At 42.6% G+C, this 121,896-nt stretch overlaps 2 protein-coding genes across 3 annotated transcripts; one reads left to right on the forward strand and one right to left on the reverse strand.

Annotated features, from left to right (window-relative positions):
* The first annotated feature begins 25,393 nt into the window (after window positions 1-25,393).
* On the forward strand, window positions 25,394-104,961 carry NID2 (nidogen 2). Of its 2 annotated transcripts, XM_079914460.1 has the most exons (21): window positions 25,394-26,263; window positions 26,931-27,239; window positions 36,612-36,844; window positions 43,171-43,883; window positions 54,168-54,317; window positions 54,750-54,995; window positions 56,219-56,419; window positions 57,973-58,203; window positions 83,641-83,784; window positions 84,486-84,614; window positions 85,577-85,720; window positions 92,352-92,471; window positions 93,303-93,533; window positions 97,194-97,415; window positions 98,029-98,198; window positions 100,414-100,543; window positions 100,953-101,124; window positions 101,944-102,101; window positions 103,297-103,420; window positions 103,893-104,005; window positions 104,283-104,961. In XM_079914460.1, the coding sequence occupies exons 1-21, from the start codon at window positions 26,030-26,032 to the stop codon at window positions 104,291-104,293; spliced, it is 4,185 nt and encodes a 1,394-aa protein (XP_079770586.1). In that variant the 5' UTR covers window positions 25,394-26,029; the 3' UTR covers window positions 104,294-104,961. The 2 variants fall into 2 exon arrangements, with proteins under 2 accessions (XP_079770586.1, XP_079770585.1); XM_079914459.1 differs by having other exon boundaries at window positions 103,893-104,961.
* Window positions 104,962-105,084: 123 nt separating this feature from the next.
* Window positions 105,085-121,326, reverse strand: RTRAF (RNA transcription, translation and transport factor). The gene is made up of 8 exons (XM_079914461.1): window positions 121,162-121,326; window positions 119,412-119,536; window positions 116,059-116,158; window positions 111,628-111,714; window positions 110,639-110,727; window positions 108,378-108,446; window positions 105,545-105,593; window positions 105,085-105,423 (listed from the first exon to the last, which is right to left on the reverse strand). The coding sequence occupies exons 1-8, from the start codon at window positions 121,220-121,222 to the stop codon at window positions 105,269-105,271; spliced, it is 735 nt and encodes a 244-aa protein (XP_079770587.1). The 5' UTR covers window positions 121,223-121,326; the 3' UTR covers window positions 105,085-105,268.
* Between the last annotated feature and the right edge of the window lie 570 nt (window positions 121,327-121,896).

Genomic DNA, 121,896 nt, shown 5'->3' on the forward strand with positions numbered 1-121,896 from the left:
TTGCTGCATTTTATGATGCCACATGGTTCAAAATTATTTTCAGGGACCTTCTGAGTAGAGCATAGTATAAGATAGGAAGGTCTTGACCTACTTCTTTTTTTAACATCTTTATTGGAGTATAATTGCTTTACAATGGTGTGTTAGTTTCTGCTTTATAACAAAGTGAATCAGCTATACATATACATATATCCCCATATCTCCTCCCTCTTGTGTCTCCCTCCCACCCTCCCTATCCCACCCCTCTAGGTGGTCACAAAGCACCGAGCTGATCGCCCTGTGCTATGCGGCTGCTTCCCACTAGCTATCTATTTTACATTTGGTAGTATATATAAGTCCATGCCGCTCTCTCACTTTGTCCCAGCTTACCCTTCCCCCAAACCTCGAGGGGTTATTCTCATTCCATCATCAACCAATAAAACTCCCCATTCATACTGAATACTTGCCCTTGAGAAATTTACAGTTGAGTCAGGGAGGCCGATTATACATATTCAAAATGGAAAATATAAGTGTAATCCCAGTGTCTAAATCTGGTAGACACAGATGTGATTCCATGAACACACATGTCCAAGTCTTCATGGCAATTGACTACAAATCCTATTTCTCCTAGTCTTTCTTCCCAAATAAATCTTGGGGTTCCCAGAGATGCACATTTGTGTCTAAGATCCAGTCTTGGTAATTGAAGCAACAGTGGGTGACAAAGCCAAGGTTCTGCACTCCTGGCCTTGACAGCCCCTCAGAGGTCTCTCTCTGATAGAGGAACGTGGCTCACCCAGCATGGCAACCGTCAGAGCCATACATGTGGCCACCACCAAGAGGACAGCTGGGTTGTCCCTTCCCAGGGTTGAGAATACTTCTATATTTTTCTCCATCTTTGCAGGGGAGGGAAACCACTTTGCTCAACAAATTCTTGTTGAGTATCTATTACATGCCAGGTACTATTAAATCTAGGAACTTAGGGGATAGTCCTCTTCTCATGAAACTTATGTTTCTAGTGGGGGAGAGAGGCAATAAACAAGCACACAATTTTGTAAAAACAAACTCCTAAAGAAGCAGTTTACCATGAGGGCTTTAGTCGCTTTTTGATGCAGTGTCATCAGTAAAGGGCAGAGAAAGACAAACATGTATGAGAATAATAACAAATATTTTAAAAAATTAGAACTGATTTTGTATTCAATTTTTAGTCAGTCTAGATCCAATCAGGAGAATAAGTCTCAAAGGATTGGTTTGATCAGTTTTAATTAACCAAGTGACTTTTATCTCCTTTCTTGATTAATTGTTTTGTCCTTTTTGATGTATTTACCCAAGCACAGTAAAATACATTAAGTATTATCAGACTCCATCTTGGATGGCCAGGAAATAATCTAGGGCAGTTTTATTTTTTAGAGCTATTTTAGGCAACAAATTTATACTAGCTTCTTGAGCAACTCAAGTTTGCAATTTTTTACTTGATAATAAGTCCATTGTCAAGATAAATTATGGAGCTTTTTATTATAGTTCAGGGATCCTTGTGTAAACCAATGAAATCCACTATATTGGGCAATTTTTGGTAAGTTGTCATATAAAACTCTTGATAAAATATGAGCAAATGAAAGAATGGCTTTGAATACTTGGAAAGACTAGATTGTCCAAAGAATAGATCACATTTTGGTATGGTAAGGACAAAAAGGCTGTTTCATTAGTCAAGAGGAACAGACTCAAGAATAGCCATTGTGTTCTGTTTAATGGGAATAGGTACTAATAACAGTTTGATCTTAATTGGTCTAATTGTGGAGGACAAAATCCCTGGGAGAGTTTAAAAAAATCATGCAATGATTCTGCGTAGCTATTTGGGAAAATAATTGGACCAGTTTGCATAATTAGTCACGTGTTTCCTTGTTTTCTGATGTCCTTGGATCCCTCTGAGTTTCTGAGAAATATCAGTAACAGCAGCTAATTGGTAGGGACCTAGAATCCCATTAAAGAATATGGATGTGTCAGAGTTTATATATACATTATATATATATATATATATATATATAATGTATATATATTTTAGTGAGTTTTGAGGCTGTATATCAAAAGTAATATTTAGAAAGTTTGATGGTCACTTCAATTCTTTGAGAAAGGCAAGTTTAGTTCAGAGACATTCATGGGAAAGGAAGAAGTTAAGAGAGCAAAAGAAATTAACACAAAAGAATTGAAGTAAAGAAGAAAGAGGCAAACAATAAATTTCAAGTTCAATGAGAAGGCCTTTGACCCAACCATAAATGTTCATCCAAATGTATTAAAAGGAAACTGTCTATACTTGATGTCACCTTTTTCATCCATCGAGGGCTGGGAAGGAAGCTGAGAACTTGCAGAAATTGTCAGCTTCTGGAGGCCTTTTAGTGAGCCTAGGGTCAGATATACAGTGGTCTAGATTAGAAGATTCAGATGGAGATCCTAAGTATGTTTATGGGCAAACATGTCTATGATGTATGTGTTGGAACTTAAGAACACTATTTGTGGTTAAGAACACCTGAAATGGCCCTATTCTGTGTAGTCTGAAGGCTGGCTTTCATTGTAGTCTGTTTGAGTATATTTGGCCTCCTAAATCTGTAACATGTGGTGGTGAATTCAGCCAAGCACCTTTTAGAATTGCAGCTCACATCTGTTAGACCTATGACTACATAGCAACCCGATCATGTCTGACAAGACCAGAATGTTCCAAATGGAATCTGTCAGAGGGAGGGTCAAGTTGAGTCTCACAGGGCTTTATGTAACAATTTTATACAATGAGAATTTGTAGGCATTTTGACAGATACCACTAAAATGGAAAATTGGGATAGTTTTGATTATAAAATAACTCATTTTATGTTTCAGGAATGACATGTCAGTGACATGCTTCTTTAAATATTTCTTTAAATATTTTAACTGTAAAGTGACATTTAAAAAAAATCATCCAGTTCTCCCTGGATTATGATAGTTACAGATAGGGCAAAATTTGATGACCTGTTGAGTCTCTCAGGTAAATTTTTTACCACCCATAATTTTGTAAAGTCTGAGCCAATTTGACCCTCCACTCCCACTTGGGTTTTTTTGTTTGTTTGGTTGGTTTTTTTGGTGCATAAGTGTAAAGGCCTGGAGATGTAGCTTGGAAAGGCATGAAAGGATGTGAGAAAATTTTGAAATAGTATCTTTTTTTCCTAGTGGAGTAAATTGTTATATTTGAGTAAGTCCATTTTATTCAGAAATCAGATTGAACAACTGTCTTTTAATGGTAGTAACACCAATAAGGGCTATTTGTTTTGTAGAATAGTAGGCCGGAGTGTTTTCTTTTAGGATGCACTTCAGTCTGAGTTACTGGGATTTCCTTTAGATGTTAGATTGTTTACAATAAGTAGATAATTTATTTTTTAAATTGAATTTATTTTTTAAATTTTTTATTGGAGTGTCCAAAGAAGTTAGAAAAGCTCTTTTAAAAAAAATAATATGTCAAAATCATGAACAATGTAAACTTCACCCTGTCTTAATTGTGGCATACTCATGTCAGAGCTCTCTGGGGAGAATAAGCTACTGGTAACCAAATATTTAGAGTCTATGATTCATACAGCACTAAATATGCATTGGTTATTCTTCAGATGTAGTGATCATCAAATAATATCATGTTAGGGTTGTCATCAGGGTCCAACATGAGCCAATCAGAACAGGGTATGCTTAGAGCAGATTTGCTTATATTAGGAAGGAAAGGTAGGGTTACTGGGTTTAGATCAGAGCAGCATTTAACCACGTGTAGGAAGCAGACAACACAAGAATTTTATAGGTGATAATCAAATGGCCTACAGTGTTGCTTATTGTTTGGCTGCCTCTAGCAGATAAACAAGGTGGATAAGCCTTAGATGAGGGGTTGAGAAAAACATAAGCAATGGGCTTATGATAAGCTCCTAGTTTTGAATAAGTACCCTTAATACCCTTAAAATGTAACCTTGTCCTGAATGCACAATGCGTGAGAAGAGGTTGGGATAGGTTGAAAGGTATAAAGTAGGGGTTCAGTCTAGTTTTTGCTTAAGAAAGGAAGAGGTTCATTTGGCATCAGGATTTAGAAAGTGGGCATTGACACAATGGTTCCAGTCACTTGTATAGTTGACAGAGCTAATTAAAATATGAAGAGCATGAACCATGCTTATTATTTTAGTATTGCTCCTTTCATAAGGTGAAGGGATAGATCTTTTTGGTTACCCAGGGACTATCTGGAAAACCTCAAAGATAATTTAGATGTAAAAGAATATTAACAGTTTTTTAGTAAAATTTGATTTGGGGGTTTAAATTTAGGAAAGACAAGAAAAGGAGTGTATATGTATCAGGTGGTGTGATAGGAATAATGGTGCAGCATTTGTAGGGTGATATGAAGTGGAGAGGGTCTGCGGCGGACATATGTTATGAACATGTCGCAGTGGTCCAGTCATGAGGTGATGAGGGCCCAAACAAGAATCTGTCCTTGAGACTGGAAAGGAAGGAACAGACGTGCAGGGGCCAATGCAGTGAGAACTGGCAGAGCTTAGTGACTGTCTGTGAGGGGAGGCACAAGAGCAGGTGAAGATGATGTCTAGCTTTTGATCCTGGGTCACTGGGAGAGAGAAGGAAACCCGGGACAGAAATGCATTTGTAGTATGGTGGAGCTGAGATTTAAAAGACAAGGAATTTTTTTTTTCTGTTTCTTTAATTTTGTATCTATATGAGGTGATGGATGTTTGCTAAACGTATTGTGATCATCGTTTCATGATGTATGTAAATCAAATTGTTATGCTGTATACTTTAAACTTATACAGTGCTGTCTGTCGATTATATCTCAATAGACCTGGAAGAATAAAAACCTTAGAATTTCCTAAGTGGAAAATAATAAATTTAAATAAATAAATAAAAATAGCAGATTTTCAAATTAAAAAAAAACAAAACAGGCAAGGGAAAAGGCAACTGTAACCTTGTAAAGGAAGCAATAGAAGGAAAGATATGTGCTTTCTCATTCATTCTGTCACTTCATGCCACAATGGATCTGAAACCGTGTGTAGCATTACATAGAATATGAGTAGATGAGGGAACTGGTAGATGAGAGAAACAAGCATAGGAACTATCAAACCCAGATGTGATATTAGCACATAAGTTTACATACTGTAGACACTACCCTGCATGTTACTAGGTTTATAATGTAAATTTGGCTCTAGACTTCTTAGTAACCTGTGCAGGGACAGAAGCACTACCAGTAGAAGATTCCCAGTATCCATGAAAATGAATCTACTGTTTAGTAGGAGCACAGCTTTTCATGACACTGACCTGTGAATGTTTCCCTGTTGTTCACAGAAAGAGGACACAGCGATGTAACAGATGATGTAGTCTCCTGCCTGATCCCTACAGGGATTTGTGATGGAGCAAATGCATTAATATATGAATGCTGCTGGCCTTTCCCGCTGCCCTGCTTTAGGGAGTATTTTGGCTTTGTTCGTTCCGTTTCTTTTCCTCATCCACCATGTAAAGACAGTTCTTCCTTTGCAGACTTTTTTTTTTTTTCTGGATTTTGTGGATGGATGACTAGTTGAGAGGAAAGGTAGAGGGATGGGAAGCCAAGGCGTCTATGTGAACTAAAGTTGGGAGAGGGACTCTTTAAGGAGTTTCTGGAGGAGAGGTCGGCTTGGAGGGGCCATGAGGCATGAAAGAAGCACAAGGAGAACAAAATGGTTTTAAGAAACATTACTGTTGGTTATATATCTCCTTCGAAAGGTTTGAGAAATATTAATCAGGGATTGTTTCATTTTGAAATCACAGCTGGTTGTTGGCATTTCTTCCATGGATGCTGGCACTACTCGCAGACTGGAGGGTGTGGCTCCTTGTTTCATTGTGGAGATACGGAGAGGCTACCAGGTGGGATGGTGGACCTAACGTGCTGCACTCCTGCCCTGGGCTAGACTGACATCACTGCAGATCTGAGCTGAGAGCACAGTTTCTCTCTGACAGTTAGACCAACAGCACAGGTGGCCTTGAAACATTGGAACAGGGGCCAAGCTTAAGACTTGATCCACTAAGAGTTGCAAACTAAGGGATAATGTACTGGTGTGTGTTCACTCCATAAAGGTAGCCTCATCAGTAACAAAACAGGAAGGCTCAAGAAATGGCAGCTTGTTGGTTTCCAGGTCAATACAGATGAATGCCTTTCTTAAGACAACTCCAAGAACTGGCATAGGCCAGCTCCACACTCTACATGGTTAGGATTGTCCCAGTGCACATATGATTATAGGACATTTCTTTGTGAGGACTGCCAAAAACTAGTATTCCTAGCCTCTCCTTCCTATACCTCCATCCCACCCCATAGAAAATTAGGGCTTTGGCTGATTAGTTTTTCCTTCTTCCCTGTTTTGTAAGCAGGGTCCTGCCTTTGGGAGACCAGTTCTTCTGAGGTTTCATAATGAGAATTGATAGGGAAGGGAGTAGGATGGTGAAGGGCTAGGGGTAGGCTGGTCAGGACAAATCAGGAGCTCTCTACGGATTTGGGAGTTGAGAGACTCTGGAGGAACTGTAGACGTGATTGTCGAACACAGGTGGTGTTTTTTTTTCTGGAAGCTTTATTTATTACTTTTTACAACTTTATTGAGGTAGAGTTGACGTACAATAAACTGCACATATTTAAAGTGTACTATTCGATGTTTTGATATATGTAGACACCCATGAAATTATCACCACAATCAAGATAGTGAACTTACAGATGAGATTTTAAGAAATAGCCTGTGAATTTTGTCTTGCCTTTGCTCTATTTAAGAAACAAATGTTAAGAGTTTTCATTATTTCAGAGTTACTTTTTGGTTGCCAAACTGTGTTTCTGTGACCAGGACTCCACTCAGATTCTGGGCCATTGCTTCAGTAGGGTTATGAATAATACAGAATTTAGACGGCTGTTTCGTTAACATTCTTCGATTGAAAATATAACTTCAAAAAGTACTTTTATGGCTGATGGGTGACTTGGGAGAGGGAAAGAGGCATAACAGTACAGCCATGGTTGCTGGACAGTCTGTTTGAGCCAAGGGCAAAGTTTCTAATCTCTAGTAGAATGATGGATTATGTGTTCTTTGGCAAGCTCCATTGTTGTAGCTGAGCTTTGGATAAGTCCTGGACCACAGAGAGTTGAAACTTACAATATTTAGCAAAAACTTGGAGTTGCGATATTCTGGGTTGCTCTTTAAAACCAAAGCCAAATGGCTTGGCAATCAGTAGAGCCAAGGGTAAAATTATGATCTTCTTACTGAAATTAGGGAGACTGACCAGGAGACTTGTCTGAACCACAGCAGAACCAAAATCATCCTCAGGAAACAAGTTTGAAGCTACTCTGACTTACAGATGAGCAAGAAGGACTCAGGACTCTGAATTTCTGTGGCATGGAACAAATCATTTTAGATTAGAAAATTTTAAAAGAAGACAATATTCATTTCCCACCAAAGTCATAGAAAAATTTAAATAAAATTCTTATACAACTTCTGATCCTAAGCATGTACCTTTCTGGTTTGCTCTCCAGTAATAAATTAATTGTACATTGAATTCCCAGCTAAACCACTTAATTGGACTTACTGCATCAGGATACTTTCAACTGCAAGTAGCAGAGACCTTGGCTCAACTGGCCCAAATAATAAAGTTATTATCCCATTTAACAAACCCACAGGGTGAGCAGCTCCAGAGTTGGTTAGTTTAGTGACTAAAAGGCATCATCAAGAACCCAGGGTCTGCCGGGGGAGAGGTGGCTATTAAAACAAAATCAGGGTTCTGCTAACAAGGAAGAAGGGGGAGCAACCACATCTGTCATTCAGAATTATGGATAGAATCTGATTAAAATTGGAAACATACACCAAAGTTGGTCATTTTTATTAAGATTCATTCTTAAGCCATTATTTCTGGCAAAAATCTATTAGCAAGACTAATAGTCTATAAAGACCACTCCTAGTACATTGCAGTAAAGCCATATCCTTCGTATAGAGAATATGTGTTTTAATTCTTTTTTTTTTTTTCCTGTGGTACGCGGGCCTCTCACTGCCGCGGCCTCTCCCGTTGCAGAGCAACAGGCTCCAGACACGCAGGCTTAGCGGCCATGGCTCAGGGGCCCAGACACTCCGCGTTATGTGGGATCCTCCCGGACCGGGGCACGAACCCGTATCCCCTGCATCAGCAGGCGGACCCTCAACCACTGCGCCACCTGTGTTTTAATTCTTAATAGCAGGCATTTAATCATTAAAATTAAAGTTAAAAAGAAGGAGACATAGAACATCTCTCTTTTGCAGTGCTACAGTGTTTATCTGATCAATTAGAAGATGAGTCTTATCAACCCTGACCCTCAGGATCTATTAAGGTATGAGTTTTGTGTGAGTATGATTACCTGGACGCTTCGTACTGGGCTCATTCAACCTAGCCCTTTCAGGCTCGTGGCCATAGAACCATGGGCTAAAGAACAGTCAAAAGCAACTGCAAGCAACTTTTGTCATTCCTGTCTTTATAAGGAAACAGAGAGCAGGATCAGTGTCAATAGCCGTTGTATCAGACACCTGCCTCAGGCCTTACCTGGTCTTGTTCAAGCCCCCCCTGTGGGGACCAGCACTGCTGTGGGCTCAGGCAAACTTCATGCAGGTGCCCCCTGCCAGGGCTCCCCCTTCTCTATATGTTGTACCGCCCTTGTCTCCAGCCCCTTAGCTTCCCTACTGTTGCTGAGGTGTGGGACAGGCCCTGTTTGGTTCTCACACATGCAGACCTGAAAGTGCGGAAGGCAGTAATGCTCCATGGGGCGAACTTTTGACCTAGAAGAAGGGAACTGGTGGATAAATTCATCCTCCTTTATCCCTACCCGACACACAGCTTATATCATGGCTTTTTAAATAAGGACAGTCCTGACCGTATCAAAGCATCAGTTGAATTTAATGGCACAAAACTCTATCAAGTTTCCTTCCATTGGCTCTCCTTCCTCCTGCCTCTCTCTCCTTGTCTCTCGTGCCTGCTCCCTGAACATGCATCCCTAATAAAGTAGGGACATAGAAAGCAGCTCTGGGCTCTACTTTCTGGGGAACTCAGGTTAAGCCAGTTGAGTAGCTAGACCTAAAATCTACCTGTTCCTTGTATAAAACATGGGGTTGAGAAACCCAGTCTCATAATTAATAATGGAGAAAAGAGATACAGAGTTTAGAGGAGACATTTAATAAATATATTTAACACATTTAATAAATAAAAATTGTAATTTGGGGAGATGAGAAAAATTCCTTATTTAAAACAGGATAGGCTAAAGTCTGGGTTCTTCTAGGAAGGAGATGTAGGTTTAGGAAGGTGGGGTGTGTCCTCTTTATCTTTTTAGCTCTTGCACCTCCTTTATGCTGACTGTAGAGTATATGCTCAATTGACACTTGCTGAATGAAAGGAGGAGAGAAAGTGATAGAGATATTTTAAAGTTGTGCAGAGGAGGTATGGTCAGAGGGCAAGTTGAAGGCAGGGAGTCAAGAGGAACAGGCGTGTCTCTAAAATCTGCCAGGCTGGGGCTATGAGCAAATCTGAATCTCTAACGCCTCGTGGTATTGTACTTTACCTACCTGAAGGGAAGCTGTAGGCCAGGGGACTTGAGGTACTCAATTTCTGAGCATCTGTGATCTCGATTCCTTCTCTGTAGAACGAGAGCATTGAATGACATAACCTTTTTTTTTTTTTTTTTTTTTTTTTTTTTTTGCGGTACGCGGGCCTCTCACTGTTGTGGCCTCTCCCATTGCGGAGCACAGGCTCCAGACGCGCAGGCTCAGCGGCCATGGCTCACGGGCCCAGCCGCTCCGCGGCATGTGCGATCTTCCCGGACCGGGGCACGAACCCGCGTCCCCTGCATCGGCAGGTGGACGCTCAACCACTGCGCCACCAGGGTAGCCCGACATAACCTTTGATGGATCTACTCATTCTTAGTATGCTGTGATTCACTTCTCTAGGCTTTTCAGAGAGGGGGTCGTGGGGAGGCAGGAGCACTGGGCAGTGGGAAAAGCCTGGGTCAGTCTCAGTGGTGAATATTGGAATAAGCAACCAAAGAAAGGGTTCTGAGTAGCAGTTAGGACCCAGCTAATGTTGTATGACCACAGCCAGGCCCGGCAACCTGAGATTGTGAATGGAAAAGTCAAGGGCTGGAGAGATCCAGAGAAGGCTGATGATGCTGGGAGGCCTACAGAGTCAGACCCTGGGGTCCAGCCTCTGCACGGGATGAAGTGAATCCAGAAGGAGGTCAGTGTTCCTAAAAAATGGAAGGGGAGGTGTATTGCCATGTGGGAATTCGGTTCAAGGTTAGCTTGAAGAAGCAGAATTCCAACAGTCAATGCAGAGGAGGAGACTCAAAGTTTAAGGTCTTGGACTTGAAAAGTTGCAGACTGGGAAAATTGCACTCGGACAGAAGTAAAAACAATCTGAGCTCTAGACACAGTTGGTTAATAAGCTATGCAACCGTAGAAGAAGATTTCACCCCTTGGAGTCCTGTCCGTGGAACAAAGTGCAATTTTAAGGTTCTCTTTGTCTTTCATCTTGCATGGTAATGGGACAGTGGTGGTACAGCTCGTAGTACTGTTGTGCTGGGGAAATTCTATATAGGAATAAAGAGGCAGCTGTCCACAGAAAATCTTGATTTTACCCTGCTAGAGGGGACATCTGTGGGCGTCTGGGCTCTTCCTGCAGTATGGCAAGGAGGACCTCAGGCCCAGGCCCTTCATACACATGCCTCTGAACCTCAGATTTTTATATTTTGAATATTCCTTTCTCTGGACTCTCTGCATTTGAATTTTTGGAAGCCTGTTGCATCTCAAGTTTTTAGCTTTTTTTTAAACAAAAAGGATGAAAAACTTAAGAGAGTCTAAGGAGGAAGATTCTCTTGCTGGTGTTGCATCAGATTCTTTTCTCTGGGGGAGGCCTGCTGTTGAGGCAGCCTGGGGTGGGTTGAAAAGGTTGTAACGTGTGCTGGCTTGGGGCCCAACATTGTTGAAAAATGCTCAGAGGAGACTCAGAGCACTTAGACTTTTGGCTTTAAAACTGCCTGTGTTTAGATGTTCAAATTTGTTTAAATATTTTCTCAGAGACAATAAAAGAACTTGAATAGAAATTTTTTCCATGAAACAAAGCCTTTCCTAACCTAGGCTGACAGACTCTTTACAACAATAATAACAACCACTCTCATCTATTTTTTGATGTATAATGTTTGCTAGGTCTTAGGTCCTGTTCTAAGTGTTTCACATACTTTATCTCATTTAATTTTTTCAACAGTCTCCAAACTGAGTACTATTATCCTCACTCAAAGGTGAGGAAGCAGACTCAGATGGCTTGAGTCTACTATATACCAGGGTGAACTAGTAAACTTCAGAGTTTAGGTTTGATTACAGAGTCAATTTGTTTGACTTAAAATCCTGGTCTCTATCTGTGGTATGCTGGCGAGTGTCCAACAGCCGGCTCTTTGGGAGGGGAGGGGAGGTCTGCTTTATAGCGCTTGCCAGTTTCCTGGAGTGTAAATACCCCCAACCATGGCTGATTTCAAGCTACCTACTTGACCTCACCAAGCATGGAGTTGGGAAGAAGTACATAAAACCGACTCTTGCTGGTATCAGCCGCCTCCAGCACACCACAGCTTACTTTGTTTGTTATATTGTCATCAAACACATTTTGGAGCCTGGAGCTAACTTGTATCACCCACGATTTAATGATAAGGTCCGCAGTCTCTCTACTCTTCATGTACCCCCTAGATTTATTTTTGGAGGGGGCCTTCTTGGGACATTAAGACAGAGTACTTACCCTGGCCAGACACTGCCCTAAAGACTTTTCTCACCTAATTTTCCCTACAGCTATTTTGAGGAGACTGCTGTTGTCTTCCTTATTTCACAAAATGAGGAAACAGGTGCTCAGAGTGCTCAAGGAATTTGGTGAAGGTCACACAGCTCACAAGTGAGTGAGGTGTGGCTAGACCAAGGCTAGACCTGAGTCTCTGAATCCTGATGAACTTTTAGGGAGGAACGGGGAAATAAATAAGAGGTTGGAGAGAGTAATGTGTGCCAAGCAAGGCTGGACACAGATGAAGTTTTATCTATATGATGGAAAAAAAAGAAAGCTCTCATTCACTGGTATCTGGGTGATAGCAAACATCAGAATGATTGGCTGTATTTCCATTTTTATGATCTGGATAATCTGGGAAAAAGCAATTGTGGTACAGTAAACATATGGAGGAATTGAAGGGCCTTGATTGAGTCCACCTTCGGCCACATCAGCTACCTGATCTTGGATGTGTCCCTTGACCCTTCTTGGCTTTGACTGTCTCACTTCTGAAGCAGTTGAACAGGCATCAACGGAGACAATGTAAGTGAATGGCATTTATGATCCAAATGTTTACATAATATTAAGTATGGGGGTTGAACAGACACAGCTGGACAGAAGGAACTTCCTTTTATTCACAGCCTTTGAGCTTCCAGGAAAAATGTTAAAAGTTGAGAATTAGCTCAATTATTGTATAATTTGGGGTTCAGTGATAAAAAGATGATATATAATTTCTTTCATCTTTAAGGGCTTTAAAAACTAGGTCCAAGAGAAGTGTATTTTTCATGGAATTAAAAAGTTGTGAACTTATGAATGAATATCCGGAACCAGTCTTCTCCAGGAGAACTGGGTCTAGTTGTGTTATTCTGTTTCTTAGACTGTTTGGTTCTTGCTGATTTTAAGTTTAGGTTAGAAAACCACCTGAATCCAAATGGACTAAACGGTTGTTCCTGGGCCCTTCTTAGAGCTGTCACCCTAAATTCACATTGCATGGTAATGGTAGGTATATCTAGCCAAAGGCTTATGAGAGTTTTCTCACACATTGATACGTGCAAGTCACAAGCAGTCTTAGGTTAAGACTGATGCTTAAGGAATTAAATCCTGTACATTCTCCTTTGACCAGAAGGAATGTTGAGAAAGAAAAGTATGGCTCTGTTTCCCCACGTATGCGATAAAGTCTGAGACTTGCAAAAGAGCTTAAGTAGTACAACTTGTGTAAGAAGAATTCTTTGGGTGTAGTTAGTATAAACAGAGGGTCCTTGGCATGAACAGAGCCTAGGCAGCTGCAAAAGATTTGCTTAGAAAACCAAAAGATTAAATACTCTTAGAAAGGAGAGAGAGGAAATACCCACTAGGGTCTCTGATATTTCCTTTTTCTTTCCTACTTCTTAATAGCCTTCTAAGATTAAATATGCCTATCTATGGCTATTAAAAAAAAAAACAACCAAAAAACCAAAACAAGAAAACCTCTTCTACTTAAGAATAATCATATTGTCAGCATTTCCCCCTAATTTCCTTAAATTTAAACAAGCATGGGGGTCTCAGTTTTAGTCACAAGAAATAAATCGTTTACATTCCCTTGCCTTCATATCTATTCTTTATGAAATCATTCATAAAAGGACACTGGTAGTAATTTAACCCCCGTGAGAATATTATGAGTTAATAAGAGTGATTGATGCAGAAAGGAAGTGCCTTTAAGTGAAATAATTAATGCACATACCAAAATCAGTTTGTTTAATATGGAAAACTGTGGTAAGCAATAATACAATGTAATAAATTTCTTTGTAGTCTTGCTATTCCCTATGATAGAGCAGCTACCCATATGCCAAGTTTCTTAAGACACAAACATGAAATTAACCGGACCTTGTTTTATATTTCCACATAATTTTTTTCAACTGGTTACGTCTTCTTAAAATAGTCCTTATTGCTGCAACAAAGTTCTCAGTTCAAAGCTGGGAAATGTGTAGTGTATAATTTCATCAGGAAGTTGGTACAACTTTAAAATTTTACGACAATATAGTAGAAATACTAATTGCTATTATGTTTAAAAATATGGGATTGTCAAAATGTGACTTTTTGGACTTAAAATCAGAAAAATTTCTATTTTATTAGAAAATATAACACAAGGCAATTGAACACCACAATGTGGAAAGCTATCCAGGATTATTATTAAGTGAGTAAAAGCAAGTTTTCAAACAGTACGTATAAAATGCCACCATTTTTGCACTTCTATAAATACTGTATATGTTAGCATATACATGGAGGAATATACACTAAGGTGTTAACAGTAGCTATGACTAGAAGCTAAAATTATTAAAGGAAACTTTTGTATTCAATATAACATATTTCTGTAACATTTAACTTTTTTATAACAAGCATGTATCACATTTGAAACCTGGTAAAGACTGTTTTTAAAATCTGTATATACAGATGGCAGATAAGCATATGAAAAGATGCTCAACATTGTTAATAATTAGAGAAATACAAATGAAAACCACGGTGAGCTACCACAGCACATCTATCACAATGGCTAAAGTAAACAATAGTGGCAACATCAAATGCTGGAAAGGATGAGGAAAACCCATATCATTTAGACATTGCTGATGGGAATGTAAAATGGTACCACAACTCTGGAAAACAGTTTGACAGTTTGGTTTAAAGTTAAACAGACACTTAGCATATGACCCAGAAATTGCACTCCTGGGACAAAAGAATGAAACTTATTTTCACACAAACACCTGTACATGAATGTTTACAGCTGCTTTATTCATAATCAGCAACATCTGGAAACAGCTCAATGTCCTTCAGCTAGTGAGTGGATAAAGAAACTGCAGTACACCCATAAAATGGACTACTCAGCAGTAAAAAAGAATAATGTACAGGTACATGTACCAACATAAATGAATCTGAAATGCATTATGCTAAGTGAAAGAAGTCCAGCTCAAATAGCTCTGTGATTTCATTTATATGACATTTGGAGGACAGATTAGTGGTGTCTAGGGCTGAGAGGTGGGGTGAGGGAAGTGGATGCACTGGGCAATGTTTTAGGGTGATGGAACTTTCTGTCTCTTGATTGTGGTAGTGATCATACAGCTCTAAGCTTTTGTCGAAACTCGTAGAACTGTACACCAAAAAAGCGAAATTTACTGTATGTACGTTTTACATTTATTTATTTATTTATTTTTGGCTGTGTTGGGTCTTCGTTTCTGTGCGAGGGCTTTCTCCAGTTGCAGCGAGCAGGGGCCACCCTTCATCGCGATGCGCGAGCCTCTCACTGTCGCGGCCTCTCCCGTTGCGGAGCACAGACTCCAGACGCGCAGGCTCAGTAGTTGTGGCTCACGGGCTTAGTTGCTCCGCCGAATGTGGGATCTTCCCGGACCGGGTCACGAACCCGTGTACCCTGCATCTGCAGGCGGATTCTTAACCCCTGCGCCACCGGGGAAGCCCCTGTATGTACATTTTTGTTTGTTTGTTTGTTTGCGGTACGCGGGCCTCTCACTGTTGTGGCCTCTCCCGTTGCGGAGCACAGGCTCCGGACGCGCAGGCTCAGCGGCCATGGCTCATGGGCCCAGCCGCTCCGCGGCATGTGGGATCCTCCCGGACTGGGGCACGAACCCGTGTCCCCTGAATTGGCAGGCGGACTCTCAACCACTGCGCCACCAGGGAAGCCCTGTATGTACGTTTTAAAATAACTATTAAAACAGAAAAATGTTATTGAAAGAAAAAGATCTAATTAGTGTTTTATGAGAAAAATATATATTTCTTCACAAGTCTCTATTCATCCTGTAAATTTTCTGGGTAGAGTTAAGAGAGACTGCTTTTAAATTGACAAAGGCAGTTGCCAAGTGTGAATGAACTGTGATTCTCTTGCTACTTGAGGAGAGATTGGGAGTTCAGAGCCATCACTTGCAAACTCTCTTTATAAATGAAAACTGTGTGAAGTGTAGGTCAATGCTCAGTTCTTCAGGAGTGGATGATACAGATGTGGAAGATGTACGTCCATTAAGGCTTTAACCCCCTTCACGCCTGAGGGTTGCCTTTCCCCCACCCACCAATTAGATGCAAAAGGTTGTTTCATCCTACTTGTCTTAAATTCCTATGCTCCTTCTTCCTTTTATTAAAACCATGAGTATAGAAGCCCTTGAGGGCCACAGTAAGCAAGGTTCTCTCTCCTGTGACAGTTTCATGGACCCTAACTGTGTATATCTGCCTGAGCTCCAAAATGTACAATGGAATGCTTTGGTGGGCGGCGTGAGAATAATCTCTTTAGCAGTTAGCATGGTATTTGCCAAATATAAAGCAATGTTTTCAATTACATTTTTCCTTTAAGTGTGTGTGTATTATGGAAGGGCAATTTAAAAAAAACTAGGAAAAAGAAGGAGGAGGAGAAGGAGAAAACAATGCAAGAAAATCTGCTGGCCTGAGGCCAGAAGGCTGAATTTTTCTTGGTTGCGTTCATTTCCCAGCTCAGCGTAGAGATGAGGCCTGTCCTATTCACATGGCTTATTAATGAGTCAGGCTTGGGGTTGTAAATAGAAGGGCCAAAACAGATCATTCCAGGTAAGTAAGTCTTTCAAATGGCACCCTAAGTAATGGTCAGGATGCACCAGATGTTTTTAGTGAAGTCACCACTTCACAGAACGGCTTACCCAGGAGTCTCAGCTGAAGGAAGCGCCCTTCCCCAAATGCCTATCATTTTATTTCCCTTCTTGGAATAGAACACCTTCCCCCCCACCCCGCCGCCCCCGCCCCGTCGGAAAAATAACATTGGGAAGCTACCATTCTGCTTATGTGATTCTGTTATTCTGTTTACTGTGGCTGCCAGATGCTTCAATTAAGGGCTAAAAGGTGGTCTTTCCAACCGAAACTACCAAGTGAATGCTTCCACGTTGAAGTCAAGGGAACAGGGGTCTATTAAGTCCTTCCCGTATACCTTGTCTTTGAAGAGATCATAGCCAGAGGGTTCAGCAGAGTACATCACCAGCGCTTTGAACTGATCTGAGAGAGGGTGCTTCTTCCCATCATCTCTGTTTATTGCCGGCACTGCGTGGGGCACAAAGGGCTGGAGCTTTGGCTCCATGGTTGCTAAGCCTGGGAACTTGAAACTTGATTCTCTTCCTGCTACGATGTGTGAACGAGAGACTGAAACTTTCCGAGTCAGAGTTTTGTCACACTAAAGCAAGGGGATTGGAGTACAGGATTTCTTGGGCCCCTTCCAGTTCTAAAAGGCTATGAGTCTATGAAATAAGAGGAGAAAAACATATGAAACCCAATGAGATCAAATCAGTAATGGAGTTCAAGGATACATAATGCTCAGGACTGTTCCTGAATCATGAACTCACCTGTCCATCAGGATACTGCTCATTGAATATATAGAATAAAAATTAAAGAAGTGGCAAAGGGGTGACGAAGGACCCTAATAAAGGACAATTTAGAAGGATGGAGATGTTTAAAATTCTAGGACACATGGTATAATGATGATACTCAAGCTTTTGAGGTAGCCTGCCCAGGTTTGAATTTTAGCCTCGGTACTTGGTAGTTGTGTATCCTTAGCTAAATTGCTTTTCTGGGCCTCATCAGAATGTAAAAAATTCATCAGGTGTAAAAAGAAATAATAATATTTTCCTCAAAGAGTTGCCATGAGGATTAAATGAAGTAATGCACGCTTGCCTGGATCATGAAACATTTGAAGTAGATTGCCAGCACTACTGCTGCTACTACTGCATAGAGTATATAGTGAATGCTAATACTCCAGAACTACACAGAGCAGTGGATGGTGGTAGTGGGACGGCACTGGTGGAGTGACTAAGGTACCAGCCTTGGCATACAAAGTCTAGGGTTTTAGTTCAAGGTAACACAGAAGCAAAGAACGTGCCCACAAACAAATTCCACAGTGTCAGTGCCACTGGGCATGTACTACCATTTACTAGCTAGGCAACTTCTGGCCATGTCTCCCGACCTCTCCAAGGTCTCCCCTGAAGATACTAATGCTTGCCTCTCAGGATGTTGGAATGAACCGCATGAGATAATGCATGTGAAATCGTGCACTGTAAACCACAAACTCCTCTACTGATGTAAGGATTGTTATGACCTAGTAAGATAATGAATGAAAACCTATGACAGAAGTCTTTCTAAAATGGTACATCCATTTCTCTGACATGTCTTTGCTTTTTTTTTTTTTGATGACATCTACAGGAACAGGTATTACTGATAGACAAAACATTAACTGTCTGTGGCGCTTTATCATTTTTACCTGCTTTGCATAACCTCCTTTCATTCCCACAACCTGAAAGGTGCGTAAGCTATCTGTCTTCATCCTGACCCTGTGCTTAGTTCTAATCAGCGTCTTCCTCCCCAGCTGCCGTGGTCTGGCCTCTGCTCCCCCTCCCCGCTTTTCACTCATGCCATGTAGTTATTATTGCAAGCAGTTGTAAGAATAATATCCAATGCTCCTCTTGAATGGTAAGTCAAGGGAAGCCTTTGAACAAGGAAGGCACATATTCAGGTATTTTAGGAAGCTTACTTAACAGCAGCTGAACTCTGACAGACTGGAACTTGTGAGCTGAGACTGGGTGGATTAGAGTGTTGTTTAATGACAAGGAGAGGTGGTAAGTGCCTGGACTTGAGTGACGGCAGGGAGGATTGGAAGGGGGTAAAAGACTGGAGAACAGGAGGCAGGAAATAAATCTACAGAATTTTATTCGTTCAGTAAATATTTATGGAACAGTTACCATGTGTCAGGTATTACATTAGGGGCAGGGAATACACCAGTGAGCAAAAAAGACAAAATCTTGATCTCTGTGAATCTGTGGTCTGTGGCATTTGTCAAGTACTTGGATGTACATGGAAAGGGAAAGCGAGACGTCAAATAGAGGCGGCTGAGGTTTCAGCTTGAGTGTCTGGGGACATGGCGTCACAGTTGACAGCAATGAGAGGCAGGAGGAGGACTGGGTTGGTGTGAAAGGTGACACATTCGTTTTCCGCACAGTGAACTTGGAGAATTGCTATAGAATTAAAATGCTTTCCTGAAAGGAAATGAGCTCAGGATCAACTCTTGGGTTCTGTGACTGGCGCCATGTGATCTATGTGGAGTTGTACAGTTTAATCAATGTTTTGTTTTTTTCTTTTTTTTTTTTCCAGTACACGGGCCTCTCACTGTTGTGGCCTCTCCCGTTGCGGAGCACAGGCTCCAGACGCGCAGGCTCAGCGGCCATGGCTCACAGGCCCAGCCGCTCCGCGGCACGTGGGATCTTCCCAGACCGGGGCACGAACCCGTGTCCCCTGCATCGGTAGGCGACTCTCAACCACTGCGCCACCAGGGAAGCCCTTAATCAATGTTTGATTCCAGAGACCCCCAGATTAGACTGGAGATACTTACTTATTCCTGGTCCTGAATTTTAGGAGGCATTTTTCTTGCAAACCTTATATGAGAAAATTCATTAAAATAGTATCATTAAGTGTAGCTTTATAAAAAGATACTGAAATGTTTATCAAGTTGATTTTTCTCATAAAGACCTTCCATAAAAGTTGAAAGCATAAAATTAAATCTTAACTCAGTCAAGGTATTTTTTGGAAGCCGTAAGATAACATAACCCTACTGCATTGTTTTCTGATGACATAACTTAGTACAGTGAAGGAATGTAGAGAATATATGTCCTGTAGGCTGTGTTTCAAATATCAGATGTATCTGGGAAACTACTGCTGAGGGTGGATTTTGGTTATTTTCGGATCAGATTCTCTGCCTGGTACCTGACACAGCAATGTTCAGTGTGGCAAATCAAAAAAAGCTCTGGAGGCCACAGATAAACACTAACAGAGTTGGACTGCCTGGGTTTGAATTCTGGTTTCAACCCTTGCTGGCTTAGTTTTTGGTCAAGTTGCTTAATCCCTCTCGCCTCAGTTTCTTTATCTGCAAAATGGACGTGTACAATGGATTGATGAAATCATTCTTATCCAGTCCTTAACTAGAACCTGGTACATTATAAAGGTTCAATTAAGGCTTGCCATGGTTATCTTTGGCTTTATTAGCATTGGTCTGACTCATGCACTAACTTCTAGAGGAAGTGACAATGGCCAGCAGGTCACATGCGGCAGAAACAAGATGATTCAATTCGGTAAGAAGCACAGGATGTCTAGGAAAGCGGCACAGATGATGCCAAGGACAACAGCCTCTGGAAACACGGCCACAGCCACTACCCAATGAGACAGCGCACACTGAGATCACTCCCGGGCAGTCACTCAACTCATTAGAAGTTGACCAGCCCTTATTTATTCAGCATTGTGTTAGACAGCTGTGGGAGTCTTAAAGGAAGTGAAAAGCAGGACCTTTGAGGAACTTACCGTCTGGGTAGGGAGAGAAGTCTTTGGGAAGGAGCTGCATGCCGATGTTATAGTAATTAAATGCTAACTTGTACTTGGGGTAGTCACAGGAGGAAAGGGAGCAGTATTGGCCTTTCTGCACTATTCTTTCTATAGGCATCTAATGCCATCAACCGGAATACCTTCAAATATAATCAGCGGTGGGAATCTTGTCTACCGACATGAAAGCCACACCTTTTAATTTCTACTTTCCCCGCAACAATCCAGAATATAATTAATATGTGAAGAAGCAGGGAGTGGGTTGTTCGGGAAAAAGTACAGGAGTTAAGAAGGATTTCTTTACAACACTTTTACCCCTTCAAATCAACAGTGGTTTACTAAACAGCCCAGAGGGTTGTAGCAGGTACTGTGCTAGACCCATGAGATTTAGAATATGAGGAAGATCCGATCCTACCCTCGAGCGCTGGTTCACATTCTAGTGGCCGGGTGGGACTGTCAAGGCCTATCTGTCTTTCCGTGCTCAGGCTTGTGGTAAAGACAGTCTGAAATAGACATTAGAGTGCATAAGAAAAAAGAACACAGAAGAGTGCCATTACAACCAGATGAAGGGACAGACATTAAAAGGCCATTTCAGTATTTTCAGTGAGGAGCTGAGACAGGAGTGTGCCCAGGTGTCACAGCCACGCAGAGGAGAGGTTCTCTGCCAGAATTTGGGGAGGCTGCCCATGTGATGTGATGTCTGCACTGCATCTTGAAGGGAAGGAGAGACCATCAGGAGATGGGCAGGGTGTTCCAGTCCAGAAACAGCATGACCAGAGGAACACCAGAAGGAAAATACTTGTGTGGACGGGGAACGAGAAAGAGTTGGGTGTTGCTAAAGGTGTAAGCGGGAAGGGGCAGGAGATGACAGATGAGGCCAAGCCGTGAGGGCCCTTCCAGATTAAGATTCACCCTAAAGGTGAGGGAGAGCCACCAGAGGGTCTTAGACAGGAATACGTGATGGTCAGATTTGTAGTTTAGATACACATAGAGGAAGGATTTAGCAAAGTATCTGTTAGGATTGGGTACTGCTGTGTGGAACAGTGCTTAAGCCAACAGGGTTTATTTTCTAAGTCTGGAGGTAGGCAGTTCCTCACTGGCTAAGACACTCACATCCGTGTTGTCTTTTTGCTTTGCTATCCTTTAGTCCTCACAGTTGTCACCTCATGGCCAGAAGATGGCCGTCTGAGCTCAAAACAACACATCTGTGTTTAAGGACGCAAGAATAGGGAAAGATGCTACTCTTCCCTTTAATCACCAGTGTCAAAGCCCTCCCAGGGACCACCACTTTGAGCAAACTACTGGTGGTCAGGTTAGGACTACACTAGCTGGCCACCTCTAGCTGTAAGAGAAGCTGGGAAATCAGTGACCTTCTTATGTAGTAGATTTGGGCAAGGGAGGAGGTTGGGAAAAAGTGGTAGTTATTAGGTATGGTATGTAGCTAACCTGTAGTTTCTGCCACAAAAGCTAGCAGGTGGGAAATAATGAGGACCCCAAACAGGGCAATGGTAATAGAGAGGGAGTGGATACTGTTGCCATTAGCTGAAACTGAAAACTCAGAAATTCTGAGTAGTGGATCTCATTCTCTTAGATGTGGGTCTGAAGTATCATCCCAAGAGGATATTCAGCAGGGAGTTGGATATAAATGAAAAACTCAAGGGAAGACTTAGGGCTTGGGATATATTTGGAGGTCATTCAAATGTAGGGCATCCCACCCACATTGTAATGACCTTAAAATATATCCCAAGCACTAGGCATTTCTAAGTAGTGAATGGTTTTTCATAGGCCTAACATAATTTTCAATCAATCCTGAGTCTGTGGAGATGTGCAAATTTGCACAACTCTATTTTCTCTACCTGCTAGAACGCCCAGCCTGGAATTTAATGGAGAGTAAAGTCATGTAGAGAATCACTGTGTGCAACAAGAACCAGAACATTTTCTGCCAAGGCCACCTCCAATACAAACATGTACACACACCAGTCCGTGCTATACATAGAACTTGGCCTTGAATACTAAAATCTATTTGCCATACCATGGAACAAATGTGTTTTCATTCTCTTGATTAAAATAACAGGAAATGTCATCATTCTTGAAGTCATGGTATTTATAACAGAAATATAACCACAAGTGTATATATATATATATATATATATATATATATATAAAACTTTGGAAACTCTTGCCAGGCATCTGGTACCACCCCTGGGTTGGGATAAAAACTCCTGCACTTGAGAATCTTACCTCTCAAGCAATTACTCTGAAGATCCAATCCAAGAGGACTAAAAATGTCTAGAGAAGAAGTCCTCTATAACTTCCAGCCTGGAAGGGCCTCTGCCTCTTGAGCTAGTCTGGCAGGTCATGGAAATTCTACTCTGGAGCTGGGGATACAAGAGAAATATTTTTTTCAGTATTTACTTTGACCAGTGAAATAGCTATGACAGATTTTTTTCTTTTCACCAAGACCCGAAGTGACATTTTAAAGGAGAAACCACTCTTTGGGTACCATAGAGTCTTTTAAAAACAATATTAGAATAAGAGCTCAAAGGAGTGTCTGCTCAAGCACAGCTGTCCAAAGCTTCATATTTCAAAAAGGATTTGGCCACTTTAATGCAGACAGGAGTCAGGACTGCTCATTTCAGCCTCTTCCCTGTTGGATCTACTTCTTCCTATTCAGATAACGTCAGATCCAAACCTAGTGACAGCCTCTCAGTTCAAGGGCAATTTTTGCCCGTTTTGCTGTTAAATGCATGCTAAATTGCAGCATTGCTCCTTTTTTTCCCCCCATATTTATGCTTTGTTTTTGCAACTGCTTATGAGATCTGTAAGGTCAAGGGTCACATCTTGAGCTCTGTTATTTCTTGCCGAGTTGTGTTTGTCGTGGTAAACTCCCAGGAAATAGTTGCTGAATGGACGAATGAATGAAAGAATGACAAAAACTGGAGAGCAGTGGTAGGTGAGTCGCCAGGCAGCCTGGTAAAGAGGATTACAAAACTCAGGTCAGATTAGCAGGAAAGGTGGTGTAGGGACAAGAATGTTTCATTTGAGCTGCAGACATGGATCCTAGGCCTAGGTTGCCTTGCTTGGCTTCACTCATTCAACAAATATTTCTTTAAGGGTCTTCCAACGAGCCAGGCTGGAGTTGTAGCAGACCCTGAATGAGATCAAGTCCCCTCCCTCCAAGTGTTGTAGTGGTAGGGAGGGGGCTATGAGGAGACCAGGGATGGCAGGAGATATGATAATGATGAGCGCTGGGCACATGGAGCAGAGAAGGGGCTTCTATGTTAGACTGGTTTCCAGGAAAGCTTCCTGAAGAGAAGGGTTTTGATTCAAATCTTGAATAAGTTTTTGGCTAGATGAGATTGATTGGAAAGAACATTATAGGTAGAGGGACTAGCATGTGGGGATGTTCCAAACCATATAATAGGAGGTTGCATTTGAGAACTAAAGTCTCAGCTGAAAGGCCAGGGGTGGCCAGAGCTGAAGTTAAAGAGGTAGTCTTGAGGTGCCTTGCAGAGGGCCTTGTGGCAGTGTGATTTAGAGCTAAAGAGCAGAGGTTTAGAAATCAGACAGAACTGAGTTCAAGTCACAGCTCTTATACTTACTAGCCACGTAGCAGTAACTGTTCTTTTTTTTTTTACCCAGAAATCAAGTCTTGATTTCTTTAGCACAGTGTCTGTCTAGCTCTATCACTTATCTGTTGCTGCATAACAAATTATCCCAAACCATAACAGCTTAAAACAACACGGCTTTATTAAATTCTCAAGTACCTGTGGGTCTGGAATCTGAGCCCTGCTTAGTGAGGGTCCTCTGCTTCAGGGTCTCTCACAAGGCTGTAGTCAGAGTGTCAGCCAGAGCTAATGCGCCATCTCAAGACATGACTGGGGAAGGATCCACTTCCAAGCTCACTTACATGATTGCTGGCAGTGCCTTACAGATGTTGGCCAGAGCCTGCCCTCGGTTCCTTGCTATGTGGGCCTTTCCAGCATAATGGCTTGCTTCATCAAAGCCAGGGAGAGAGAGTCTGCTAGCAAGACAGATTTAGCCTAATCATTGAAATGATTTCTTATCCCTATTGCCACATTCTTTGGTTTAGAAGTTACTAGGCCAGCCTACTACTGCAGGGGAAGAGATTATGCAAGGGAGTGAACATCAGACACTGGGGATCATTGGGAGCCATCGTAGGGTCTACCTGACCCACTAACTTATGGCTTATCACCACTAAATAAATGTTAACTATTATTATTCTCAGTTGAGAGATTTGCAAAAGCTACAGAAAGCCAGTGAAGGATTTCATATCAAGGAGTAACTTTAGGTGACCTTGGGCAAGTCAAGTCACCTCATGTCTTTGAGCTTCTAATTCCTCCTCAGTACAATGAAAATATCTGTCTCCAAAAGAAAGAACATGTATGCAAACACAAATACATTTTTGTAACACCAAATATACAAAATCTCCACAGTCTGAGGAAGCAAACTGCTTTGGGGCAATTTTCCATTTTGTGTTGATTCTGTGAGTCTCACAGTCTGATCTTTTCAAGGTTTTCAGGGTTTGTCCCTGTGGGCCGGTAAGGATTTGTATAACTGGAATAAACACCCACAAAAAGAAATCTGTTTTTTGAGCATCCCTTAAGGCATTTCCAAAGGTTTGCTTTTCCCTTCTTTTTAAATACCTTTGCTTCCAAGGACCCCATGGGGGTCCCGAGAGAGAAAACAGTCTATCTGGGAAATATCAGGCTCTTGATAGTAAAATTGGTAATAAAATCTCGTCGGGCTCCTGGAGCTTCGCAGCGGGGATGTTTATGGTAGATGGGGTTCCCAAACACCCTCGCAGCTGGTTTGGAGGTTGTGCGATTTCCAGTCCCGTGGAGAGCTCGGGTTACCACCTCCGTGGACGCTGTCAAGGGCAGCTTCCGTGCCCGCGGGGAGCGGGCGAGAGACCCGGGGTCCCTCCACCGTGGCGCCTGACCCATTTCTGCTTGGTGTCCAAACCGGATGCCTCATTCCATGCCCCAAACAGAGCTGATCACACACTGTCGCGTTTCAAGGCCTTCCCGGGTGCGGTTTTCCCCGGGGAAGGTAAACAACGCTCTTGACCCGAACTGGCAGGCATTTCGGCCCGGTGGCCCAGTCCTCCCGTGCGGTCCAGCTCTCCCGGGAGGCGGCCTTCGGGAGGGGGACGGAATTTAGGAGTCAGCCCCCCGGCTTCATACAAAGGCGCGCTTCTCCTCAGCGTCTCTGGGTGGAGCGATGAGGCCGAGGAAGCTGTGGCTACGACACAGCAAAAGTGCCTTTTGCTTCTCGGCCCGAGAGCCAGACCTCGAGGGCGAGGGGCGCCCGGCACCCCAGGGCAGGGCACCATCCTCGCCTTGCCAGCCTGGCGGGGCACTTCGCGCCAGCCAGCAGCTGCACAAGCTGCCGCGAGGTCCCCCTTGGCGCTGAGGTCATCTCCTGCAGCGCTGCTGCCTTCGGACCGTGCGGGCCATTTGGTCCCGGAGGCAGGAGTCGCCGGCACCCCTGGGCAGCCCCGAGAGGAGGGTGAGGGTGACCCCGCGAGCTCTCGGGGAGCGGAGGCGGAGGAGAAGTGGTTCCGACCACCCCTGGCCGGGATGTTTCACCCCGCCAGCGCCGCGGGTCCGGTGACCACTGCCTTAGAAAACTTAAACGAGAACCAGATGTGGTGGCCGCTGTCGAACTTTCTCAGAACTGGCGATTGGTCCCGGGGCCAGGGCCGCAGCCAATCATCGCTCTGGGAGGGCCCGGAGTCCCGCCCCGCCCGGGACCCCGCCGGGATCCAGGTTGGAGGCCAGCGCGGCGGGGCTAGTGGGCTGGCTGGCGGGGCAGGGACGCGCTCTGCCGCGGGACAGCCCAGGGCCGAGAGAGCATGCGGGGGGACCGGGCGGACGGGCGGCCCGCGCTGCCGCCGCCGCCGCCGATGCTGCTGCTGCTGCTGCTGCTGCTGCTGTCCCGGGCCGCGGCGCTGCACCCGGGCGAGCTATTCCCCTACGGGCAGTCGCGAGGGGACCAGCTCCTGCAGGAAGGCGACGACGAAAGCTCGGCTGCCGTGAAGCTGGCGCTTCCCCTGCGCTTCTATGAAGCCCAATTCAGCGAACTCTACGTAAGTTTAGCTTCTTCCTGGTGCGGGATTCTGCAGATTTCTTGCAGCTTCTGAACAGGCGTCAGTGTAGTGCGGCTCTCAGCGAACCCCTGCCTTCCGAAGGGAGGAAATAGTCCGCACAGTCGGCTGTCCCCGAGCGCCCTCGGGGTGGGACCTGGCTTTGCAGCGATGCTGTTGCCGGACCACTGCTTTTCCCTGCTTCAGGGGGGCGGGGGAAGGGGGTAAGAATTGTTCGCAGCCGCATAAGAGTCCCAGGCAGAAAAGAAGGTGGGATTGCTAAGCCGGCCAGTGGGGTTTCCAGTTAGGACAGCGAGGAGGCTGTGCACTTCTATAGAGCTGGGTGTTCCCTCCTCCGACCCGTAGCTTTTTTCCAGGGTTGTGCGGGAGATGAGAAGATAACGTGAACGAGTTTTAGGGCTCCTGGACCTATTGCACCGCGCTTGTGGGGTAGGGGTGACGGGTGGGACGCCGGTTGAAGTTGCGCTGGTCGCCCTGAACCAGGAGTCGGGCTCCCAGCCGATGGGGAAGGGGAAACTTCATGCCCGGGGCGGTTCCCTTCCCTCTTTACGGAGCCAGGGTGGGCGCTCGCGTCCGGACCTGTGGTGGCCCTCCTTGGGCTTCCTGCAACGTACGCGACCGTCACACTTTTGTCCCGCTCGTCCCCCAGGTGGTCACCAACGGCATCATCTCCACCCAGGACTTCCCCAGGGAGACCCAGTATGTGGACGATGATTTCCCCACAGACTTCCCGGCCATCGCCCCTTTCCTGGCCGACATCGACACGAGTCACGGCAGGGGCCGGGTCCTTTACCGCGAGGACACCTCCCCGGCGGTGCTGGGCCTGGCCGCCCGCTACGTGCGTGCAGGCTTCCCGCGCTCCGGCGCGCACTTCGCCCCCACCCACGCCTTCCTGGCTACCTGGGAGCAGGTGGGCGCCTACGAGGAGGCCACGCGCTGGGCCCCGCCCTCGGGAGAGGTAAGCGACCAGGGATGCTTGCTTGGCCTCTGTGCCAACCGAGGAAATGGGCTTGGCTTCTGGGCTGGAACCCAGGGACTGGCTTGAAATTTTTCCGGAGTCTGCTCTCCCGCTAAATCTGATGTATAGTTTGGCGGCACCAGGGCTGAAGTGGCTCGGAAGTGAAGAAGGCTGTTTTCTCCAAGCTTTCTCTGAGGGTCTGAGAGGTCACTCTTGCAAGGAGAACTGCTTAAGGGATGTGAGTGCCCCAGTGCAGATGCAGAAGGGGTTTATGGTTTGATTGTTTTAGAATCATCTCGTATATACAAGAATTATTTCTAATTATATGTTCAGTGAAGGAAAAACATCAGGAAATGCTGGCAATTTTTAAAAGAACAACCATTCATTTTCCTGCCACTCAAAGACAACCACTGTTAAACAGTTTCGTGTGCATCTGCCAGGGCTTTTTCCTATCCATATCTGTATCTATCACTGTCTATTAATGATGAGTTCACATTGCACATACGGCTTTGTAACTTTTTTTCACCAATTAGTAAATTGTGAATATGTTTAGCTGTCAATAAATATACTTCTACAACATCACTGTTAATGTTTGCATATATTCCATCCGGTGGATTTCTCATTGTGCCCAGTGGTCAGCAAGGTTATTTCCAATTTTTCTCATTATAAATTTGTGAAGCACTTTTTCTTTCTTAAGCTAAATCTTTGTACCATGTCACTAGTTGACATTCCAGGAAGCGGAACTGGTGGGCCAGAGTGATGCATTTTTTATAAGGTTTTAATAGCCTTTGCCAAATTGCCCTCCAGGTACCAGTTCACATGCTCCGTACTTTACAGGAGACTGCCCTTGATTCCTTGTATAGTCTCTACCTGAGAAAGTGAAATAGCGTAAGCGCCCAGTCATTAGTCTTGGCAGCAACATTTGAGGTACTCCAAATGGACATCAGGTGGCGCCAGGGTGGCTTGGCAAAAGGGGAGCTGCCTCACTCCTGGGGTAGGTAAGGGCTTCCTCCTATGAAATTAGACCTGAATCTAAAATGTCAACTCTAAAGGCTGAAACTCTTTGAGTTTATCTCTATTTTAACTCATCAAAATGATTCTTAGCTATAGAAAGATGACACATATCCTCCGTAGGTTCAGGGAGATTAACTAGCTTGCCCAGTCTCAGTGAGTGATTCAAGATGGTGGCCATTCTTATTCTGTGCTCCCTGAGTAAGAGGAATATTTCCTAAAGGCTTTACTAAGCAAAGAAGATCTAGAAATAAAAATGATTTGAATTGATTTTTGCCATTCATTTTATTTTGGGTCAGGCAACATCTAGTTTTGTTTATTGCATAATCTTTTAATGCATAGGTTTGACATTTCAGTTATTCAATTCAACAGAGTACATTCAGTTCAAATAAATAGACTGAGCACCTTCTTTTTTTTAAAAAAATTAAATTTTATATTGGAGTATAGCCGATTAACAATGTTGTGATAGCTTCAGGTGCACAGCAAAGCAACCCAGCCATACATATAGATGTGTCCATTCTCCCCCAAACTCTCCTCCCATCCAGACTGCCACATAACATTGAGCAGAGTTCCCTGTGCTGTACAGTAGGTCCTTGTTGGTTATCCATTTTAAATATAGCAGTGTGTACATGTCAGACTCAGACTCCCTAATTATCCCTTCCCCCCTGGTAACCATAAGCTTGTTCTCTAAGTCATTTATACAATGGAATATTACTCAGCCACTAAAAAGAATGAAATAATGCCATTTGCGGCAACATGGATGGACCTAGAGATTGTCATACTGAGTGAAGTAAGTCAGAAAGAGAAAGAGAAATATCGTATGCTATCGCTTATATGTGGAATCTAAAAAAAAATGATACAAATGAACTTATTTATAAAACAGGAACAGACACAGACTTTGAGCACCTTCTTTGTTCAGGGCATTGGTCTAGGTGGAGGGTTGGAGAAATGAATAAGGTATGTTGCATTCATTAATTCACTTTTGTCCATAAGTTTAAAAAGCATTTAAAGTTTAACATACCTATAATACAAAGTTTAGAAGATAACGTTTATAATTTTACTAACCAGAGGTCACCACTGCTAGTATTTTATTGTGTTTTCTTCCAGTCTTCTTTTCTAAACATATATCTTATATGTGACATATTCATATATGTATGTGTATATAAGTAATTTATATTTAAACATAGTTGAGATTTATTCATCCAACAAACTTTTTTGCACTTACTGTATGTCAGGGCATGTAGAGACTGTGAAAGGACACATTCTTTACTCCTAAGGATGTCATAGTTTAATAGGGATATTGATTATTATTCAGTATGATAAGTGAAGTAGCATCTTGACTTAAGGAGACTAACTCTATCCCTCCCTTGTTAGGGGACCTGATCTGGGAAAGTTTCAGTGAGCAATTGTCTTTGCATCTGAGTTGACTAGAGTAGAACATTCCCAATAGAAGAGGTAGCATATGACATATCACCCATGGACTATATTGTATAATGTGTTTGGGGCATTCCATGTGGTATCTTATTACTGAAGAGGAAGGGTTGTGGGACATGAGGCTGGGAAGGCCATGGAGCAGGGGCAGATCATGCTATGCTAGGAGTTTGGACTTGGTTCTTTGGCATTGGGCAGCTTTTGAAGAATTTTAAACAGAAGTTTTTTGTTGTTTTTTTATTTTTTTTATTTTTTGCGGTACGCGGGCCTCTCACTGTTGCGGCCCCTCCCGTTGCGGAGCACAGGCTCCGGACGCGCAGGCTCAGTGGCCATGGCTCACGGGCCCAGCCGCTCCGCAGCATGTGGGATCCTCCCGGACCGGGGCACGAACCCGTGTGCCCTGCATCGGCAGGCGGACTCTCAACCACTGTGCCACCAGGGAAACCCTGTTATTTTATTTTTTAAAGAGAGCTCTTTTTGATTGTATTGAGAAGGTAAGGGTTCAATGGAAAGACTGACTGCTTAGACAATTATTATATATGTTGTTTATTCAGGATATCTTATTAATTCTTATAATAACATTTTATCATGCTGTCTTCCCACAACAATGCTGCATGTTTAAGATAAGTACAGCAAGACTTACTCTTTGCCATTACCTAGTAAGTTAAGGCAATTGTCTAGAATTCTGTACGTAGTGAGGCAAAGGCAGGTTTAGAATACAGATTTCTTGATTCTTAGGTTTCTGTCATTGTTGCTTTTACCCAGACTTTTCATGCAGGACCCATTTCCTTGGCACAAGTGATGTAGGTAGACACAACAATAGTTGTACCTTTTCCAAAGACTTGCAATAAATGAGGTTTTTTTTATTGTCTCAATGTGATCTTTGTACCAGAAGAGTCCTTGGAACCATATTTCTTTCAAAGGAAGAATGAATTTGGAATGAAATTTTCCAAGGACACTATCGACTCCTTATTACTTCCAAATTAGTATGCCAGTGCTCTTAAGTGAATTCAGCTGCATCTATCTTATTTTTTCAACAGAGAAAGACAACGTTGAGCTGAGTGAGAGGAATCGGAGAGAGGAGCAGTTGCACAGAATCTCTGGGGTGATGAGGTCACACTAGAGCTTTAGTATTCCAATTTTATCAGGGCTTATTTGAAACTGAAAATTATAATACAGACAAGGTGACTTTAATTACTTTTCTCGGTTTCATCTGCAGCATGGGAATAATGCTTCTGATGTGAAGATAATGACAATAAAAACATTTTGAAAGAAGTGGTTTATGAAAGGTTATCCAGTGACTTTGGAAGCAATGATCCAGCCTCAGTCTTAGTTTCCTAATCTGTAAAATGAAGTAGCAATGCCCACCTTACAGGACTGTTGTGAGAATTCACTAAGGTGACATTTTAAAGTAGCCATTATGGTCCCTTAGACTTAGCAAGTGCATATGCCCAGCCAATCTGTGTTCCCCTACATTGGGTTGATGGGACCAGATTCTGGTTCTTTTATTTCTCTATTTCTCTGTCTTGTAAGGATGCTGTGATGTAAGTCTTCTACTTAAGGACTCTTTAAATACAAGCTTTTCTAAATTGCAACTTCTGTCTAGGCCTTTTTATGGTGGGGGCAGAGTGGAGGAAGATTTGTAGAATCCATCTCTTACTTTTCTAATTAAAATCAATCTTCAGACATTGCCATATGCTGAGTTGGCTTCAGAATTTGTTTCATTTAGAAAGGAGATATTCTGTTTGGAGAGAGGATGTTTCTGTAATTACCCACATTGAAGTTTCTTCTGAATACTTTGAAGAGCTCTGTGACATGAGTTCTCGTTTTGATAATTCTTTGGAGATAGATTTTGGCAAGCAATAATCAACTTTGCTTGAAGGACTGTGTGAATTCTACATGGCCTTCTTAAACCTTGGCATACTAACTTCATGTTGCAGAGTTACTGGAAACGAAGATATCAAAGGAATGGCATCTTTACCATTTAAAACTATTTCAGATGTTGCCCTTTCTCGCCGTGGATGTTCGTGGTGGGTGTGACAGGATGTGGTACCTGATATTGCAGGAATGTCAAGGTGTTACTGCATCTAAAAACATATCACCAAATGGTGTTTATCAACTCACTCAATCTGAGACTCCTTGAACTGTCATAGGTACTTCACAGAGCAAAGTCACGGTATTGACCTTCAAAGAACTTATGGGCGGGAGACATACTGCCCATATGTTTACTTTAGCTGTGTTTTTTTTTTTTTCGGGGGTGGGGTAGGTGAGACTGTTGTTTTGTTGTTGTTTGAAGGATGAAGGGGGATAGGGAACTGGGCTACATAGATCTGTGTGGTATGGTACAGGGAATGCATTGTTGACCTGTATTAAGTTGGGCTGAAAGAATGGATATTGAGAATGGGGCAGCAGGACAGATTGTTCTGGCCTAGGATGTGTCCTGGGAGAAGGCCAAGAGAGCTGAGGCTGGAGAAATGGATGAAGGTAGGTGTGGGGCAGTAACATAAGATGAGCAGAAGACTTCCCAATGGAGGTTTCACCATGGGGAGTGAGGCATGCTGACTTGTTTCAAGGAATGATAGTCATTGACAGAGACGGTTGGATCCAGAGAGAAAAGCAGGACATGGTTGTAGCTTTTTGAGCTCTGAAGCTGAGGTCCAGAAGAGGGGAGGTCTACAGTCTACCTGAAAGAGTTTAGCCTCTGTCTGAGATATAGCCATGCAGACATAGAGAACAGAGACATATATGGAAATTGGTTAAAGAAATGCTGACGTTTTGCTAAAGACTAAGTGTCAGGAAGGTTATACTATTAGCGATGTGATAGTACTGAGCACTTATTTTTGAATTTTTTGGCAGGATCTGTAGGATTTAGGGAAGAAAAAAATGAACGCGGGAAAATCTTGCATATGACAGTGACCTATAGGTAACGGGAGATGGAGAAATACACTAAGGAATGGAGATTCCTCTTCACACCGAACACTGGAGGCCAGGAGTCAACGATGCTATGACTGTAGAGAGCATGTGACCCTAGAGAAGACAGGGAAGAGAATTTTGGGACGTGTGTAGGAGACACCCTACTTCTTAATTTTCATTGTAGTTTTTGTAAACCACTCGAGGCAAACCCCTTTGGGACATGGGTGGCACCGCTGTGATTTTTTGGCCAGATGGCTGAAATCAGTTAAATCAGTTGCAAAAATCAGGAGCTCATTGAGGGGCATGTTTCCTATTTATCAACTCAAGTCAACACTGATTAGCAACGTCCCACACCTGGGAGGGAGAGCCCAGCGCTGCCTGATTTCTGCCGAGGGCTCTGGCTTTTCTCTCTTTCTGATAACAGGATGGCAGATCTTGAAGCTCCGCAGCACTGGCCCTGCTCCTCGTCCCGTGGCGGCCCCTCTCTCCTCCCTGGGATCCTGAGGGCGTTGGGAACTGGTGACCCTTTTGTGGGGTTTGGCAGCCCATCTGAGGCTTTCGCTTCAGGGACAGAGCATGTGGGGTTCTTGCGAAGACTTTTCTCCGGGAATGTGAAGACCTTTCCGGTCTGGAAGCCTGTCAAGTCGTGCTCCTGGGGGAGGAGCCCTGCAGGACATCACGAAGAGGGCTCTTTAGCGATTAGATGTAGAATTTTGTGGAACGGAGAGAACTTTAAAAGTGATCATTTGGTATGCGGGTGGTTTTTAAACAGGCAAACGTTTTTGGCCGGTCTCTGGGATCCTATATTCTATTTAAAATTCTTCTATTTGCCTATTTCGGTGGAGACAAGTAGATTAAATAAATGCTTGCCACCTGTAATAAGTGCTTGTCTCAGGATAGCATATAAAAGACATTGAATACATTTTCATTGAAATGAACTTGCTGACTGGCTGAAAGAATGAATAAAATAAAGTGCTCTATACCCAGACCCCCACAGTAAAAAGCCAGACTCTCCCCTTCACAGCTCTGTTTACTTTTTCCCTCCCCTCCCATCCCCTTCAATTCCTTCACAATCTATGGGACCTCCTTATCTTATAGAATTTCTCTAGACTTAGAACCAGGATTCCTCCTATCTGACGTTTATTGTGGGCAATCAATGCCAGGAACTCCGAAAGCTTTGCTTTTTAAAACAGAATCTGTCTCCTTCCTTAAATACCTTTCTTTCTCTAGTTGAACTTTCTTTGGACTAAAGTAAAACTGAAGTTATTGAATCTCCATTAATCGATGATGTACTGAATAGCATATACTCTGTATAGACATGATACAGGACAGCCTTTGTTTACATTTGGCAGAAGTTATGGCTTCCGAGCTTTGGGAAATTCTAGAAAACATCCCTTGCCTTTTGTTTTTGGAAAAGTCAGGCTTTCCGGATGAAGCAATCAACAACGACAACAGTAACAAATATATGAGCACTGCCCCCTGCCCCCCATCACTAAGTTTCTGAACTTAAAGAAAGAAAGAAAAGCAAAAACCCACGCCAAGCAAGGTGACCTTTTCTGTGTTGGAGATCTAAAAGAAAGTTTGGATAGTATTTTGGTGTTTTTCTGGAAAAGCATTTTAACACCTGAATTTCTTTGTCTTGTAAGCAAACCCTCAAAACTGTACTTTGAAATTAAACATAGGAAAGAAGAATCAACACTAGGAAAGAGCTTGACCACCGTATGGGGAAGGACCCAGGACAGAACAAAATGCAGACCCACGCCTCTTGTTTGCTGTTTCATTTAGTAAAATGTGATGTGCTTCTCTCTGCCTAATCTTGTCTGTCTAGCAAAATGGGGAAACTGTGCTACTTATCAGTAAATAACGTTTCTAGGAGCCACGTTATTTAGGAAGTGGTGGTATTTATAAATACCTCCCCTGCTGCCTGCTAAATTGTAAAAGGAGTGGGATTTAGTGAGAGAGGTGTTCTCAGAGACCTTAATATAACATCTTTTTTTAAGATACTCAAGCACTGTTAACTGATCATTTGGGTGGGCAGAGATAGCTGCATGTAGGTAAAGGCAAAAATGTGTCTTGTTGGGGCTTCCCTGGTGGCGCAGTGGTTGGGGGTCCGCCTGCCGATGCAGGGGACACGGGTTCGTGCCCCGGTCCGGGAAGATCCCACATGCCGCAGAGCGGCTGGGCCCGTGAGCCATGGCCGCTGAGCCTGCATGTCCGGAGCCTGTGCTCCACAGCGGGAGAGGCCACAACAGTGAGAGGCCCGCGTACCGCAAAAAAAAAAAAAAAAAAAAAAAAAATGTGTCTTGTTGAAAATACGAGAGTAAGTTGAATTTTAATGAGTGATTCTATAAGGACCTGGGTGCTGAGTCTGTGGCTAACTCAGGCTCCTGGCCTCTCTTTCTGGTCTGCTTTGGCTTCTGCAGTGTTTATTAATGTTCACAGGCAGCCTCTGCAACGCCTCCCCACCGCAGCCCTTAAGGTGTTGGGCCCACACCCTCCCTTCTGGCCTCCACTACCTCCTCCAGCAGTTCTCCTAGAATCCCAGCCGTGGCTGCTTCCCTGTCCTAAGCTCTGAGACTGTCCTGGGCAGCGGCTGCGTCCTTTGTTCCTTGGCCTCTTTGCACCAAGCATACTGTCGAGTGCTTAATAGGCACCTGGCTGTTTGAAGTAATGTACAAATGAATTAATGAACTGAGTTTACAAACATGGAAGCAGCTAAACAGGCAAAACGAGGTGAGTGCTAACTTGAAACACTAAGATACTGTGGAGGGTCAGGGAACAGCAATAAATCTACAGGGAATTGCAAAACCCCTCAGAGAGGCAGCATTAGAAGGTCAGGAGTGTTTCCAGGCACGGGAAAACGTGAGCAAATGTGCAGAAGCATCAAAGTGCATGGGGCAAATGGGCAATATTAAATAATCGGTGGAGATGCAGGGGATCTGAGCCTGAGAAGAGAGTTTGCAGCTTATAAATCACCTGAGATGGCCGGCCAAGGAGCGGTTGGGACAGCCTGGTGGTGCAGGGCAGGGACCCTGGCCGGCCTGCCACCGCATATTAGTAGCCTGACCTTAGGCAGATCTCTTAGCCCCTATGTCTTTGTTTCCTCATCTGAGACATGAGGGTAGGGTAACTCTGGTGCTGGTGTCAAAAGGTAGATGGGGGCTTCCCTGGTGGTGCAGTGGTTAAGAATCTGCCTACCAATGCAGGGGACATGGGTTCGAGCCCTGGTCCAGGAAGATCCCACATGCCGCAGAGCAACTAAGCCCGTGCACCACAACTACTGAGCCCATGTGCCGCAACTACTGAAGCCCATGTGCCTAGAACCCATGCTCTGCACTCAACAAGAGACGCCACCGCAATGAGAAGCCCGCACACTACAACAAAGAGTAGCCCCCGCTCGCCGCAACTAGAGAAAGCCTGTGTGCAGCAGCGAAGACCCAACACAGCCAAATATAAATAAATAAAATAAATTTATATATAAAAATAAAAGGTGGATGGGAGAGAATAGAGAGTAAGGCTTTGGGAACAGTAAGGAGGCCTTTTGATCAGCCAGTGCCTCATACCACCCCTGCCCATAATGGGCATTTGATAAATAAGTGAATGAGTGAATGAATGAATGAATGAATGATCCAGATGAGTGCCCAGGGCAGAAAACTAGGGCAGTGGCTGTGGGAATGTACAGGTTAATTTTGCTACTTGCTCTCAGCTCTGAAAGAAGTTTGGATGAAAGAAGTTTGAAACCTTAAAAAATAGTTTTATTTTTTGTAACCAGTGTTTTTTTTTACCTATGCATATTTCAACTATTAATCTAAATTGATAAAAGATGATTATAACAATAATATAGCTGATGTAATTATGTTTATAATTTGGAGAGGAAATTTAAAAGAATATTATGTGTAAAAACAATTTAGAGAAATCCTGAGAAGGGGGACAACCCTTTGCATTTATAATGCTTTGGGGTTTCTTTGTTGTTTTTTGTTTGTTTTATTAAGAATATTTTCTTTTTTTTTTTCACAGCTGAATACTTTTCAAGCAGTTTTGGCATCTGATAAGTCTGACACCTACGCCCTCTTTCTTTATCCTGCCAATGGCCTTCAGTTCTTTGGAACCCGCCCCAAAGAATCTTACAATGTCCAGCTCGAGCTTCCAGCCCGCGTGGGCTTCTGCAGAGGGGAGGTCGGTGACCTGAAGAGAGAGGGACCATATTTCAGCTTGACTAGCACTGAACAGTCTGTGAAAAATCTCTACCAGTAAGTAACATGGGGCTTACGCCCTTTCCTGCTGGAATGTAAAGACCCTTAGGAGCTACCTAAACTTGAGTGGCCCTACTCATTAAATATCATCTCCGTGGTTTCTAAGCAAGGGATCAGATCGAAACCAGGAACTAGGCTAGACCCTGGGAGGAGCACGTTGACCAAAATATAAACAGTCTTTTATTTTTCCTGCCCTATTGGCTATAGATACTGGAAACAGAACTCGTGTGTGTGTGTGTGTGTGTGTGTGTGTGTGTGTGTGTGTGTGTGTGTGTGTGTGCACAGCCAGTGAGGCTTGCTATGGAAACCATTGCCCTTGGAACCACATAAAAACACCCAGTAATACAACTGCCCAGGTTGAGGTTTTTCCAGGTTAATCGTTTCACAGCTGGAGACGTTGTGAGTTAGTCTTTTGGACAGATAGGTGTTAAAAGTTAAGAGTAGTGTAATTTGGGGAAAAAAAGGAAAACCAAACAAACAGATTGGCAGATTTTTGGAAGTCTCAGGATTTCTCAGTGGCTTCATTATCTGAAATCGTCCTGAGGGTTTTCCATGCAATGCCTGGGACCAAGCACATTCCTTAGTCCCATCACATAAACTCACTCTGCTCGTCCACATCGTGCCCAGTATCTGGGTTAGCACCTGTTGATATTTAATAATTTCCAGGCTCTAAAAAAAATCTCTGCTTTTATCCCTTCCATGAATACTGGTCTAGAAGGCAGACAGAGAATACTTTGGTTACCTGGCCTGCCTTGACTCCTCTAAGTTTCGTTACATGATTCCTGGGTATTGGAACATCTTACACTTTTGCATGCCATCTGCTTTACTCAGAGACCAGAGAGCGGGCCCTACAACCAAATAGGGTTACTGAGAGCTGACATTTATTGAGAGCTTACTGTATGCCAACATTGTGCTACACACTTTCCAGAAGTTCTCTTAATTAAAACTCAACAAGAATCTCAGGGGGAAAGTTCTTCTCTTTTCTCAATGTGACACATGAGCTTAGGGAAGTTAAATTGCCTATAATCTCAAAGTTATGAAGTGGCAAAGCCAAAATTCAACCACAAGTCTGGAGCTCTGAACTACTTATTTTATGCTGAATCCTGGCCTGCTTTCCCCTTCTCATGACTCATGTCGGACATCTTTTGAGCTCCACCAAGGTTGCCTTTTTAGTCTTGACTCTGGAGAAAACTTAGCTCCTTATTCTCTCTCCCCTGGTTCCACCCTCCTCTTCTACTCTGGAGCCATAGGTTCTCTGCCTCTCAGGCATTATCGAGAGCTCACCATGGGCCAAGAGCTGGAAAGAGAAAGATGTCTAAGGCCCAGGCCCTGTACGCAAGCAACCTGCACTCTCCTAGAGTAGACAGACAAACAACAGTTCCAGAGCATGGGAGTAAGTGCTAACACCTCCTCAGGGTACAGGAGGCAGTGAGGGCCGAAAAGCCGGAGGGAAAAAGCAGACGTGTTCCCCCACCATAGCCATAATGGCCTCTAAGAACTCACACAGACACACGCACGCACACACGTACACACATACACCACTTCCATTTACCTCCCTCCATGCCTACCTCATCTTTGTCTTTCATGCTTCATAGAAACCTCTGAGTTGCTTGATTGAAAGTGGAAGATATGGGGCCAAAATGACCGTCAGAGGAATTTTTCTTTAGTAGAATCTGTACTTAGTATAAAAACTAAAATAGGGCTTCCCTGGTGGCACAGTGGTTGAGAGTCCGCCTGCTGATGCAGGGGACACGGGTTTGTGCCCTGGTCCGGGAAGATCCCACATGCTGCGGAGTGGCTGGGCCCGTGAGCCATGGCTGCTGAGCCTGTGCGTCCGGAGACTGTGCTCCGCAACGGGAGAGGCCACAACAATGAGAGGCCCGCGTACCGCAAAAAACAAACAAACAAACAAACAAAAAAACTAAAATAAAGTACAAACAACGCTGAGAAATGTGAAAAGTAAAAATTACCCATTCTCACTACTTCAAGTGATAACCATTATTAACAGTCATTCCAGAATTTTAGGTTTATGCAAAACCTTTTTCAAAACCAAAATGGTTCTTTTGTTATACATATGGCATCTTCCCACTTGCTGTCTGTGGGTGTCTTTCAGTAAGATATCTGTTATATTATTATTTGAACGCTATAAAACATGGCATCATATATAGCCTGTATTATTAAGACAATAACTTATTGATGAACATTTAACTTACTTCTGGTTTTTCCTTTTATAGTTATTGTTTCAGTAAACAAAATAATACACATTGCTCAGATGCTCATTTGTCTTAAACATAAATTATTGAAAGTAGAATTGCTGAGAAAGGATATATGCATTGTAACATTTTAATGTATGCTAACCAACTGCCCTTCAGAAACCCTGCACCAACTTACATTCTCACCAGTAAGGAGGGCTGTGATCAACAGTGTCTGTTTCCTACAAGCTTCTAATCTTTCTAGTATTTGTGAATCTGATAGGTGTAAAATGTTCATATTTTCACTGTAATTTCTTTGATTACTAATAAAACCGAACACCTCTTCATATGGTTAATAGCCATTTCTTTGCTATTTTCTATTGAGGTGTTTACAAAGACCTTTAACAAATAAGAAAAAAACCTAGTAAAGATATTTGCTCTCAAATGCTGTGAATATTTTTATCCAGTTGTTCATCTTTAAAGTTAGTTATGATCTAGAAGGTGTAAGTTTAGGGTTGTCAAAGTTATTGGCCTTTTCCTTTATGATTTCAGGTCTTGGTATTATTCTTAGAAAAGCGTTCTCTACCTCCAAATTATAGAAATGTTCCTCAATTTAATCTTCTATTTTACATTTATTCATTTATTTACTTATTTATCTGGTGTGTGTGTGTGTGTGTGTGTGTGTGTTTTATTGAAGTATAGTTGATTTACAATGTTGTATTAGTTTCAGGTGTACAGCAAAGTGATTCAGATTTTTTTTTTTTCGAATTCTTTGCCATTATAGGGTATTACAAGATACTAAATATAGTTCCCTGTGCTATACAGTAGGTCCTTATTGGTTATCTATTTTATATATAGTAGTGTGTATATGTTAATCTCAAACTTCTAATTTATCCCTCCCCGCCTTTCCTCTTTGGTAACCATAAGTTTGTTTTCTATGTCTGTGGGTCTGTTTCTATTTTGTAAACAAGTTCATTTGTATCACTGTTTTTATATTCCACATATAAGTGATATCATGGGATATTTGTCTTTCTCTGCCTGGCTTACTTCACTTAGTATGATAATCTCTAGGTCCATCCATGTTGCTGCAAATGGCATTATTTCATTCTTTTTTATGGTTGAGTAGTATTCCATTGTATATATGTACCACATCTTCTTTATCCGTTCATCTGTCAATGGACATTTATGTTGGTTCCATGTCTTGGCTATTGTAAATAGTGCTGCAATGAACATTGGGGTTCATGTATCTTTTTGAATTATAGTTTTCTCCGAATATATGCCCAGGAGTGAGTGGGATTGCAGGATCATATGGTAGCTCTATTTTTAGTTTTTTAAGGAACCTCCATACTGTTTTCCATAGTGGCTGTTATCAATTTACATTCCCACCAACAGTATAGGAGGGTTCCTTTTTCTCCACACCCTCTCCAGCATTCATTAGTTAAAATTTCAAAAATATGCAGAAAAGTGGAGGGAGTCATCTAGACTTACAAGCTGTTGACATTTTGCCATATTCATCATTTTTTTTCTTTTTTGCATCAGTAATTTAAAGTAAGTGACACACAGCATGCCATTCACTCCTCAATGCTTCAGTATGCATCTCTAACAAATAAAGTTATTCTCCTAGTCAATGGAATTGTTGGGCTTCCCTGGTGGCGCAGTGGTTGAGAGTCCGCCTGCCGATGCAGGGGACACGGGTTCGTGCCCCGGTCTGGGAAGATCCCACATGACGCGGAGCGGCTGGGCCCGTGAGCCATGGCCGCTGGGCCTGCGCATCCAGAGCCTGTGCTCCGCAACGGGAGAGGCCACAACAGTGAGAGGCCCACGTAGTGCAAAAAAAAAAAAAAAAAAAACCACAATGGAATTGTTGTCTTCCTCAAACTTGTCTCATAATTATAAGCTCAGAGGTCATAAATTATATAATCCATAGTGTGTTTGTCATAACTCTTCTTCTGCACATTTAAATATGAATGTACACATTTGTACTTTTTGAGATTATACTTTTCTATCTCCTGGAAGACAGTAGTTACTAAGTACTTATTACATGCAGGGCCCCATGCTGAACATTTTATGTGATTTTCTAACTTAATCCTCCTAACAACCCAGGGAGGAAGGCACTGTCCTCTCATTTTGTAGCCTTGTTTTCCTTTCTAGGAAATAAATTAAGTTCTTTCTGTCGCTAAGCTTTCCAAATGACCTTGGATTTTAGGATAAACTCAAACTGGCTGCTTTCTCATCATGCCCAATGACAAAAGCTAGGGTAGTGATTTATCTTTAATCAGAAGATCATTTTATTTAGCTTTTATCTGTCATAATTTGTATTTTCCTACTCTTTTAAGCTTTTATAGTTTTCTGTTTCTGACTTCAAGAAGAAATTTCACAGCTACAACACCTCTGATGTGATAATAAACTCCACATCCTCAGATCTTCAGAATCTCTCTTATCTTCTTCAGGGTTCCTTGCTTGCTTGCCAAAAAGCACTGGCATTAATTCTTAGAACCTACCAAGTCTACATAACATACCGCACAAAGGATCACAGTTTTGCTTTCTACGCTCCTGTTTCCCTGAACTAATTACAACAGCAGCAGTGGCAACAGCAACAATACGCAAGGGGGTGGGGATTGATTGATTCATTCTTGGAATTGTGTTAAAAATATTATTGCTATAGAAATCCACAGGAATATGATGAGTACCAACCCAAATGAGCAAAAGTCTCTTGCCCTTATATGACTCAGTGAATTTCCTGTTGTCTTATTAGTCATTAACTGATTTCTCATGGACTGACTTTTGAGGAAATCCCACAGCATGAGAGACTTAGAGCCTGGTGTTTGGGCCATATGCCAGAGAGTACAGAAATGGGTGTATTCAAGCCAGCCAGACCCTTTGTTCCTTCAGGTTTTTTCTTATTTGTTTGAAATTGTGTATGGGGTTGTCCTCTTTGGAATGTATCACTGACTAAAGTAACGGATCGCTGGGATATTTGGAAGGCTGAATGGAGCCCGTGTTCTTTTCTAGTGAGGGAAACGCGTGAGCTCCCTGGCTCCAGATGTTTCTGGATACCTCTCACCCGTGACCCGTGGCAGTTTGATTAACTTGCTTTCTTATGTTCCCCTTAATTTTGTTCTACATTGGCTCAACATTTTTGAGACTTAGGCATTTCTATTCCTTTGAATTTTTGGACATGGGTTCACCAGTCTCTGTGAATTAGTTGATTGATTAATCCACATGACTAAACCGCAAAATGTCTCTAACATTCTGTAACGTGGAGTAAGATAATTAGGATGTGCACTGACTAGTGTATTAGTTTTCTGACGTAATGTGGATGTTCAGAACACGGGCTTCGGTGGTAGTGCTGAGTTCAAGTCCAAGCTCTGTCAGTTATTAATTGTGCAACCTTAAGACGATTCGTCTCTCTAAACCTGTTTTCTCCTCTGAAAAATCGGTCATGATCACTGCCCCTACCTTGCAAGTTGTGTTGAAGAATGTTTAACAGTTGGCATGTAACTAACTAACTCAAATAAAAAATATTGTTTAAGGGTTTGGCAAAAATGTTTAAGCATATGTTTTCTTGAGTTTGTTAAAAGTAGAGGAAGGATAGGGCTTCCCTGGTGGTGCAGTGGTTGAGAGTCCACCTGCCGATGCAGGGGACATGGGTTTGTGCCCGGGTCCGGGAAGATCCCACATGCCGCGGAGCGGCTGGGCCCGTGAGCCGTGGCCGCTGAGCCTGCGTGTCTGGAGCCTGTGTGCTCTGCAACGGGAGAGGCCCGCATACCGAAAAAACAAAATAAATTAAAAAAAATAAAAGTAGAGGAAGGATAAAATATTCCCACATTCCCTATTTGTTTTCAAATAGCCATTTAGATAAAACACGTAGAGCAGAATTCTGATTTGAGGGTCTGGCCTTCGGTAGACACATGGCCTTTGAAACCCATTGTTAAATAAGAGGTAGTTTACATCAAAATTCCAGTATGATCTTCAGTTACCGTGTAAGTCTGGTTTTATTTGGGTTTCCTGCCAGTGAAAACTCTGAATCTGATCTTAATAGTCCTTCAGTTTTAAGATAAATCGCTCGCCTTTGTGGGAAGGTGGTGGATGGACACTTTTGTGACAAAGTCCTGTTTCCGTTTTATTTAGACACAGCAACCTGGGGATTCCTGGAGTGTGGGCTTTTCATATCGGCAGCACCTCCCCATTGGATAATGTCAGGCCAGCGACAGTTGGAGGAGACCTTTCCAAAGCCCACCCTCCGGCTCCCCTGGGACATTCCTTCAGCCGCGCTGCGGCCCTGGAGGGTGACTACACTGAGGACAACTTGGATTATTATGATGAGAATGAGGAGGACGTCGAATACCCCTCCCCTGCTGAACCAGAGGAAGCGTCGAATGGCCACAGCACAGTCGATGTTTCCTTCCACCCGAAAGCTGATTCGAGGCCGCTAGGAGGTGGGATCCCTCCGCCAGATTCTGACCTGGCCTCCCCTTTGCCACGTCCAACATCTAGGGATGGGCCTGAAACAGACTCTGCCACCTTGAACCCTCAAACCAAAGAGGGGAGACCTCAGGGGGAGATAGATGCCCCGGATTTAAAAGGCCGAGTCGAGTCTTCTGAACAGCCAGGGACCACAGTCCCTGCTCCACCAGAGACTGGAGGTTCACTGGATCCTTCCCAGCAAGCCCCGCCTCCCTACCCAGATGGACGGGCACAGCCTGCAGACAGGGATGTTCCTCCAGCCCATCCAGGAGGAGAGGCCATTCTTCCAAATTACCCCGGGCCGGATCACACTCCACCCCTGGGTCGCAGGAGGCAAGTGGTCGGAGTGGAGGACGACATCAGTTCCAACACCGAGGGTAAGTGGGTTTGAACCCTGGGTGCTAAAGAATTCATTGAAAAAATGCTGATCTTCCAGAGAGTCGTGAATTTTCTCTCAAGCGAGTTGAGGAAGAGTTTCGCAAAAAGAGGCTTGGGACTGATTTCTAAAACCCATTGTTTCAGGAGATGGAGTATCTTTCCTTTGCCAAAGAAATCTTGGCAGGCAAATTCTGTTTGGAATCTCTTGACCATTACTAATGTTTTATTTATTTATTTATTTATTTTTAAAATGGGCCTCATGAATCCCGTGGGGAAGAACTGGGGTTGCGCGTGCCAGCTGTGCTCTCACGTGGAATGAAGTTATTTCAGTTTGAAAGTTCAGCAAAGGTAAAGAAGCGTTTTGAGGCTTCGCACACATTACGGTACTGGAGGGCTTCAGGCTTTAGTTTCAAGCAGCGAGTTGTGCTGGCTCGGATGAACATTCCGGCTTCTTCCTCTATGATGGGATGACCCCGGTGCTCCCCTTGCTTAGAGACACGGCTGTGGGCTGTGGGAGAGGGGACCCCTGGGGAGAGAAAACTGCGAACCACCTGTGTCTTGTCATTTCTGGTTCACGGCTGTGCAGCTGTGCTAGTCAGCTCCCCGGAGGCTTGCCCTCATTTCATGACTCACTGACCAGAGCGAGGGGCCAGCAGAGAAATGCCCAGGGGAGGTGACGGTTAATTAATACAGACACGGAGCCCATGTCACCTTCTTTTGAAGGCGAGACTTGTCATGTCAGCTCTTTCTTCCCAGTCAGGGATGTAAACACCTGAATGGGAAACTGGCCACGGATTCATCCCATTTGTTCCAGGGACTGCTCATCTGACCTCTGACAGGAGGAGGGAGGTCAGAGGTGAAAGCATTCTTTAGGACCTTTGTTTTTTTTCCTTCACCTTTTCTGTTTCCCATACTTTTTATGGTAAAACAGGTTGACCTAGCAGAGGGTCTTCCAGGTGGCTCTGCTGTGGTCCTGATCTGCAAGAATTTGCTTGAAGAAGCCCTTCTTTCAGGAGAGGTGAAACTGTTTTGTGACTGAGGCAGCATCGTGTAATGATTAGAGGGAGAACGTTGGTGTAGGTTTGAATCCTGGCTGTCACGCTGTCCGGGTGACACTTGATGTAGCGCCCAAGCCTCCAGTTTCTCCTAAATTTGACGAGAGGATTAAAAGAGATCACGAAGTTCTCAGGCTAGCGTCTGTACTAGTTGGATCTTAATAAATGGTGGCTGCTGTTACTAATTATAGAGGATTTAAAGCAGTGGGAATGGGGGTGGGGTAGTAGAGAATGAAGAGTGGGCTTGTTAAATACTTGTGCCTTAATTTGTGCCTAAGGACCACGTTTCTCTCAAGTTGAAGATGTGAAGTTTATTGGAAGGCTTCAGAACCTTCACACCCTTCTGATAGTCTCCTGAATTTTCAGCATAAGTGCCGTCTATCTAAACAAAATGTAAAGCCAAGTATCAAAGACACTTTGATCAAAGAGATTTTTGAGGTAAAGATGTGCTCCTATGTGGTCTTTTCATTTGTGGGTTGTGATTTCCTGCTCTGGGAAGAGCTTGGAATATTAGAAAGCAGATCCCTGGGGTGAGTTGTTAAAGGGTTAAGAAGAAGGGGCTGCACATCCTGCTTTGAACTGTGAGGGGCTGGATAAGCTCGAATAGCTGTAGGGGTCCAGGGAACTGGCCATAGAGAAAAACAGGCAGCAGCGAGAACCCTCGCGGGGCATGACTATGATACTTATCAGCTTCTGGATGACGTCTACCACTGACATCTTAGAAATGGCAAAACGCCTTCGAAACAGCTGGTTAATACAATGAAACATTTAGGAAAATAAATCTAACTAGAAGTTTTTGAAACTAGAAAAAAAAAGTCAACCACCGTATTAGCAGACAGGGAAAGCTTGAAAACTTGAAAGCAGAAAGGGAAAAATAGGTGAACCTCTGGTTTCACCTCAGGCTGTAGGAAGACTCGGTATCCACGGGGAATTTGTTCCAGGATCCCCCCGCAGATACCAAAATCTCTGGATGCTCAAGCCCCTTAGTCAGCCCTCCGTATCCACGGTTCTGCATCCTCAGGCCCCCCCACCTGCGGGTTCCCCTAACCGCAGATCCTTGACATTGCACAGGATCCGCCATTCCTCGAATCCGCGGAGATACCGGGGAGCTGACCGTATAGAACCATGCAATTGTTAATTACTTGGTTTTTCTTGGCAGTGAACTTTGTTTTTTCAAACAAAACACTGGCATCCCAGAGGTCCATCAGGCAAAAGTGGACTCCCTCTGGGAAAGCCAGTGGGCGGGGTGGCAGAGACGCACACCGAAGAGCGCCTGCTAACTGTCCAGCCTCAAGCCATTTTGACCAGCTTTTCCTACTGATGCAGTGGAGGAGTGTGGATTTTGGTGTTTGATGGAGTTGAGCTTGATTCCCAGCTCTGCCATGTGGTTTGGGATAAGACATTTTCCCTGTTTGACTCATTTTCTTCAGCTATAAAATGGAGATAACGTAGACCTCATCAAAGAGTCACGAGCATTAAAATTGGGCATGGAAGCACCGTGCCCAATAAATTTTAGTTTCCCCTTGAAGCTTCATAGCAGTCAGCTTGGTAAACCAAGAAATTAAAATTTAAAGCCCTCCCCCAAATATTTCTCCCTTCTCTTTAAATTTTTTTTTCCCTCTTAGGAACTCTTTTTATAGACTTTTTATTGAGAAATCTAGATTCTTTTAAGATCATGTCCACACCAGGCAAGAATGTCCCAATTTCACTCTCGTTCTAGCCTCGAGCATATTATTTGCTTTGTTCTGTTTTCATAGACCACAGAACCGGCAGTAAATTGGATGCACAAGCTTTCTCTGTCTCAGGGGCCTTACTTCTCCAAGCAGCTCTGGAAGCTTGTTGTCAAACCAAAAGTTACCTGAGCACCTACCATGTGCCCTTCTCTGACTGGGGCACGAGTGGAAGTTTTCACTGGTATTTATCAAATGTCCACTCAGACTCTGAGAGGAAACTTTGCTTGGATTGCACTAGCACAGTTGATCCTCAGAATTGCCCTGTGGGGTAGGTACTATTATCCTTCTCACAGTACAGAGAAGGAAATTGAAGACTGAAAATACGGAGTGATTTGTCTGCGTAAGAGGCAGACCAGTACTGCGGCGAAGCCATGGAAGATTAGAGCAAGCTGCCAGGTAGCACAGCGCAGGGCAGATTCACCTGCGGTGCCATCAGGGAAGTCTTCATGGAGGAGGGGGGCTCGAGCCAGGCCGCGGGGTCGGAGTCTCAGTTTAGAGAGGGAGAAACGGGGGCATATTCTGGACAGAGGAGTGACAGGAGTGGAGGTGGTGAGGTGGAAATGGAGAGGGAGGGAGGGAGGGAGGGAGTTGGGGGCGGGGGATGTGAGAGGCAGCTGCCACTGAGGCTCCAGATGCCTAGGGCCAGAGACTGCCGGTGTTGTGGGCAGCAGGACAAGCTTGATTCACAGGGGTCGTAGAGATTTTTAAACCTGCCCAGGGGGTGCAATGGGAAGCTTAATCTGACCTCAGTCTGCATGATGAATTAGAAAGGGGGAGGGACACCTGGCTTTCAGAGGCCTCACGTGTTCTCCCTCCACCGTGGGATCCTGTTGATTCTACTTAGACGGCATTCACGCAGGGCAGGCCCAGGGTGTGAACAGGGATTTCCCTGTAGCTTCTGGTCCAGCTCTACTTCTGGCCTTGGGGGAGGCCTCAGGAATGTGGTGCTCAAGCAGCTTCTACCCCGGGATGAATTCGAGCAGGCTCTGCTGCCCAGCCCAGCCTTCCAGGCACAAAAGCCCCTCTCCCAGGTGCACCCCCAGGTTGCTGAGGGACTGTGAACAAGAGGACCCCCATACCTGTGAAGACACCTGCATGGGAGAGCCTGCTAGTCTCACGATGGTGGATGTAACCCTCCCCCCACAGAAAAACAGGGTCCTAATAACTGTTTGCCCAGCGAGCTCCACTATGTACCACACACATACCCCCAAAACAGACGAAAACTGGAGGGAAAAGCATACCACTGTTTTTCATTATACAGTTGGATGTGGTTTTTCTTATTCGTCTATCATTCTGTGAGGTGGGAAACCTAAGAAAAATCTGTCCTGCAGTGAAAATGTAGGTCCTTTTTCTTGAGGTGGCAGGAAGAGCTGTTAAAAGTAAAAGACAGCTCAGCTGCCAGGGGCAGCCCCGCGCAGGAAGCCCTCCGTCCCCGTTTGCATGATGAACCCGGTCTGCTCCGTGGAGCCTGCTGGCCTTCCACGTGGCCAGGCCAGGGTGGAAGACGAGCGCTTAAGTGTTTCTGGAGAAATGAAGACTGAAGGATGGGTCAGAACAAGTGCAGAGGAGTTTTCCATTTGTGTGGAAAACTCCCAATTAGGACAAGTCTCAAGTACCCTGGCAGCACCTTTGCTTCTTTTCCCTTACATAGCCCCATAACCCTACCCCATTTTTCTTTCTGTTTAAGGATAGGAGAAGAGTGAAAAGCATTAACTGGGAAAAAGAAATGAGATTTTTAAAATCCTCACGTGAAGTTTCCTTTAGCAACGGTCTAACCTCAGTTAACAAAGCTGCTGCAAGCTGAGCTCATTCAAACCTGGCCGGCCTCTGCCCTCCTGCTGGGCCCGAGCTGCCAGCCGACTTGTCCCTATCGTTTTTGACTCTCTGCGACAGGAGCTGCGAGGCAGAGCGTGGGTCCCCGGAGGGTCTGGAAGACAGCCTGCCCCAGTGGGTAAAATTCAGGAGAGAGGAATCTGTGGAATGCAAACTATATTTCTCAAAGTTTGGCTCTAATCCACTTGTGGCTATTTCTCCCGTGGCCCTGGTTTAAAATGCTGATTCCACACCCTTCCTCCACCTTCTGACCCAGAATCTGCCTTTTTATTTATCTTTAAAATATTTATTTATTTAGGCTGCGCCGGGTCTTAGTTGGGGCACACGGGATCTTCAGTTGTGGTAGGCGGGATCTTTTTTCAGCTGCCGCACGCATGTGGGATCGAGTTCCCTGAGTGCGGATGGAGCCCAAGCTCCCTGCATTGGGAGGGCGGAGTCTTACCCACTGGGCCACCAGGGAAGTCCCCGGAATCTGCCTTTTTAAACCAGGTCCCCTGGTGATTCTGAAGCCCATCACAGTTGAGTACTGCTGGTATAATGGAAGGGGCGTGGGATTTAGAGCCAGAAGATCCTATAATCTCTGTGGGCCTCATTGGTGTCATCTGTAAAGAGGGGATACCACCTCCTCACCACAATAGGAAGAAGTGTGTGAAAACACATTCAAAGCTGTGAGGTACAGAGGCATAGACACGACCACAGAAAAAGAAAAAGTGCCACTTTGTTTTTGCATCTGCTCACTGCACATCTCATCCAGCTGGGATTTAGACACTGATTCCCCCACCTTCACGGAATTCAGCATCTTTGAATCCACCTGCAGTTCCCATAGAAATTTGAGAAGTCACGTTGGCCAGACGCCTGGCTTTTCTTCCCTGGTTAGAGAGCCACACGTGGGGTCACATTTCTAGGTCCTGTTCTCCCCCTTCCTCAGGGAAGGGAGATGGCTCCTGGGCTCCCGGTTCCGTCCACTAAGGATCTTCACGTGCCCCGCTTGGGGGTTTGGCCTAAGTGGGCCATAAGCACAGCGTTCCACTTCTCAGCCAGGCCAGGAATGAATGCTAGAGCATTCCCTGAAATCCCAGCCACCCCCAGGAGCTAATTGGTCAGATGAAATTCATTCACTACATTAATCAGCATTCTCTGGCTCAGAAATGGAAAGTTTGCAAATATCCTGAACATTTTCCTCACTGGACGTAAGAGTCACCCCAGGAGTGGCTAAGGTACAGACTCGTGGGATCCGCCTATCGAGAGTCTGAATTGGTAGGTCTAAGGTGTGCCCTGGGAATTTGCATTTTTAACTGGCATCCCAGGTGATTCTGATGCAGTGGTTCCCAGAATCCCTAGGGAGGAACGCAGCTGTCCCTCTGAATGGTTGAGTAGTGCCGTGCTGAGGGTATAAGACCGTGTCAGGGGCGGGGTGAAGCTTCCCAGATGCCTCAAAGGCATCGCGGGAGCTGAGCTGCCACAGACCTGCTCCCGTAAATGGCACCCCCAGCCTTCCAGTTCCCACGCCAGGAAATGAACATCCCCGTGGACCCCTCTCTTTCTCCGCTTGTCCTCCCCACCCTGCTCTCCTTCCCTCTCTCTACCCTCCCCCGACTCCTTCTCTCCCTCCATCCAATTCATCAGCAAACCCCGGCAGCTCCACCTTCAAACAACTCCAGATTTGGTCTCTTCTCATCCTCTCCACCAGGACCTCCTACTATCAAGGCACCGGCTCATTCCTGAGGTTCCTGTAAGTCAGACCGTGGCACTCTTCTGCTCCCCAGCAGCGTCCCCCCCCCCCCCCCCGCACTCAGACTAAAGCCCAAATCCTTCCCTTGACCTGTGAGGCCCGACCGGTGAGAACTGGCCAGGATTACCTCTCCTGCCTTCTCCCGTCTCCCTGCCCCGTCCCTCCCACGTGCCCCGCCAGCCTGACGGGAGCTCTTACCCTCACTCATCCTCTCCTCTTCCAGGCCTCTGCCCAAAGCTCATCCTCTCCCCAGGCGCTCCGTGGCTGTGTCATTTAAAAGAAGCAAAGTCACTTCTGTCTCCAGCCCTCTTGTTCTTTTACTTTAAGCTTCTGCACAGTTCTTGACACCATCCGCCGTACTGAATAATTGACCTGTCTGTTGACTGCTGCCTAGAGGGGGGAATGTAAGCTCCAAGACAGGAGTTTTTGTCTCTTTTGTTCTCAGCTGTATCCCTAATTCCTAGTCCAGTGCCGGGCCCATAGGGAGTGCTCGATAAGTATTTGTTTGAATTACTGAAAGAATGAAAGAAAATTGTAACAGGCATTTACCTTTCATCTAAGCTGACATTGTCAGTGTTACACGTGCACGTCTGCATGTGAGGGCAGGCACGGAAAAGGGGTCCCGGTGTTCCTCTGTCTAGGAGCGCACCCATCTTTCCCCGGTGTGACTGGCGTGGGCTGGAAGGCTGAGCTTGTGTTCTTGGCTCAGTAAGTCCCATCCTGGGCATGCAGCTCTCCACACGCACACACGCACACACGCGCACACACACACACACACACACACTTGAAAAAGATCCCCAAGCCAGCTTACCAATAGTTAATTTAACCCATCGTAAGTATAGTTTCAGTCTCATAATAGCCTTTCATGGGGCCCTAACTTATTTTTTGTTAGAAACGTGTGGTCTGCGTGTCCATGAACTTATAAACTTTATCACAGTTGCATTTGTAAGTTGCTGGCTGCACTGCTGAGCCTCTCTTTTTACCCATAGAAAAGCCATGCCTCCTCCTAGTATTTTAGTTCAATTAACCCAACTCAACACATCTGTAGTCTTCCTCCAGTTCATCTCTCCCTGTTTCATAATCCTCTCTTAGAAGAGGGATCTTCACAAAACAACAAATAGACGGAACGTAATACAAACCCATCATTTCTTTAATTTGAGGGCAGAACAGTGTTAATGTGATTTTATTTTTACCTGAATTTCCTGAAAATGACTACCTTTTAGTCCTGCATCAGGTTGTCTTTTTACCTTGGTGCTCAGGAGTACCAAGAAATAATGTGATTTCTGGCAATGAGGTGTGAGAAGGGGTGTCATCCTGATTTTGGAGAGGAGGAAACACACGGTGCATTTCTGTGGTTTCTGCAGAGCCACCTGAGTCAGGCTGCTGTTGGACGTCAGAACTTGGGACCCTCTGCTGCCCCTGCTTCCCTTGTGTTCTGGAGGGAGAGTCCTGATGGCAGCCGATGCCATGAACACACTCACAACTGTGCCAGTCCCTCCAGGGGCTGCTTCTTAATACTTGTGACTTTTCAGAGCTGGAAAACCCCAAGATTTTGACAAGTTACATTCATTTATTTTTTACTCAGACTGGAATTTCCCCCCCTTATTAAACCAATGGTATAGATAATGATACATCATTTTCTCACAGCAACCTCTTATAATCTTCTTTATTATCCATTCTGTTTTTCTGCCTTGAGTTTTGTGTCACTTTCCTGTTTTAAAAAGTGTTCATGGGGGCTTCCCTGGTGGCGCAGTTGTTGAGAGTCCGCCTGCCGATGCCGGGGATGCGGGTTCGTGCCCCGGTCCGGGAAGATCCCACATGCCGCAGAGCGGCTGGGCCCGTGAGCCATGGCTGCTAAGCCTGTGCGTCCGGAGCCTGTGCTCCGCAACGGGGGAGGCCACAACAGTGAGAGGGCTGCGTACCAGGAAAAAAAAAAAAAAAGGCGGGAGGGGAAAAAAGTGTTCATGGTGATGCCTAATTTTCTATTTTTATCGAACTGGAATTTCTCAGCTGTGTAGGCCTGGTACCAAATCTTGAGTCACCGACTTAACTCACTCTGCTCCCAGTCAGATATTCCACTTGAGTCAAGATCGTCCGTCCTGCCAACCCTCAGCTCACTTCTTTCTCAAGAATCTGTAAGCAGCAGTTAAATACTGTCCAGAAGTTAACACTGCTGCTGCTACTCAGTTCTCCTACCTGTGCTTTTCTGTCAGCTGTGACAGCCATCTGGACAATCTCTGCTATCTTCTCCCATGTAGCCTTATTTATAAAGTAGGACTCAAACCTGACTGTCCGAAGCCTGTGTTGATTAACCCCAGTCACCTGAGCAGATCCTTTGCCTGGCTCTCGTGATCGATGTCCTTGAGCTCTGCCAGAGGGTGGTTGAGTACAGCTGTCAAGAATCTGGAGCCAGACTTCCTAGGTTCAGATCCCAACTCCACCACCTACTGCCTGTGTGACTTCAGGAGAGTCACCTTAATCTTTGCCTCGCTTGTTTACCTGCAAAACAGGGATTAAAAATTCCCTCTTGTGCAAATTAAAAGAGTTAATAAAGTTCATAGCATAGTACCTGGCACATATTAGGCACTCTTTCAATGTTCACCTTGTTATATTCTCACTTGCTGATACAAGTCTACGCTGGCTCCATTGTTACTTCTATGGTGCTACGTTCCCACCCTGCCCCACCGTTGGTTTGTTTTCTGTTCTCCCCGGAATACTGGGTAAGTACTGATCTTTCCATTTCTTCTTCCCCTTCCCATTTCCTCCTTTTCAGACCTAGATGTGGAACACAACTGCCACCCGGTTTTTCCCAGGAGCAGGGTATCTGTCTTCCTTGGGAGCCGGCACCCCACAACAGCACTGGAGTCCAGCACTAGAGTTTTGTGCCATCTTTGCTCAGGCGGCTCCTGGAGTCTCCACCCACCTCCTGCTCCGGGGGATGCAGAGGCAGAGGTGTGCACAGCCACTTTGCCTCCTGGTGGCCGTGCCTGGGATTGGGATCATCCCCCATGTCCCGGACAAAGCTTTCTCTTATCTGTCAGCAACCCCCAGCCACACCCCAATTCCTTGGCCATTTCCCTTTAGGGACAATAGCATCTGCTCCAGTTCCTTTGTTTCTTGGTAGCACAAATGACTCTCTTTTTTTTTTTAATGGGCAGAATAAGCGAGAGCTGGAAGGAACAGCTACTGGAGCACTGAGCTTACCCAGGTCCACGTGGCTTCCTAGAGAATGGTGACTATGGCCAGGCTCTCCGCTGCTGCCCTGACATCCGGCTTGGGCCACACCCACCATGAGAAACCCTGCAAAGGCACAGAGCCTTTCACAGCTGGGCTCCCTGTTTCCTTCCCCTCCATCTCCACCTGCCTCCTATACACTTTCTTTAGGGTTTGTGTGTGTGTGTGTGTGTTCTTTCTTCAATGCCCTTCTTCTCTTTCAGAAAAAAAAATTTTTTTCTGGGAAGTAAGACAAGCTATAGGTTATTCTCTTCAAGTTCAAGGTTACCAAAAGTAAAAGAATGGTTAGACGTAAGACCGTGTTCGTTAGTTTCTCTCTTCGGTCTTCCTCTCGGGAGCTCATTAATATTAGTTTGAACCGTATAAAATTGCTGACCTTTGGCCATTTTTGACCCAGAAAATGGCAGTTCAACCTAACACGTACTTCCTGGTTGGCTTTCCTGTCACTGCACCGAGGGGCGCAGTCTCATCCTCGCTCACCAGCTCTGCAGAGAGACCAGATGGGAGCAGTCAGCAGTACTTCTTGCCAGCAGACAAAGCAAGTTAATTCCCCTGAGTTGAATGTTATTTCCGTCTCTTAATTATTAAAACCCCATTTGTTTATTACACAGCAGATGCTGTGTCCGTGATGAACCTTGGCAACCATGATGCTGGAATCACTTTGTCCTTTACATGCAAGTTTGTTTTACTTTCCAGTCTTCATGTACAACACTGCCAACAAGGAGACCTGCGAACACAACCACGAGCGCTGTTCCCGGCACGCCTTCTGCACCGACTATGCCACGGGCTTCTGCTGCCACTGCCAGTCCAGGTTTTATGGGAATGGGAAGCACTGTCTGCCCAAAGGTGAGGGGTGCTGGCTTGATTGGGGCGGGAGCTGCTCTGGGTCTGTTTCTGTCGCTTGCTGTTTCCAGCTGCCACTGTGAGCTCTGTTTATGGACCTTGTGTCTCTACTGCTTGAATCAAAGCCTAAGCAACTTGCAGGTGCTCCATAAAAGTCTGAGGAATGAACATGTTTCAGCTGATTTCCCAACTTGAGGATTAAACAGCAATGTTTCCTCCCTTTTGGCTAGCTCCTTAGGGTGCAAGTGGACAGGAGAGAGGGAGGTTGGGAGAAGCGAGATCAAAGGCAGGTCTGTTTTGTACCTAGGTGGGTAGCGGCTGGGTTAGGGAGTTGCGAAAAAGGCTGAAGGTGGAGTGTGGGGAGTTGTCAGTGGGATAGTTTTTATCTGTGCATGTGGACAACGGTCAAGGCTGACGGGGTTTGCTGTCTCTCAGGGACACCTCATCGAGTCAATGGGAAGGTGAGTGGGCACCTCCGCGTGGGCCACACGCCCGTGCACTTCACCGACGCGGACCTGCACGCTTATGTGGTGGGCGACGACGGCAGAGCCTACCTGGCCATCGGCCACATCCCGCAGCCCGCCGCCCAGGCCCTTCTCCCACTCACGCCGATCGGAGGCCTGTTTGGCTGGCTCTTTGCTTTAGAAAAACCAGGCTGGGAGAACGGCTTCAGCCTCACAGGTGAGGAGGGCCGCAGGTCACCATGGCTTTGGCAGCGTGGAGCCTTGGGTTTTCATTCAGTAGTCAGTTGTGCAATGTTTCAGAGCCACACAGGTGTAGTTTTTCTGCCCCGAGGTAGTTGGGGATGGTTTGGCCTTGCAGGACTGTTTTTAAAAGACAGTGATTTCTTCTAAAGGTTCTCCAGGTGGTTCTGAGAAATAAGATGATCCCATGTGGAGCATTCGTGCCCTCCTACCTTCAAGAACCCTTGACGCTGCTTTGTCAGACTCCATGTAATTCGGTTGTCACTCACAGATCTGCCAAAGAGGGATGCAGGTGGTAGTTCCAGGGCATCTGGAGATGATTTTACTTCATGGGGGAGGGGTGCCTTTCCTCTTTGTCCCCTGATGACTCTGATCTATACTAGTGTAGACGGTGCTTCTCAGACTTTAACCCACCTGCACGTCACCTGGGGCCTCGGGAAAGTGCAGGTTCTGATTCAGTAGGCCGGGGGTGGCGGGCCTGGGGGCGATCTGTGATCCTGTTTTCCTAGCAAGCTTCCAGGAGATGATAATGCTGGTCTAAGGACCACCTTTTGATAGCAAGGGTGTAGAAAATACTTCTTGGCTTCTCACCTCACTACCCCTTTATTGCACATAAAGTGTGAGAGAAAAGTTCTTGGCCCTCCAGCCGTAGAGCTCAATAGGCATTTGTAAGATCTTGCTTTTAATCAAGTTTTGATAAAACCTTGAGTCAAAAGTAGATAAATAAAATACAGTATACCTAGTCACATTTGAATTTCAGATAAACAATAATTGAATAATTTAGTATAAGTATGCCGCAAATATTGTATGGGACATACTTATACTAAAAATGTTTTTTATTCATCTGATATTCAAATGTAAATAGGTGTCCTGGGGATTTTTGATTGTTTTTGTTAAGTCTGACAGCCATAGAAAGAGAAAGGTCAAGGATGTTCCTAGGGGTTTATTTTTCACAGAAAACAAGTTCCTACAAAGAGAAGCAGTGTGAGATGGGATAGAGTGGAACCATGCTCTTTAACAGAAAGTTTCGGGGAACTGGTGAGATCAACAGCTGATAGTACTTAACCTTGGTTATCAGATCTCCTTAGGCACCATCCCCAACAGTAGGAGAAACTGGGAAGTGGAAGTATGAACTGGTGACTATTGCTGGAAGATGCAAGGCCCCCTTTCATCCCTGTGCTGGATTTTTTTCCTCTCCAGGTGCTACCTTTGTCCATGACATGGAAGTTACTTTCTACCCAGGAGAGGAAAGGGTTCGAATCACTCAAACTGCTGAGGGGCTGGACCCAGAGAACTATCTGAGCATTCAAACCAACATTCAAGGCCAGGTGCCTTACATCCCAGCAAACTTCACAGCCCACATTGCTCCCTACAAGGAGCTCTACCACTACTCGGACTCAGGTACGTGCAACCAGTTCTCCGTAAAATGGGGATGGTGCGCATCTCACGAGATAGTTGTGAGGATTATGTGAGTGACTACGTGGAATGTCCTTATAGAACAGTGTGACACATGAAATGAGCTCAGTGTTGTTTTTATGATTCTTGTTATTTTATTAGTGTGAGAAAAGTGATGGCTGTTGTACACAAGAATATCAACATCCCTACCCAATATTTGCAGATGATAATATAATAACAACCTAGTCTATGGGCTGGGGAGGGATGGTATAATTTTGTACAGTTTTTAACCGTCCTGCTCTCTGGGCTGTGGAAAAATATTGATTATTGGAACTTATACTTGTTCTGTAACCTTGGTTCAGCCTGCTTTGAAATCAGAGATGCCATACAGTGTTGCAAAACTACCACTAGATTTGGAGTCAGAAGACAGGAATTCTTACGGATGAATTTAAAGTATGTGGGGAGTAAGATCACTTACTGTCTGAGAGCTTATTTTCTCATCTTTAGAATGAGAATAATCACCCCTTTTCTGTCTCTCTTACATGGTTGATATGTGTAAGGTGTGATGTGTTCTGTAAGACACCCCCTGATTTTGAGATGCTGCCCCAATCTCAGTTGCTGTCCTGCAGCACAGGGGTTTGTTTTGAGTTGTGCCTTTGCTTCTCGTGCGGTGTGAGAGCTGGAAGCCAGGCAAGAGGCACAGGGAAGTGAATGGGCAGCAGAGATCTGGCCTGGGCACAGGGTAGCTGATGGCTAGAAAACTGCCTGGCCTCCCAACTCTGCACTCAGGTGGAGATAAAAGACCCCCACCCCTTTCCCCAGAAGCCTCCAGACTTAAGTGCAAGGTGTTGGAAGTCTTCTGTGCACTGATGGATGGATTGGTTGAAAACTTGGGGGGAGTGGGGTAGAGTCAGGCCAACTTGAGTTCCAGTTCCAGCTCTGCATACCAGCTTTGCTTCTTATTTTATTTATTTATTTTTGCGGTACGCGGGCCTCTCACTGTTGTGGCCTCTCCCGTTGCAGAGCACAGGCTCCGGACACACAGGCTCAGAGGCCATGGCTCACAGGCCCAGCCGCTCCGCGGCATGTGGGATCTTCCCAGACTGGGGCACGAACCCGTGTCCCCTGCACAGGCAGGTGGACTCTCAACCACCGCGCCACCAGGGAAGCCCCCAGCTTTGCTTCTTAGACTACTTAATTAACTCTCTAACCTCTGTGAGACTCTCCACACAAGATGGCAGGGCCCACCTCACTGGCTGTTGTGAGGAATAAATGAGGCACTGCTTATAGAGTGCTGGGCATGGCTGGCATATAGTAAAGTCATTCTTTGTGAATATTGACAGCAGCGATTATACCTCCTGCCTCTCAGTGCTTTGGTTTTACATCTACGTGGGTTCTTGGGACCGCCTTGCAGGTTTCCCATATAAGCTCAAACTTCCCAAGGGGACATGCTCCAGCAACTACATGAAAAACTGTGCAGAGAAACTCACCTCACATAAAAAGCCTCTGTATTTAGTATCTGTAAATGTCCTCGTTTGACTGAATAATGTCTATTGCAGCTGTGACCTCCACAAGTTCCAGAGCCTACTCCCTCACGTTGGGTGCCGTCAACCAAACACGGTCCTACCGCCTCCACCAGAACATCACTTACCAGGCATGCAGGCATGGCCCCAGACACCGGGTCATCCCCACCACCCAGCAGCTGAATGTGGACCGGGTCTTTGCCTTGTACACGGATGAAGAAAAAGTGCTCAGATTCGCTGTGACCAATCAGATTGGCCCTGTTGAAGGTATGGTTTCCCTTTTTTGTTATTGCTGGGCAAAAATTACATCCAACCTTCTTTCTTTCATGCCTTTTGAGTGGCCTCAGAATGATTCACATAGGTTACTAAGGGTAACTGAGTGCCAGGCTCTGTTAGGTGCTGGATGTAAGGATGAATAAAGCAGGGTCCTGTCCTTGAGAGGTAGAAATGGAACTTTTAGAATAGTGTTCCTGCCAAGATCAGGAATAGAGCATGTACATGAGGCTGGTTTGCTGCAACACCCAATTGTGTGTGCTGTCTGTGTTGGGGATACACCTGTGAACAAGGTGTGGCCAAGTTAGGAGGGAGATTGATGCTGACAGATATTTGTTATGATTGTGCTAAGTGCAGGGTGCTGTGAGCCTAGTTGCAAGGTTCAGGAATGATGTCCCCAATGAAGTGAAATTTTAGCTAAAACTTAAAAGATGAGAAGGATTTCACCAAATCAAGGTGGGACAAAGAGCCAGTGCCTAGAAGAACAAAGTGAAATAGAACTTGCATGTATGAAAAAAACCAAATTAGCATCATACTTAATGAGGAAAGACTGGTTGCTTTCCCTCTAAGATCAGAAAGAAGATGCCTGCCCTTGACACTTTATCACTGTACTGGAAGTTCTAGCCAGGGCAGTTAGGCAAGAAAATGAAGAAAAAAAAAAAGCCATCTAGATTGGAAAGGAAGAAGTAAAATTACCTCTATTCTCCTTTGACATGATCTTATTTGTAGAAAAACTAAGGAATTCATTAATTAAAAAAAAAACTATTTGGGGGCTTCCCTGGTGGCACAGTGGTTGAGAGTCCGCCTGTCGATGCAGGGGACACGGGTTCGTGCCCTGGTCCGGGAAGATCCCACATGCCGCGGAGCGGCTGGGCCCGTGAGCCATGGCCGCTGAGCCTGCGTGTCCGGAGCCTGTGCTCCACAGCGGGAGAGGCCACAGCGGTGAGAGGCCCACGTACCACAAAAAAAAAAAACTATTTGAACTAATAGTAGTTCAGTAAGGTTGCAGGATATAAGATCGGTGTACAAAAATTAATTGTATTTCTATAAAGTAGCAATGAGTAAACTGAAAAGGAAATTAAGAAAACGATTCCATTTCCAAAAGAATAAAACATTTAGGAATAAATTTTTAGGAAGAAGTGCAATACTTTTACATTGACATCTATAAATGTTTTTGAAAACAAAGATGGTTTAAATAACTGGAAAAACTTTAAGTTCATGGATCAGAAGACATATTGTGTTTCTTAAATTATTTTTTAATTGAAGTATAGTTGATTTACAATACTGTGTTAATTTCTGCTGTACAGCAAAGTGACTCAGTTATACACATATATATATTCTTCTTCTTTTCCATTATGGTTTATCCCAGGAGATTCAATATAGTTCCCTGTGCTATACAGTAGGACCTTGTTTATCCATTCTAAATGTAATAGTTTGCATCTACTAACCCCAAACTCCCAATCCATCCCTTCCCCTCCCCACCATCCCCCTTGGAAACCACAAGCAGAAGACATAATATTGTTAAGATGACAGTGCTTTCTAAATTGATCTATAGATTCAACACAATCCTATCAGCTGGCTTTTTTGCAGAAACTGAAAAGGTGATCCTAAAATTCATATAAAAATTTAAAGAACCCAGAATAGCCAAAACAATCTTGAAAAGGAACAGAGTTGGAGGAATCATACCTCCTGATTTCAAAACTTAAGAGTAATCAATACAGTGTGGTCCTCGAATAAGGATAGATATACAGATCAATGGGAATAGAAGTGAGAATCCAGAAATAAGCACTCACATTTACAGTCAATTGATTTTTGACAAGGATGCCAAAACAACTCAAGGAGAAAGAGTAGCCTTTTTAACAAATGGTTCTGGGATAGCTCTGGATATCCACATGCAAAAGGATGAAGATGGTCACAGCAATAAGACAAGAGAAAGAAAAGACATCCAGATTGGAAGGGAAGAAGTAAAACTGTCACTATTTACAGATGACATGACACTATATAGAGAAAACCCTAAAGTCTCCACCAAAAAACTATTATGACTAATAAATGAATTCAGTATAGTTGCAAGATACAAGATTAATGTGCACAAGTCTTGCTTTTCTATACACTAATAATGAACTATCAGAAAGAGAAAGCAAGAAAACCCATTTAGAATCACATCAAAAAGAATAAAATACTTAGGAATAAACTTAGCCAAGGAGGTGAAAGACCCATACTCTGAAAAGTATAAGACATTTATGAAGAAAATTGAAGATGATACAAAGAAATGGAAAGATATGCCTGTTCATGGAGTGCAATAATTAATATTGTTAAAATGTCCATACTAGTGAAAACAAACTACAGATTTAATGCAATCCCTATCAAAATACCCAGGACATTTTTTTTCACAGGAATGAAAACAGATAATCTGAATTAGAACAAATAATCTGAAAATTTATATGGAACCACAGAAGACCCCAAATAGCCACAGCAACCTTGAGAAAAAAGAAGAAAGCTGGAAGTATCATGTGCCCGGACTTCAGACTATACTACAAAACTACAGTAATCAAGAGTATGGTACTGTTATAAAAACATACCCATAAATCAATGGAACAGAATAGAGATCCCAGAAATAAACCCACACATTTATAAACAGCTCATAAAACTCAATACCAAAAACTAAATAACCCCATTAAAAATTGGACAGAAGACCTGAATAGACATTTTTCCAAAATAGACATACAGATGGCCAACAGGCACATGAAAAGATGCTCAACATATCCAACATATATATCCAACATATATAAATAGCTCATACAAATCAACATAAAAAACCCCCAAACAACTCATTGAAAAATGGGCAGAAGAACTGAGTAGAAATTTTTCCAAAGAGGAAATGCAGATGGCCAATAGGTACATGAAAAAGATGCTCAACATCGCTAATCATCAGGGAAATGCAAATCAAAGGCACAATGAGATAGCCATTCTGACAGATGTGAGGTGCTATCATCAAAAAGAACACAAATGTGTTGGCAAGGATGTGGAGATAAAGGAACCCTTGTACACTGTTGGTAGGAATGTAAATCTGTGCAGCCACTGTGGAGAACAGTTTGGAGGTTCCTCAAAAAACTAAAAATAGAACTACTATATGATCCAGCAGTTCCATTCCTGGGTATGTATCTGAAGAAAATGAAAAAAAAATCGAGAAGATACATGTGCCCCAATGTTAATAGCACAATTATTTATAATGGCCAAGATATGGAAGGGAACCCAAGTGCCAATCAACAGATGAATGGATAAAGAACACTCGGTACACACACACACACACACACACACACACACACACACACACATACACACTCTGGAATACTATTTGGCCATGAAAAAGTGAAATTTTGCCATTTGCAACAACATGATGGACTTGGAGGGTTTTATGCTTAGTAAGATAAGTCAGGGAAAGACATACTGTATACTGTAACTTATATGTGGAATCCAAAAAACAAACATGAATGAAATGAATATAACAAAACAGAAACAGACAGATGTGGAGAACAAACTAGTGGTTACCAGTGGGGAGAGGGATGGAGGGGAGGGAGAAGGTAGGGGTAGGGGATTAAGAGGTACAAACTACTCTATATAAAATAAATCTACAAGGATATACTGTACAGCACAGGGAGTATAGCCAATAGTTTATAATAACTTTAAATGGAGTATGATTTATAAAAATATTGAATCACTATGTTATAGAGCTGAAATATATAATATCGTAAATCAACTGTACTTCAATTAAAAATGAAATTGCATATGTAGACATTGCATATGCAAACCTGAAAGCGTTTTACCTAATTGTAAAGCATTATAAAATATTGAAGTATTGTTAAATCTACTTCTAGACAAACAAGAATTGCAGTAAAATTGAATAATACTCATTAGAAAAAGAATGAAGATGGACCTCTACTTCACACCATATACAAAAATTAACTGAAAATGGGTCAAAGGCCTTAATGTACTTAAAATTTTAGAAAAAACTTAGGGGTGAACTTTTGTGACCCTGAATTTGGCAATGGTTTCTTCGATATTATGCTAAAAGTACAAGCAACAAAAGAAAAAAATAGATAAATGGGATATCATCAAAATTTAAAACTTTTGGGAATTGCCTGGTGGTCCAGTTGTTAGGATTCAGTGCTGTTGTGGTCCAGGTTCAATCCCTGGTTGGGGAACTAAGATCCTGCAAGCCAACAGCACGGCCAAAAAATAAAAATAAAAAAATAAAAACTTTTATGCTTCAGAGGACTTTATCAACAAAGTGAAATACAACCTACAGAATGGGAGAAAATATTTGCAAATCATATATTTAATAAGAGACTTGTATCTAGAATATATGAACTTTTACAACTCAATGAGACAAATAATCTAATTAAAAGATAGGCAAAAAATTTGGATAGGTATTTCTCTAAAGAAGACATCCAATGAGCCCATGAAAAAATGCTCAACATCATTCATCATCAGGAAAATGCAAAGATCAAAACCATAATGAAATACTACTTTATATGCATGTGGATGGCTATAGTCAAAAAATGGATAATAGCACATGTTGGTGGGCATGTGGAGAAACTGAAACCCTCACATGTTGCTGGTATGCGTGTAGAATGGTGTAACTGTGGAAAACAGCAATTTCTCAAAATAGTTAAACACGAAGTTACTATTTGAGTAACTCTACTCCTAGTTATATACCAAGAGAAAGAAAAGCTTATGAAAACTTCATAATAGCCAAAAGGTGGAAACAACCCAAATGCCCATCAATTGATGAATAGATTTTTAGAATGTCATAACTCTCCAATTATAATAGATAGTATGGATAAGGATAGTATTAAATTTAGGTTAATGGATGGTGAAATTTGGTATAATACTAATAAGGGTGCAAGTTTTTGTCATGTTAATAAGATTAGGCGTGCTATTAATGAAATACCTTATGTAACTTCAGGCACTCAGAAGTGGAATGGAGATAGTCCTAGTTTTATAGTTAGGGCTATTGTTATTACTACTGATACTGTTGGATTAAAGATTTTTGTAATGGTTCATTGGCCGGAATATAATAGGTTAAGGATAAAAGCTATTATATGTAATGTTGATGCGGTAGCTTGTGTTAGAAAATATTTAGTGGGCGCTTCTGTAGCTCATGGGTTGAACTTTTTTATTATGATGGGGATAATGGCTAATATTTCTTTCGAATCCGATTCAGATAAGTAGTCAGTGAGAGCTGGTTATTACAGTTATGGTCCCTGAGAGAATTGTTGTTAGGATGATGATAAAGATGATGGAGTTTTATTAGTACTGGATGGATATAAACCAACATATTCGGGGTATGGGGCCAATAGCTCATTTAACTGACCTTAGTATAGAATATAGTGTAATAGGGGCTTACCTGGTGGCGCAGTGGTTGAGAGTCCGCCTGCCGATGCAGGGGACACGGGTTCGTGCCCCGGTCCAGGAAGATCCCACATGCTGCGGAGCGGCTAGGCCCGTGAGCCATGGCCAGTGAGCCTGTGCGTCCGAGCCTGTGCCCCGCAATGGGAGAGGCCACAACAGTGAGAGGCCCGCGTACCGCAAAAAAAAAAAAAAAAAAAGAATATAGTGTAATATGGTAGCACAAAGAACTTTGAATTCTTAAGGATAGGTTCAATTCCTGTGATTCTAGAAATAAGAAGGCTTAAACCTCTATTATTTACTCTATCAAAATAACTCTTTTATCAGACATATTTCTTATGTTTGTGGAGGGATGCTTCATGTTATAGTAGGTAGTGAGACGTGCCATATGTATAGGGCTAGTGTTAGTGGTAGGAAGTTTGTTCCCAGTAGATGTATTAACTGATCATATTGGAATCGAGGGTAGGATGCTCAAAATCATAGGGAAAAAACTGTTAATAATAGTGTTTTTATAATAAAGTTGGTTGTATATAGTTCTAGTACGCGGGGGTTGTGGAATGCTCCTAGAAAGAGGATTGTTGTGAAAATATTCATTATAATGGCATATTCTAAGAAAAATATAATGCATGGGCCTGCTGCATAGTCTACGTTGAAACCCGATATGAGTTCAGATTCTCCTGTTGTTAGGTCAGAGGGCGCTCGGTTTGTTTCTGCTAGAGAGGAGATAAATCACAGCTAGGGGTCACGATGGGAAGATTATTCACAAATGTTCTTGCGTTGTGATGAGGGTTGAGAAAGTAAACGTTCCATTTATTTAAAGGGCTGATGGAAGAATAGTTGCTAGTATTACTTCATATGAAATTGTTTGTGCTACTGCTCGTGGGGCTGCAGTGAATACATATTTTGAGTTGGAGGCCCATCCGGATCATAAGACGGAATATACGGCGAGGCTTGGCCTAGCTGCTATAAATAACACCCCTAGATTTGTATTACTGAGGGGATAAGGTATAGGTAGAGGAATTCATATGATTAGGGCTAGGGTTAGGGCTAGGATTGGTGCAATAATAAATATGGAAATGGAGGATGTAGCTGGTCGTAATGGTTCTTTAATGAATAATTTGCGTCAGCAATAGGTTGTAATAGGCCATGTGGTCCGACGACATTTGGTCCTTTTCAAAGTTGCATATAACCTAGGATTTTTCGTTCAATTAATGTGAGGAATGCCATGGCTCAGGAGAATGGAGATAACGAGTATTAAGATGTTAATTATAAACATTTTGTTAGGGAGAGGATTTGAACCTCCAGTTACAAAGGTTTAACTTTTACGCAATTACTGGGCTCTGCCACCTTAACAAACCCTGTACTTGGGTAATATTTTGTATATATTAATTAAATTAAGATTATATCATTAACTGGTTTATCAGGTGCTTTTTTAAAGTGGGCCTTATTTCTCTTGTCCTTTTGAACTGAGGGAAATATAGAATAGATACGAACCAACCTGTATTACTCCAGTCTGAACTTAGATCAACTAGGACTTTAATCATTGAACAAATGAACCTTTAATAGAGGTTACACCATTGGGGTGTCCGGATCCAACATTGAGATCGTAAACCCTACTGTTGATATGAACTCTAGAAGAGGATTGAGCTGTTACCCCTAGGCTAACGTGTTCCATTGATAAATTTTTGGATCAAGAAATGATATGTTTTGACTAGTAAGTCTAGACTTCAATCGCTCAGAGCCTTTTTTGTTCTCTGAGCTCACTCCAACCAAAATTGTCAACCCAGGGGGCTTCCCTGGTGGCGCAGTGATTGAGAGTCCGCCTGTCGATGCAAGGGACACGGGTTCGTGCTTCGGTCCGGGAAGATCCCACGAGCCGCGGAGCGGCTGGGCCCGTGAGCCATGGCCGCTGAGCCTGTGCGTCCAGAGCCTGTGCTCCGCAACGGGAGAGGCCACAACAGTGAGAGGCCCGCGTACCGCAAAAAAAAAAAAAAAAAAGTTGTCAACCCATATAAAAATTTCTTATCCCTTAGTGCTTTAGTTAGTTTTTTGGGGGGTTAATTAAAGCTGCATAGGGTCTTCTCGTCTTATTTTATTATTCCCGCCTCTTCATGGGAAGGTCAATTTCACTGATTGAAAATAAGAGACAGTAAAACCCTCGTGAGTCCATTCATACAAGTCCTTACTTAGAGAACAAATGATTATGCTACCTTTGCATGGCCAGGATACCATGGCCGTTTAACAGTTGTCACTGGGCTGGCAGTGCTTCTACTGCTAGTTATGCAAGAGGTGATGTTTTTGGTAAACAGGCAGGGTTTATGTTTGCCGAGTTCCTTTTACTTTTTAAAATCTTTTCTTGAATGCATGCCTGTGTTGGATTAACCTCTTACTAAATAAATAATTTAATGTTGCATTGTGCTCATGTGCTGTTAATTATCAATATAGTATTAGTTACTGATGTAAGCTTATGCAAGGAGAAATATTTCTTGTTACTCATATTAACATTATTGCCACTATTGGTCAATAGACTCGTCCAGTATAAAGCTAGGAGTTGATTTGCTCATTATTATTGGTATTCAGATAAAGTTAGTGTTGGACTTGAACGCTTTCTTAATTGGTGGCTGTTTTTAAGCCAACTATGGTGTTGTTTTTACTCTCTAGATAAGGTTGTATCCATTTCTAAAAAGGTGTACCTTTTAAGATTAACATTTAAAAGTACATTAAAATTTATAATTTTTTTGGTAATTTTTAAAGTTGAACTAAGGTTCTTTTCCTGGACACACCAGGCACGTTAGGCTTCTCACCTCTACTTATAAATCTTCTTATAATAAATCTACTTATTTTGCTACATAGATGAGTTCTAATAAACTGTTCATAAGTAGCTCATCTGGTTTCAGGATGTTGAACTTAAGTTCTCTTTGTTAAATGTTTACTAGTTAAATCATTATGCAAAATGTACAAGGGGTTAACTGCTTTTTGTTACTTTTAATGTTTCATCATTCCCTTAAGGTAGGTTCTCTGTAGTGCCAGAGGATATTTTAAATTTCTATCCCCTATACTTTAAATGTGGAGTAAATGTTTTACTTAATTTGCTTATATTAGTAAAACTTGTGGGGGGTTGGCTAGATTTAGTTCAAAGTGTTCATAAATTATGAAATCTCCTAGGGGTAAACTAGGTGCTTTTATGTAAGCTATGCTTTGATTTATCCAAGCACACTTTCCAGTGTGCTTACCTTGTTACTTGTCTCCTTTCATATAATTAGTGTTTAGTAATAGATTGTAGGAAGCTATCGTAATACTTGAGGAAGGTGATGGGCAGTGTGTGCTTACTTCATGTCCTTATTCAGTTAAGCACTCTATTCTTAATTTGCTACTAAATCCTCCTTTGGTTTTTAGTTTCCATAAAAACCTGCGTGTAGTGAGAAATACATTCTTGAGATAGAAAATGTAGCCCGTTTCTTCTCCCTCCATAGGTTACACCTTGACCTAATGTTTTTATGTACAATTATGCTTACTTTTATTCCTTTTCAGGGCTTGCTGAAGACGGCATATAGACTGAATTAGCCAGGGTTGGTGAGGTTTATCGGGGTTTATGGATTATAGAACAGGCTCCTGTAGAGGGGTGTGAAGCACTACCAAGACCTTTGAGTTTTAAGCTGCTGCTGGTAGTACTCTGGCGAATAACTTTGTTGTAATAATTATTTGGGTTTAGGACTAAGCATAGTGGGGTGTCTAATCCCAGTTTGGGTCTTAGCTGTCGTGTAATTAGGAAATACTAAAGTCACTTTCGTAGTCTATTTTTATTTTAGCTATGGCTTTTTACAGCTTAATTAAAATTTAACTTTACGTTCCTCTTTAACACGCTTTCCACTGAATTTCTATTAATTTGGGTTAATCGTTTGATCGTGGTGGCTGGCTCGAAATTTACCAACCCTAGTTAATATAGCTTAGTCGAACTTTTGTTTATGGCTTAATTTTAATCACTGCTGTTTCCTGTGGATGTGTGGTTAAGCAAGGTGTTATGAGCTACTAGTCTCAGTGTACTTGACGCCAGGTCCTTTTAAGGATTTAGAGGGCATTCTCACTGGGGCTCAGATGCTTGCATGTGTAATTTTATTAAAAACTAATAGAGGGCTTCCCTGGTGGCGCAGTGGTTGAGAGTCCGCCTGCCAATGCAGGCGACGCGGGTTCGTGCCCCAGTCCGGGAAGATCCCACATGCCGCGGAGCAGCTGGGCCTGTGAGCCATGGCCGCTGAGCCTGCGCGTCTGGAGCCTGTGCTCCGCAAAGGGAGAGGCCACAACAGTGAGAGGCCCGCATACCGCAAAAAAAAAAAAAAAAAAAAAAAAAAAACTAATAGAAAGGCTGGGACCAAACCTCGGTGTTTATGGAGTTGATAAATTCATCTAGGCACTTTTAGTGTCTTGCTTTAGGGTTTAAGCTACATCAACAAGTTGTGTTTATATTGTGAAATAACATGTATATAGTTGTATGATTTATGCTAGATTTAGTATTAAAATTTTGATAAAAATGGTCCATAGATCTAGGGAGATGCCTGTCTATATAAATGGTAGATATCTAAGTAATTCATTGGTACGATCAGGGTTTATTTTCTAGGTATATCCTATTTTGAGCATTGTTTATGTTTGTTGGATAAATTAACTAAATTCTATGTATTTATATGTTTTTGCCTTGTTTGGGGGGTTTGGCAGGGCATTATGGGCATGTAGAATATGGGATTTAGTGGGGCCTAAGGAGGGCTTGTTAAACAGGTTATTTACCTGTTCAACGTGTATGTGTATGTATATGTATGTGTGTGTAATTTCCTTATGTCCTGTAGCCATTGACTGAATAACACCTTATGGTTGATGATGTTGGTAAATAATATTCAATTAAAGTCCAGCTACAGTTTATTTGACTGTGTTAAGACCTCACGTGGCCATAGCTGAGTCCCAGCATCCCTATAAAAATTAAAAAATACCAAATGCATAAAACCATAGTTATGTGTAAGCATGGGCTGATTAGTCATTAGTCCATGGAGATGTCTTATTTAAGAGGAAAGAGTGGGTGATTTTAGGTGAGATGGTCCTGAAGAACCAGATGTCTGATAAAGTTCATTAATAGAAACCCTCACAAGTTATGGGCCCAGAGGAAGAAGAGGGACACTTGCTAAGTGGGGTTGATAGTTTCACGCAGCTTTGCTGATTGAGCTCGTGATCTAGTGGGTATGATATGTATGTTGACTAGAATTGGTTTGACTTAATGTACTGTGTACAATCAATAATATGTACTATGTAATGTACATGCTTATAAGCATGGGGTAAATAATGTACAATTATACATATCATGTATTATGTATGATATGTACTTATTAATGTAATACACATTATGCATGAAGTACATGGAATTTATGGTAAAAAGAGGTTATTTTAATACTAAGATTGTACTTAGTAATCTTGTAAATGTCCCATAACAAATCTTCAGGGAATAGTTTAAATAGAATTTCAGCTTTGGGTGCTGATGGTGGAGCTGGAGCTTCTTCCTTGAGTCTTAGGGAGATGTGTTATTCTCCTTCTCTGGTTTACAAGACCAGGGTAATAGATATATTGATACTACAAAGACTCTTCATTTTAGGAGATTATTTTCAGTGATGCTAGTTACTGGCATTAGTACTAGAATTAAAAAGAAATATAGAATGGATGCTAGTTGTCCGATAATAATGAAGGGGTGCTCTGTGGGTTGTCCTCCAATTCACGTTAGTGTTAATAGGTCTGCTACTAGTACTCAAAATACGCATTGACTGAGAGGTCGAAATGTTATGCTTCGTTGTTTGGATGTGTGAAGCATTGGGATAAATGCTAGAATTAAGATTGAAAAGATTAAGGCCATTACTCCTAATTTATTAGGAATTGATCGTAGAATTGCATATGCAAATAGAAAATTATCACTCTGGCTTGATATGAGGTGGTGTGTTGAGAAGGTCTGCTGGGGTGTTGTTGTCTGAGTTCCTGGTAAGTCGGGTGAAAATAGCACTAATATTATTAGTATTAGAATTAGCATTAAGGCATCTAGGATATCTTTGATTGTACAGTAGGGGTGAAATGGGATTTTGTCTATATCAGTTGAGATTCCAGTGGGGTTATTAGATCCTGTTTTGTGAAGGAATAGTAAGTGGACAGCTGCTAGTGCTGCAATGATAAATGGGAGAATAAAATGGAAGGCGAAGAATCGTGTAAGAGTTGCTTTATCTACTGAAAATCCACCTGAGATTCATTCGACAGGGCTTGTGCCAATATATGGAATTGCTGAAAGGAGATTAGTAATAACTGTTGCCCCTCAGAATGATATTTGTCCTCAGGGTAAGACATAGCCTATGAATGCTGTAGCTATGACTGTAAATAATGATTCCAATGCTTCATGTTTCTAAAAAGGAATAGGATCCGTAATATAAGCCTTGTCCTACATGAATAAATAAGCAAATAATTTGCATGTAGATATCGGATAATTCACCCATAGTTTACATCTCGGCAGACGTGTTACTTACGAAAAAGTAGTTATTGTGTCTGATGTATAATGTATTGCTAGGAATAAACCTGTCAAGATTTGTAGAACTAAACAAAATGCCCAGAAGGGAACCAAAATTTCAACATGATGAAATGTTCGATGGAGCTGGGAGGTCAATAATTGCGTTGTTAATAATTTTTATTAATGGGTGTGATTTTCGGATGTTGGTCATTAGTGTTCTTATAGTTGAATTAAAATGATGATTTTTCATTTTATTGGCCATGGTTAGATTCCATGTAAGAATAAGGATAATATACATTGTATTTATTTTAGGTACTATTTTTGTAATTAGTTTTGTGGGCTTTTCTTCAAAACCTTCACCTATTTATGATGGACTTGAATTGATTGTAGGTGGTGGTGTTGGGTGTGGGATTGTGTTGAATTTTGGTGGTTCACTTGGGGGTTTAATAGTATGTTATACTTATTTAGGGGGAATATTAGTAGTATTTGGTTATATGACAGCTATAGCCACTGAGAAGTATCCTGAAGTTTGAGTCTCTAATAAGACTGTTCTAGGTATATTTCTTTCAGGGTTGATGATAGAATTTTCAATAGTATTCTTTGTTTTAAAGGATGAGGAAGTGGAGATTGTATTTAAATTTAATGGACTAGGGGACTCTGGGTAATTTATGATACAGGTGATTTTGGGTTTTTTTGTGAAGAGCCTATAGGAATTGCAGTGTTGTATAGCTATGGTTCTTAATTGGTAATTGTTACTGGTTGATCATTACTTATTGGTGTTGTGGTTATTATAGAGGTTACTCATGGTAATTAAATAGAATTATGCTTAGGACAAGGGTAATGAGGAATGAAAGAAAATATAGTTTGATTAGGCCTTTTTGGTCTGACACTAGTATAGAAAATTTTATTTGAATAAGGGAAGTCGTTTTGGGTAAGATGCTTTCTAGTCAGATTAAATCTAGGAGACATGATGCTGATTTTTGACTCGTTGATAAATTTAAGTATGGTGGGAAGCGGTGTATAATGGGAAATGCCTAAGAGGTTGGAAAATTTGAAGAAATTTGAGGGATATTTAAATTTTAAGTTTTGTGTAGTGGGGCTGATTTCAAATGCCAGAATAAAACCTAGGATGGGCACAGCAAAGGCAGTTAGCGTCAGGTAATCAGGTATTGTTATTTGTGGGATTGTCATTGGGGGAATTTTGCTGGAGGTAATGAATCCAGCAAAGATACTTACAGCTAATAAACGTTTAACAGAGTTGATTAGCAGTGGATTATTTTCATTGTCATTGGGGGAATTTTGCTGGTAATGAATCCAGCAAAGATACTTACAGCTAATAAACGTTTAACAGAATTGATTAGCAGTGGGTTATTTTCATTAAAATAAAAAGTAGAAAAGCGAGATTGTCCTAATGGTGCGAAGAAAATAATGCGAGTGCCATAGACAGCTGTAAGGGATGTGGTGACGAGAGTTATTTGCTGGGCTCAGGCGTTGGTGTACAACGTGTTAGCAGTGTCGATAATTAGTTCTTTAGAGTAGAAACCTGTGAGGAACGGTATTCCTGTCAGTGAGAGACTTCCAATAATGAGGGCCGCTGTGGTAAAAGGTATTGCTTTAAATAAACCTCCTATCTTTCGAATGTCTTGTTCATCATGTAGGCTATGAATAATGGAGCCAGAGCATATAAACAGGATGGCCTTGAAAAAGGCATGTGTGCAAACATGGAGAAATGCTAGATAAGGTTGGTTAATACCGATTGTTACTATTATAAGGCCTAATTGGCTTGAAGTAGAGAAGGCAACAATTTTTTTGATGTCATTTTGGGTGAGAGCACATATTGCTGTAAATAATGTAATTATGTTTATCCAGACATAATGTTATTGTTTGGGTACATTTATTCTGTTAAAGGGTAAAAGCAGATAAGTAGGAAAATACCTGCTATAACTCTTGTGCTTGAGTGAATAGAGCTGAAACGGGAGGAGGGCCTTCTATTGCTGAGGGAATGGCTGGAGGCCAAATTGGGTGGATTTTCCAGCTGCAGCCAACACAAGTCCTATTAGAGGTAGGTTTGAGTGATTTTGGTTAAGTATAAAGATTTGTTGTATGTCTCATGAGTTTAAATTAAATAGAAATCCTGCTGTTGATATAATAAGTCCAATGTCTCCAATGCGATTATATAAAATTGCTTAGAGAGCGGCTGTATTTGCATCTGCTTGTCCATATCATCACCTGATAAGTAGAAAAGATACAATTCCGACTCCTCACCCAATGAAAAGTTGTAAAAGATTGTTAACAGTGATAAGAATTAGAATTGTGATAAGAAAAAGGAGTATTTAAAGAATTGATTAATGTGAGCATCTGAGTGCATGTATCACATTGAAAATTCCATAACAGATCATGTGACAAATAATGCTACTGGCACAAATATTGAGAAATAGTCTGTTTTGAAGCTAAGTGGTAATTTAAGGGTTTGGATAGTAATTCAGTGTCAGTTTAAGATAATCATCTCTTGACCTGTATGAATGAATATTATTGTTGGAATTAAGCTGGTGATAAAAGCATATGAGATAGTGGTTTTTTTTTTTTACAAAGGATGGATATGTGTTATTTTGTAGATGTTGGTGTTTGTTATTATAATTGGTATCGTTAGTATAAATAGTATAACTAGTGTGAAAGAGGTAAATAAGTTTATTACTTTTATTTGGAGTTGCACCAATGTTTTGGTTCCTAAGACCAATGGATAGCTATCCTTTAAAAGTTTGAAAAAGTCATACTGTTAGATATGGAAGCATGAATTAGCAATTTTTGCATACTTTTTCAGTAAATAAAAATATTTAGTCTTCTGTTACTAGATGCACAATCTAGTGTTTTTTTGAAACTATATTTATAGTACAAGGGCCCTAAAATGATTTTGGGGTTTAACGATAGGAGTAAGAGATGTAAAATGTGAAGGGGTTATGAGAGCATTTTCTCATGTGAATGATGGTGGGTATATTTGCCTCATTTTGTTATGATTAATATGTATAGTGAGTATAAGGTGGTAATTACTATGTTAATTCCTATGAGGATAATGGTGATATTTGATCATGGAAAGGATGTTACTACTACAAAGAGTCCTCCAATTAGATTGACAGTTAGGGGCTAGAGCTAGGTTCGTTAAGCTTGCTAGTAGTCATCATGCTGGTATTGGGAGGAATGTTTGTAGACCTCGGGCTACAATTATTGTTCTGCTGTAAATTCGTTTGTAATTTGAATTTGCTAGGCAGAATAATATGGATGATGTGAGGCCGTGGGCAATTATTAGAGCAGTGGCCCCGATATAACTTCAAGGTGTTTGGATAAGAATGACTACAGTAACAAGTGCTATGTGACTGTCGGAAGAATACGCTCTAGGTGATTTTAGATCTGTTTGGCATAAACAAATTGAACTAGTTATGATTATTCCTCATAAGGAGAGTATGAGAAAAGTGTATGTTGTGAAATTTATTAGTGGGTTTAGTATGGTTGTAATTCTCAATATACCGTAGCCTCTGAGTTTTAGTAGTACAGCTGCGAGGACTATGGATCCTGCAATGGGGGCTTCTACATGTGCTTCAGGTAATCAAAGGTGAAGGCCGTTGAGTATTTTTACTAGAGAAACTATCATACATGCTAGTCATATGAAAATGTTGGATCAGGAGTTGGCTATTGCCTGTGTTCGATATTGAAGTATTAGAAAATTTAGTGAGCCTGTGACATTTTGAATATGTATTAGTGCTACTAAGAGTGGAAGTGATCCTACTAGTGTATAAAATAAGAAATAAAGTCCTGTGCTAAGACATTCTGTTTGATTACCCCATCGGGTAATGATACTAAGTGTTGGAACTAGTACTGCTTCAAATAAAATATAAAATAAGATTAATTCTGTGGCAGTGAATTTTATAATTAGGAATATTTGTCATGTAATTAGCATGGTAATATATAATTTTTTTCGAGTTAATGATTCTTTGAGGTAGGTGAAATTGGCTGGCTGTTAATTATGGTAAGAGTCATGTTGTTAAAATTAATAATGGTGCTAATGAGCTGGGGAAAAAGAATTGGTGAAAAGTTGAGGCTATTGTCCTTAAATTGATTCAGAAGAAAAAGGCTATGAGACTAATAAGCTAGGGACTGTGGTATTAATTCAGATTATGTTGTTCTTTGATAATTATGTTAGTAGTATTAGTATAATTGTAGGAATAATAACTTTTAACATTGGAGGAGATTAAGATTTTGTACATAATCAGTGCCATATGTGTTTGATACTATTACTAGTAGGGATAGTCCGGGTGCGGCTTCTCGAGCTGAGAACACTAGCAGAACAATTGGTATTATGCTGGCTAGGGCAAAATGTGTATTTAGGATTACCAGCGTTGCTATAATGAATAGTGATAATATTATGCCTTCAAGGCATGATAGTGAAGATAGTAGGTGAGATATTAATTATAATATTAGTAATTCTATTATAATTCTATAATAATTCTATTCTATTATAATTCTATTATAATTCTATAATAATTCTATTATAATTAATTATAATATTAATAATTCTATAAGACATACTGTAAATGTTATAATAATTATATACACTAAAAGCACTTGGTAATTATGAACTTAATCATAATCTAATGAGTTGAAATCATTTCGTTTAATTACCATATTCAGTTCATTCTAGTCCTTTTTGGGTTCCTTCATTAGTCTAGGCTGATTGCTAGTAATAAAATTAGGAATAAAGCTATAATGAGTATTGTTTTTAGATTATTTGTCTGAGATGCTCAGGGTAGGGGGTAAAAGAGCAATTTCTAAGTCAAAAAGGAGAATATAATGGCTACCAGGAAAAATTGTATGGAAAAATGTAGACGTGCTGATCCTATAAGGTCAAATCCGCACTCATAAGGACTTGTTTCTTCTGTGTAAATATTTAATTGGGGAAGTCAGAATGTGATAAATACAAGTAGTGAGGCTAGTGCTATGTTTGTAATTAATGTCAATATTAGAGTTATTCTTTTTCGGATTCTACTGAAGCCAATTGATTGTAAGTCAATTGTACTATTTAATACTAAAACAATAAGATCCTCATCAATAAATGGGTACGTAAAGGAATCGTCGTACTCCATCTACAGAATGTCAATATCAGGCAGTGGCTTTGAAGCCGAAATGGTGGTTAGATGTGAAGTGATGTGTTTTTTTGTTTGTTTGTTTGTTTTTGCGGTACACGGGCCTCTCACTGTTGGGGCCTCTCGCGTTGCGGAGCACAGGCTCCGGACACGCAGGCTCAGCGGCCATGGCTCGCGGGCCCAGCCGCTCTGCGGCATGTGGGACCTTCCCGGACCGGGTCACGAACCCGTGTCCCCTGCATCGGCAGGCGGACTCTCAACCACTGCGCCACCAGGGAAGCCTCGTGAAGTGATATTTTAATTGATGTAAGAAGCAGACGATAAGGAAGAGCCAATAGTTACACGCAGTCTGTGGAATCCTGTAGCTATGAAGAAAGTTGACCTGTATACCCCATCTGAAATTGTAAAGGATGTTTCGTAATGTTCTGAGGCCTGTAGAAATGTAAAATAAATGCCTAGGGCGACTGTGTTAAGAAGACCTTGGAGTATGTGTTTTCAGTTTCCTTCTATGAGGCTGTGGTGAGGTCAGATAGTGGATACCCCAGAGGCTAATAATACAGAGGTATTAAGAAGTAGTACTTCTGATGGATTTAGAGGACGGATGCCTGTTGGTGGTCAGCATCCCCCTAGTTCAGGTGTAGGGGCAAGGCATGAGTGGTAGAAGGCTCAAAAAGAAACTGGTAAAAAAAAAAAAAAAAAAAAGGACTTCTGAAATAATAAATAGGATTATTCCATATCAAAGTCCTTTTTGAACACTTGGTGTATGATGGCCTTGAAAAGTACTTTTTCAGATGATGTCTTGTCATCACTGATCTATTGATAAGGTATTAGTTAGTAGGCCTAGTGCTAATAATAATGTTGAAGTGAAATCATGTAATTAGGTCTGCTGTTGTTAGAAGGGCTGAGAGAGCTCCTGTAAGGGGTCAGGGACTGGGATTTACTATGTGATATGCATGAGTTTGGTGGGACATTATGTATTGTCATGTAGGTAAAGATTTGCTAGTAAGCTAAATGCATAAACTAGAATTATTGCAATGGTGAATTTGAGGATAGTAAGTAAGACAAGGATAGGAAATGTAATGAGAGCTGTGGTGGTGCTAATACTCAGCAATGCTAGAGTCACTCTTCCAATTAAATGAATCAATAGGGGTCCTGCTCTGATGTTAGCTGTTAATAGTATGGCTAAAGCTGTTGGTTGAATGAATAAGCTAATAGTTTTGATGACTGCTAGCATAGGAATAAGAGGAACCAGAGTTCCTTGTGGTAGAAAGTGAGCTAAGCACGCTTTTGTTTTGTGATGAAAGCCTGTAACTACAGTTCCTGCCCATAGAGAAACTGCTGTTCCTAATATTATTATTATTATATTCCTAATATTATAAATTGCTATTAATATTATTGAGAGTTGTGTAGTAGGTATAAATGAATGTGGTAATAGTCCTAATAGATTTGTTGATCGAATAAATAAGTGATGTTAAGTATTAGTGCTCAGGTCTGTCCTTTGTGATTGTGAATAGCTATTATTTGTTTCAATGTGAGTTGAACTAATCATTGTTGAATTGAAATTATACAATGGTTAATTAGTTGATTAGATGTTAGGAATAAAATGCCTGGGAATATAATGATTAAGATAACAATAGGAAGTCCTATTATTGTTGGGGCAATGAAAGAGGCAAATAGATTTTCATTCATTTTGTTTCTCAAGGGGTAGATTGTTTTTGTACTTTGGTAGACATCAACGCTGGATTTGAATAATAAGTATATTTTGAAATTTTTAGTTGGAATGCAATAAATAGGACTAGAATTATTAATAGAATAGTAATAAATCATGTTGAAGTGTTGAATTGTGGCATATCATGAAAGGGAGTTTTAACTCCCAGTCTTTAACTTAAAAAGGTGAATGCTATTTAGCTTCTTAAGGAATTTATAATATTGATGAGGATCATTTTTCAAAGTATTTTAGTGGTACTAGTTCAAGGACGATGGGTATAAAGCTATGATTTGATCCACAGATTTCTGAGCATTGTCTGTAATATAGACCTGGTCGTGGTGATATGAGAGTTGTTTGGTTTAGGCATCCTGGAATTGCCTCTGTTTTTACGCCTAGTAAAGGCACAGCTCGTGAGTGTAAAATGTCTTCTGAGGAGGTTAGTATTCAGCTTGTTATTTCTGTAGGTAAAACTACTCCGTTGTCTACTTCTACTAGTCGTAATTCTCCTGTTTTTAGGTCTGATGTTGGAATTATATAGGAGTCAAAATTTAATTCTTCATAGTCTGTATATCATAGCTTCAGTATCATTCGTGTTCTATAGTCTTTACGGTAAGGGAAGTGTTATGTAGTCCAGCATGTAAAGCATTTGTAATGATGGCAGGGCAGTTAGAATTAGGATAATGGCTGGTAAGATTGTCCAGATGGTTTCTACTTCTCGTGCATCTATTGTACTTGTATGTGTTAGTTTAGTTGCTAATATGAGTAAAATAATATAGAGGACCAAGGAGCTGATTAAAAATATGATTATTAATGTATGATCATGAAAGTGTAGTAGTTCTTCTATAATGGGTGACGCTGCATCTTGAAAACCTATGTGGAGAGGATACGCCATGGAGACGTAAACATAAAACATAAAAAGGAATGAAGCACTGTTACATGGTACAAAATGGGTGAGCTTTGAAAGCATTATGCTAAGTGAAGGTAATGAGTCATGAAGGATAACATATTACATGATTCTACTTACGCGAAATATCCAGATAGGCAAATCTACGGAGGCAGAAAGTAGATGAGTGGTTGCCTAGGTTGGAGGCATAATAGTGGGATAGGGAGTTGATTGCTAAAAGGTACAAGGTTTCTTTTGGGGGGGGGATTAAAATTAAAATGTTCTAAAATTAATTGTGGTTGATGGTTACACAACTCTGTGACTATATTAAAAACTAATTGCGCACTTGATGTTTCTTCAGTTTTTTCATTTCCATTTGCATGGAATGTGTACTTTAGATGGGTGAATTACATGGTATGTGAACTGTATCAATTTGAAAAAACAGTTGTGGGGAAAAAAACAGTGGTTCTTATACTTCAATCATCATTAGCCTCACCTGTGAAGCTTGATGAAAAATCTGGATACGGGCTTCCCTGGTGGTGGCGCAGTGGTTGAGAGTCCGCCTGCCGATGCAGGGGACACGGGTTCGTGCCCTGGTCCGGGAAGATCCCACGTGCCGTGGAGTGGCTAGGCCCTTGAGCCATGGCCACTGAAGCTCTGGATACAAATGTTCTAGATCTATCAAGGAACTACAGGACATGAGGAACTTTAAGTGCGTATTATTAAGTGAAAGAAGCCAGTCTGAAAAGACTTTGTACTGTGTGATTCTAGACTTTCTAGAAAAGGTAAAACTGTAGAGACAGTAAGTAGATCAGTGGTTGCCAGGGGCTCGGGGGAGGGAGAGAGGGATGAATAGGTGGAGCACAGGGGATTTTTAGGGCAGTGAAACGATTCTGTATGATCCTATAGTGGTGGATACACATCATTATACATTTGTCAAAACCTATAGAACTGGACCACACAAAGAGTGTATGCCAACGTAAACTATGGATTTTAGTAATAACAATATATCAATATTGGTTTATCAGTTATAACAAATGTACCACACTAATACACGATATTAATAACAGGGGAAACTGTGCAAATTGGTAGGAGGTGGCTATGGAAACTGTACTTTCTGCTCAATTTTTTGGTAAACCTAAACCTGTTTTAAAAAACTAAAGTATGCTAATTTTTAAAAAATGTTCTAGGCAAGCCAGAGGATGAGCCTGGGAAGTCAGGGAACTCTACAGATGTGAAATGACCTTGTCAGATCAAGGGAGCATTTTAATTCTCAAAACCAGTAGGCAGTCTTCCCCTAGAAGAGGCACATGAGGAGAAAGAATGTTTCCCTTGTTCAGTTCCGTATTGATACTGCTGAGCCCAGAATCCATACCTCAGAGAGGCGAGTCTGTAACTGGAGAGTCTGTGCTTCACCGCTGGAGCTGAGGGCCCCTTAAGCCTCCTTGGGCTCGGTGTGCAGCAGTCACTTCAGCAGTATGATAACAGGAGATTAAGGTAAGAGGACAGGGTCCTCCCTAGGATGTAGAGGTGATTTGAAACGGGAATCCTGAGCTTGTTGGTGTGGTTTGTTGGTTTGGTTTTAAGAAACTGGGTTGGGGGGCGCAGCCATTGAGTGTCTGAAGAAGGGGTTATACGGTAGTGAATTAATAGTATAAAAATGTCAGCTGACTTTACGGGAACACGGACCTCAGAAGGAAGGAAAAGATCTCAAGGAGAGATTTCAACAAAAACACCAGGGGAAAATGACCTTCACCTTTGAATGTCCAGTTCAGCCCTTTGCTGGGTGTAGGTGTCTGATCTGTAAGAAGATCAGGAGAGCCTCCCAGCCCTCAAGGTCTCATTCAGACTCTGGAATCATGTAAGGAAAAGACAGATCTCTGGGTGTATCTTTCCTAGAGACACAGCCAAAGGGAGAAGTAGCAAAGGGTCAGAAAGCCAGCAAACTGGCAGGTACCAAGTTGCTAATTTGCCTTTAGAGTTGCATGATTTTTCCCTTCTACCCAGGTCAAATAATAATAATAATAAGTAGTAGTGCTAGTAGTAGCAAAGGACAGTCTTCCTGATGCCAAGCACTGTTCTAAGTACCTTGCGTGAATTAACTCATTTAATCCCCACCACAGCCCTACCCAGTAAGGGAATTATTACTCATTTTACAGAGACTTCGGTGTAGACATGAAGTCATCTGCCTGGTCACAGCTAGAAGTGTTGAGCTGGGACTCGAACCCAACGCCAGCTCCAGAGCCCACTGTTTCCCCCTCACGGCACCGCGGCTCCATGTCGACTCCACAGACCCCGCGACTGCCTCGTAATATAGACCAAACTTTAAAAGAAGGAACGTGGGGATTTACCCTTTGGGTTTTAACCCTGCTCATCCACCCCTACAGAAAACAGCAATACTGTTCATTCTACCCGAATAGGAGAAAAATGGGGAAGAAAGAAGAAAATTTATTAAAAGGAAAACAAAACACCACCTTTTTTTTCTTTCCCCTCGCAGTGCGTGGCAGTATCGTCTCAAGAGCCTTTGCCTTTTTCTGGAGGGAGCGTTTATCTGGCTGGCATGCGCGCGAAACAACACAGCTGCCCCACCTGACGTGGGAGCTCCGGGTTCAGCGTCCCGGGTTCTAGAAGGAGTGTCCAGAACCTCCACAACCCTCCAGTCAGCCCCCTGCCCTCCCCGAGAGTTTGAGCTTCCCGTGCGGCTTGGCTGGTATTGGTGGGTTCACAGGGCAGGATCCAGGAACGCTTCCTGCCTTTGCTCTCCCGCTCAGCTCTCCAGCTGAGGAGCCTTTGGGCAAAGGGCCATGCATTGAAGCTGAACAGACTGTTCCTTTAAGGAAAACCACTCTTCCCCTCTTGATTAAATGAGTAAATTAGTTCCAGATCCTCTGTCAGAAAGTCAAGCTGTTCAGGAGGGTAAGGGTGAAATAGAAAATGTCTTAAGAAGGATACAGCTCTTCTTTATTTACTAAATAGGAGAAAAGCTAACTAGCCATAGAGAATGGATAACCAAACATTTTTAGAAATGGGTTTTGAATATAGTGCGTTTGGAAACCAAATTCTGAGCACAGGGCCTCAGGCTCGGAAAGGGTTGACACTTGGTTTAAAGCTGTGCTGTCACCATCTTGAAACTTAATAATTTTTGAACAAAGAGTCCCACATTTTCGTTTTGCTCTGGGCTCAGCAAATGATGTGGCCGTGCTGTCAGTGAAGTCTGTTTTAAGTCAGCATGATGTAATTATGCACACTTTCTCCTCAATTTCAGGTACGCTAGTGTGTCCTGTCCAAGTTTGCCAATCAACTTTTGTGCTGCATGTTTTTTCTTTTAATGCCTCACCGGGTGGTAAACTCCTGACATTACGTATACTCACTAATCTCTGCTGGAGTGTGCCACGGTGAAGTTTTGATACTGCAAAGTACTGAACGTGAGGGCTAAGCCACTAGTGTTTGTAAACGAAAACATTTCAAAGCTCACTTCTTCCTTTGACTGGGTACGTCAGGAATTGGTACAAAACCTTCTCCTAAAATGGAGAGAGAATAATGGGGGGCAATCAGGTTCTTGTCTCACGTGGGGCCTTCAGTGAGGATGCAACCCTGTCTTTCTCAACTGCAACACTCAGGGGACTGACTCAGGACCTTGGGCAATACGATCAAGTCAACCCCAGTGCTGTGCTCCCGGCCCGTCTGGCAAGAGAACCAGCGGGGAGGGATGAGGGACGTCCATGGATGTCTGTGTGATTTGGGGAGCGAGGCCTCTGCTGGCGTACTTCAGCTCCTCAGGTTTAAAAATGTTAGAGCCACTGTTGGTCCTGTTTACTTGCAAAGATTCCGTTACTCCAGCCAATGTCACTGAGGTGAACTGAGGGTAAACCCATGGCCCTCCTTATTTTCAGGCCATAATGTGGGAATCAATGATAGGAGAATATTCCACCGCGGGACCACACATGGTGTTTCTTATAAAGCGATGATGGGAGTTTACCAGAAAGTGAAGGCGTCCCATCAGGGACTCGGCCAAGGCATCCCCATTCACAGCAGACCCATAGAGGAAACTGGAAGAGTCGTAACGTGGGCGGTGGGCTAGCACTGGGGAAGTGGCCAGGCATCCTGAGGACTAGAAGGAAGTCCATCTGTGAGGTAGGCGACAGCAGCAAGCACTTGGATCTAGACTGGGAATTATGTGGGTGAGGCCCACCCACGTGAGGTCAGGGGGTGGGGAGATGTGTGTGAGCTAGAGTGAAAGCAAAGGGAGTCCAGGAGGAGGTGGTACTGCCAAAGTCTAGGGATGCCAAGCTGCTGGTTTCTAGGGCAGTGAGACCGCTGTGGAGGGCAAGGTAGCCTTGTGCACCAAGCTGGCTGTCGAGACAGAAACCCGGGGACAGAAGTCTAGTTATCATGACTTAGATGGAGCCCCATTAGGAGCAGGGATGGCTTGAGGTAGAGCCTGGGAGGTTTGGGTGGGGCTCATGCAGTCTTTTGAATCTAAGGTCAGAATTAATTCTCAGGACTGAGACGAAGCTAAAACTTCAAGCGAGAATGGACTCTGCCCGGCTGGTGAGGAAGAAGGAACGCAGTCACTGGGGGCTGTGTGGGCTGGCCTGTGGTGGAGTTTCCTTTCACATACATTGAGTTGGGTTTTCTTTATTTTCTTCAGCAGTTCTAGCAGATATAAGCATTATTTTTATTCTCATTTTACACCTGAGGAATCGGAGAAGTAAATGGAAGTGCCCAAAGTTAACGGATTCATCCAGTCTGGGCAACTGGGGCTGTCTCCAGCGCCACCATCTCTGTGCTCTTGGCTTTGATTAGATGACTTTATGAAGTTCCTTTGGTGGTAGTTGTAGCAAAATGATGGAAAGCATGGGTGGGCTCTGCAGCCAGACTGCCCAGCTTTTTGATGCATCCACCTCTTCTGGCTGTGTGACCTTGGGCAGGTTACTTGACCTCTCTGTGCTGCAGTAAAATGAAGATGATGACGATACCTTCCTCACGTTATAGACATGAGTATTTAATGGAATGGTATATGTATGGGTTTAGAACAGTGCTAGGCACATAAGTGCTTAATACACATTACTGTTACACTCGATCTAGAAGTAAAGATCTTTAGGGAAGATTTCAGATGTTAACAGTCATCACTACCCAGTGGATGGACGGAGTCATGGCAAGGTTAATCCTAAAGAGTAAATACTGTGAAAGCCATTCCTATTTATTTGGTCTTATAAATTTTTTTTTAAAAAGCAAGATTTTCTCATTAATTGAATTTTGACCCATGGAATAGTGCACTTAGTGAGAGACTGCGCAATTAGGAGGCAGAAATTTTGGGTATAAGTCCTTGATGTACCACTTCCTGGCATTGTGAGCTTGGGCAATTTTTCTAATGTCTCTCGCTTATTTTCCTTATCGGTAAAATTACCAATAAAAGGAATGACAGCCTGCCTCAGAGAATTATCCTGAGAAGATAGAATGAAAGCACTTTTAAATAAAAGGATGCCATGTGTTGGATATTTTAATTCCCTGACACAAACCTGCTGTAAACAAGAAAAGGTTAGTTGTCTGCAGAGTGGGCAAAGGGAAGCCATTCTGGAATCGAAAACTGTGACGCAGATGATCCGCCCTCGCTTTGGATATTAATAATTTAGTAAGGTCGCCAGGCGGGCCCCAGACAGACAGGTCCACAGCCAGTTCCAAGGACTTGCCGATCTTCTTTCTTCTGTGCCGTTCTCTTTATGACAGCCAGATTGTGCTTTTGTTTTTTATTTTCTCTCTACCCATGCAGGGGACTCAGATCCCACCCCAGTGAATCCTTGCTATGACGGGAGTCACACATGCGCTACCACGGCTCAGTGCCATCCGGCGACAGGTGTAGACTACACCTGCGAGTGTGCATCTGGGTACCAGGGAGATGGACGGAGTTGCGTGGGTAAGAGCCGTATGCTCTGTGTTCCCTCATGGAGTCCTCCAACATTATGTCCGTAGAAGACAAGTGTCTGCTTTGTCGTCTCCATGGATCAATGAGTTTAGCAGCTATTCATCTAAATACAGCTATTTAAAAACTAAGCAGATTCTGGTTAGTTTTAAGAGGGTAGTTGGGAGGTGGGTATTTCTGTCTGGGACTCTGAAAATGGCTATTGTAATGCCTGGATATTTTACATTCTCAAATGTTGTCATTTTAAGACGGAATCAAGTATTTTTTACATTCACTAAAGAGTGCATTTTCTGGTTACCTTCAGATTTCAGACATTCACCTATTTCTTTCACTTACTGTATCTCAAAAGCAGTAGTGGAAATGTCTTTACATTTTAAAAGAAAAATCGTTACTTTGTGTGTTTCTCTTCTAAATGTTCAGAATTGTTTAAATGTTTAAAGAATTCTCAGAATATTTGTTCAAAACATATCTCCCTGGGGCTCATACTGGAATGACTTGAAATAAATGTTTATGTTTATGACGATCTGCAACATGTATCCACATCTGGTGCTTGGCCTACATTTCAACCCCTGTTGAGTCTACCAACTGTTGGTCCCATTGAAACCTCTTAGGGGTGAGCGAACATTGAGTTTGCAGACCTTCCACCTGTGGGGACTTTGGTTTAAGCAGCTTTTTCTGTTCTTATTCCTTCTTAGATGTAAATGAATGTGCAACTGGCTTCCATCGCTGTGGCCCCAACTCTGTGTGTGTCAACTTGCTGGGAAGCTACAGGTGTGAGTGCCGGAGTGGTTATGAGTTTGCAGACGACCGGCACACCTGCGTCTGTGAGTGCCAAAACTGTGCCTCTTTTTAGCCAAAATCATGCTGAACCTTGCTCTTGGACTCATTACTGTTTCCACTTCTGTTATACAGAAGTTCTGTTGGATGGTTTTTTAGAAAACAGACAATTTACAGTGAAATAACCCAAAGCTATGGCTCAGTTCCGCCCTGTTTGTTGGGGTTTTGTTTTTGTTTGGGTGTTTTTGTTGTTGTTGTGTTGTTGTTTTTCTCTAAATAGATATTTTTGGTGTAAGTTATGGAAGAATGTTCACCTCTGTAGGGACTGCTGTGTATCTTGGTGTTTGGCCCAATCATGTAACAAGACTATGAACTTCTCTAATACCAACAGGTCTAGATAGAGGTCAAATGTTTCTCAAATTAGAATGAAATGGATTTGTAATTCAAAGAGGCCTGTCTCACTTGACTGGTCAAAGAGCTCCGTCTGTAATAAATATAGCCTTTTTAGAATTCCAGAAAAATCCTTGACCAAAGAGTGGATCCAAAAGAACTAGAATTCCAAATTCATCCCACTGTTAGAGCTAGATGATATTAGAGACAACCCACTTTTTAATCCAGTGAGATGAAAAAGTAGTGATCACAGAGACTGTGTGTGTGTGTGTGTGTGTGTGTGTGTGTACGTACGTACATACGTACGTACATATGCAGGCATGCAAAGCAGCAGTGCTCTGGGGAGTTATAAACTTTAATCAAGGACAGTTTTTAATGACTGATCTTCATGCCTAGTGTTATAGCCACAAACCATGACCAGCACTTCTCAAATTTTAATATGCATACAAACCATCTAGGGATCTTGTTAAAATTCCTATTCTGATTCACTGGCTCTGCTCTGGGGCCTGAGAACCTGCATTCCTTATAAGCCCCCAGATGTCCCGATGCTGTTGGTGTGCAGGGTTCACCCATTCGCAGGCCTGGGCTCTTGGACATCCTTGCCTTCTTCTCTTTTCAGTGATCGCCCCACCTCCCAATCCCTGTGAGGATGGCCGTCACAACTGTGCTCCCGCCAGCCAGGCCCAGTGCATTCACCACGGAGGCAGCTCGTTCAGCTGCGCCTGCCTGCCTGGTTACGCCGGCGACGGGCACCAGTGCAACGGTGAGTAACTGTGGGCGGCCTCAGCGACCCTGAACGTTGCTTTGGATGCACATCCCCAGGGCCTCTCAGAAGCCTCTCCCTTCCTTTGACTCACACCGCTGTGGAACTGCCGAAAGAGAAAGAAAAGGTGTCCTTTGAGTCAGAAAGAGAGGCCGAGGGTGATTGCCCTGGGACCAGATTGTTGAGCATGTATGGTGGTCCTTGGAAGAGCCGTGCCTGGAGCAGTGGGGAGACCCTGCCAGCTTGTAGCCTTCTGTTCCCTGGAGCTAGTGTAGCCAGGAGGGATGTGGGGAAAGGCATATATCCTCCTGGGAGGAAGTCTCCATCCTTCAATCTCTCTGGCTAATGGCTTAATTCAGCACTTCCAGTCCTGCCTAATTTTGAGTTGCTATTCCCCTGCGTGAAGTGGTAATTTAAGCTATCTCTAAACATACATACAGCTCTTTCTGTGTAATTTATTCCCTTTCTTCTCTCTCTCTGGAAGGGGAGAGGGAGAGAGAGAGAAGAAGAAATAAATCCACAGATATAAAAGGATATTAATGCATACCTAAGTACTCAAAACTTTTCTCCCAGAAATCTAACTGTCTTTAAGACTTCATACTGAACTTTATAAAATCACTAAACCAGAAAGCAGGACTAACTGTTCAAATTTAACTTAGAAATGTATGAGGTTGTTACTGAAAAACTAGGCATAACACTGATTATAAATGTTCATGAAACTGGGATTAGTAGTACCTTAATATAGAGATCATTCAGTAAATCTACATAATCACTAAAGATCTTCGAAACATCTGTCAGTAATGCACACAAATAATGGTTAAATGAGACACTGGGAATGAGAGGATGGTGGGAAAAGGGTTGATTTTAGGAACATAAACCTAAAATGCAGGCTTTCCCTCTCTCATCAAATTGCTTCTTGCCTCTGTCCCCGTATACCTGGGCCCACTGAGCTGATTTGCTAAGAACAGCCTTGTAACTCCTGGGAGCTTCTTAACTGATCGAATAGCTTGACCCTGACCTCTTTGCTAGATGTTTGATTCTCCTCCTCCTTCCTTTTCCCTTTGGTTTCAGCAGGACAGGCTGAGTGGACCAGCAGCCTGAAGCCATACATTACTGACAGAATAGACATGTCAGGGCAGCGCAGCCCCTCTACTCCTTTCCAGATGTGGGGTTTTTCGGGATTGTCTGAACCTGGCTCTTTAATGTTTCCACTTCTGCTGTACAGAAGCTTAGCTGTATGGTTTACTTTTGAAAACATAGTTTATATTGAAATGACCCAAAGCTGTGGCTCAGTTCAACCCTGAGTTTTTTTTTTCTCCCTAAAAACACCCTCAGGTTTATTTATTTATTATTATTTTTTAAAGAATCAATTTTATTTATTTTTGGTTGCGTTGGGTCTTCGTTGCTGCACACGGGCTTTCTGTAGTTGTGGCGAGCGGGGGCTACTCTTCGTTGCGGTGCGCGGGCTTCTCATTGTGGTGGCTTCTCGTTGCGGAGCACGGGCTCTAGGCACGCAGGCTTCAGTAGCTGTGGCACACAAGCTCAGTAGTTGTGGCTCACGGGCTCTAGAGCACAGGCTCAGTAGTTGTGGCACACGGGCTTAGTTGCTTCATGGCATGTGGGATCTTCCCGGACCAGGGATCAAACCCGTGTCCCTTGCATTGGCAGGCGGATTCTTAACCACTGAGCCACCAGGGAAGTCCCACCCCCAGGTTTAGACAGAGCTCAGGTGCATTTCAAGTTAGGATGAGGTAGATTTGTAAGTCACAGATGCTTGTCCCAGTTGACCGGCCAGAGAGCTCCATGTGTAATAGATACTCTGTACAGACAGAGGTACCCTCTAGGTCTGGAGGGAGGGGTGTCAGGTGACGCACATAAACTTCTCATGTTTCTGCTAAGCCCCGCAGTGGAAATACTGCTCTTTCCACCGCGTGGGACTCATCCTTCATTTCGATTTAACACACTACTGGCTCTCAGAAACGAGAATGCACAAAGGAAAAAATCTGGTCAGTAGAATTTCATGTTTAAACATCTGGCTGCTCAGGCCAGCAGAGATGGTGTTTTGAAAGTATTTCATTCCTTAGGTCTTTGGTTTAAAACAAAGAAGTTGAGATTATTGCAGCTTAGACGTGATGACTGTTAAAATCAGAATGTTAATGTAGGTGAGCTGCTTCTTGTCCTAACCCCTTCTAGAATCATTCTCTCTCCCTTCTTTTAACTTCTGCCTGTCCTGTAGGACTTGGGTTACACTTTGGGGTCATATTAGGATCCTGACATTAGCTACTTTTCCATGCTGGGAGTTTTATAGGGTTGTCATTCTTTGTTATTGTTGTCTTCTTGCTGATTTCTGCCATGTTCAGTTGTCCCTGTTTTATCTCTGGTTCTCTATTTTTGAGATTCTCTCTGGAACCCACAAACTTAAAAATAGGCCAAGCCCATCCATTGCTTCCCCAGTGTATTAGTGATCTACTGCAGCATAACCAATTCCCCCCAAAACATAGCAGCTTAAAACAATACACATTATTATGCTCTATAGGGTCTAGTCAGGGGGTCTCTGCCAGACCTGGGGCCTCACCTGAAGGCCCAGGTGGGGAAAGAGCCTCACGTGGTTATTGGCAGGATTCAGTTCCCCAAGGACTATCGGACTGAGAGCCTCGGGTCCCTGCTGGCTGTTGCCAGGAGGTGACCTTCAGCTTCTTGCCACGCGGACCTCTCCTACAAAGTAGCTTCCTTCATCAAAGCCTTCAGCAGGGGGTCTGCCAGCAGGTTGGCAGTGATCACAAAAATGACATCCCCTCAGTACTGCTTTAGTGTCTTGGTTGGAAGCAAGTTACTCAAAGGAAGGGGATTACATAAGTCACTGAATAGCAGGAGGAAGGGATCTTTGGGGACCATCTGAGAGGCTGCCTGCCATAGTTACCCTGTGGTTGCCGTCCAAGCTTCCAGACTGTGGGGTAGTAGAGAATGAATAGTCATTTTCCTAAATACCTGTGCTGTGCATGAATCAGGCTGGGCTAATCATGAAGGAGGCTTGCAGGATAAGTATATAAACGTGTGTGGGTGTGTGTGCATTTTTAAAGGCATGTCACAGTGTGCATGTGTCCCACTGACCATAGCGATAGAGAAAGAAGAGAAAAATCGAGATGAAGCCTCTATTTTGTGGAAGGTGTGCACACTTGAAACACACATTTGTTTTCACTCCGTCAAACTAACATTAAAAGGGTGTGTGGGTTTTTCTCCAGCCAGTTTGTTAAAAACCAGGTTCCCCGGGGAGGCTGCACTTGGCTTTGGGTTCTCCGCCTAGTCTGAGTCACTAAGAGGAATTACTTCTGTGCAACTAGAATGAAATCTTTCCAGCTTCCCTCAGTGGGGATTGATTTCAGCCCTGCATTGGTGTGAGCTGGATATTTCTCAGGCATGTGTGTCCCTGTAGGTCTTGGTGATCCTGCCGGGTGGAAAAGCAGAGTGTTTTGAGCTGGGACCTTTCCTCACGTGTGAGTTGAGGTACTGGGTTACACATGGCCCATTACCCAGAGAAGGGCTGTGAGGAGAGGTACTTACACTGTCCTCTCTCATGGTTTCTACTGGAAGCATGTCGATGCGGGTAAGGTATAGTAAAGTTGGCGTGGCCACAGCAGAAGCAGAGAAGAAGCTGATTATACTCACAGGTCCCAGAGAGCGGGTCACTGCATGCCACACAGGATGCAAAGGGCACAGCCAGCAGCAGGGTTCTTGACCGAGTAGGTGGGAAACAAGAACTCATGGGTCGAAGCCTTTGTTGGGGTCTGGAGGCGGGTCGATTTGAGTTGGCGCCAGGAAATTTCACTGGGTGGTTCAAAAGCAAAGCAGGGGAGGTAGAGAGGGGGAAGCTCGAGTCCAGGGGTTGGGTTTGTTTTGAAGGAATTTCAGCTGCTTTTGGGTGTGGGCTCAGAAGTAAGGCAGGGAGAAGAATGTTGAAGCACCAAAGCATGAACTCAAAATAGAGAATTTTTAATACAGTTTCCAAACAGGTTTTCTTAGCAGCTTGGTAGAGGACAGAATGGAGAATTACACTGAGAACAAGCCATCTTGCGTTATCTGACTGGTAAGGGGCTCTACTCTGCCTGAACCTCGCTGCATTGACCTCAGTGTTCTACCAGTCCTTGAAGACCCCAACAGTGATGGTTAAGTAGCCCCCCGTCCCCAGTGGTGTAACAGGAAGCTCCTCCCTTGCCAAGGGGTCGAAAGTCTCTCTGCGCTTTCTCTCGACACCTGACCGCCTGTGAAACTGGGAAGACTTCTCCTTTACACAAAAGCTCGGGTTTCCCCCCCACACTCCTCAGGATTGGCGCTCCTAAGGAGGGGTGTAACCTGCTCCGTACCCAGGCCCCGGAGTAGCTGGCGAGGCTCCAGTTTCCTGTCACGGTGCAAGGTTCTCCAAAGAGGGTGTTGGGCACTGTGCTTCAGGGAGTCTTCAACTTCTCCAGCTTTGGCGGACAGCTGTTGTTCACTTGTGATGCTTTCAGTCTCTTCAGAGACCTTCTCCCTGTTGGTCGTTCATCAGTTATTGTCTCCCCTTGACTTTGGTATCTGTGGGAGGATGGCTGCTCTTTCCGGTCTGGTCAGAATCCCTAGGCCATAGTCTTTAAGAACATAACTCGGTACCTCTGGGGGAGTCCTCTTTCTCTTAGTTCAAAAATAATCACAAGCAACTGATCCGTGGTTTCTAGAAATAGGCCCTGTATCTCAGGAATTCCTGCTTCCTGCCATTGCCTGGGGTTCCTGTTACCATGAGAAGTACTTCTAGCATATGCATTATGAATAGCTTTAAATTCCTGCATTTGGCTCGACGTTAATTTTTACAGCTTTGGTTTTATAGCATCTTCCAGTCCCAAGGATCTGGATGGGCACCAGCTTCATCCAACTGGGCATTTGAGTTGTCCTACTGAAGAGACAGAGGGCCAACCTCAACGGTAATTAAATAGGACACTATAGAATCCATGATGATTGGATTGGAGATAAGCTTTTTGTTGTTGTAATTATTTTTATTTGGTTTATTTTCGGTTAACTGAGGAGCTAACCAGCAAACCTTGTTTGATTCTAACCTTGCAAATGAATGTATAACCACTTTCCAGCCTTTGTCAGTGAAAGGAAGGTGACTAGACAGGCCCACTGCTCATCTAGGCAGAGCCTCTCTGGGTGGCATTGAACTTGGTTGTGTCGGGCATTCAGCGGTTTTGGACTTCAGAGTAAACTAATTTACGTGCAGTAAACTCCCTGAGCCTGAGGATAAGCAGTATAAGTGATTACATTGCTAATTACGATGTCAGAGATTCCTCTCCCCTGAACGGAACGCCTGTGTTGTGTATCCAGCACATCCACTTACTGGTACCTGGGAAAGGCCCTTAGTCATGGGAAGGTGGCTCAGTGAAAGCATGGTCACAGCAAGGGTGGCACTGATCGCCCTAGAAGAGATTTCACCTGGGTCCCGGAGGCTGGGCGAGGAGCCACGTCTGACTGACGTCACATTCAGGGCTGGAAGTCTCTGGCTTCCAGGGTGCAGTGTGTCTGTGCACGAGCTGTACAGAATTGATGCAGTTCTCTCCTTCTGGGACTCCTCTTCTCTAGGTTTTACACCGATCACCCCGTCCCGCATTTTTCCCTGTTCACACGTTTTAAAAACATAGATGCGACTACTCTGTTTTATTTTCAGTTGAGCGTTGATCAGATCTACACCCTTTGTCCTTCTTTTACTCAGGAAGACTTCCTGTCTCTGAAGATGGCTTATCTCTACCACTGGCCATTGGTTTCAACAGTTATATTTTCAGACTTTTCTTTCTTTATTTTTTGGCAGCAGGGTGGAGCGGGGGTGGTGTCTTGCTATTGTCAGCCTGTGCTGATTTCAGTAAATAAAAGGAATGTAAGTCAGCCTTTGTTTGAAGTTTCAGGATGTTGCAGTTTTGAGAAATGTGAGAATTAATCCTCAGGGTACCATATGGAGAATGTTGGGACCTGAATTGTTTGTACTGATAAGCCAGAGAAATTTAGATTTTCTTTTCTGTGTGTTGTTTCAAAATCTCTGATAATATTTTTCTGATACTTTTCTATTTCTTCTAAAGGTGGAAAGTAAAGAAAATTTCTGATTAATTGGGCATTCTAGGTAGTAGGACTCTCTGACTATGTAAGACTGAATGGGCTTCTTACTTAGTTGAAGAAGTATTTGGAGCCTCAAGGGGTTCTTTGCATCTGTAAATCAGTGCTAAAGGGAGATGGTGCCAATAAGGAAAGGAAAAACAAAAACCTATTGTTACGTATATTTATTATATGGAATACAATGGAAGGGAATGGATGGTTTATGGACCTAGTTCAAAGGTAAAAACTTCCTGGAATTCACTGTAGATGAAAGGTGCCAGGATATATTTCTCTGTGAAGTATATGTTTGATTTCTACACTGAACGTGTCCCTCGACTTTGGACTGTTAAGCTTGTCTTTAAGGTGCCGACGTGTTTCTGCTCACGCCCAAGGTCTTCTGAAGTGGAGCCCTCGTGGTTGATCCGCGCGCACTAAAGGCATGTGGTGGTATAGATTGTGTGCAGTGAGGTTGTGCCCTTCCTTCCTTCCCTCCCTCTCTCTCCCTCCCTGACCACTGCAGATGTTGACGAATGCTCAGAAAACAGATGTCACCCCTCGGCCACCTGCTCCAACACTCCTGGCTCCTTCTCCTGCCGTTGCCAACCCGGATATCATGGGGATGGATTTCAGTGCACACCTGGTAAGGTCTGGGGGGCCAGATCAGGCACAGAAAACTCCCAGATCCTTCAATGCTGTTTTTCTACAGCACCTCAGCCCACTCTTGACTTACCCGGGTCTGAGGCCTGAGTTGGTGGATTTTCCAGGCTCTGGATTTTTTCCTGCCTTATTTGTGGCTGCCTGGTTTACTGATAGTTCACTGGTTATTAGCATTCTGGGAGGCCCGACGTATGACCCATCCATGGTCCTTCCTAGTAGCAGTTCTGGTTAACTCTCCTGGTGATCTGCTTTGCTTTGATAAGTGCACAATTTAGATGAAGCCTTGAGATCGAGCTGACCGACCAGGAGGCACATGCAGTAGTGAGCAGGGAGTGAGCCCCCATGGTGACTGTTCTAGTCGAACTTGGCCAACACGGTGCAGTCTAGCAACTGCCCTTGACCTGGAGTTTCTCAGACTTCAGCTCTGGACCTCAGGGGATGAACACAGTTTTAATTGTTTTCTCTGGAGTCTCTTGGGATGTTTGGACAGAAGTCATGGGTTGCTCTTCATTTTACCCAAATAGCAATAGGACCCTGAGGGCTGAGGGGAGAGGCCTGTTTCACTGTGTCATCAGCCAGGACTTACAGGGCAAACTGTGGGAATTAGGGAGAAATTAGGTAGATAGTGGCAGAGCTAAACTAAGAACCCAGGACTCCAAAATTCCAGCGCCTTGCTATTTTTCCCATGTTATCCTGTCTTCCAGTTATAGAAAAAAAGAAACCCTCAGGAGACTTTGAGGCTGGCTGGTAAAAGTGGATGGGTTGCAATGCCTTTTACTCCTCCTTTGTATCTCCTCTGCTCTGGTCCCGGAAGACCCCACCTCTGGACTGAGACCCTGTGAGCGCCAGCAGCGCGATGCCCAGGCCCAGCGCACTCATCCTGTTGCCCAGCTCCACATCCCGCAGTGCGATGAGCAGGGCCACTTCCTGCCACTGCAGTGTCACGGCAGCACTGGCTTCTGCTGGTGCGTGGACCCCGATGGCCAAGAAGTCCCTGGCACCCGGACCCCACCCGGCTCCGTCCCGCCTCGCTGCGGACCACGAGGTAAGCCAGTCCGGAAAGACACCTGGTCCCAGCACAGGCCTGGGGCAGAGCAGCAGAACGCTGCTTACTGTGGGATAGATTATAACCCCTGCCCAGACCACGCATCATCCTTGCACAGCCTCCTTCCTCCTAGGAACACTTGAATGGTGGGCACACACCCCTGTGCACGTTCATCTTACAGGGACACACAGACCCCTGCGTGACATGCATGTTGGACTCCAGCCTCTTAGACAAGTACAAGACTAGAAGTTGAAACTGAGTGTGGAGGTCAGGCTGAGGTCACTGCCCAAATCTGTTACTGCAGCTTAGGGAGATCTTAGAGCTTGATGACCTCGCCAGACCAGCCTCTTGTCCAAAAGGGAAACTGCCTTCCCATGTAACTTTGTATCACTTAACTCTGACTTCTGGAGTGCAGGAGACAGTCCGAAGGCTGTTTTAGTATCAGTGGGAAAAATAAGTATGACACGTGTAGGTGGATGCAGCTAGTGTGCTCTAAGCAAGTAACCCCAGCCCTCTCTAGCCAGGCTCGCATGTCGATGGGGAATCGCTCTTGCTCCTGTCACCTTTAGAAGAGATGCAGGAACCCGTTTTGTTAGCCTGCGTGATCTGAGATGCAGCGCATGAACCTGTCTGTTACCGTCTGAGCACCCCCCACCTGTGTGAGGTGTGGTTCCCAAGCGCTCACAGTTCATGCCAACTGCAGGTTGCCAAGGCAGGTTTCTACGCCTCGCTGAGTTGTTCAAAGACGGGAAGAACTTTTTCTTTTAATACAGAAGAACTTTATTATGAAAACATAGAATTGGTTTGATATCATTTTAGCCAAAATAATTCCTGTACATATCCATGAGCTTGCTATTCAAAGATCCTTTTTTTTTTTTTTTTTTTTTTTGCGGTACGCGGGCCTCTCACCATTGCGGCCTCTCCCGTTGCGGAGCACAGGCTCCGGACGCGCAGGCTGAGCGGCCATGGCTCACGGGACCAGCCGCTCCGTGGCATGTGGGATCTTCCCGGACCGGGGCACGAACCCGCGTCCCCTGCATCTGCAGGCGGACTCTCAACCACTGCGCCACCAGGGAAGCCCCCAAAGATCCATTTTTACTATTGAAAAGGGTTCCATAAGTACTAGTCTTGGCTTTTAACGTATGAGAGTAAGAACTGGAGAATTACTACCAGTTTTGATCCTTTCGATAATCTGAATTGTGATGGCCAGGACATTAGTGGTTCTAAGATTCATGTAAGTAGAAGTGTTACTGCTTGATCTAGATGTATATATACCTTTGCTTCCACAGTGACACTCCTAGTTCCTCTCTGTCCCTGTTTTTAGGAAAATATTTTGCAGGTCCAAAAAAAAAAAAAAAAAGGAATACAGAGAAATTCTGTTTCACTCATGCCTAGTCTTTAAAAGGTCTTGGTTCTAACTCCAGCTGGGGTTTGAAGAAATCAGATGGTTGGGAGGCACCTTAAGGGAATGGTTCAGAATTCTATGAAATTTGTTAAGACAGGCATGTGTTAAGAACAGTGATCCAGAAGGGAGCCAAGAGAATGAAAAGTTAATTACTAAAAGAAGAACATGTTCCTTTGTACAGACTCTTTCCCACAGCCAAGCTTCTCTCCCGGTGCTGGTGTGTCTTCGGCTGCCATTTCTGACCAGTCTCATCTGCATAATGGGGTCAGCTTTGAAGGGAGAGAGAACATTCTGTGCCCAAAATTTAAAAATATTTAAAACCCTGCCAACCAGAAATAGAAATAAATCCATGGTTGGATCAAGAAGTAGCTTGAAATAATAAGGAATGATTGGGATGCCCACGTGTAGGTGACGTGAGGTGCCCCTTTCCCAGAAGCTGACTGTGCTGTGTGTCGCATTCCAAAGAGATGGGCCTTGTTGGGTGGTCCCCTGAGAAGCGATCCTCTGAGTTTGTTAGGTGGATCTGGGGCAGCGTTGGGAACTTCTCCAGGGAATCCCACCTTGTGATGGATGATGAGTGTCTGAGGAAGTGGCATTTCCTTCTCTGGTTCCTTTGAGACACATCTGGGTGAGGAGGTCAGTCTCTCCTTCTCCAAGATGTTTTAAAAAGAGCTTTGCTTCTTGTGGGTCATAAGCTATAGAGACAGCCTGAAGGGCATCCGTTTCCCACAAACGTCGTGAGTCCTGGAGTTGTGCTCATTGGGTTTGAGCTCTGAAGATTTTATTCACCATCCTTTCCTAGGGGAGGTGTAGGTGCTGGAGCCCAAATGTAATGTTTCCAACTATTCTTTGAAGCCATTGGAGGTTTTGACCAAAGGAGTGACATGAAATGAGTTTTTTTAAAGGGACTCTTTCTGGCTGCCAGTTGAGTTTACTGTGGGGTGGTGGAGAGGGTGGGCAGGAAAGATGATGGAAGCAGGGAAACCAGTAAGAAGGCTATCATAGTAATCCTGGCATAAGATGACAGGAGTGGGTGTGGTGAGATGTGAAGATATACAGCTTACGTTTTTTGACATATCAGACGTGGAGAGTGAGAGAAGGGAGTCGGGGATGACTGGGCCTGAGCAATGGAAAGAATGGAGGTGCTGTCTAGTGACATGGAAAAGTCTAGGGGAGAGCAGCTTTGATGGCGGAAAGCCCAGTTTTTGTTCTCCTCCGAGATCTCTGTTACACATCCACATGGTATAAGTAGGTACTTGGCTGTATGATTCTACAGACCATAGGCATGAATTGCAGGAATTAATGAAGAAGTACCTTCTACTTAAGTTCCTTTAGGTAATCGTATCTTAGGAGGCTGTACAAGTTAAACTGCCTGAAGCAGTCCTCTCAGAGAACCGCCGTGTTTGGGACAGAGCCTTGGCAGCCCTGTGGAAGCAGTCTGGGAAAAAATTGCAGGCAGAGAAACTGCTCTGTAAGGGCAGCTAACAGGAGTTTAGGCATGGTGGTGAGGAAGGGGGGTACGGGCATGGGGGGCAGGGGGAAGGATGGGGAAGGAAGCTGGAGAAAGGAGGGGACAGAGCAACATGGTGGGAAGCTGGAGCCTCCAGAAGAAGGTTCAGCTTTGAGATAAGCCCAGAGCAGGGCGGCCAAAGGACTTCACAGAGCTACAGTGTCTCACAGTCAGTATCAAGCTGTTTGTCACCAACTCTCCTATGCTCACACATACTAATTACAGTAGGTTTTATTTTTACTCAGTATAGTTTTCCAATGGACAGATACTCAAGGCCATGTAAGTAGGGCATTCAGTAATACTTTCTAAGACACGCTGGCCAATGTCAAGACAGCCCTCTCAGACGCAGGTCCTGGAGTTTGAAACGAGAAAGAATAAATATTGGCTTTAAGCATCATGTAGGCCCTGAGTCCCCAAGGACTGTTAGACGCCCCTTCCCAGGCTGAGCGAGCCTTGCACCCCAGATGTTACCTCCTCTTGTTCTTTCCTGATGTGGCTGGGCCTTGATGACAATCCTTCTGGCCTAGGGAGACAGGAGCATCAGGACGACCCCTTTTCCTGATTCCTGTGGAGAACTTCTTGGAGCACTTTGCTACTCGGGGCCAGCATCCAGGGGCTTGGCTGAAGTGTCATTAATGGACACGAGGAGGAAGAAGGCCAGGAGGCCAGGAGTGGGGATCTTAAGCCATGTGCTGCATTCCGTCCTTGGTTCACAATCAAAGGCTTTTTGTCCCCACCTGCTCAGAGCCCACCCAGAGGCCCCGGACCGTCTGTGAGCGCTGGAGGGAAAGCCTGCTGGAGCACTACGGTGGCACACCAAGGGACGACCAGTACGTGCCCCAGTGCGATGACCTGGGCTACTTCATGCCCCTGCAGTGCCACGGGAAGAGTGACTTCTGCTGGTGTGTGGACCAGGACGGCAGAGAGGTGCCGGGCACCCGCTCCCAGCCAGGCATCACCCCTGCATGTAAGCACCCAGGGGCAGCATCTGAGGTGTCCCTGAAGGAAAGCTGCCAGCTGCGGGTGAAGGTGGGGGAATGAGGGGTGAACAGGTCCAACAGAAGTCACTGATAAGCCGTGTTGATTTATAACCTGGTCTGCCCCAGATCCCGATTCAGATTTAACATTTGGTTTTGTCATTAACAGTTTCTGTAATTAGAACATCTGGAACTAAATTCGATATGCAGTTCCTCCTCCCTTCCCCTATTCTGAGCCCAGGGTGAAAGGGGACACGTGTCACCCTGGGGCCCCAGAGAGAAGCTGACACAACACTGGCTCTGGAGTTTTTCCCTTAAAAAAAAAAGAAAAGAAAAAGAAAACTTTCTCCTTTGTTCTGAGGGAAATGTTTTGTTGTCTTCCTCTCCAGTAATTGGCAGTGATTTACATAATTGATCTTTGGGGAAAACCCCTAGAAATTAGAATTTCTTTTAAGGAACATCTGGAGCACATCTGTCCAGGGTGAAAACTTTTGATGTTTCTGGAGGCTCTGGTATGTGGGAAAGTAACTTTTCTTCCCCTCCCCCCACCCACCCCGTTTCCTTCCCTCTCTGCTACCCATACCCTCCTCTTCCCCACGGCAGGTATACCCACGGTTGCTCCGCCCACAGCCCGGCCCACGCCCCGGCCCGACGTGACCCCTCCACCTGTTGGCACCTTCCTGCTCTATGCCCAGGGCCAGCAGATCGGCCACTTGCCCCTCAATGGTACCAGGCTTCAGAAGGACACAGCCAAGACCCTGCTGTCGCTGCATGTAAAGTGGATTTCTCCCCCGGGGGGCGGGTCTGCATCGGGTTTCCAGATCTGGGCAAGGCCTGAGGTGGAGGGGGATCCTGGAGGGTTTCTGGGCTGCGGTCTTCGGGAGCCTGACACACAGAAGAGGAGGGGGCTCTCTGTGGCTGGGAGTCACGTCTGACTGACCAAGGCCGCTTTCTCCGGTTGGCTCATGGGGTTTCGGATGTGTGGTAAGGGAATTTCAGAGTTGTCAGCGTATTGAGGCGGCATGTGGGGATCCAAGGGAAAGTGACAGAAGGTAAACCCGGGTCCCCAGCATTCTCTTTAAGCCATAGACATCTCTGCAGAGATCCTGGAAGCCAACTAATGACGGCCTTATCGTTGCAGCCCTCTGCCCTCCCATTTGGTTCTGTCGACCAGCCTCTTATCTTCTTTGACTCCGTCATAGATGAAACTTTGGGAAGCGTGGGTGATCGTGGAAAGGAACGGACAGGGCTTTCCCCAGGGGATGCTGGCTGCTTCCTGAGCCAGCAGCCTCCCTATGGTCAAGGCACTCCATTTTGGAGAAGGGATTTCTTCTCTAAAATGTTGCAAAGAGAAGGGAGTTCACCAGAAGGGCACTGACACTTACAATGGAAAATCGCCTAATTCTGTTTCTAAACTTCACGCTCCAGGTATTTGCTCATCTATGAGAAAGAATAATACAGCGTCCATGTTTACATTTACTTCTGTTAATGAATAACCTCTTATCTGGTCCAAAAAAGTTTAGAAGTAGCCGGTGTTCAGAAAAGAATGTGGGGTTTTTTGTTTTCAAGATGTGAGTTGTGTATGAGTTTCCAAATACTCGCTGCTGTTTGTAAAGTTTCTCTAAAAGAGAAAATTGTCATCACCTCAAGCTAACTGTCTATTTATTCTAGCCAAGTCAGGCGGCTTCACTGCATTTCTGAACTTGCCTCTGATGAGGGCAGGGTTGTTGATGGTAATGGTGGTGGAACTGAAAGAGAAATGGAATATGGGTTCTAAGCACATCTTGTGGAAACTTACTTAAACTGGGACTTTTTCCTCCAAGAAACCTTGAAATCATTTACATGAGTTAATGGATCCCATGATTCCCTGGGTTAATGGAGGCCCATGCACCCGTGCCCGCGACAGATGACTTTAAATTTTAAAATTGTACTTGACCTTCAGATCCTCCCATATAAACTGCCCACTCTTCCACAGGAGCCTAATCCTGCCTTGTAGTTTCTTGTACTGACTCCTCTCCCAGAGGCATAAGTTCAGGACAGCCCCAGGAGGCTGTTAGGCAAGCAGGGAGCTTGCATGACCTCAGGGATAGCTGGATGGCCCCTGCATGTTGGCTCTGCAGGTCTGCCAGGCTTCTCAGAGCAGGACTCTGGGTTGGAAATTGAATGAAGCAACTTCTGTGCAGAGTTTTGGAAAGGAATATCACAGACTCGGCATTTAAAAAAAGACTGCATCATTTATTTAGTAATAAGGAAGGAGGGGAGAGCTCCCTAGCCAGAGGTCAGGTGACCACCATTCCCCAGTTCCTTAACCCATCAAGTTGTATACTTTCTTTTACACAAGAGTACAACTAAATGATTGCCTTGGAGTAAGAGGCAGAGATGGGGGTAAGGGCAACTGCACCTCAGATAGCAGAAAGATCTCACAGGAGGGGAGGGTAGATTTTGTTATATATTGGCAAATTTTAGAAAGGCTTTTTGAAAAAGTGCTGATAACGTCTGAAAGAGTCAGTTTTTGTCCAGTGAAATATTAAAAGACTTACTTCGCTGAGACTAGCATTTGTCCTCTAATCACTGAACGGGCTAATCTTTTCATGAAATCACTTCTGTCTTTACCACCAATAGTAATAGTGCTTGTTGAGAGCTTACAGTATATTAATTACTGATTAAGGTATTTTATAAGCACTTATGGTATTACTGTTTATAGCAGCCACGTGAAGCAGGTATTGTTATCTTCATTTGGCAAATGAGGAGACAAAGGAATATAGAAGTTCAGTACCAAAGTCACACAGCTAGCAAGTGGCCAAGCCCGGCTCTGCCCTGGGAAGTTGGCCTCCATCACCAACACATCTAACCACTGTGCTTGGCTGCCATAAAACCATGTGATGCAGGGTTGTTCGCTGCAGCCATGCACGAGTGAGGCAGCCGAGCATGAAGTCGGGAAAATGCAAGGAATCCTAATTCTTCCAATTCGGTGTCTTGGTCACAAAGGGCTCCATAGTCGTGGGAATTGATTACGACTGCCGGGAGAGGATGGTGTACTGGACAGACGTTGCTGGACGGACAATTAGCCGCGCCCGTCTGGAATCGGGAGCAGAGCCCGAGACCATCATTAACTCAGGTCAGCAGCTTCACCCAGAAGACAATTCCCATTCCATTTCATTCTACCAAGTCCAAGTTGTTTGCCTCTTTTATGCCAAAGTCTCCCCTCTGCCTTCTTGATGGGACTCTGAATAGAAAGGGCTTGCAGTAAGAATTCAAGGTGCGGCTACAGTTGATGCTGCGGGGCCCCAGCCCTGGGGATGCCTGCTGCCATCAGGCTGGGAGGTCTTGTTAGGTTAGAGGGTACTAGAGGTGGCAGAAGAACTAACGCAGGATCTGTTCCTCTATTGACTCCGTGTGTTTTGACTTAGAAACTCTCAAGACTTTTTTCCCCCAACTATTCAAACATAGTAATAAGCAGAGCTCTCTGCTTCAGGTTCACCTTTCACAGCTGCAGTTGCTCCAGCCCTGCCTTTGTTTTATTCCAGGTCTGATAAGCCCCGAAGGACTTGCCATCGACCACTTTCATAGAACGATGTACTGGACAGACAGCGGCCTGGATAAGATAGAGAGGGCCAGGCTGGACGGCTCTGAGCGCAGGGCCCTCTTCCACACGGACCTGGTGAACCCCCGCGCCATCGCTGTGGATCCAATCCGAGGGTCAGCCGGGCTTCCCTAATTCTCCTCTGTTACCTGTAGATCCTCATTTGAAGCCCTTGGGCTCTAAGTACAGTTGTAGGCGAGGGTCAGAACATGGGCATAAAAGTTCAAAATATATTAAGTTAATAGTATTCACTGAGGATCTACTAGGTGTCAGGTACTGTTTAGGCAAAGACAAGGTCTGTTCTTTCATGGAGTTTATGTTCTACTAGGAGGAAATAAGACAGTAAACTAATGGATAATAGGAAATTATTAAGCCTGTGATGTGATACACAGAGAATTCAGAGTATGTGAGTGAGACTGGGGGGCACTTTGGATCAGAAAATCGGGCCAAGCCTGAGACAGCACTTCAACCGGAATGAAGTCGGTCTCCTCCAGCAACACATTAGGAAATCCCAGCGTTAAACCTGCAGTGAGGTTACTGCATTAGCTGGTGAGTAAGCAAAACTCAGACACCAGGCATGTTATTTCTCTGGCCTCATTTTCACAGTGGCAACAGTCAAAAGAACAATGTTTCCTGTCTATGATAATTGCTAAGGTCATCAACTGGGACATATAACTTGGTCCGTGTTTCAGTAGGACTTGTTAGAATCAGGGAGGATTTCTATACCTTAAGAAACTCTTGTCATATTTAATGGGGCTTCTACCAAATGAAATTCCAGAGAAACCTTCAAATCGGTAAAGATAACCTTCAGCTTTCATGTTCAGCGAAGTGTTTTTGACTCAGAAATGCTTAGTGAAAAGCCTCAAAGATGGTTCTGAAATTTGGGTTCTATACATTGGGGAAGGTTTATCTTTCTCCATTTAATTTATCCACAGCAACCTGTACTGGACAGATTGGAATCGAGAAGCTCCTAAAATTGAATCGTCGTCTTTAGATGGAGAAAATAGAAGAATTCTAGTGAATAAAGACATTGGACTACCCAATGGTTTAACCTTTGACCCCTTCTCCAAATTGCTCTGCTGGGCAGATGCAGGTACTACTACTCATGGAATGCAAATACAGAACACTACCATGTTCAGTAAGCGTGGGCACTCGAACAGATTTTACAGTAAAACCAAATCCCACCATTTAGGACTTCTGGCTTACATTTCTAAGAGTACAGCAAATGATCGACTCCTTTTAGAGGGCACTTTGTAATGACTCCTGTGATGAACTTCCTGAGGTCCTGGATGTATGTGTTTGAATCAGGTGGTAAGCTTGAGGGCTAGTACTGTGTCCAACCTACTTTTGTACTGCTTGCCCTTCCTCCACGTGAGCACTTGGCACACTTTTTAGGTTAAAAATAAATATTAGCCATTGTTGGAATCGACAGGCTTAAATGAACAGGAGTTATTTTCCTTTTTTGACAGTATTATAACATTTATAAATATCTGTTACTTTAACAGTCAGTATGCTATTGTGCTGAGGACAAAGCGATGTGGCAGGATGGCTTCCTTCAGTAATAAATCTGGGTTGCCTATTCCCAGGTTCTCTCTTTCTGTTGTGTGATTTCATTATTAGCACAACTGAAAAGATGCTGTTTCATTATACTGCATTTATATTTTTAATAAGTATTTGAAATTTAACTCAGGGTTCCATGAGAAATGTGAAACTTGGAGATTCTTGCCTCGTTTAGCTATTAAAAAATTTACATTGAAAAATGGAACTTTTAAAAAATTTACATTGAAAAATGGAACTTTTAATTCCTAACTAGAAAATAATACAGTCTTTAAAAAAAAAAATTAAGGATTTTAGTTAAAAGGCAGCCTTGGCTATTATTATACATTGCTTACAAAGGGCAAGTATTAATATTTGTCCAAATGTTATGTTTGTAACAATTTAAGAGCTAATACAAACTTTTTTTTAACACTGATATAATTTCATCTCTAATGCCCTACTTTGGGAGAAACTTAGCCAGATTTCTGTAAATGCAATCCTTTCTTCCAAAAAAGGATTAAGAGTTTAAATTCCACTAAAAACTATAACGCTCTTAAACAAACTGAAGACTGGTAATAGAATAGGAAAATTTTACAGTTTTTAATTTGTATTATTGCAATGGGGATAGAATATTCTAGTTCTACCTTTGTTTCCTTTGAGAATGAATTTACCTACCACTATTTTTGGTAAAGGATTTTTTTTTTTTCCCATCGCATGAAAGGATCTCTTTTCCCTCTTTGATGTTTTAAAAGGAACTAAAAAACTAGAGTGTACACTACCTGATGGAACTGGACGGCGTGTTATTCAAAACAACCTCAACTACCCGTTCAGCATTGTGAGCTATGCAGATCACTTCTACCACACCGACTGGAGAAGGTGAGCCTGACACACTCAGTTTGCCTTTCCAGGCTTGTCCAGTTTTGGAGGACACACCACTTGTACCAAATGTTAGTAAGCAACTTTAGTTATTAAGCCCTCCTGCTGAAGTTTTCATTTCATTCTCTCTTCATTAACAGAGAGATTAACATCATTCAAGTGTTACTGCTTTTAAAAGCATACTTTTACGTCACCCAGAAATGTAATGGTATTGCTCACATGCAGCTTAAAAAGGGCAGAGCTATTTGGTAATAAACTATCCAAAAAGGAAGCACATTACTCTGAATCTGATCTTCAGAGAATAAAAGACTACCTTTAAATGGTACCATGAGGTATCTAACTTAGTTATGTGATTTAAATTGACTTTTAAAAATGTATTCTAGAAGTCTGGCAGAGATTTCTCTTCCTGATAAACTGGCTTTTTCTATCCAACCTTAAATCCTATGAATTCACTCTTCCTTTCTGTTACCAGGGATGGTGTTATATCAGTAAATAGAGACAGTGGCCAGTTTACTGATGAGTATCTCCCAGAGCAGCGATCTCATCTCTACGGGATAACTGCAGTCTACCCCTACTGCCCAACAGGTAAACGGACATGCTCAGGTGGCTCCTTTGGATCAGTCAGGTAGAGAAAGAGAGATCTGGTAACTGACCACACTTGGCCTGCTGCTGCCACTGGTGAGAGCCACTCTGACCTAGAAAAGCTAATGGCCAACACATAGGGGTAACCATTCTACTACCTTAAGTCTACCTAGCTTAACTATACACACAAAAAAAGGTCTATTAGGATATTTCCTCTTTAAAAGACTTGCTGTGGCAAACTGGATATAAAATACTCACATGCTATCCCCTCCCTCCACAGGAAGAAAGTAAATATGGTATTATAAAGGACTTGGGAGTTTACAATCGGAATCAGGACCCTAAAGAACATTTACTGCGGACAAAGGTGAAGAAAGTGAAAAAGCAATTGGCCATTAGAAGTTCTGGACATATGAACATTTTCAGTGCAAAAAGACTAAGTATATTTTGTGAAAAGTTTATACCTCAATCTTTACTACTGTATTTTTAAAAACAAAAGTTATTTCGAGTTTAAAAAGGTAACAATTTTAATTGTTGCTTATTAAAGCAACTTTTAATAAACATTTATGTCATATTTAAAAGGCCAAATTAATTGAACTAAGAACCAATTAGAGCACGTTAAGACCCTAAATCTGACTATTGCTACAGATTCTTCCTGGTCAAGAAATTAAAGTACATGTGATCAGTACAAAAATATGATCCTAAAGATCATAAACCCTGACGTAGAGAAGGCTATGCAGAACTGATGGGAAAGAGCCAACTTATTCTAAGATTTTTTTTTTTTACCTCTGCATAAGTGCATTTCTATTTATATTAAAAGGTGCTACAATGTTTCAGTTTGTATTTTCTGATCCTGTAAGTCCCTCTATAGAATTACCCACAGAAATTACATTTATATATAAATATTAAAGATGTAACAGTTCTCAAATTTTCTAGATTACTCCAATAAAATATTTTAAGTTTTCCTATGACTTAACGATCTGTATTGTCTATATGTATAATGAAGTCAGGGGGTGGCATGTACCTAAACCACAAGGGAGGAAGCAGATTAATTAATTATACAAATACATAAACATAACACATGGTCAAAAAACAAAAAAATCACCTTCCCAAATTTATTAAAGAAAATGCAGTGATGGTAAATACCTGTAGAACATAGTCAATTTTCTGGAATTCTTCCCTTGAAGACATGACATTTCCAAACACATGCCAAAGCGTACATGGTTCCCAACTGTACTAAGTAGGTGAGAAGCTGAAATCCTAAAATGTTCATCTTCCAACTTTCCCCAGTCTGTGGTCTGTCTTTGGATCGGCAATAATCGCCTGAACGGCTACTATGGCTTCATTAATCTTTGTCTGTAGCTCTCTGAGCTCTTCTATATGCAGCAGTCGCAGAATTTGAGCAGCTTCATTAAGAACTGCATCTGTTTCATAAGAAACACTGCATTAATCAATAACGTTTGCATATATTCACTCATTTCCCCCAAATATTCAGTAAGTAAGTCTCTATAAACAGTTTGAATTAAAACAAAATCACTTACTTACCTCCTGTGTCAAAACCAAGAATATGCTTGTCTAAAGCAACAGGCAAGCCCTTTAGAAAAAAAAGGACAAAAATCAGACTGTATAGTTATTCGTTCACATTTTCTCACCTCAAATTGAAAAGCAGCTAGCTATTATTTTAACCCTTTTAGCTGCAGTGGCAAGGTGCCTGAGAATTTTCTCTTTAAATTTGCCTTTTTATGAGTTAGTTTTTTCCTACTACAACTAGTTAGGAAAGAATGGCCTTTACATGTAGTGGGCAGCTAGTCCCATAACACATCCAATCCTTTAACACCAGACATATGAAAGAATAGCTCTTTTTTGCAGAAGTGCTGTCACTACTGCTATGGAAGGAAGGTTGAGCAGGGCTGCCACTGTCACCGTTTCAGTTATAGTAAGCAGCTGTGTACCAGGCAAATAGGACTATTTTTTTGTGTGTGTGTGGTACGCGGGCCTCTCACTGTTGTGGCCTTTCCCGTTGCGGAGCACAGGCCCAGTGGCCATGGCTCATGGGCCCAGCCGCTCTGCGGCATGTGGGATCTTCCCAGACCAGGGCATGAACCTGTGTCCCCTGCATCGGCAGGCGGACTCTCAACCACTGCGCCACCAGGGAAGCCCAGGACTACTTTTAAGATGAATTTCCTCAAGCAAGTTTACTTCGGAGCACATTAATTTGCCTTTATGAATTGAACAAATCTAAAATATACATAGCTTTTTTTCTGCAAGCATGATGTTTACCAGATTATATTAACTTTCAACAGTTCATTTAAAAGTTACTTTGAAGTCATCTAGGAAAATGAACAGAATCTAAACCATTTAGCTAACCAGTCAGCACCTGCATAGATATACCAGAGATGGTGACTATGGTGGCGCCAACCTGTATAAAGTTCACAATAACTATCAAATAAAAACGAGGACAGGCAGTCTAGACTTTCTGCTGATTATACTGTATAAAATCATCACCAGTTTTAAAAAAAGTCACTATACTTTCAACAGTACAAATGCTGTCACTACTCACTTCTTGCCTAATTATTAATGCAAATCTACCCAGACTCAAAATGCTTTAAAATCACTAGTAATACATTATACACATGAAGAAACAAATGGGTATGAAAATTCTGTTAGCAAAAAACTAGAGTAGAATTGTACTTGAGTAGCTTTCTGTGTCAGTCTGGTACCAGAGTTTCTGTTCTCCCTTCATCTGCCAACAGACCACCTAGGAACAGGCACCCCTGAAGATGACCACACGCCCCAAATGCTAGTTATGAACGATTGCAAACAAGAACACTCAACTATAGAACTCTTCCACTGTATTATTATAGCATAGTATCTTTTTTATTTTTTTTGCGGAACGTGGGCCTCTCACTGTTGTGGCCTCTCCCGTTGCGGAGCACAGGCTCTGGACGCGCAGGCTCAGCAGCCATGGCTCACGGGCCCAGCCGCTCCGTGGCATGTGGGATCTTCCCAGACTGGGGCAAGAACCCGTGTCCCCTAGCATCGGCAGGCGGACTCTCAACCACTGCGCCACGATGGAAGCCCAGCATAGTATCTTTTGAGATGACATTAAAGTTCAGATTTATTTGGAGCATTGAAAATAAGCTGAATTTTACTTTGCAAACAAGAGCAAAGAGATTTGGCTATGGCCTTATTTGCACTGCCTTCCAAACCAAAGGCATAATTTTGCTGAATGATGAATGATTTTATTATGCCAGAACAATTTACTGTCTGTTCTATAGTGTGGGTGAAATAAGCTGATCTTTAATCCAATTTCCAGTGGCCTGATTCATACATAATTAATAAGTCAATAAGAAACTTTAAAAGAAACTGTCTTTTAGAGGAGACTACACTGCCCCGGCATTAATAACCTTAATACTGTTGGGCTTCGATAAAGATGGGATCAGAGGACAATTGGGGAATTGGAGGGTGAGGGAGACACAATAGAAGGACCAGGGTCCAGAATGTGGACTGTACCCAAGACCTTCATCTGTGTAGCAGGAAGGGGCATTATCAGACACCTGCAGCTGCTAACCCCTGAGGACATTCTCTGTACTGACCCATAGTCAAGAGGACTTCAAGGGCATTTGGGTTTCTAGGACAGTTCATCTAAAAATAGCCTAGATTTATTAACAGGCTACATTTTTATGATTTATGCTAGGAAATAGAATAAACTGAGATTTCTCTGAAGAAACAAAAGTGTGAAGATAAAGACTTAAATAGAAAAGAAAATGAATTACTAAAAAAGAGAAGGTGTGTCCTGTTTTCTAGCAGTTAGTCAAAATAACCCAGTAAATTTCACAAGTGTTAAGTTCTTTGAAATAAACTTTAACTGGGCACATGCGGTGGTTTTGAACTGGTAGACTGTGGATATGCTATTGGAGGCTTCTTAAAAGTAATGAAGTGAGATAAACATGAAGTTCACTTTTCACTCAAAGATGACTGGATAGGGCTTCCCGGGTGGCGCAGTGGTTGAGAGCCCGCCTGCCAATGCAGGGGACATGGGTTCGTGCTCCAGTCCAGGAAGATCCCACATGCTGTGGAGCGGCTGAGCCCGTGAGCCATGGCCGCTGAGCCTGCGCATCCGGAGCCTGTGCTCCGCAACAGGAGAGGCCACAACAGTGAGAGGCCCACGTACCACAAAAAAAAAAAAAAAAACTGGATACAGTTTGCTTCAGAATCAAATTCAATCCCACTGAAGTAAGCTATTCTTTCTCTGGGCAGTTCTAACACAGAATTGGTATCTTAAGCATTCTCAGGTAAAGTTCAAACTTATGACAACCAAAAGAAACTTTCAGTAATAATTAATTTAAAATTTATTTAAATTAAAAAAACAGCATACCTCTTTCGTTTGATTTGCTTTAGCAACTGCATCCTGTGTCAGGCGCTCCTGGACCAAAATGCGAATTGCCTAAGAAATCCCAAAATAGTATTTTTACTTTTTATAGGCTGTTTGTTATCTTTTCTTCTCTGAGACTACAGAATAAGGATGCCCAATTTGATGAAATTAGAAATACCTAATTCATTAACAAACTCCCCAGCAAATTAAAAATTAAAAAAATAGCTACTGTAATGAAAGTTTTCACTTCTAATATTTAATAATGTGGAATGATGTTCATAACAATTACATTTTTTGAATAGGTAATTTGTGTGTGCTAAAATTTTTTTTTAAATAAAGAAGGATACATGGCGAAAAAGTATGTCTCCTTTCTACCCAAGCTTCAGCCATACTTTCAGAAAACAATTATTGCTACCAGATCCTTGTGTATACTCACAAGGCCTCTATCAAATTACAAGCACACTCAGGGATATATGCAAGTGCACGTGTGCGTGCGCGCACACACACACACACACATATGCACCTTTGATACAAAGGGTAGCATATCATACACACTGTCCCTGCTTTCTTCACTTTATTACAGTAAAATGTTTTCAGATCTTTCAAAGGACACATTTTTTTCATTAGCAAGGCATTTTACCACTGCAGACACAAATGTATACACGCACCTGCTCACACATAAAAAGTAAGATTTTTTAATGGAATTTTAATTAGTGGATGACAGTTGCAACCCCAAGATAAGTGTGAAAATTTGAAAAATTATTTTTAATAAAAACCAAATGCTACATTTGAAAAAGAATTAAACCAATCTAACAGTAACTGCAAATGTATTTTACACAGTCCAGTTGCCAAACAGTTAATGTATTGATTCTCACAGCTGCAATATGGATGTTTTCCATATTGTCATGTATTGTTTGAATCCTTCTTAAAATAACTCAAAAGGACAAACATGCTAGGATTAGAATTTTATAAAGCTTTTGATTATAACTGACTTATATTGTACTTTAGCACCCCAAATATGCTAGCATTGTCTGTTCTCCTCTCACTCAGTTTATGATTAAAGCTGACATAACCACCGTAGAACTGTTCCAAAGCAATTTCTATAATTGCCTGAGTAAGGAACAAGCCTTTGAAAGAGCTAAATTTCACTAAAAACAACTTTTGTCTCTTGGCGTCCAATCTGAGTTGAGAAAATCTGAGTTAACACTCAGATTCAGTATAGAAAATTATAATAATCTAGGAATAGAACAGTATTCCCATATTACAACTGTCATTTAATAAATACAATTCTAAAAAGGAGAATAAATTATGATCTCTTGTGGGTAGAGTGAAATTATTCAATTTCCTGCAAAGCAGTTTAAAGTAATTTAAAGCTCTTTAATTTCTCATAAAATCAATAATAATTTCTAAAATAACTTCCAAGTCTGGTAGTACCACTCCCCTGCCCCTCCCCTTCCCCCCACTAGACTATCAAAATTACTCAACATAAATCTTCTGAAGCATGAGTATATTTTTCCACCGAGAAATAAGAGGCCTCTTTTAGACCATCAGGTTCCCTGCTGTAAGGTATGAACTGAGTGGCCTATCTAGGATGGGGGGCTTGGAGGACAGAAACATTCATTCCTCAAAGAGATTTGGGGGTATGTTTTTGACCAAATTCACCATTGTAAGTTTGGCATTTTCCACAATCTTAATGAATACAGACCATGAATATTTAAAAGGACTGATTAAACAGAAGTGGGGTGATATAGGAAAAAAAATGGACCAGGACGTCCTTGGCGGTCCAGTGGTTAGGACTCTGCTTCCAATGCGGGGGGCATGGGTTCGATCCCTGGTCAGGGAACTAAGATCCCAGATGCCATGCGGCCAAAAAAGAAAAGAATGGAGCATAAGGTCCAGTGCCTAGATTAAAATCCTGACTATCATTTTCTATGTCAGCTTGAACATTATTTATCTATTATCTTTAAGTCTCAGTTTCTTCATATACATATTTTAAAAACACACTAGCATCCACCTCTAGGAATGTTGGGAGGATTGAATGAGTCATCTGTGCACAGTGGCAGGCACACAGTAAACACTCTTTGATATTAGTTGTTAGGTAAGCTAAAACCAATGAATTCAAGAAATCTGCTTTATGTCCCACATTCCTCCAACATTTTCCTCATTCTACCATAGATTTAAATATCAAACAGTTATTTTTAGAAAATGAAGTTTTTAAAATTATATACAGAGTTTTTGTCAAGAATCAAGAATATGAAGCTGACCTTAAGCATTACCAGGTAATCGTCATGACGCTGAATCTGAAGAAGGTTAGCCAAAGCCATTACACCAGCCTTAAAATCAGGATTATTTACTATAAAAGATTAAAAATGGAAACTTACAGCTCTGCAAGCATGTAATTACAAACGTATATGTAAACATATAAACTTTAAAAAAAATTTATTTTCTAGTAACAACAAATCTCTTTAATTTCTAAAATTGCTGCTGACAAAAGCAGTATGGGGTAAATCAAGTAAACTGATGAGATCAATGGTTTTCCTACTAATCAACCAAAGTGAACAATCCAATAAATGACTAAATTAACTCACATGAGGTTTGTTCTGTAACTTTCTCTGCAAGGCCCATTTATGTAACACTATTAATTAACCTTTCTTCCCAAAGCTATTAATTTTAATACACAGATTCCCTTCAATGGACAGTTTTCCCAAAACCTTTTCTCCAAGCAGCAGCTCTAGAGCATCCAAGCAGCTTATTAATTCATTAAGGGTAACTCATAAATTACAGGTCACAGTCAGTCAGTGAAAGAATATTTAACATATTATAATCTAAGTAATTAGAATCTTAATACTTTTAAAAGGAGAAAGAATTACTTAAAGACATCTGGGACTTAAAACAATGAAAAATTTTAACACTTGTCTCATACTGTCATTAGATTAGAAAAAATATTTTCTGCACCCAGGAAGGCAAACAATCACCACCATGATTAAATAAAATCAAAACCCCCAAGTTACTATGAGCAGATGAAAGAAGAGCATTTTCAGTTTCAGATATTCAGCTACAAGAGGAGGGAGAAAGCACACTATAACTGACAGTAAAAAACAGCACAGAGAATAAAATATCAACACAAATGTTGTCTGCATGAAACACTCTTAATCTACTACAACCAAATAAACCCAGACTTCATTCTAGGAAGTAAAAAACATTTAAGAAACCAAAAATGTTGATGATCATTTTTATGCATTTATAAACTTACCATCCAAATTGATCAATGGCTCTGCATTTTTAGCTGCATTGTCAGCGTTTTTTGTATTATCAGGTACCAAGTCCTTGTATTTTTCAGCTGTAAAAATAGGCAAAAATACAGTTTGCAGAGCTTCAACTTAAGGTAAAACAAACGTTGCTTATTTACTGAATTTAACTGAGCCAAACTGGTTATAAGCATAAGACAACCCAAGCATTCAAAAAAAAAAATGCTATAATAAAAAATCTACTAGAAGACAATGTGACTAGCTTTTTAATTAAGCTGAAATGATTATCAGACACAAATATCTTTTCATTAACATTTCTTAAAGTAAAACATTTCAAAAACTATCTAAATTTTAGAAGAGAAAGTCTGCTTTTCAGCTTCCTGTCAAACTTGGTAGGGGTAGAAGAATGGGAGAAGGGTAAGTATAGGTCACATGAGGTTAAATACAAACACACTAAGAAGTTTCTTCACAAATTCTGTGAATGCTGTATACAAAACCAAAAACCTTGCTTTCTAAAAAAAAAATCACTTCAGGGCTTCCCTGGTGATGCAGTGGTTGAGAGTCCGCCTGCCGATGCAGGGGACACAGGTTCATGCCCTGGTCCGGGAGGATCCCACATGTCGTGGAGTGGCTGGGCCCATGAGCCATGGCCGCTGGGCCTGCGCATCCGGAGCCTGTGCTCCGCAACGGGAGAGGCCACAGCAGTGCGAGGCCCGCATACCGCAAAAAGAAAAAAAAAATCACTTCAAATACACCATCATATACAAACCTAAACTTATTTTATGGAGACTTAAAATGCAGAATTCCAAAAGGAGATTTTATTACTCTTACCTGAAAAATACTAAATAATATTTTAAAAGACTTTACAAATAAAAATATTTAATAGTAATTCACAAAACTTAAGGCCCAAAATGCCATCTTTGGCTATAGTGCTTATGTGATTTGCTAATGGAAAAAAAATGGGAAAATAAAAGGATTAAAATTTAAATCAGACAGGAGTTAGCTTAAAGGAGCTACTGGCCAAACCTGGAACAATGTAAACATCAAAATACACGATGACAAAAAAGGATTAAGACCCACTGAGTAAAATAAGAATCCACATATCTACACTGATCTGAATAAACAAACAAACATAAACTGGTGAGAAGGGAAAGCTCTTCCTTATAGTAGAAAGACAAAAAATAAATGTAGAGGAATGATGGAATTAGAAAAACACCTTCTAGTCATCATAATCAACGTAATAATTGACTCAGGCAAAAATCATCAAACGTATACTAAAGCTAAGGTTTGAAGAGGAGAAACATATAGAAATCATCTAATATCTCTCCACAAGATGTGTAATTTTTACACTGAAGAAAGCTTAACCAAGTGATCAGAATAACATGACCAGTATTCAGGCATATCACCAACACATGCCTCCTGATACGATGCACTTAAAAGAACACAACACCACTTCTGTGTTACTCTTAACAAAACTACAAACCCTGAATCTAATCATGAGGAAACATCAGACTCACTCAAACTGAAGGACATTCTACAAAATAAATGTCAGTGTCCTGAAGCATGACGACTGAGTAACTATTCCAGACTGTAGGAGACTAAAGAGACTAAGGAGAATGAATGTAACACATGATCCAGGACTGCTTTGGAGGTTTTTGTTTGCTTGTTTTTGCCATAAGGAACATTGAGACAAATGATGAAATGTGAATCTCACATACAGATAACAGTAAAGAATTAAAGTTAATTTCCTGATTTTGATAAATGTACTGTAGCTATGTAAGACAATGACTTTTTTTAGGAAATGCACATAAGGGTAAAAGAGAAATCATTTACAACTTAGTGTCAAATGGTTTAGAAAAAATTAGGAGTATGTATATACAGAGAGAGAGACGGATAAGGCAAATGAAGTAAACTGTTAATATCTGCAGAATCTGAGTATGGAAAAATTCTTTTTACTATTCTTGCAATCTTTCTGTAAATCTAAAATTATGTCAAAAGAGTTAAAAGAATTTAAGTCAGATTTTAATCACCTTAATTGACAAGCTAGCAAAAGGCTTTAAAAAACGTTAAGGCACAAACAATAAAAATTCACAATGGTTTTATCAAATAAGAATAAAAATTTTAAATAACTTAAAAGTCAAGAAGAATGCAACTTATTAATATAAAACCATAAAAGCACAGCAGTGCCTCCTACCGATAAGGGGCAGTGTTTCTCATGCAAACTCAGTTTTTTTTAATACATTAAAGAAGACCACGCTTATCACTGAGAAGTAACTGTACTTAACAGTAATACAGTCAACTACAAGGATACACAATCATATGGCATCTACTGTTCTTGGTACAACCTAGGTAACCTAAGTTGAAGTATTATAAAAATGGGACAAATGGACTAAATAAGGGTAAAATAGAAATAAATTGAAATGTGACTATAATTTTATGTGGGAATAGCTGAAAAACACTTGAAAAGCTGGAGAATACTTTGTTGCCAATTAACTAACAGAGTTCCTACCAACTCAGACCAGAACAGGCATATTTTGCTAAAGGCTCCATAGTAAAGAAAAAGTCTTTGAGTTTTCCTTAAGATTTCTGCCATAAGGCACCTGAAACTTAAGTTTGAAGAACCAGCAAAAAAACAGCTGGTTGATGCTCCACACCAGTATGTATAAACATTCATGTATTGAATTTACCAAGCATTTATGGTTGATAAGCACACCTACTGTACACCAGAAACTATGTCAGGTACTGTGGCAGAGAGAATCATGACTGCTCCCTCCCCCGCAAAAAAATGTCCATATTCCAATCCCTGGAACTTATGAATATGGTATCTTACATGGCAAAAGGGACTTTGTGGATGTGATTAAATTAAGGACCTTGAAATTGGGGGTATAGGGGTTATCCTGGATTACCTAGGTGGGCCCAATGTAACCAAAGCATCCTTATAAGAGGGAGGCAGGAAGGTCAGTCAGAGAAGATGTGACAATGAGAGCAGAATCACAGAGTTTAGAAGATGATGTTCTGCTAGATTTGAAGATAAAGGGGCCAGAGTCACAATGCAGGCAGCCTCTAGAAGATGGAAAAGACAAAGAAACGGATCTTCCCCTAGAGCCTCCAAAAGGAACCAACCCAGTCGACAAATTGACTTCAGTCCTAATACAGATGTTGGACTTCTGACCTCCAAAACTGTAAGGTAATAAACAGTCTTTTAAGTCACTGAGTTTGTGGTAATTTGTTACAGCAGCAACAGGAAACTAATAGAGGTACCATGTAGGAAACAAAGCTGAGTATCAGCTTACTATTTAGTGGCGCAAGTAAGACATAAGCAAAATGGAAAGTGGCGAATGACTTAAAAAGCTATAGGGTTAAATGGGAAAGCAATGGTTTCTGAATACGTAAAAGGAACTATCGTTTGGAAACAAAGTGTAGCATTCTAAAACATTTATGTTTCAAAAAATTAGCTTGGTGGGCCATGTGGATGAGACTAGAGGGTGACATAGATGGGAGACTAGTATGAAAGACATTCCAATAATCTCAGGAAAAAGTGGCAAGAGCTTGAATTAGGGCGACAGCAGTGAGGATGGAGAAGGAAAGATATGACAAGGGAAAAAAGGATGGAACAGAATGAGAGGAAAAGGGAGAGGCCAAAGACATTAAAAAGGCTTCAAACGTAAATCATTAAGAGGACTGGAACTGACAGTCCCATGAAAGAGAACAACATAAATGCAGCGGATGGAGGTAAAGTAAGATAATCAGATCTTACATTCAGATGTTAGCAGGCCTCTCAAACTGAAATGGCCTGAGAGAAAACAGTTTATTGGAAAACTATTTTTACTACAGGTACTAACATTCAAAACCTTCCAATGATACAAGTATCTGTAATAAAATAACATTAAACAATAATAATAAATATATTTTGGCCTATAGTGCAAATTTGCATTAGATGTATATTTCAGTCTCTTGTGAAATTACCTGCTGCAACCAACACTTGAAATCCTATCAATTCTGGGACAGCAGCAACAAGTGAACTTGAAAGGCTAAGGTACAGACTGAAAGATGGCAAATTCACCAAAGTAATGTGACATTGTGAGAAGACATTCAATTAGCCTTCTTCTTCAGAAGACATCGCCTTCAAATTCTAAAAGAAAAATCTAAATACCAATGGAAACCAGTGCTTTTAATACCTTATGAGAGTAAGGAGACTCTCTAATTTTAGAAAAGAAAATTCTTTCCTAGACAATTTGGGAGCTGGATACAGAAGAATAATTACAAAAAGTAAATTTTTAAACACATGCTGTAAAGTGAGACGAGGATGTACAAAACTTAAAATGAACCAAAGGTAAAACAATGTAAGACAAACCGGCAAGTTCCCTACATTTTTACACTCCTTTCCCACCTTTCCTCTCTCTCTCTTTAAAACAGACATTCCCCACAAAACATACCATTATCTCCATATTCAAGTCTAACAGCTAAACCAAGAAGCCAGTCGATTGCTTCTGGTCGATCTTGAATCTTGAAAGGACAGTTAACATCTCTGAGATACTGTAAGGGGAATAAAAAGTCTGGTTTCATTATTACTATAAAGTCACAAAATAAAAAAATGGTAGAGTTGAAAGAGACCTTGGTTTGGATCTCTAAGAATTTCTTATAACATTTACATTACTAAACCTTTGATGCAATTATATAACCCAAAGGAAGGAAACACTTAAGTGTACCACTCAGGGATAAAAAATGAAGTAGGCCCATCATGCTTTTTGAAATTTTTACTTTTGCAGATTCCAGATAGGGCACCACTGCCTAGATGCAGAATAACTTCATTTTGTAGATGAGAAAACCGAAGCCTAGAGGTCAACACTTGCTGACAGTTATACGACTTAAATCGGGGAGCTGAATCTAAACTTTCTGATTCCAGGTCTCAATACACATAGAGCAGGTAAATAAAAAGGACTTTAATTAAAAAGGAGGATGTACCAAAAACCCCAAACAAAACAAAACCAATTATTATCTAAATCTTAGCTTTCATATCGTGGAAATGCTTCTGAATAGAGTAAGCCATGTCACATACAAGCGTCTTGAATAAATGTCAGAAGCTGCATATTCAAATGAGTATGTCCTTAAACTAAGTCTCTTAGGAACTTAAAATCTAATTCCACCAACAATGACATTACTCAAAACTTCTGGAACTCCTTTTTGGAAATTCTTTGGGGGATAATTAATGAATCAGCACTTTTTAGCCATCACTTATTTTCTAATCAAAAATTTTATTCCCCTGCTTTAAAAAAAAAGCACCTCATTCACAAGATTTAGTCATGATGCAAAAAGCAAATCCATGTTCAAATATAAAAAAACTGTCAATATTAAGGATATTCAAAAGATGTCTCCTGATCTAAAAGTATTTCCAAAAGAAGTTCCAAATATACTTTAGGCAATGACATCATCATTCCAAAGAAACCACCTTGAAAGATAATATCTGTGTAAGTTCCAATATATTTATCTTTAGGTTATACTACTTTACTGTCACTTCTGGGTGTTTTTCATCAGAAAGTTTTTCATATTCTTCAATACCCTTCCACATGTGGAACTCTGTATTGTCTTGTACACGTGAGCAGGCCATCGTACATGTAATATAAGAAATATAAAATCCTAACAATATATTTCAAAGTCTTAAGAAGCCTATTAAAAATTTCAAAAATACTCTTGAAGGGCAAAGGAAAATAATCCAGTAGTAGCAATAATAGTAGTAGAGGCAGGGAAATTAATAAACATATAGCACTTGCTATGGTCCAGGCACCTCTGTGAAAAGGTACATAGGTATATTTCAATAACAATACATACCACTCCTATGAGATAGATACCACTGTTATCCCCATTTATTGATAACAATATTGAGCCACAGAATGGTAAATAAACTTGCCCATTGTCAGAGGCAGTATGTAACTTACACAATCCTCTAATTCATAAAACTAGAAACTTAGGTACCTAAACACCAGTAAATGAAAATTTAGTCACTTTTTATATTCTTTTATTTAACATTTTTATTGGAGTATAACTGCTTTACAATGTTGTGTTAGTTTCTGCTGTACAACAAAGTGAATCAGCTATACGTATACCTATATCCCCATATCCCCTCCCTCTTGCATCTCCCTCCCACCCTCCCTATCCCACCCCTCTAGGTGGTCACAAAGCACTGAGCTGATCTCCCTGTGCTATGCAGCTGCTTCCCACTAGCTATCTGTTTTACATCTGGTAGTGTATATATGTCAATGCTACTCTCTCACTTCGTCCCAGCTTCCCCTTCCCCCTCCTCGGGTCCTCAAGTCCATTCTCTACATCTGCGTCTTTATTCCTGTCCTGCCCCTAGGTTCATCAGAACCTGTTTGTTTTTTTTTTTGGTTCCATATATATGTGTTAGCATATGGTATTTGTTTTTCCCTTTCTGACCCACTTCACTCTGTATGATAGCCTCTAGGTCCATCCACCTCACTACAAATAACTCAATTAAAAATATGGAACACTTCACGAATTTGCATGTCATCCTTGTGCAGTGGCCATGCTAATCCTCTCTATATTGTTGCTCCAATTTTAGTATATGTGCTGCCGAAGTGACCATTACTTTTCATATTCTTAAAGGAAGAGAGCTCGTCAAAGTAATAGAGCTAATAAAAATGTTTAATGTAAATAATGATACTGTAAAATGCAATTTTTATTCTAATTTGAAAACAACTCTGTTTTCTGCAAAAACATTACTAAAATTAAACTAGGTCAACAGGAAAGTTATTCCAGCCACAAAAATAAGATAACACACGCAGATCTTTTCAGGATTATTTCTATTGTACATAACAAGGGACAACTGTGTATGTTAAAAATAAGCAAATACAAGACATAATCTTAGTTTTCAAGCGTGTCAATAACATCTTATTTTAATATAATACTCTAACTGTATCTCTGCTATATTTTTAATGTAATGTAAAAATTCTGATTTTTGCCATTTTTACTATTTAGAGAATATGTGTCACTGTTTATTTAAGAAGTCTCAGTGTTTCTGGACAAAACTATTTCTTCCCTTTTTTTTGAGTGTCTACTTGTGCCATTACCTTTATTAGTTAACAGTCTATAAAGTTAGTTTTCAATGGGCAGCAGGCTAGTCAGGTATAGGGCCCTAAAAGATGTGAATACAGAGTAAGTTTTGCTATAGAGAAAATGCAGAAATGAATATTCATATATCATTCATTTACATACATACACATATATGTATACAAATAAACACACACAAATATATAAATTTATGAAACAAACAGGTCTCTCTACTGTATGTCAGGCACACATCTAAGTACTGGGGATAAGGGCCTCCTCTCCAGCTACATAAGCTTAAAGCTGACAGTTTCGAGTAACCAGGGATTGGTTGGGAAAGGTGAGGAGTGGGAAGACTAGTCCAGTCATATCACCTAAAACTGTGGTAGCTCCCCAGTTGGGTCAAGTTCAAACTCTTGATGGCACATGAGCTTTCCTCTCTCCTCAGCCTACTCTATACTCCCCTCCACCCTCATGCCTAATGATTCACCATACTATTTCTATCTAATACTGAATGTTTGGTAGGAAGAGATAATATAATCTGCTTTAAAAACAAAAAAACATGGTAAGAAAAAAGTAAAATCCCTGAAGTCTAGCTTTTCTAACACTGATCATTATTAGTGTTATTTATTTTAAAAGAACACAGTAATTTTAAGCTTGCCTGTCTTCATATAATTTTTAGACAAGCTCTCTGTACGTTTTATTTTACTTTCTAATTCATTACCTTTTCAAAGAACTTGGGCCAGTCACTGCTGTGGATGTTTCTTAAATTACCTCTGTCTTCAATCTTGTAGTGTCTGATTTTCTGGTCTTCGAGCCAAACAATAAAGTTTCTAAATTCTGTTTCATCTGCAATAAAAACACCATATACATCACGAGAAGCACTAGGTAACAGGTAAAACACTTCCTTCACAAACAGTCTTGTGGAATTTTTTTTTTTTAACTCCAAAATTATAAGTTACTTGAGCTGCTTGAAGTAGGAGTTGAAAGTGCAGACTTTGGATTGACTTATGTTCATATCCTGGCCTGAATTCAAATTGACTCCAGACATTTAGTGGTTGTGTGAAATTGGGCTAATTACCTAAATTTTCCAGGTCTCAGATTCTTGAGTTACAAAATGGGGAGTAATAGTAAGACTTACCTCATAGGGTTGTTATGAAGATTAAATAAAATATTTACAATCAAAACAGTGTCTAGCACACAGTTTTGCTATTTAAGTGTCAGTTATTATTCCAGTTCCTATGGGGAAGAGGAGGAAGGACTGGGCCAGGTTAAATTTACAGCAATCATAACGTACAAGACATTAAATGGCAAACAGAAAGAAGGTACTGACTCCCATTGTCTTTTACTGTTATGGCACATTAAACGCATTCATGAAAAAGTACAGATGTTGTTTCATTTAATCCTCCCACACCATTTCGAGGTAGGTAATATCCCGATTTTACCAGTGAAAAAACCTGAGGCTCAAAGATTCAAATTCAGATCTAAGCTCTACTACCACTGAACCTTTTTTCTTACATAAAAGGCAAAGCAGAAAAACAAGTTTCTATAAATTGACATGCTTCTACAGATCAACAAAACTCTGCTATCCTGCTTGGAAATTATTTTCAATTACAAAATTCAAGCTTGAATTCAAATTCAGGCCTCCCTTATGAAGTCTTGAGACTTATACAATGGTCTGAACATCCCAGGGTGTGCTTGATCACTTTCAAACTTATTAGTCTACCACAGGCCAAGAACTATGGAAGAAAATGAATAGTGGGTAGTAGGTGAGTAGCAGTGGGGAGCAATGTTAATACTTCTTACAATTTTAATGCTGTGAATTACCAAATACCTTTGTATTTACAATTCAACCGCCCCGCTCGTCTGCTATGAACTTTTTTTGCACGACTCGCACACTGTCATTAGCTCGTTCCTATACGCGCTTGCTCCGACACTGTCAGTCCTGGACTTCGTTCTATCTCGAGCTCAAACTGCCGGATGGGCGCCCACTGCCCCCACTCCACCCCTTAGTTCCCAAGGGGCAATGAACGAGTCTTCAAGTTACTCAGCGTCTTCCTCGGATTCCACCACTGTGCTGACCCCCAACAGGTGCTCAAGGTATCGCCCAATCACCCGGGAAGCCACGGGGCTGAAGGGCTACGTCAAAAAGCGAAGACTTTCCCTCTAGAGCGTTGAGGGTGCGGGCGAGGGGGGGGGGTGGGGTGGGCGTGGGGTCTGGAGTTCAGCAAGTGCAGAAAGTGCTGATGCCGAGGCAAGAGCGGGTGGCGGGGCTCTGAAGCCGGGGAAGGAAGGCGGAAAGCAGAGGTGCTTGGCGGCCGGGAGGAGAGGAGTCCAGGGGAGACAAGGCCGCGGACGGTCCGGGTGGGGAGCCCAGGTGCCGGCGCTGAGAGAACGGCGGCCCGGCGGCGGGGAAGCGGGGGGGGGGGGGGGGGAATCACTGACGCGCGGCGGGCCCGGGACCGCCTCCTCACCTTTGCAGTTGAAGCCGGCAGGGTTGTGGTAGTCGAGGGCCGTCAGCTTGCGTCGGAACATGGTGCCCGCTGCTCGCTCCGGTCCCCCAGGCTGCGGCCGGGAGAGGAGAGGCGAGGAGGAGCGGGCGGCACAGACACCGGCGACGCGGCGAGAGGGCGGGCGGGCGCCGGGCGCTCCGAAATGACGGCGGCTTTAGCCAATCGTAGCTTAGGGACGGCCGCCGCCGGCCAATGCCCACCAATCGCGGCTCCGGCTGCGAAGGCGGGGCCACGTCGGGGCACGTCGACGCTCAAATAAACTTTATTGTCAGCCTCCTAGTTGTACAATAGGCAGAAAGCAACTGAGAAGCCAGTTACCTCTTGCTTTCCTCGCCGTCTTGATCATGCAAACTGTTTACTATTTTCAGTGTATTCATTCATTCATTTAATTATTATATGCCTCCTACATAATAGATGCTCTTCTAACACTGCTAATGCAAAGACTTTTAGCAAGGTCCCTTTACGACTCGTTGGGAGTGACCCACAGGTAAACATACAACTGTAATACTGTGTGAGAGTTCCAGACATCACCAGCAGCCAGAATCTTGAAGCCAGAAACCTGGACTTATCCTTTACTCCCTCTTACTGAAGTTACAACATCCACTAGTTCATTGATTTCTGCTGTTCTCTCTCATGTCTCTCTCAAATCCCTCATCTTCTCCCAACCCCACTGATGCTGCCTCAAATCAGGCCCTC

The sequence above is a fragment of the Stenella coeruleoalba genome, assembly GCF_951394435.1.
Source record: "Stenella coeruleoalba genome assembly, chromosome: 2".
Classification (NCBI taxonomy): domain Eukaryota; kingdom Metazoa; phylum Chordata; class Mammalia; order Artiodactyla; family Delphinidae; genus Stenella; species Stenella coeruleoalba.

Coding starts and splice junctions, on each gene's coding strand:
- NID2 (XM_079914459.1), top strand. CDS start 26,030: ATGCGGGGGGACCGGGCGGACGGGCGGCCCGCGCTGCCGCCGCCGCCG. Junction 84,615..85,576: donor CGACCGGCACACCTGCGTCT/GTGAGTGCCAAA, acceptor TTCTCTTTTCAG/TGATCGCCCCACCTCCCAAT. Junction 103,421..103,892: donor TACCACACCGACTGGAGAAG/GTGAGCCTGACA, acceptor TTCTGTTACCAG/GGATGGTGTTATATCAGTAA.
- RTRAF (XM_079914461.1), bottom strand. CDS start 121,222: ATGTTCCGACGCAAGCTGACGGCCCTCGACTACCACAACCCTGCCGGC. Junction 111,715..116,058: donor ACTTGAATATGGAGATAATG/GTATGTTTTGTG, acceptor CTATTTTTACAG/CTGAAAAATACAAGGACTTG. Junction 105,424..105,544: donor TCTTGGTTTTGACACAGGAG/GTAAGTAAGTGA, acceptor CTTATGAAACAG/ATGCAGTTCTTAATGAAGCT.